Genomic DNA, 144,179 nt, shown 5'->3' on the forward strand with positions numbered 1-144,179 from the left:
CTACAGCAGAACCTCCCTATATGAGGATATTCCAGTACCCTGAAGGTTTTCGTAGCAGTGCATTGATAAGATACTGAGAGGTATATGTACACAACACATATATGGATGAGAATATATATTTATATGTGTAGGTGTTTACATATATGAATATGCATGTGTAATGAATATATCTCCTTCTAATGTATAAAACCTTAAGGACACTGGAGTATGTGATTGTAAAGCATTTGGAAATGGAAATGCTAAAAGCACTTAACAAGCTACTTCCTGAGTGATAAGGCATGACTTAGATGCCAACCAGTGGAGCGAGATGAGGGGACACTTGGGCAAATGAATCATCAGTGGGCACCCAGGGATGTGACTGATGGAACTGGTATTTCCGCTTTTCTGTCAATTCCATCTCTGCTCCTGGGAAACCTTCATCTCCAGTCATCCTCTCTGTCCTTAAATGATGCAGCGTAAATCATACCACTTCCAGGTGTGTCCTGACTGATAGGAGCACAAGGTTCTATTTCCCCTTCTCTGAAACGCTCAACAACGCATAAAGCAGTTCTTCGTGGTTTTGTTGCGAGTGCTATGAAGAGTTACTGAGAAAACGTATGCAAAACCTCCTACCCCAAGTCTAAACCATTGTGCTTACCCAAAAATAAAAACGATTATAGGTATGTTGAAATTAAGATAGACCTGGAAACAAAAGTAAAAATGTAGGTTTTAGGTGGAGAATTTTCATTTTAAAACATAGAGACTTTTTCCTGACATCATCCTCACAGCCAGACATGCTTCTAAATGCTTGATATTACCTTCTCATCTGTGCCCCACCAGTGCCCTATAAGGTGAGCTGTATCTCTGTCCCTGCTTGACAGATGAGGAAACTGAGGCACGGCAAGTTTTTAAAATCTTGCCCGAGTTCACACAGCTAGGAAGAGGAGGGTGTGGAACTTAAACCCAGGTGCTCTGCTGGTACTCAGCACAGCTCCTGGAGGCTCCTGAAGGTTTGCCTTCAGAGTTACACTTTCTTTCGCTGAGGCCCATGGGCCCTGATAGATATTAAGTTCCCAGCGCTGCCTGGTGTGATACACAGTTGAAAACTCTGCCGCGTCTGAAAGCACTGCTCCTCGCAAAGACAGCCAGATGGCTGGGGAAGATTGGACTTAATCAATAGGGTATTTTTTCCTATCTTACATTTATTCATTTTAGCACTTCAAATTAAATTTTTTAAAGTTTATTTCAACTTAAAAAAAATAAAATAACAGGCAAAAGGCAGCTTGGCAAATTATGGAAGCATTACCTTAAAAAAAATCCTGCCCAGGCACATTTATCTGTTTAATTCTAAAAACAAGCTCAACTGTTTTTCTACTGTTCCAAAAGATGAATAAACAAGCACAGATTGGTTAAAAAACATGACCCAGGTGTCCCTGTTAATGAAGAAAATGAAAAAAAAAGTTTGATCATATTCACATCTCATGAAACTAAATTCCATTTTCTTCTTATTTGACCTTTACCATTATATAATACCGTCTTTGCCTTTACTACAAAAAAAATTTACAATATTGCTATAAGTTTCATTAGTTTTCCCATGTATCACTAAATTCTTAGCTCTTTGTAATAGTATTTGTATTATTAACCAAAATCCTCTTCTACCACTGAAATCACTGCTATACAGTCCCTAGATTATCCTCTAGCCGTCTTTCAATTAACACTATCCTCCCTAGACTACCCCTTTCAGTCACGATCACATTTCTAAGTCAGCAGTGTTTGTTACACTCATTATCATGTGTTACCATCAACTCCATCCATACCACATATTTACAATCCACTTTATCAAACATTCAGCATACATTCAGCATTAGCTCCCCATTCTCAACCCACATTCTGTCTCCTACTAACCTAATTAAGTCTTAAAGTCTCCTGCAAGAAGTTTCATTGTTAAATTTGTCTCTTCAAATCTTATGTGAATCCTTTGCTATCTTTTCCTACTCTGGGAAATTAGACTCTAAAGTTTTTCTAAATTTTGAAATAACTTCAAACTTACAGAAAATTTGCAAAATTAATACAAAAACAACTTTAACCTTTAAACTCCAGCCTACCTTCACCCATATACCCAGATTTACCAAGACTTAGCCTTTTGCCATAGTTGCTCTACCATTCTCTATTTTCTAATCTTTGGAGCATAAATCACCTAGGAAATTATATCCTGCTTCAAGATTGCTTCCATTAAAAGAATACAATGGTGTCTGTGTGTGTGCCTGTAAAGAGTAAAATTCTGTTCTTTCCAGGAGCTAAGGGAAGGTTATTAGCAGAACCTGGGACAGACCTGGGCTGATTCCAGGGACCAGGTGTCAGCACCAGCAGTGCCACCTGGTTCAGGGGCAGCCACCCTGAGCTAAAGCTTTTGATCTGAAAGATAAAAATCCACTGACTCCTTGCAGGGCAAGGAGAGGCATGTCGTGTTCTGAGGAGCTGGGAAGCGTTGTGGGCTCAGGCTCATTCCAGCGCACTCCCCAACTCTCCACATTCCCAATATTTACCTGAAACCACCTTTTGGCTCTTTGGCAGGTATTCTTTTTAGGTACTGGCTGAAAAATATGTAAAATCATAGGTTGGTTTTCATTAAAATCCAATATTTGCATATGAAAAAAAAATTTATTAGGAAACAGATTTGCCAAGAACTGGGAGAGTCCCACAGTGGGAATTTCTCCCACCTGCCCTCAGGATTACAAACTGTTGAGCTGCTCAGACCACCGGCTCATCTTGAGAGAATCACAGAAAAATCCTTGTTCGCACAGGGTTTCCTAAAGGACACTGGAGGGGTGAGGGAGCACTGGTGACGTCCTGCTTCTCTGCACCTCACCAGGTGTGGCAGTTTGATATTATTTATGAATTCAAAAAATATATATTGATTATGTTTGTAAACTGGTCTGTTCCGCTGGGCGTGATAAAACCCTTTGAGTGTATTAGATTCAGCTGAGATGTCTGATTAAATTGTGTTACGATTAGGGCTTTGATTCCACCACTTCATTAGAGTACGACTCAGTGTTGAGTCTCCACCCCCTTGGTGGGCCAATAAAACAGACTCTTCACATGGAAGTCAACACACAGAGAAGAACACAGAGGAAGAGAGACAGCTAGTTAGACAGGATCCTGCAGCCCAGGAAGAGAGATGAGCCTGGCGTTTTACAGCTGACCTTGTGAAGAGAACAGAGCAGCTGAGCCTGGAAAGAAACAAGCCCTGGGGAGAGAGACGAGCCTTATGCCAGCCTACAGCTGAGATCAGAAGAAGCTGGGACCATGGAGCCTTAAGAGGTAAGAGGAAGCCTGAACCCTTGCAGACGTCGCCTGCCATCTTGCGTAACATTGACTATGACTTTGAGTGAGAAAGTATCTCTTATGGTACCTTGAGTTGGACTCTTTAGGGCCTTGTGAGTGTAAGCTTCTACCCCAAACAAATATCCTTTGTGAAAGCCGACAGAGTTCTGGTACTTTGCATCAGCACTCCTTTTGCAAACTGAAACACTGGGTAATATCATGATTACAGGGAAGTGTTTTCAACTCCTAGAAAGAAAGTCACTGTGCTACATCACCCTAATGGGATGTAAATTATAATAAAACAAAATATAAAATAGAGGCACAGGGTTGTTTTTCTCTGTCTCTAACTAGCTGGATGGCTTTGAGCAGGTTGTTTCCTCTGAGGAATGCCCAAGCTTGAACTGGATGACCCCCCGCTCTAGGTGCTGTGGTTTAGGGTGTGGACGAAGGCTCCTTGTGTGGGACAGTGTGCTGAGGGGACACCAGTGTTTCCTTCCATTTAACTCTCCTGTAATCAGGATCTTGGCTAGAATGCTATTTACTTCATTTCCAGCAACATCTTCAATGATATAAAGAAAAGATGGTTCTGACGGAAATTTTGACTAAATGGTAGGATTAATATATTCCTCTCTAAATTTGTACTCATTTTAAAGTAAAAGAGCTCAAACTTCTACTTAATCCATTACAAGGCAATGAAAACTACATATGGTGAGCTACTCAACTGGTTTAGGGGAAGAGACTTGCACAGCTCATCCAGTAAACAGTGGGAGGCTAATATAACAAAGAAAAACACTGACAACTTTAGAGAGGTTCCTGAGGTAAAAGAAAAACAATTGAAAATGCTAGAGAAAAAGGAAGTCTATCATATGAATATAAAACAAAGCAATAAATTTAGAATCTCCCCAATTTAAAAAAACACACAAAATTAGTGAACTAGAGTATCAACATAAGGAATTTTCCCAAAATGAAACACAAAAGGACAAAAATGAGAATTTTTCAAAAAGGTTAATTTATATAATGATAAACATAAGCACATATTATGTATAAAGAAAGAAATAGGAGTTTTTAAAAAGGAGAACATAATGAGAAAATAGTCAAAAAGTATTTGAAGAAATATTTCTAGAACTAAAGAATGACACAGTTCTTTAGCTTGAGAGAACCTGCCTAGTGCCCAGTGGAATAAATTTAAAATGTTTAACATGGCTACATAGAATATCTAAAAGTATATATTACATAACTATAACATACTACATAGTTGTATGTTTTTAAATTTTTTACATAAATATATCACCCTGATTATATCCTTTCACAATAGGTCTTTCCATCAAAATAAAATTTTTGAGATTTATCCATATCGATGCACAGGACCATTGGTAAAAATGAATTGGTGTATACTTTCTTACATTTGTAAAAGTAAGAAGGGCACAGGCAATACAAATAAAAAGGTAGGAAAGTGGGGGGAGCGAGGAATCACAAGAAAGTATGAGAAAGCTTAGAAAACATAAAAAATGAGAGCATGAATAAGAACAAAAACACTGTTTATCATCTAACTGTGAATGAATTAAACTCCCCGCAACTGAAATAAAGTGTCAGAATGGCCAATGCGTCAGAAATGGAAAAAGGTAAGTCAGCCCAATATTACCAAAAGGAATAAAGGTTCAGAACTATTATTATCACACAAAAGGGGGTCCAAGACACAAAACCTTCAGTGGGACAAAGGGGATGATTTCCTAACAATAAAAGAAAGCACCATGGAGGTGTGGAGAAGCTGAGATAAAATACACAGCCCAGCAAGGGAACGAAGAGGGAAGCTCAAACCATACGAACACATCACGGGGAATCATGGAACGCTTGAGGTAAACCAACAAAAACCAGGAGATCAAACACTCAGAAACACTGAGGGAAGGTCATTATCTCCTCAGAGGAGTGGGGACATTGCTCACACTCCGTGTCTCCAGGTTTCCTCCTCCCCTTCTCTCGACATCCCAGTCAAGTTTCATTCCCACCACCCCACCACCACGGCTGCGACCAGGACCACCAACGGCTCCAGACTGCTCGCCCCATGGCCATCCCTGCACCCGCCTCTTTGGACCCCTCACCAGCTTCTGCCCACGTGCCCACTCTGGTCCCTGAAGCCCTTTCTTCAGTTGGTTTTCAGGACGCCCCACTCTCCTGGCTTCCCTCGCCCGCTTCAGTGTCTTGGGCTGCTTCTTACCTGGGGCTGTTTCTGAGCCTCTTCTCTCTTCTATTATTTCCCTCGATCAGGGTTCTTAACCTTTTTTGTCCACAGACCCCTTTGCGAGTCAGGTGAAAACCACGGACCCCTTACTAAGTCCACACTATACTGTGCATTATTTAATAAGTATATCACACCCACATGGACACATCCCCACAAGAATAAAGAAAATTCAAGCCCACAGGCCCCTTGGGGGTCTGTGCACCCCTGGACAAGAACCCCTGCCCCAGCTGGCTTGTGGCTGGACTCAGCCAGTGGGGCACGAGCAGGAGGCCGGGAGGTAGGGGCAAGGGGCAAGCAGGGGGTTTCCCCCTCCCCTGCCAGGCATCCTAGGTGCTTGGCTCAGGCAGACCACGTGTCCCTGCAACTTGTTGGCCTAAGGCCAGCAACGGCTTCCTGAGGTCACCTCTCCATCCCTTCATTGCTTTTTGGCTTCTTAGGTCTTCCATTAGCAATTCCAAAATGTGTCTGCTTTCAATACTGCTTTAAAAAATCATCCAGCGTGGATACCCAGAAAGGTCCCTCTCCCCAGGCTTTGTCCAGGTGGCACAGGGGAGCAAAGGGCTCTGCCCAGTGATGCACAATCTGATTCCACAACGTTGAAGAGGAAGCCAGGCCCTGAGCTGCACCAACTTCACAGAGTCCTAAGGACAATGCCTGAGGAGATGAGTCATTTTAAAAATTAAAATACAAAGACCTTGGAAAGGAACCTAAACTGGTTTCATATTTGTGTCCCTGTCAGAAGAGAAGAGGAACAAAGCCTTGACACTGACTTACAAGGTGGGAAAGCAGGTGCTAGACTATCTGGAAGATGATGAGGGAGGGTTTGAAAATTGGCATACATTTGTCTCCATGTTTGGCTCTTTTAAAAACTGAGTAAATCAAAGAATTCCAGCCTTAAAGACAGAACTGTGGGACTTGGCTAGAAATGCAAAATTTCAGGTCACCCCTAGGCCTTATACCAGTTTTAATTTCTAATGCACTAAATATTATAACCCATGTATTCTGAGAATAAGAGCAAAGTAGGGAAACGGACTTTGGCCCAGTGGTTAGGGCGTCCATCTACCATATGGGAGGTCCGCGGTTCAAACCCCGGACCTCCTTGACCCGTGTGGAGCTGGCCATGCGCAGCGCTGATGCGCGCAAGGAGTGCCGTGCCACGCAAGGGTGTCCCCCGCGTGGGGTAGCCCCACGCGCAAGGAGTGCGCCCGTGAGGAGAGCCGCCCAGCGTGAAAAGAAAGAGCAGCCTGCCCAGGAATGGCGCCGCCCACACTTCCCGTGCCGCTGACGACAACAGAAGCGGACAAAGAAACAAGACGCAGCAAATAGACACCAAGAACAGACAACCAGGGGAGGGGGGGAATTAAATAAATAAATAAGTCTTTAAAAAAAAAAAAAAGAGCAAAGTAGCTTAGCCTATTAAATGAACGTATTCATGAATTCAAATAAAGACAATTTTGGCATTTTAAAAAATCACAGGCACTTCCTGAGTGCTTTCTGAAGGTTTTATTTGCAACTGCATGGGAACTGAGATTTCAGAAGAACTGGCAAAGTAAAGGCGGCCGCATTTCTAGAACAAGCAGCAAAGTTAACAGTCAAAGTGTGGATTGTTCTCACTGGTGGAAAAAACGCTGTTTCCTCACATGACCGTTACAACTGCGATGGTCATTAAACCAGAAATAAAGTCTCTTTCCTTCACAGAGTAGAGCCAAGGGAAACAGGCCCTGACTTCATCTACTCTGGGGACTAGTGCTAGGTCTCTCACTAGACTTAATAAGAAATTGGAGCTGATCGATCTAAGGAAATACAAGAGGATTTCTGTTGCTCGTTGTGCAACTTTTCTTGGAATGCAAGGCTTTTCTTGACTGAGTGGCCAGGTCCACCAGAAGGTGGAGCCTAAGACAAGAGGGTGCAAGGAGGAAAGGAGTTTATTGTAGGAAGTGTGCCCAGGAATGAAGAGTGGGGGATTAGAGAGAGTGAAAGAGGAAACACAATGGGCTCCTTTTATTTTTAGGCTGTACTGGGGATTGAACCCGGGGCCTTGGACACGAGAAACAGGTGCTCAACCACTGAGCTGTGTCCACTCAGTTGGTTTTTTAATTTATTTTTAGAAGGTACTGGGGATCTCGGACATGGGAAGCAGGTGCTCAACCACTTGACCTACATCTGCTCCCCCAACGGGATCCTTTTTTAGTAGGAAGAAGAAGCATCTATCCACTGGCTCTCGTCCCCCAAGGGACCAGGGTTGTCCCATCAGGTGCCAGTTCACTGGTATGTCCAGGTTGCACATGGACAAGTACTGGGTCAGTTCCAGCCCCAGCTGGGCTCAGGTGTCAGAAAGCCCCAGAGTCAGAAAACAGGCGAGATAGTTTTGTCAGGTTCCAGCCAAGCAAAACCACTTGTCAGGCAATGGCTAGCATTAATGGTGGGGCCTAAGGAACACCAGGCCAGACCCAAGAGGTGCCCGATGCACACCTGGTGGCTTGCAGGGCTAGGCTCTAAGCAAACCTGACTCCACTGTCTGTTTTGCTTTCTCAGCACACAGGTGGTTTCTGTTTCCCTTGGCTAGCCACTGGCTGATGTGCTGCTTCTAACACTGTCCCTTCTATTCCCAAGGCAGCAGACAGAGCAATCCTGTAAAACACAAGTCAGAGCATGTCTCTCCTCTGCTCAGAGCCCTCCAAAGCCCCTGTGGCATCTTAGAGAGGGCAGAATGCCCAGGGAGACTCACAAGGCCCCAGGGATCTGGGTCCCTGCTTACTCCTCAACTCCCCTCCTCCTCCTCTCCCTCAGGTCCCATTCCTTCCAGACACAATGGGCTCCTCACTTTCCCTTGAACTTGCCACAGGCAATACCCTTTGCCTGCGAAAATCACAGAGGCTGAGAAATTCTTGTAGTATGCAGGTGCAAAAGGACGGAGATCTCCAACAGCTATCGGGGTCACTAGCTCCCTCGTTTCCTTCTGGTCTTTGGAGCCGATACCAGCTTCACAGTAAGCTTCTCCAGTTTTTCTATATAACATTTCAATCCCTCCAATACTTTATATGCCCTTCTCTGATTTATTTTTTTCTCCTTAGCATTTATCACAAGCCAAGATACCTCATATTTTACTTACCTATATTGTTTCTGTTTGGTCCCTTAGTAGAATATAAACAGCAAGGTTTTTGGTCTATTTTGTCCACTTCTTTCTTCCTAGCTTCCTAGGACTTATAGTGAGTACTCAGTAAATATGTCCTGGATGAGTAAATGAAGGAAACATCTAGCCTCATGACTGATGAATCAGCTGTTATGAATAAGAAATTAGAGATTTTAATAAGAAAAATTGGATACTCCAAGTTAAAAAAAAATCACTACATGGTTGGATAACAGAATAGCATTACTAACAAGATACCGTAGTGCTGAAACATCAGTCCTTTCTCATGATGTCAGGTGAAAAAAACAATGAAAACAACTAAGAAGGGAAGTAAGAGGAAAAAGTAAACTTTAAAAAGATGTTTCTGGTGAAAAACCAGAAGCAAGTAAGGAACATGTTACTGGAAACTGGAGGAAAGGCGGTCCTTGTCACATAGCGAGGGAACACTTGGCTGACTTGAGTCCTTGCAGTTGTGTGACAGCAGAATTTGTAAAGGATAAACTTGGAAACTGAGCAGCGGAGACTTCCAAGCAAAGCACTGAGCATGCACCCTGGCGGCTTCTTGCTGCTTACAGGAAAGTGAAAGAGTAAGGAGATGTTTTGAGGAATATCTCAAAATATCCCAATTACCCAGTGCTTACAACACCAGATAATTGGGAGTTTCTTGGTCCAGCCAGATGGCAAAGTATATTAACATCCAGAAATTCACTGCTGGGATGGCATGCTTTAGAGAGAAGGCAGTGGTGTGGCTGGACAAACTTTTGCTGAAGAAATTAAGTATGTGACTCATGGATCCACTCAGTCCTTTCAGCCGAGTCAGGAACAGAGGCAGGGTTATCCAGAGAGGATCTGTGGAGGACCCTCCAGTGTGAGGTCCTAGATCTCCTCGACATGCAAAGGGAAACCACAAGGTTTTGGAGAATGTTGCATCAGCGGGAACTCTGCCAGACTGGATGGAAAGGGACAGAGGGAGAACACAATGAAAGATGGCTGACGGATTTCCAAAATCCTACAGGAAGGAAATAGGCTGACAGAGCTACTCAGCTGTAAACATGTGCTTCCTTTCAAGGAAAAAGGACTCTGAGGGCAGAGCCCTGGGCACAGAGGCAGAGCTGTGGGCCCAGAAGATGGAGCCTCAAACCACAGACGCATCTTCCCAGGCCTTGCTTGAATGAAAATTTGTCCTGCTGGACTTCTAACTTGCTTGGGACACATGATCCCTTTATCCCTTCCATTTTCTCCCTTTTGGAATAAGAATCTCTATCCTATGCCTACCCCACCATTGTACTTTGGAAGCAGAGAGCTCGTTTTTGAGTTTCACAGGTCCATAAAGACAGAGAAATGTTACCCCAGGATGGATCATACCCAGAGTCTCACCCATTCCTGACTTAGATGACCTGGCTAAGATATGGGACTTTTGAACTAATGATATTCAGGTGAGATTTTGGACTTAATACAGAGGCCAAGCAAGAATACAAAAAAAATTGAAACCAAGCCCCACAGGGTACTGTTCCCATTACTACCAAAAAACAATCACAAAACTGGCATGAGGCAATAGCAATCATATATTTTGCTCATGAATTTGGAGGTTGGCTGGGCTTAGACATCTCTCTCTGAGGCTCTGTCAGGCGGTGGCACCCAGATGGTGGCTGGATGGGACTGGGGCCATGCTGAAGGCTTCCCCACTTACATGCTTGGCACCTGGACTCATAAGACACAACCCTCTAGGGGCTGGAACAGCCAGTGCCATTACCCACATCTGTCTCTCTGTGTGTGGTCTTCATGCGCTCTTGCCACAGCATTCCATTTTAGAAGCTGTCCAGAGGAAGACCCAGGCTCAGGAGGAGGCAACAAAGACTCCACCTCTAGAAGGGTGTGTCAAAGAATGTGCAGGTAGTACCATTGGCTCAACCCAGCAGGGGAGATGGTGACTGTTCACTCCTCAGGGTTATCCTGCTTTGGGGGACAAAAGAGGTATAATCTTTACATCCCCAGCAGCTAGCAGTCACAGATTCAGTTAAGAGTTGCTCAAGAGAGAACATAAATTCTCAGAAACTTCCAAGAGGACAGGAAAAAATGGGTTCTGGCAGCCTGGAGGTAGGCTTCTGGAAAATGCAGGAGCAGGCTGTTGGACATGAAAGCACCTGGGGGAGGCAAGGAACACAAGCACAGTAACAGCTGCAATGGAATGTGGGCAGAGTCCAAATGATTCTGCCACACAGTGCCAATTCTATGTGGAAATGTAATACATAGTGCAGGTGCCATTTCAAATTAGTGGGGAGTGCCAGGATTACTCAAAGAAATGGTGCTGGGAAATTTTGTTATTTCTTTAGGGAAAAAAATAATTGAGTTCCCTATCTCTCATGGTACAAAAATATAGTTTCCAGAGCAAAGAGATAAATATAAACAGCAACCCTAAGCAAATATTGGAGGAAAACATAGGTGTGTTTTATAATCCTGCGGCAGAGATGGTTGTTCTAAGCAAGGTACAAACCCTGAGGCAATAAAGGAACAGACTTTTATGTAGAAAGCATGCTACATAAAATTTTAAATGTAGGTGTGACAAAAGACAACATAAATACCTAGTTAGAAACTGGGCAAAAATAATTGTCATATATAAAACAGAAAAATATGAATTTCAGAATATATAAAGAGCTCCAAAAAATCAGTAAGAAAAAAGAAGTGATAGAAAAATGGGTAAAGAATATGAATTGGTGAGTCATATTCATATTGAAGAACTACAGATGATAATAAAGGTAAGAAGTTGCTCAACCTCATGAGCAATCAGAAACATGGAAAATAAAGCTCAGTATTGTGTCATTTCCTCTCCATTAAACTGGTAAAAAAAAAAAGAACGATACTATACATCATTGGCTACAGTGTGAATAAACAAACGTATGTACATTTTATTTTTTTTATTTTTTATTTTTTTAAAAGATTATTTATTTAATCCCCCGCCCCCCATTGTCTGTTCTCTGTGTCTATTTGCTGCGTCTTGTTTCTTTGTCTGCTTCTGTTGTCCTCAGCCGCACCGGAAGTGTGGGTGGCACCATTCCCGGGCAGGATGCACTTTCTTTCGTGCTGGGAGGCTCTCCTTACGGGTGCACTCCTTGCGCGTGGGGCTCCCCTACGCGGGGGACACCCCTGCGTGGCAGGGCACTCCTTGCGCGCATCAGCACTGCGCATGGGCCAGCTCCACATGGGTCAAGGCGGCCTGGGGATTGAACCGTGGACCCCCCATGTGGTAGATGGACGCCTTAACCACTGGGCCAAGTCCGTTTCCCCGTATGTACATTTTAATTGCCTCATTTTGTAGAGCTGTATAACAGTTTTTATAAAAATTCATAATATGCATACTCTAAAATTCCACTTTAAGGAAACCAGCAGGAAATACTCCAAGGCACAAAGAAAGATATTATCGCATCAAGTGTTTTTAGCAGCATTGTTTGTAATACGGGTAAAAGTGGAAATAATTGAAGCGTTCTTCAGAGGGAAATGTTGAAACAAAGTGGAACAAGAATTATGTATAACAATTTATTCCAAGAAGTAGTCTTCAGAGTCATTAAAATTACTTCAAGATTCATACACACAAAAACCTGTAAGATAATAAACGAAAAAAGCAACTTGTAGAACAATGTTGTTTCCATGACCCAAACGTTCCTTAAGAACTCCGATCCAAGCAGTGCGTGCACACAGGCATACTGTTTGCATATACATAGGCAGGCTCTAGAAGGTTCCACATTAAACTGCTAAAGGATTTCATAACTGTAAAAAAGTCTTAGACTACGCTGACAGTGCTATACAAAAGTTGGCTATTTTTGTACACATTTCTTTATTTTTTAAATGACAATGCATTCTTGGCTCACTCATATAAAACAAGACTGGGTTTGCGATGAACAGTCCCAGCATCCACGTAACCGAGTAGGGAAAGGATCATTTACAATTCTCTCTCCATCCCAGAGTCCAACGGGGCCTGGACCCTAATGACCACGTGGTAACTAAAAGTTAACGAAATTCACTCGCTCCTTCCAGCCTCACCCTGACCGCCCTCCCAAGGTTCCCCCACGCTGGGGGTCTACACTAATCCCATAAAGCGTCAGGAGGCTCCCAGCCCAGGGCTCGCCGGCGCTCACTGCGCAAACTTGAAGACCCGTATCCTGCGACGCAGCCCTTTGTATGCACAGAGAGCAAGCGCAAGGAGGCGGGGCCAAGTGCCTGGCCGCCCCGCCCCCGAAGGCGCAGAGACGTCACTGGGCTGCGCCTCGGAGGACTGGACGTATTGCGACCCACCTTCCGGAAGAAAGTCCCCTGTGGTGATATGGCGACCACCACGGAGCGGTAGGTGCTGGTGGAGACGGTGCAGGCGCTCTACGAGGTGAACCGCGCGCCTCGCGGCCCACGACCCCACTGGGTTTTGGGAAGGGTGCGGTGGTTTTGTGGTCTGAGCCCTCCGTAGGGCTGCTCGCTCACGGCCGCACTCGTTGGCAGGGCTCCGGGCGCTCACAGTCCCAGCGGCAGGGTGCTGGGGTAGACGTCCCAAGATGGCGGGTACCCGGACTCAGGGTCTCGATTTGAGTTCTGGCGAGCGTTAGTCCTGCCCGTTCCTGTGGGCGCAAGAGAGGCTGGTGCCCAGTAACCAGAGTTGAGACTGTTGGTCAAATGGTATAGGTCCTTAGAACTGTCGAGTAGCTAATAGAGGAAAGAATTTTAAAAATTGGGATTTGTTTTTGTAGGGGAGGGGAGTTAGAAAAGAAGCAGAATGGTTTAGGGTTTGCGAATACGAGACAGTTTGTTCTTCTTCCATATACTTCCCGTTCCCTATCTTATAAAGACGCAGTTATTTTCGTAGATTTTAAAAGTGGAGTAATTAACAGTTTTTTGAAAGGCTAGCTACTTCAAGTATTTAAGATAATATGAAATCTAAAAGTCAGTCTTAGAGAATGCTCATTCATTTAACAAATATTGACTGAGGTCCTGTTTTGTGCTGGGCTGTGACTACCAGGACTGTCCAAGAGAACTTGCTGTGATAATCCTTTATCTGAGCTATTCATTACCATAGCTATTTAGCACACTGGCCATTAGGCACTTGAAATGTGGCTAGTGGAACTAAGGAACTGAATTTTTTATTTACTTTAAATTTAAATACCCACGTGTGACTAGTGGCTGCGGTATTGAACAGCACGGATGTAGATGTTAAGGATACTGCAGTGAGCAAACTTGCAAAAGTCCCGGTGCTTATAGAGCTTCCATTCATTTAAAATGAATTTCACTTTTCTTTTGATAATTTTTTTTGAAACTTAATATTGCTGTTTACTAGCAGGGTTAATGATGATGTCCTCCATTGCAAGACATAAACAGAAATTATTTAATGAAAAACGGTTGAGAGAGCATATGTGGACCTCCCTTATCCCCATATGTTGTTAAAGTGAAGTCCAATGCTACGTTAATTTTAATGATAAGTGCCCCCAAAAATGAATGATTTTTTGGTAGAAATAGATGGTTTTCCGTTACATGTTTTTGCTCACTTTTTGAAGATTGCATTTGACCATGTAAATTTGGATATGCTGAAATGAATCACATGAGGCCTGGGCAAAGTCTTCCTGAATCTAACATTACCTCTGGAGAAAAAAAGAGGGGCATTTGTGATAGTTACTAACTCACTGGAGAAGTTTCTATAAGCTTTTCTTTGGATTATTTCTTTGTGGAGTGGGAAGTTTAAGTGACTTCATCAGGTCTTTGCCTGCTAGAATCCCGTTGTTGAGGGGGAAAAATACTTATGCCTAAGTAAATTTCAGTTCAAGTGGGAATCAGCCAAACTTTAAAGATCATCTTAAAAAGAGATTTCTGATTTGCTCCAGTTTTTATGTACTTGGATTGTAGAATTTGAGAAGTCTTGAATACACAAAACAATGTACCTGAAAAATTATCAGCAGTGTTTCTTTTGTGTGTGTGTTTATGTATGTGTATGTAATGTATGTACCTATTTTAAAGTTACTTGCGCTTTGACATATAAAAATTTGCGTAGAAATTTGTCAGTAGTTTTTCTAAGACTCCAAACTCCAGATTTTTTTTTAAAAGCTGGTGAATCATCCTAACTTTCTTTTTGTCCAATGTTTGAAAATAATTTGGGTTTAAATTTCTAAATGCTACCTTTTAAGTGATTTTTTCATTGACAACCTATTGTAGAGTACCCCCTACTGCATCTCGTATCTTTCATGTATACTTACTGTGTTTAGTTATAGAAAACATAAAAGTCAGCCTGGCTTTTAAAAATCTTGGAAACTTGTAGTTGGAAAGAAGACTTGAGATAGATAATTTCATTGCGGTTCCTTTATGCCTTTGATGTGGAGAACACTACCTACTTTGGGGGAACTATGGTAGAAAAGAGAACTCCTACTCCTTTAAGCAATTATAAAGTGTTTTTTTTTCCCTCTACCATGATCCAAGAAGAGATAAAGAGGCATATCCGTTATACAGAAAACTCAGTAGTATGCACAGAACTCTTTAAGAATTGGTTTCTGAGACTTCAGGAAGAGAGGCAGGGGCATCACTTCTCTCCCAGAAAAAAATAGCTAGAGGGCAGATGGAGACTGGGAGGGCTGCTCTGAGGCTCAAGAAACCAGGGGAATGAAGGTGTATAGCTTGTAATTTTTTGCTGATGTCTAGGCATCTGATTCTGGTGCCAAGTTCACCCTGATGTTGAGTTTCTCTCTCTTGCCTAGGGATTTACTGTTAAGTATCAGTGTGCTAGCATGTTCTTTGATTCTTGAATCAACTTGTTCTATATATTTAGAATCGCCCTTGAACTGTTCAAAACAGGGCTAAGGATCCAGTAATGGGGTGCAGACCAGTTTCCAAGAACCTTGAAGAGGGTGGCAGTAAAAGCACCTGCTTGCCTCATCCATTTATTATTTTTCCCATTTTGTGTACTTTTCTTATCTGCCAGCAAATGGGGCTCTTTGGCAGATATCTCAGCTAAGGCCCTAGGTGCTAAAGGGAAATGCATTCATAGTAACTCCTCAGGTGAGTGGGCGGAGCAGAAGCAGTGACCCAGTGCCAGCCGAGCCTCACAAACAAACCTTCTCTGAAGCTGTTCTCTTTGGCCATGGGCACCCTCCCGCTCTCTGCTTCCTCAGCAACCAACCCAGGACAGTAGGGAGGGTGTGTGAGAAGATAAATTATCTTTAGCTTCCTGCTGGCTCTCAGTGCAAAGTTGTATCCCCACCCAGACTGGAAGTGTGAGACCCCCCTCCAATGCAGCAGACCAAATTCACTGGCCAAAATGCGAATTTGCTGTAGGCTGTGTCCCTTCCTCTCCTGTTTCTTGGGGCAGAGGACCCCTGCAACCCGCTCAGTCCTCAGCCTGCTGTTTGCTCCGTAGATGGGGGAATAGGTGACCAATGCTTTTGTAGCTCTACTCAAAGGATTTTTCAGGCAGCTGAGACTCCTTCCCTTTGCCCCTCTATCTTCTGGGTAGGTTCAAATGAAAGAAAGAATCAGTGACATAGAGGAAAGAAGAACTAAAACTGAAGAGCGAGAACAGAGTGTGAAAAGAATGGAAAAATTGAGCAGGGGCTCAAGGAGTTGAAGTCCACCAACATACATGTTATGGGAGTTCCAGAAGGAGAAGAGAAGGAGAAAGGGACAGAAAGAATATTTGGAGAAATAATGGCCAAAAATTTCCCAACTCTCATGAAAGATATGAATATATGTGGCCAGGAAGCACACCATACTCCAATTAGAATAAATCCAAATACACATACCCCAAGACACATAATATGCAGAATGCCAAAGATAGAAAATTCTGAAAGCAGCAAGGAAAAGAGCAACATGACATACAACAGATGTCAAAAAAGTGCAGATTTCTCTTCAGAAACCATGGAGTTGAGGAGACGGTGGTATGATATAATTAAGGTACAAAGAGAAAAACTGCCAGCCAAGAATTCTTTATCTGGCAAAACTGTCTCTCAAATAAGACAGTGATCTTAAAATATTCACAGATAAACAGAAACTAAAAGAGTTCATAAATAAGAATCCAACTTTGCAGGAAACACTGAAGGGAGTTCTGCAGCTAGAAAAGAAAAGAGAAGAGAGAGGCTTGGAGGAAAGTGTGGAAGTGAGGAATATCAGAAAGGGTAACCAAAAATTGTAAAAAGATGGTTTAAGCTGAAGAATGAAATGACTGAAGTAATTCCTTTACAGTAATAACATTGAATGTTAATGGATTAAACCCCTCAGTCAAAAGATATATGCTGAAAGAATGAATAAGAAAACACAAGCCATTTGCTGTCTGTAGATTCACCTGAGATGCAAGGATGCAAACAGAATGAAAGTGAATGGTTGGAAAAAGATAACTCCATGCAAATAGTAACCAAAAGGGAGCATGGGTGGCTATACTGGTGTCAGACAAAACAGACTTTAAATGCAAACAAGTGTTAAGAGATGTAGAAGGCCACTATATGTTAATAAAAGAGACAATCTACCAGGAAGGAGAAACAGTCATAAATATCTATGCACCTAACTAGGGTGCTCCAAAATATACGAGGCAAACTCTGGCAAAACTGAAAGGAGAAATAGATGCCTCTACAATAATAAGTGGAGACTTCAACATGCCACTCATTTCAATAGATAGAACTAGACAGAAGATGAACAAGGAAACAGAGAACTTGAACAATATGATCAATGGGCTGAACCGGGCAGACATATACAGACGTATGAACATTTTACCTCAAATGAAAAGGTTATGCATTCTTTTCAAGTGCTCACAGATCTTTCTCCAGGATAGACCACGTGTTAGGTCACAAGGCAGGTCTTAATAAATATAAAAAGGTTGAAATTATACAAAGCATCTTCTCAGATCATAATGGAATGAAACTGGAAGTTAATAACATGGGAAAGGGAGGAATTTGCAAATGTCTAGAGGCCAAATGACACACTCCTAAACAGTGGATCAGAGGAGAAATTGTAGATGAAATTAGTAACTATATTGAGATGAATTAAAATGAGAACGTAACTTATCAAAACTTATGGGATACAGCAAATGCAGTGTTGAGAGGGAACTTTCTAGCCCTAAATGCCTCTATTAAAAAAAAATGAAAGAGCTTAAATCAAAGACCTAACTAAACACCTGAAGGAATTAGAAAAGGAACAGCAAACCAATCCTGATAAAAGCAGAAAGAAAGAAATAATAAAGCTTAGAGCAGAAATAAATGAAATGGAGAACCAAAAAGAGAAAAATCAAGAAAGCTTGTTCTCAGAGAAGATCAATAAAAATGACAAACCCTTGACTAGACTATTAGAAAAAAGAGAAGAGGCAAGTAAATAAAATCAGAAACGAAAAGGGGGAAGTCATGACTGACCCCCAGAAACAAAAAGGATCATAAGAGGATGTTATGAGAAACGGTATGCCAACTAGGCAAACTAGATGAAATGGGTAAATTCCTAGTAATGCCCAAACAGCCTACTTTGACTCTACAAGAAATACAAGAACTTAGCAAACCAGTCTCATTTAAAGAGATTGATTCAGCCATCAAAAATCTCCCGTGAAGGACCAGATAGCTTCACAGGTGAATTCTACCAAGCATTTTGAGAAGAATTAACATCAGTCCTGTTTAAACTCTTCCAAAAATTTGAAGAGGAGGGAGAATTACCCAACACATATTATGAAGTCAGTATCACCCTAATACCAAAGCCAGATAAAGATACTAGAAGGAAATTGTCGACCAGTCTCTCTAATGAACGTGGGTGCAAAAATTCTCAACAGAATACTTGCAAATAGACTCCAACAGCATATCAAAAGAATTATACACCATGACCGAGTGGGATTTATTCTTGCTTTGCATGGATGGAACATAAGAAAATCAATTAATGTAATACACCACATTAACAAATTGAAGGGGAAAAAAATATGTGATCATCTCGATTGAGGCAGAAAAGGCATTCCACAAAATCCAGCATCCTTTCTTGGTAAAAACACTTCGAAAGATAGGGATACAAGGAAAACTCCCCTATGAAAAACTCACAGCAAACATTGTACTCAGTGGGGAAAGGTTGAAAGCTTTCTCTCTAAGATTGGGAATATGGCAAGTATGCCCACTGTCACCACTATTATTCAATATTGTGCTAGAAGTTCTAACTAGAGCAATTAGACATGAAAAAAAGAAGACCTAAACAAATGGAAAGACATTCTGTGTTCATGGATTGGAAGACTAAATGTAAGGATGTCAAATCTACCCAAGCTGATTTATAGATTCAGTGCCATACTGATCAAAATTCCAACAATTGGCTTTACAGAAATAGAAAAAGAAATTACCAAATTTATTTGGAAGGGAAAGTGTACCAAAAAAGCCAAAAGCATTCTAAAAAAGAAGACCAAAGTGGGGGAACTTTGACTGCCTGACTTTGAAACATTACAGAGCTATGGTGGTCGAAACATAATTGAATTGGCATAAAGATTGACACATTGGTAAGTGGAGTAGAAGTGAGAGTCTAGAAATAAATCCTTGCCTCTGTGACCTGCTGGTTTTTGACAGAGCTGTCAAGTCATTGTGTATTAGTCAGCCAAAGGGATGCTGATGGAAAATACCAGAAATCTGTTGGCTTTTATAAGGGGTATTTATTTGGGGTAGGAGCTTACAGTTAACAGGCCATAAAGCCTAAATTATTCCGTCACCAAAGTCTATTTCCACATGTTGGGACAAGATGACTGCCAATGGCTGCCAAGAGTTCAGGCTTCCTGACTTCCTCTCTTCCCAGGGCTCTTGTTTCTCTCTGGGCTTGGCTGCTGTGCTTTCTCCACAAGGCCAGCTGTAGACTGTACAGCGAATGGCTCTGTCTCTCTCACCAGGGCTTCTGCCATGTCCAAGGAGCTGTCTCTATTCCCCTGTGTTCTTCTGTGTATTCATTTCCCAGGCTCCAGCTCAAAACTCTTAACTCTTGTCTTTTGCCATGTCTTTTCCCCCCACCCCACAAATGGGTAGGGACTCAACACCTTACTAACATGGCCCAATCAAAGTCCTAATCATAATTTAATCAATTAAAAGTGATACCTCTGACAGACAAGTTGACAAACATTCCATAACTCTTTTTGGAATTCTTAAACAATGCCAAGCTGCTATACCATGTTAATGGGACAAAACTGCCTTTTCAACAAATGGTGCTGTGAAAACTGGATATACATAGCCAAAACAAAGAAGGAGGACCCTATCTCACTCACTATACAAGAATCAACTCAAAATGGATCATATTCCTAAACATAAAAGCCAGTACCATAAAACTCTAGAAGATAATATAGGGAAGCATCTACAAGACCTTGTAGTGGATAGGGGTCTCTTAAACCTTATAGCCAAAGCACGGGCAGCAGAAGAAAAATAAATGGGACCTCCTCAAAGTGAAACACTTGTTCATCTCAAAGGACTTTGTGAAAAAGATGGAAAGGAGCTTACTCATGGGAGAAAATAATTGGAATTCACACACCTGACAGAGGTTTAATATTCATGATATATAAAGAGATCCTACACCACTCAAATAAAAAGAAGATGACCTGATTTTAAAAATGGGCATTTTCTAAAGAAGAATACCAATGATGAAAAACACATGAAAAAATGTTCAACATCACTGTCTGTTAGAGAAATGCAAAATCAAAGCAGCAATGAGATATTTCACACGTACTAGAATGACCACTATTAAAAAAACAGAAAATGACATGCTTATTTGCTGTTGGTGGGAATGTAGAATGGTACAGCCACTGTGGAAGTCTGTTAGTTCCTAAGGAAGTTAGATATTGATCTATCACGTGACCCAGCAATACCGCTACTAGTTATATACCCAGAAGAAAGGAAAGCAGTGACACAAATAGACATCTGCACACCGATATTCATAGCAACATTATTCACAATTGCCGAAGGATGGAAACATCCCAGGCATCCATCAACTGACAGATTAACTGTGGTATAGACACATGATGGATTATTCAGCTGTGAGAAGAAATGAAGTCGTGAAGCATATGACAACATGGATGAACCTGGAGGATGTTATGTTATGGGAAGCAAGCCAGGCACAAAAGGACACACATTGTATGACTTTGTGGAGGTATTTGCTAAAAAGTAAGTTACCAGAGAAAAGAGTGTCATTAGAGAATGGAAAGCTGAGGGTTAATCTGCAGAGTTGGTAAAAAGTTGTTTGTAAATGTCCTGAAATGAATAGAAATGGTGAAAGTACACCATAGGATTTATAATTAGTAGCGCCAACATATGGATATGATAGTGGGGTTGCTTTTTGTTTTTTCTTTTTTTTGAATAATGAAAATGCTCTAATATTGATTGAAGTGATATGAATGCATAACTCAGTGATTATACCTAATGCCATTGATTTTTATGCTTTAGATAAGTTATGTGGTTTATGAATAATGAAAAAAATAATGTAGGTTGGGGAAAAATGCATCAAATGTAGGAGATGTACTATAATTAGAGGTAATAGTTTGACAATGCTCTTTCATAATTTGTTACCCGGTTACACGACAATGCAAGGTATGTGTCATTGGGTGAGGTATGGGAGCCCTGTATGATGTTAATTCTTGTTTGTTTTGTAAGTTCACAACTTTTACTCTGTACTTATTGTTTATGTATATTCATATATGAATTATATACTTCAGTAAATTTAAATTTTTTAAATTGTCTCCAAAATAGCTCATCCATGGGTAGATGAGGATGGTAGAAGACTTGTTAAGCTGTGAAATGTTTTTCCAGTCATCTTACACTAGTATGATGGCATGAAATTTTTTTCCAGTCACCTTATACCAGTATGATGTGAAATTTTTTTTATTCCCAAAGAGGTTTTGAAACTGCATTATTTGAGGTTTTTCATGTGTAGGAGAAATTTTACCTACTGTTGGAAGTGGGAAAAGAATTACATATAATAAAAAGAAAGGAGTAATGAAAATAAACTCAGAATTAATAGGTAGAAGATAGTGGGAAGCAGTCTATGAAGTCGCCCTGAGGTTTATCTTCTGGTTTTGAAAGGGTTGAACTTATTACTTATCTTTTGATTTTGATTTGTTGTATTGTTTTTATTTTGTTTTTGACTCTCAGGCTCCTGCTTACCATCTTATTTTGGAAGGAATTCTAATACTCTGGATAATCAGACTTCTTTTCTCTAAAACTTACAAATTACAAGAACGATCTGATCTTACACTCAAGGTAAGAAATTAAGTCTCTATTTTATTTGGTATATGGCTGTAGTTGTTATGTGTTTCCAATTTGTTGTTGCTCAGCGGGTTAAAATGTTGTATGTAGAGTGAGGAAATTGAGGGGAATGAAATATCAGGGTAGGCAAAGTACAGTAAATCCACAGAGAAATACCATGGTATGGGGTAGACAGCAACCTTATGATTAATGGTGGCTGGAAGGTGGAGTAACTATTAAATGTGCAATGTCAATATGCAAGAAAGAGTACATGAAGTACTCAGGAAAAGCACAGCTTTTAAGGGAACATTTTCCCTGTGGTGTTAATAAAGGAGATATGGGGTTGGAAAGAATTCTTCTCCAGTGCCACACCAAATCAAGTTTTGATTTGTTCTCTATAGTCGGGCCCAGTTTGAACCCAAGCTGGACTGATTGCTGGAGGCTCTGTGGACTGTCTGCTTGGAGTCCATTAGGATGGCAAAGAAGGCTATCCTCACTCAGATCAGGAACGTTTAGTCCTGTGCAGGAACTGCCCCAGGCATCATGGGGAAAGAGGACTTTTGACCTCCGCGCAGTGTCTGTCGCTCAGATTGTTTACCTGTTCTGTTCCTGTAGCCTTGTGCCAGAATCCTTAGGGAGAGAGGGACTGCACGAGATATTTTCCCACAAAAATCTCTCAAACTTTGGAACACAAGGCAGCACTGAGCATGGGACAAAGATGGAATACTGGGGCTTTCTTCACTTTCTGGAGCTTTCATAAGTGGCAGGGAATTATCACATCAATGTGTTCATTGCTTTCATGCTTTCATTGACCATAGCCATTGATTTACATTAAGCTTTACTCCCTTGGGAACTGTTAATAGTAATTATGCAGCAAAATGGCTCTTAGGGCAAGTAAACTTTGGAAACCTGAGTAAAACAAAGTTCAATGGCTGTTTTATTGCAAGATTCTTTATAAAGTTTAATATGCCAGTGGACATTTGGATCTCTGAGCACAGTTTGGAGGGATGCTTATTAAACTTGATCACAGATTTTTGGGGCAGTTTTTTTTTGGGGGGGAGGGGTTTGGGGTGTTTTTTTTTTTCCACAAATACCGTTTGTGTTCCACCGCCGTGGAACACTCTCTTGATCACATTGTAGTCATATTTGACCATAGGCTAGAAACCCTGTCTATACTTTTTTCCCTTCACTATTTTTTACAAATTCATTGTGAATGGTTTTTTGGCCATAAAACAGATCCCTAGCCCAACTTCTTAAGTGATCAGTCATTCCTAATACTCTTAAACATATCAGTCTTTACATATGTACCTTTTAAAGGAATGATACCTAAACATAGTTTTAGGATAATATTTTGAGAGTGAAATCTAGCTAGAGCAAGATTCAGTAATCACGGGCATCTTACCCTAAAAACTATGGAAGGAAAAACTGCCTGTGTTTTTAAAGCTTAACTTTTCAGTGGCTTAGAAGAAGAAATGCTGTCTTAGTTTTCTATCTTCAGAGTTTCTGGAATACCAACAGATCTTGAGTTGATTTTACCATCTCTCTTGATGGTTGCTAGTAAAGAGTATATATTATTTATATGCCTGGCTTGTTTCAACTGCTGGGTTTCTTCCATGGAGTTATGGTAGAAAAAGATGAGGATTTTATTGGTTGATTTATTCAGCAAACATTTTTGAGTACGTGAGCATCAGGTGAATATGTTTTTGGTCCTGCCCCAGAAGAGTCTATCAGGAGAAAAATTCACATAAGCATTTAAGAAAAGAATTAAATAAAAAAGAACTATAAGGAGTGGTCATGTCTGGAAGGCAAAAATTGCTGCAGCTCTCATGTTAATTTAGGTGCTTCATCTTGTGCTATGCATAAAGACTACATTAACTTTTTTCTGATTTATTTAAGAAAGGTTAAGAAACTCAAGGTAGTCAAGATGCTGGTAATGCATGAAGAGGTAAAGCAACTGTTTTTTCATGAGAAATTTCAAAGCAACTGAATCTCATTACAGTAATTGTTCTAAAAGAGCCTTTTTCTATATTTCAGCTACTTCTGGACTGTATAACCTGATGGCTTAAACAGATACTTCTTTGTGATCTAGTTTATCTTTTCACATAAAAGTCACTTCCCTAAGAACCGAGGGGGTGGTATACTTGTACTTTCTAAGATTAGAGGCGGAGCTTACTGACCTGAAGCCACGCTTCTCACCTGCAGTGTTTTAGATTTTCTTTTTGTTTTATTATCAGTAGCAGTTATACTTCTTCCCACATTAAAACGTCCTGCAATAGATAAATTTTCTTAAATTTTCAAGTCATCCACCAATCTGTGTGTGGAAAAACCGTCTTTAGCTTGTTATAAAGAAAGAGGCTAGGCTGTTAAGTGCACACAACTCAATATTGCTTTTCATTACTAGACACAATGGCTAGACATAGTATTTCCAGTAGTGTATTGCTTATGGCAGTTCCATCACAGCAAACAGTTTAGATGTGTGCTGGAGCTGATAGAAAGCGCCTAGTGCTATGCTTTATTTTTACTCCTTTTCTCCAGTAGGAAAAAGAAGAATTGATTGAAGAATGGCAACCAGAGCCTCTTGTTGCTCCTGTCTCAAAAGACTACCCTGCTCTCAACTACAACATCATTTCAGGGTAAATCAGTTTTGCTACTCAGGGGGCTTGTATTTGGTTTCCTGTGGGTATATTCACCAAAGTATATGGTGATTTATATGTAATTTTCCTTTTTAACTGAAATAAAACATTTAGAAATTTCTGGAAGTTGGAAACTGCTTTAGTTCACAATGTACACATTTCTTTTAGAGATAGGATGGGCATTTTTTTTTGTCTTCTATTTGCATTAAAGTTTGCCTTTTTTTAAAAAAGCTTTTTTCCAAAGTAATACAAGTAAAATAGTGTGCTTAAAATAAAGTGCAACAGACTCCTTTTTCCCGCTGGATTAGTTTCTGATTTTAGATCACTCAGAGGTTACTCTCCTAACTCCAGATATTAATAGCATGCTGAAACTGCTGTTTCTTGATTGAGCACCTGTTCCTACAGTATGAGTTTCGAAACTTTGACTCACTTATGCTGTCTCCCTCCTGGCTCTCAGTATCTGATATATTTTGATTTTTAGTTCTTTTCTTGATTATTTGCTTTATTGTATGTGCTTATTTTTAAATTAAGAAATATTTTAAGTATATATAAAATATCAGACAGCTGTGTACCTGCCACCAAGAATTAACATGCATTAGCAGTTTGCTATCTTAACTTTAAATTTGTTTTTTAAAGAAAGAGAACATTACAAAGGTAGCTTAAAGAGCCCCCTTCCCCTCTGTCCCTTCCTCTTATCTCCCACCCAAGGTAGCCACTATCTTCAAGTTGACACTGTGTCTTTCCTTTGCATATATTTAAGTTTTTAACATGTATGGCTATAGCCATGAAAATACTTATTGTTTTGTTTAAAAATGGGATGCAGGATATTCTCCTGTGTATCCTTCTGCTGCTTCTGATATGATCTAAGAGAAGCTTGTATTCTTCACTTCCACAGATATCTTTAGTCTTTCAGCAGTTTTACGTGTTCCTGAAACAAGCCAGTCTTTTATTTTGTGGTTTAGGCTTTTGAAGTCTTAAGAGCTCCTTCCCTGCCCCAGAGGCCTGGATTGACCTATTTTCCACAGGATGGCGGTTTGACTGGGCATTGTTGGTGGAATAGTCCATTCTTTACCTATAGATTGGAAGTTTCTTTTCTTTTTTAAATGATGTTCCTTTATAAAAGGTCTGTTTTTGGCTTTTCTGTGTGTTCTATTGGTACATTTGTCTCTCCCTGTGTCAGGACTTCAATCGTGTAAATATTGCAGCTTTATAATAAGCCTTGACTAGAGTAAGTCCTCCACCTTGTTCTTCAAAATTGGGGTGACTCTTCTTAACTCTGTTCTTCACTCAGAGTTTAGCTGATCAGATTTGACCAAAAATGGGCTTGGATTTTTTCATTAGAAATGCATTCAATTTGTGGATTGATTTGGAGAGAATTGTTACCTTGCTGTCACAGAGTGTAACCACCCAGGTACACATATATTACTTGTATACTTAGGTCTTTTAGGTCCTAGAGTAAACTTTTATGCATTTCTTAATAAGACTGTCTTTTCTTGCTCTGTGTTTTTATTTTGAAGGAATCGTAGGCTCACCTGGCAATTATAAGAATCCGTATCCCCTTCACGCAGTTTTGCCCAGTAGTGACATCTTGTAGAACCACAGTACAGTATCACAACCAGAAGTTGACGCTGATTGTGTATCTTTTCTTAAATGCATCTCTAGCTCCCTTACAGTATTTACTGTCAGTCATGAGGAGTGTCTTTAGTTTGCTGGGGCTGCTATGGCAGATACCGCGGGCTGGTTGGCTTAAACAATGGGCATTTATTGTCTCTGTTTTTGAGACTAGAAGCTCAACGTCCAGGCATCGGCAGGCTGTGTTTTCTCCAAAGCGCGTAGCCTTCTGGTGGTGGCACAGTCTCCACCTCCCTCCCATGGCCATCATCTCCTTCAACCCCTCTTCTCGCCTCTCACTTCTGCTTGTCCATCTCCTTATGAGGACTCCAGACAACAATGGCGTGAGGCCTGCCCTCGTTTGTTGTGGCCTCAGCTCAACCAGGATCATCTTCAGAGGTCCAGCGTGCTGACACCCACAGCCCTGGGGCATAGGACTTGGATATGTCTTGTGGGGACATGATTCAGTCCCTAAAAGAAGCCCCTTTTTATTCCCTTTGCTCAGCTTCTTGACTTGTCTAGAGTACTGCACAGACAGTGTCGAATAAGTCAATGGCCTCCTGTCCTCTACCTCATCCTTAGTAAGATATAACATTTATGGAACTGTGGGAGTTTGGCCTTTCTCTTCCAAGTTTCCTAAGGAGATTTTGATTTTGTTTTTTTTAAAATCAGAGTATTGAATTATATCAGATATTTTTCCTGTATCCCTTGAGATGATCTTATGACTTTTTTCCTCATCTCAGTTACTCTGTTAGATTATACACATAGGTTCTTTTAAGCAGTGATGCATATGCATACTTAAAAATTGTATGATAAAAAACTGCAGTCTGCCATCACACTTCGCCTCATCCCAGATTCCCACTCTCTAGATAATTGCTATTTCCTTAGCTTTCTTCTGTTTACCCCTACTTTTCTAAGGAGGTTATTTCAGCTGTTATTTCTTGATTTTTTGTTTTTAATTTCCCAGTTAGTTATTACCCATAATTGTGGGCTCCAAGCCCGCACACCCGCACTTGTTCTCCCAGCACATTGGTTCTGGCCCTGCAGTGGCCCGTGGGCATTAGGAGAAGGCACTCCTCTGGCAGGCAGAGCCTGTGTGGCCTCAGGCTGGGTTAGGGCCCTGCGGGTCTGGCCCCCCGGCAGAACACCAGGCTGTGCGGCGGCCGTGCTCTTTCCCTCTCTCCACCAGAGTTCATTTGTAACATGAGGTCCTTAGACTGTTCAGTGTTGACATTTTTATGCTGTTAGGTTCATTTTGGTTTTCTTCTCAGAGATATCTTTCCTGGAACCCCTATCATCCTGTGCTAGTCTTAACTGGTTGCTCTAAACACCTGTTTGCACAGGTCGGCCCTGGATGCTTCCCAGACCCAATAGCTTGGGAATTCCCTTTGTTTCCCTCATTGGTTGGTTGCGTCATATTTCTTGGTTTACTCCATTATGTTAGTTGAGTATAGCTAGACTCCTGAGAAAGGGCTGTGGAAGGCAGATATTTTGAAACCTAAACACCTTCAAATTGGTTTTGATATTACCATTTACAGTAGAATGTTTTATCTGTTTTTATTGATCTTTTAAATGCTTTCCCAATATCTGGTGATCCTTAGCATCCATTCATTTTTTTTTTTTCAATATGCAGAATATATATACACAAACACATATATTTACTTTATTTCAACTAAAAAAAAAAACAGAGAAAAGCAAAATTCAGCTTAGCAAATTAGGGAAGTATTACTTTAAAAAGTCCTTTCCAGGGGAGCAGATGTAGCTTGGTGGATGAACACCCACTTCCCATGTACAAGTCCTGGGCTCAATCCCTGGTATCTTCTTAAAAAAAAGAAGTCCAGGCACACTTACCTTATTTAATCCTAAACACAAACTCACTTGTTTCTCCTCTGTTCTGAAAGATGAATAAATGAGCAGAGATTGGTTAAATGATATGATCAAGGTATCCTTATTAATGAAGAAAATGGAGAACAAAAAATGCGTGATCATATTCACATCTCATAAAACTAAATTCCATATATATGTTTTCACCTTTAGCATTAATAAAGCATCATAGTCTTTGGTACAAAAATATTACAATGTTACTGTTAACTATAGTCTATAAGTTACCTTAGTTGTATTTTTCCATGTATCCCCATATTCTTAACACCTTGTAATAGAGAAACATTCTTTTATTTGTATAACTAACCACAGTCTTCATTTGCCACCCAAATCATTATGCTATACAGTCCCTAGATTACCCTCTAGCTTTCTCTCAATTAATTTTAACCTCCCTAGACTACCTCTTTCGGCCACAGTCACATTTGTAAATCAGCAGTGTTAGTTATACTGATGATGTGTTACCATCAACTCGGTCCATTTCCATATATGCAGAATATTTTAATTGTTCTCAACAGTATTATGTAAATTGTCTGAAAAACTACAAGAAAAAATTGAACACTGTTTTTGTGATATTGATAAACAGAGTTTTCAGTTTATGGAATGTTCCTTCAATGTTAAAAATATTCAGTTGTCACAAAAGTTAATGAATTTACTTAAAAAGCATTTTTTAAAAATAACAGCTTTATTGAGAGAGAACTCACATACCCCTTTTTTTAAAAAAATAAAAAATAAAAAACTGTATTGTGCTACCAAATATACACACAAAATTTCCCATTTTAACTACTTCCATGTGTACAATTTAGTGGTATTTATAGTCATAATATTGCGTTACCATCATCATGATCCATTACTAAAACTTTCTCATCACCCCAAACAGAAAATGTGGTCATTAAACACTTAACTCCACATTCTGTTGTCACCCTGCTCCAGCCCCTGGTAGCCTGCAATTTACTTTCCGTTTCTATAAATGCGCTTAATTATTCTGTTAGTTATGCGTGTTACCATACAATATTTGTCCTTTGGTGTCTGGTTTATTTCACTCAACATGTCTTCAGGGTCCATTATGTTGCAGCATGCATCAGGACTTCATTCCTTTTTTTGGCTAAATAAATTTCTATTTTATGGATTCCATGAATTTTATTTATTCATTCCTCTGTTGATGGACACTTCAGTTATGTCTACCATTTGGTTATTATGAATAATGTTACTATGGATATTGATGTACAAATATCTGTTTGTGCCCCACTTTTCAATTCTTTTGTAAAATTTCAATCTTTTAAAATATAAGCAAGTGGTTTTAGTGTGTTCACAGAGTTGTGAAACATCCTCTAGGTGAATCCTCTAGTGTGCTGCTTGGAGGGGATAAACCTGATGTCCCACTCTCTGGGAGCTGAGTTGGAGGAAGGGGGCTCAAAGTCTCATACTTCATTGTGTAGCCCTCCTTAGGACTTTGAATATATATAGGCCTTATCCAGAGAGTCCATCTTCCATCTTTCTGTAGGATAGGGTAGGGTTATGAGGGAGTAATTGCCTTTTATGAAGGCTCCAGGCAGTCTCTCCCCACCTGCTATCCTACCTTCAAAGGAAACTGATGTCTTCAACTCAAAAGCATTTCTGGACTTGCTTTTGGACCATTCTTGGCTTGGCTTTCTCTCTGATCTCTTTGACCTATCAAATACCGCTTGTCCATTTGCTTTCCTGTCCTTCAGCATTTTGTTACTCTCATCTCTCTGCCTATGGCGTGGTAAGTCTGAACCCTTAAACTGCATAGGGAATTTTGTGTGCTTTCTGAAGAAACCAGAGTTTGTGGTTGGTTGGTTGATTGGTTGGTTGTGTTGTGTGTTTTTTTCATTGTCTTGTTTAACCAGAAGCCACTGGTAGGTTTTTCTATTATTAAATCACCTTTACATTTCTAGAATAAATCCTATTTAATCATTACTTTGGGGTTGGTTTTTATAGATTGGTGGATTTTTGGTTTGCTAAATATTTGGGATTTTTAACAACTATCATCATTTTCTCTTGAAAAAAAATGAGGTTAGTTTGTTACTCATGAGCTGGTCCAGTTTTGGTATCAAAAGTATATTAGTCTTAAATTTTCTTTGGAACAGTGTACTTATGGTATTTTTGTTGTTTTGTTGAGTATAGATTTTCATTGTGAATTTAATGCTGTCAGTGAGTTTTTAAAACTATTCAGGTTTTCTTTATGAGTTACTTTTGATTAAATTGTCCATCTCTTCTTACATTTTGAAAACGATTGGTGTGAAGTGGCTTGTAATATTTCCTGGACTTTTTTTTTAAACAACATCTCTGACGTTTTTTCCCCATTCTTGACGTTGTTTATTTGTGATGTTTCCTTCTTTCTGAGTCAGATTTGCTAAAGGTTTGTCTTCAGGTTTAGTTGAGTCTCTTTTGGATCTTTCTTGGAGGCATTGGAGTTAATCATACCCCTCCTTATCAGGCTTTTATCAGCAGTCTACATAAGCCACCTCTTTTGTGGGGTTTTAGTCCCTTTTCCTCAGTCCTAATGTCTACATCCATTCTCCTTCCCACTAAGGTACTCGCTGTACTACTTAGGGACATACAGTGATGTAGCACTATAATACATTTCTAATGTTTTTACTACTGCATATTATAGAATATATTCCTAGTCTTTCTTTTTTTTTTTCTTTTTTTAAATGATTGTTCATATTGTTGTTTTTTTTTTAAGATTTATTTATTTATTTATTTCTCTCCCTTCCCCCCCACTCCGGTTGTCTATTCTCTGTGTCTATTTGCTGCATCTTCTTTGTACACTTCTGTTGTTGTCAGCGGCATGGGAATCTGTGTTTCTTTTTGTTGTGTCATCTTGTTGCGTCAGCTCTCTGTGTGTGCGGTGCCATTCCTGGGCAGGCTGCACTTTCTTTAGTGCTGGGCGGCTCTCCTTACAGGGCACACTCCTTGTACATGGGGCTCCCCTATGCGGGGGACACCCCTGTGTGGCAGGGCACTCCTTGCGCACGTCAGCACTGCTCATGGGCCAGCTCCACAAGGGACAAGGAGGCCTGGGGTTTGAACTGCAGACCTCTCATGTGGTAGACAGATGCCCTAACCACTGGGCCAAGTCTGCCGCCCTAGTCTGTCTTTTGATTTGCAAGAGTTTCATATACAACGCTTATTTTAATCCTTAGTCAGACTTTGATGTAATACTCTCTTATATTGCTTCTAAGATATACATTTTTCCCCCATCTTAAAATCTCTAAAATGGGGATGTATCTTATAGTAGCTAGAGTCATTGATGAGTTGTCGCCAGCCAGGAGGCAGTTGTGTTGGTCTTGTCATTGCCGTGTGCTGTGAGCTTGGTCACGGGTGTGCTTGTTATGAACACGTCAGCTGGGTTGTGTGCACTGCTAGTGAGTAAGGCAGTAGATGGCAGGAGAAACTGAGCAGATGAAGATTTTCATAACTGAAGCTGCTGTAAGCAACTCACATGTCAGCCATGACTGTGACTCCAGCTCTGTCATACTTGCTGCTGCCTTTCAATAGTGCCAGTTTATTTTCTAGAAATGTGATTCAATTAGGGTAGAAGTAAAACTGTGAGTTTGGTCCAGTATCAAAACTTACAGAATGGTTGACATGAGGTCTGGGGTAGCATCCTACATTAATATTTCCCTTCAGTCAGAAAATAAAGGCAACAGATAGTTTCACAACAGTTTAGGAGAGGTTTTGCTACCAAATGAATTTGCTGCAAACTTAAAATTTGTGGCTAAGGGATATGAACTTTTATATCTACATTTAAGACTAAATTCTAAGTACTGACCCATTTATAGCCTATACTTTCAATATGTTCATTGAATCTAAGTATTTTCTAATTTTCATTGACTTTTTCCTTTGAACAAAGCATAATATTTTCCTTGAGCTTTATTCTTTTAAATTATTTATAATTTATCGCCATGTGGTCAGAAAACATGCTTTGAATGACATCTTTCTGAATGGCGCTAGTGCTCTTATTAAGACCTATTTTATGTCCTTTTTTGTTGAAATTTGTTGCAGATGTTCCATGGGTTTGTCATAAACATTTATATTTGTTTTATTTTGAGATAACTTGCATCCTTTCCAGTTTGTTTTAATTGCTGTTCAAATAGTTGACATCTTTACTCATATTTTCCTGCCAAATAAATGAGTGAGTTAAAATGAGAGAAGAGAGAGTTTAGTATTTTCCACTATGATGATGATTTTCTCTCTGCTTTCCTTTCTAAATTATTTAATTTGAGGTTCTTGTTAGGTGGTTTCAGCATTGTTACATCTTTCCCGTAGATTATTCTTTTTTCATTCTATAATAATCTCTTTTCCTCTAATAATACTTTTTAACTTAGTCTATTTGTCTGATAGCAGTATAGATACACTAGATTTCTTTTAGCTAGAATGTGATTAATATGACCTTTTCTCCTCTATGTTCACTCATGCAGTCACCCCTCGGGCTGAAGTGTGGTTTGCTGGCCTGGCGAGGGGAGCGGCCGCGGTAGGCCTAATTCCGCTGCCCCCATAATAGGGTGGTTGGTCGGGCCCACCGCCACCCCTCAAGGAAGCTCGGCATGGGCGCAGAGTGCCCTCGGGTCTCCCCTTCTTGGCAGCCATGCTTCCGCGGCCGCCCCTCCTCCCAGATGGCGCCACCCGATGCCTTGTGGGGCGGCACCCTTCTTCTTCCTTCTCCCTGCGCAGGCGCAGGGCAGAAAATTCCAGTCTGCCCTTTTCCCCTCCCCCGACAGCAGCAACAGCCAGGCGTGGGCGGAGAAATCCAGTCTGCCCTTTTCCCCTCCCCCGACAGCAGCAAAAGCCAGGTGTGGGCGGAAAAATCCAGTCTGCCCTTTTCCCTTCCCCCGACAGCAGCAACAGCCAGGCGTGGGCGGGAAACTCCAGTCTGCCCTCCACCCCAGCAACAGCAGCCACCAATCCCTAAACCCTGCCCCTTCCTCCAGCAACAGCAACAGCCAATCCCTAATCACCACCCCTCCCCCATCCAGTACCGCCCACTGACCTTTCACCGGCAACCAATCAGAACAGGGCGTGGCTTCGACCAATCAGCCTCCCCAGCCCCTATAAAACTGTTGCCTATCCCTCAGTAAAGTGGACTTGCGTGTTTACCTTGTCTCCGCGGTAGTTCTTCTGCCATGCGCCCTCCAGTCCTGAGAGCCCCCGACAAGGGCCTGGCCTCCCTTGTCCCCAGTTCATCACCTGCTTCTCTGGGCGACCCCTTCATTGCCTGCTTCTCCGGGCAACCCCTTCATCGCTGGCTTCGCCGGGCGACCCTGTCAGCCGAACCGCGCAACCCCTTGTGAGACCGATCCCTCGTCTGCTGCCGGACCGACCCCTCATCCCAAGTGGGACCGACCCCTCGTCCCGAGCGCGACCGACCCCTCGTCTGCAGCCAGACCCCACCTCTACCGACCGAGCAAGCCGCCGCAGCTGGCACCCAACGTGGGGCAAAGCAACCCCACCACAGCCCAACGTGGGGCAAGGCAACTCCACCAAAGCCTCACTCCATAACCTGGCGGCCCCCCCCTCCTCTCTTCTCACCGTGGGGCTTCTCTCATGCATCATTGCTGCTACCTGAGCCTTGGCTACCTCATATGATCCACGGCGGTCTGGGAGAATCGCTGGATGGCTTTCTCCTTCCATGTCGGGGGCTTATACCGACCCGCTATGATTAAGAGGAGCCTTGAATTTCTCGGGAGCGCGCGCTTGCACGTATGAAGTAATCCTACCACAGCCCTACGCCCTCCTCTCTTCTCACCTTGGGACTCCTCTTGTGCAACATTGCTGCTACCTGAGCCTTGGCTACCTCATACGATCCACGGCGGTCTGGGAGAATCGCTGGATGGCTTTCTCCTTCCATGTCAGGGGCTTATACCGACCCGCTATGATTAAGAGGAGCCTTGGATTTCTCGGGAGCACGCGCTTGCACGTCTGAAGTAACCCTACCATAGCCCTACGCTCTCCTCTCTTCTCACCCCTATCTTTTCGCTCTGCATTGATGCTCCTGAACCTTGGTGACCTCATATGATCCACGGCGGTCTGGGAGAATCGCTGGATGGCTTTCTCCTTCCATGTCGGGGGCTTATACCGACCCGCTATGATTAAGAGGCACCAATAAAACTCTCAGGAGCGTGTGCCTGAGCACCTCCACCCCTGCCTTCACCTCTGCCTCCTCCCCTCTGCGCTTGCTCCCCTTTGCCTTGCTTCACTGCTCGTCGTTCCGCCCTCCCCTCATCAGGGCCTTCTCTTGGCCCGCGACCACCGTCGGAGCCCCACCGGCTCCGACCCCTCGTCTCACTGCGCACCTCAGCTCCCATCGCCGCGCTCTCAAGGATGCCGCTCAGCCAATCTGGGTCCCCGGGAGATACGTCAAACCCGCCACCTCAGCAGCGGATGTCCCGCATGGCATGGCGCCAGATGCGAGTGATCCAGCACCAACTGAGCCAGCTCACCCTCCACCCCGAGAGACAACCATCCAACCCTGAAGTCCGCTCACTGCTCACACTCTACCGTCAGTGCAGATGCCGCAACCCTCACCATGCTGCCGAGCCAATTAACATAGTCTCTCTCCTCCTTATGCTCTCCCTCGCCACCTCTGGCCAAGCTAACCCCTCTCACCAGCCCTGCTAAACGGCCCGCAACCCGCTTTCCCCGGCCCGCGGCCTGCTTTCTAGCATCCAATAACGTTTCTACTCTTGCCTCCCCATACTTCTGCGGAGCTTCCTCCTGTCTCGACTTCACTCCTCTTCTCAGCCATCCAAAGCGTCCTTTCTCATCCCCCACCCCCTCCCTTTTTGCTTGAACCCCCATTGCATTGCAGATTGGGCCGCCCCATGTCGGCCCGCCCCATTAACATCGGCCTCTCTTGCGCCCATGGAGACTTTGGCCTTCTTATTGACCTCGCCTACGTCTCCACCACTCCCAACGCTGCCGCCACCACCGTCGCTGGTGCCCTGACGCGACTTGTCCTCACAGCTGCAATCCTCCAGACCATCACACAGTCTGCCTCTGCCGCTCTTCACCACCAAGAAGAGATCAACTACCTGTAACGCGCTGTCACCCTGGACTTTTAACAACAGATGGATCTTATAGCCGCCGAGATCAACAAGAATTGGACATTGGCCACCCTTGCTTGCAACGGCAAGATACCACCCCCTAAATTGTACATTTATATCCCCGTCATACTCACCTCCCTCTTCAGCCCCGCTTCCCTCATTGCTTACTGCCTCTTGGGCCTCAGCTACTTGTTGCTGCTGCCATCCTGGTCCTTATTTGAAAAGAAGGGGGAAATGCGGTCACCCCTCTGGCTGAAGTGTGGTTTGCTGGCCTGGCGAGGGGAGCGGCCACGGTAGGCCTAATTCCGCTGCCCCCATAATAGGGTGGTTGGTCGGGCCCACCGCCACCCCTGAAGGAAGCTCGGCATGGGCGCAGAGTGCCCTCGGGTCTCCCCTTCCCGGCAGCCATGCTTCCGCGGCCACCCCTCCTCCCAGATGGCGCCACCTGATGCCTTGTGGGGTGGCACCCTTCTTCTTCCTTCTCCCTGTGCAGGCGCAGGGCAGAAAATTCCAGTCTGCCCTTTTCCCTTCCCCCGACAGCAGCAACAGCCAGGCGTGGGTGGAGAAATCCAGTCTGCCCTTTTCCCCTCCCCCGACAGCAGCAACAGCCAGGCGTGGGCGGAAAAATCCAGTCTGCCCTTTTCCCTTCCCCCGACAGCAGCAACAGCCAGGCATGGGCGGGAAACTCCAGTCTGCCCTCCACCCCAGCAACAGCAGCCACCAATCCCTAAACCCTGCCCCTTCCCCCAGCAACAGCAACAGCCAATCCCTAATCACCACCCCTCCCCCATCCAGTACCGCCCACTGACCTTTCACCAGCAACCAATCAGAACAGGGCGTGGCTTCGACCAATCAGCCTTCCCCAGCCCCTATAAAACTGTTGCCTCTCCCTCAGTAAAGTGGACTTGCGTGTTTACCTTGTCTCCGCGGTAGTTCTTCTGCCATGCGCCCTCCAGTCCTGAGAGCCCCCGACAAGGGCCTGGCCTCCCTTGTCCCCAGTTTGTCACCTGCTTCTCTGGGCGACCCCTTCGTTGCCTGCTTCTCCGGGCGACCCCTTCGTCGCGGGCTTCGCCGGGCGACCCCGTCAGCCGAACCGCGCAACCCCTTGTGAGACCGATCCCTCATCTGCTGCCGGACCGACCCCTCGTCCCAAGTGGGACCGACCCCTCGTCCCGAGCGGGACCGACCCCTCGTCCAGAGCTGGACCAACCCCTCGTCCGCAGCCAGACCCCACCTCTACCGACCGAGCAAGCCGCCGCAACTCATACTGTGCCATTATGTTTCGTTGTTTCTCTTGCACATAATTGGATTTTAAAAAATCAGATTGTCGTGTCTTCATCTTTTAACTGAGAAATTTATTCTACGTACCTTTATTGTGACTACTAAGCTGTTTTTACACACTAATATCTGCTGAAATATGAGGTGTTTCGCAATTTTTCCAATAAAATTGAACATCTCTTTAATAGGCCAGTTTAATATGTAAACTTAAAGGGATGCATAAGAAGTAGGCCAAAATCCTCTCATTTGGTTTATTTTGTTTGCACCTATATTTTAAAGTGCAGTGTGCAAATAATATATTCTAGAAGTACTGCTTTTTCTCTTACTTTCCATGCAGTAATTTTATTCAGATTCTTCACGGGAGTCTTGGATACCATATTCATCATACAATCACTTTTTGAACAATTTACCAAGTTTTCAATGCCTGTAATTTTTCTCTTGAGTGACTTAAGGTCCACAGTTTTTTAATCTGCATATGTACCTACTTTTTGTTATGGTCTTTAAAAGGTTTATTTACTGGTTGTATAGCACTTGCATTGTGAGATCCCCTTCCCAGGAATGTGAACTATATCTGTATCAAATTATTTTACAATTTTTTAAAAACCTGATTTCTTCAAAACCTAAAAGTAGCATTGATTGAGATCATTTCTGGCTGAAGTTGTAATTATTTAGGATTGGATTCAGTTGCATATAATAGAGAACCCAGACTAGCAGTGGCTTAAGCAGGATAGTCTATTTCCACTCTCCTAGATGTGTGAAGAGAGGCATTTCAGGGCTGGGAAGGCAGTTCTATAAATCACAAGTTACCATCTTGCTGCTCTACCAAGAAGCATATGACTGCCATTCAGAGGTCACTGTGGAGGTTTGACGTTGTATATATTCCAGAAGAAGCATGTTCTTAAATTTAATCCATTCCTGTGGGTGTGAATCCATTGTAAGTAGGCCCTTATGATAAGGTTACTTTATTTAAGGTATGGCCCACCTCAGTCAGGATGGGCCTTAATCCTATGACTGTAGTCCTTTACAAGTAGATTGAAATTCAGACAGAGAGAGAGAGAAAGCCACAAGGGGAGCAGCCCAAAGCCGAAACCAGTGGAACCGGAAGAGAATGGGGAGGCCAGGAGAGGTTGCCATATGCCTTGCCATACGACAAGCCTAAGGGCCAAAGATTGCCAGCAGCCAGCCCCAGAACGCCACTCTTCCAGAAGAAAGCATCGCCCTGATGATGCCTTGATTTGGACTTTTTCCCAGCCTCAGACATGAGCGAATAAATTCCCATTATGTAACCTGGCGCATTGCATGATATTTCCTTGAGCAGCCTAGGAAGCCAAAACTTAAGTCAGGATGGCCAAGTTGCAGGCCAGGGAAGGGGAGAGAAAAGGAGCCTCTTCTAGCCTTGTCCACTGGGTTAAAGCAGCCTTGGCCACACTAGTTCAATAGCAGCTGGAGAATGTGGTCTTTTGTTCTGAATAGGAACAGGACAGGGCATGCTGAGAGAGAGGAGTATTCCTGACTCACTCTGCTTGGCGTTCATTGTCCTCTTCCAGCTGTGGATTTGTGTCTTGTCGGAATTCTGGGAACTTTTCAGCTATCATTCCTTTGAACATTGTCTGGCTCTTTCATTCTTTCCTCCTGTTTGATGAATTTTGACCTTTGTATCTGGCATGTCTAGTGATCTCTCCTTCATACTTTTGCATCTCTTTTTAACCCTTTCATTGCTGAGCACTACTTATTTCTGTGTGTCTGTCTGGGGCACAGGTGCAAGGCTGCCACTTGCCAGCGTTCTTTCCCTTCCTTACCCCGAGAGCCAGACAGAGACAGGATCTTTCCATCAAGTCGTGCTGCCTCTTGACAGGGCTCAGCACTGATAGGCAGGGCTGTGGGTGAATCTTTTCTGTGTGCTACAGTTTTCTAGCATGACCTCAACTTTTATAGCAGGACCAATAGTTTAGGCTTATCTACCTACTTGTTTTGTTTTTTAATCTTTTTGTGAGTGCTAACAGCAGGGATAACCGGAAAACATAAAGAGGTCTTGAGAGGTAGGAAATGATATAACATGATAGACTGAGAATCACAGTGGTTGAAGAGGTGTGAGGTCGGATTTTAAAAAGTTCAAGAAGCCCTTGATGCTGTAGGAAAGGAAGAAGATTATGAGGATGCTTCCTTTGTGCCAGGGACTTTGACAGTGACTGTTCTTCTGTGGGGTAGGTGATGACCCAGCTTTATAGATGAAGAAACTGAGAGGTACAGAGATCTGTGCTGTACCCAAACTAGGAAGTGGAGCCGTGGTGGTGGAGCCGTGATGAAGATCTGTTCTTTTTGACTCTACACCCATGTTTTTTTCACGCGCTCTTCTTGCCTTCTATTTACTTACTCTGCTTTTGTGAATGAACTTAACGTTGTCATTCTTCTCCTTCTTGGTTTCCCAGCATCTTGTGTAATTTTTCCCATAGAAAACTCATTTTATTAAAACATTGATGAGAGCAGTGTTCCTCAATCTTTTCTGCCTGCAGTACATTTTATGTGGCAACCCAGTACATAGATCAGTGCATATATGTAATTGAAACAAAAGTTTCACAAAACAGGCCTTTTTTTCTTCCCCTGAGCAATGTATGCTGATATTTTCTTTTTCGTTATATTCTGTATTATTATTTCCTTTAGTTAAAATGGTCTGGTTGTGACAAACTTAAGTTGATTTCACAGTACTCCAGTGGTTCCTGACCTGTAGTTTTGCCCCACATTTTTTAAGCATGGCTTATAGCTAGTGTGTGTTTCAGCAAAGAATGTAATAGGTTGTCTCCGCATGAGCCCATTCTCCTGTCCCAGCTGAGCTTCGAGCTGTGATCCTTTGTATCTGGCCACCTAAATTCCTTTTCTGAGGGAAAGGATCACTTTTAAATAGCATTCTAACATCATCTTTAGAAATTAGGAAGATATCCCTTTTTTTTTTTAAGTGATTTCCTATAGATAATTTTTATTTTTAAACCATTTAAATCTGAAGATTTTAACTCGCTCTTTCTAGTCTTATATTTGATATTGATCTTTTTATATTTCCTCCCTCTTTGTCTTACTCAGGTTTTTTTCTTAGGTCCTTTATTTAGCTTCTTTGTTCTTAAATGAGTTGTGAAACCAAAGTGAAGATTTGGTGTTGATCTTGCAATTCTAGCTCATTTTTCTTTTTTATTTAAATAGTATAAAGTAACCTTTGAAGAATAGAATTCATGTGCCCCGTAGATGGTTTTTAATATACACTTTCCTAATTTTACTGTTTAGAAAAATGAAATAAAAAGGGCTAGTATGCAGATGAGGCACAATGGCCACACTCCCGTGTCCTGTCTGTAGCCAGGGTGATGTACAGTTTGCATCCTGCAGTGTGAACATGTGCTAACACACACCGCTCTCTTTTTTCCCCTAGCCCTGCAAGCCACAACATTGTGGTGAATGGAAAAGAATGTATAAACTTTGCCTCGTTTAATTTTCTTGGATTGTTGGATAACCCCAGGGTTAAGGTGAGTAGTGCATAATGCTGGGGACAGAGCCCATCACTGACTTAGGAAGTGGGACCTCAAAGAGACAGATGCAGGAGGTCAGGAAATGCCCCTGGGTGTGCGCTGTTACTCGGGTGGAGTGGGTAACAGGAGGCCTGTGGCCAGAGCTGCCTGGTGTTTGCTGGAAGCCAGGGGCTGTGTAATCAGAAACATCTGGGGAGTTGCTCCACGTCCTACTGGGATTGTGGGCCAGCAAACATTTTTTGAGGGAAGACTCATTTATAAAGCCCACAAATGCAGGAAAGCATAACAAGCATCACTGAGCTAGCTGGGTTTTGTGAATCAAGCTAATGTAACTTTCCCAAATGTTCCATCTTATACCCAAACTTTGCATTTGTCTTTCCTTTAGCATTATCATAATAGTAAGAACAAAGTTATTTGTGTTAAAGGATAGGAAATGTCAGTTTTGTAATCTTAAATATTTTTTTAAAATACACTTTTTCTTAATTTAATAAAGGCGGCAGCTTTAGCATCTCTAAAAAAGTATGGCGTGGGGACTTGCGGACCTAGAGGATTTTATGGTACTTTTGGTAAGTTTTTGTTGTATTCTTTTCCAGGCTATATCAAGAGTTAAGATTCAGTTTGGGGGAGCAGATGTAGCTCAGTGGTTGAGTACCAGCTTTGCATGTACAGAGTCTCAGGTTCAATCCCTAGTATTTCCTTGGGAAAAAATAAAAGATTCAGTTTTATTTTAAAACACCTCGGGGAAAGAGATCCTTAATTAGTTGTGGTGTTAACTGGTGTGTGCTGGTTCTTGCATAACTTCCTAGACTATGGTGTGGCTGCAAACCATTGCGCGGGACATTTCCTGGGCTGCACTTGAACGTACCTTGCAGAGAACAGAGCTGTATCTGTAGGGTAAAGATGCAGCTGCTTTTGCAGATGCCACATGATGAGACCCTGGTTAAGAAGGCCCAGTTTGCTTCTGTGGTAACACCAGTTCTGAGGTGGAGGGTCCAGTTTTGGGGTCATGCGGGTGCCCCCATCTCACTGCCCTTGTATCCCAGAGCCCCATCCTTGTCTGCACAGCTGAAGGCAGCTGGTGAGCATGGGGGGGCAGCAGTGCGGGGCAGGTGAGCTGTAGTGCCGCAGAGGCACAGTTTGATTCTGTCACCATTCAGGGGTAGGCTAATTTAATATTTTGATAAGTGGGTGAACTCAAATACTATGAACTCTTGATTTATCAAAGAAGACCCTGCGTTTTATGGTTGTAATTATTAAGTGTATAATATTAATATTCTTTGCTCCCCAAAGTTCTGAAAATTTCAGTAAATAATTGTTCAAGTGAATATATTATTGAAAATAATATGTAATAATAAATATATTCTGGCCTACAAAATGTAGGACTGTGGGGAAAGTAGAGAAAGGGAAGTATCTTGTATCATAATTCTGTCTTCATTTCCATTTCTGGGTGTTTTTTTTTTATCTTTAACAGTTCAGATGCTTATTATATATGGGGAGTGGATGGAGCTCAGTGGTCGAGCACCTCCTTCCCATGCTTGAGGTTCTGGATTCAATCCCCAGTACTTGTAAAAAATAGAAGTAAAAAGGTGCTTTTATTTAAGGGAACTCCTTTCTTTATTCCTGAGTTAGTTTAATGGTTAAATTATTTGTATTGGAAATAGATGAGGAGCGTTAGTGTCCAAGACTCCTACAGCTGGAAGGGATCTTAAGGGTCTTACACACCAGCATCCAGCTGTTCAGAAGGGGAAGCAGGAAAGCCCAGAGAGGCGAAGTGACTTCCTCACAGTCACGCTGTTCGTTAACTACAAGCCTGGAACTAGAAAGTAAGTCTTCTAGTCTTGTGGCAAGATCACAGAATTGAAGAGCTCAGCTCAGATTCTCTTTCCTTGGTCTAGTGCAAACACAGGTGGTTTGCTTGGTTTTTTAAGAGGGAAGTATTTCCTTAACAAATACTAGAAAAGTAAGTAGAAAGGGCATTTTTTTATGGGGTTGTTTGTTATAATCTATCTGATCGACAAGACTTGCTTTTTGTGACCTACTTGCTGGGGTCAATAAATTGTTTTCTTATAAAAGCCTCTCTTTCTAGTGAATTTTATACACATTTGTAGGCTTGACCCCTGCTTGGTAGTGAATCTGGGAAGGTAGATGAGAGATTTATTGCTATATCAAATCATAGGGGAGAAAAGTTTCAGATCTTTAAGACCAGTTTTCCCAAAGCTGTGGAAACGTTGTTAAAATAGCCTCATCATTTTGCCATTTGATTGAATCACCTGAAATTTATGCATGATAGGGTGCTACTTGTTTTCAAACATGGAGTCTTTAGGTTAATGTTTATTTCTTTTAATTACTTTTTTTTGACTAGATAATTCAGTCCATGATCTAAACTTCAAAATGGATACAGAAGTAGACGGTGAAAAAGTTTTCCTTCTTACCTCTGGCCCTATCCCCTGCCCCCTCCTCCCCCCCAATTCCCACCCACCCCTCCAAAGGACAACTTCTGTGGTTAGTTTCTTGTTAATTCTTCCAAGGACTTCTTTTCAGTGTATGTAAACTACTTCCATATATATTTATTTCCCCCCATTTTTTAAAAAACCTGGTAGCATGTCATACACATTGTTCTGTACTTTGAAGTTCAAGTGGATGTTTTAACATTTAAATTGGGTTTGATACTCAGGTGTCTAAATGAGCCATCAGAGTCAGTATAATGAGCTCACAATTATGGATCAAATCCTCTGTGAACTACTTTATTGGTCACTGAGTCATCTTTATCCTAAAACCACAGTTGAAATTTAAAATAGACTGTTGTGCGTGGACAAAAGTTGCTGAGTTAATTAACAGTATGGCAGAACACCAAACCTAAAACTTGAAGTGTGGTTTAATGTTTTTAAAATACATTGTCCTTCAAATAAACTTTTCATTCCTTTTGAACAGTTGGCCAGGTTTACTTGTCCTCATTTTTCCTTTCCTTATATGTATATTGACCATATTTATGCTTTCTGGTTTTCCAGCATGATTTTTTCCCTATGTTTTTCCTGTTTCTGGAAGTAATCGCTTGAGTAATCATAATTGTGTTAAATTACCTTGAAATTTTGGTGTTAGGTAATAGAAGAGCTACTTGAGGTCCCCTATGGCAGCTTTCAGGTCTCTCACATGCCCTCTAGAATTAAATTATTCTAAATATTTAGATTACTTTACGCCTTTGCAGTGAGCAAGAGGCAGTCCTAAGAATCCCTTTTCTCTTATGTATATTTGATGGTGCATTCTTGCAGAATTTTGTTCAAGGTTTAGGATCTCTTCCCCTAGGCCCCCAAAAGTTACTTTTAATTTTGTTTCCACCTCCCCATCCCCTACTGCCTTCCATAAGTATCATTTTCAAGCAGTTGTTTTCTCAACATGTTAGATAATTAATGTAAATCACTTACAATAAAAATAATTTCTTTATTAAAACATCTATTTTTTTAAACAAATCAATTTTATTGATCAATTAATAAAGCATACAACTCATGAAAAGTATACAATCAATGGTATTGTTATAACCTATTATTCCACGGGTAAAATATATGTTAGATCTAACATAGAAAAAGAAGATGGAGCAACAGTTCAGTTAAAATTCATCTAGTTTCTTAGGTAAAATAGTACCTGCTAAAGCCTGGCTAATAGAGCTGAAGTTCTTATAATAATCATTTAAGGATTATGCAATCGGGGAAGCAGATGCGGATCAAATGATGGGTTCCTGCCTGCCAGATGGGTGGCCCAGCATTCGATTCCCAGGGCCTCTTGGTGAAGGTAAGCTGGCCCACACCACGGAGAGCTGGCGCAGCAAGATGATGTAACAAAGGGAGACACGGAGGAGAGACGGTGAGTGATGCAGCAGACCAGGGAGCTGAGGTGGCTGACGTGATTAAGTGGCTCTCTCCCAGGATGGAGGTCCCAAGATTGGTTCCCAGTCCCTCCTAAAGAGAAGACAAGAGAAGACAAGCAGACACAGAAGAACACACAGCAAATAGACACAGAGCAGGCAGGGAGCACAGGCAGTGGAAAAGGGAGGAGGATAAAACAAAAAAGGATTATGCAATCAGAACTTTTTTCTTTCATTGTATTGTAGATTTGATGTGGGCTATGGGTGGAAGGCTCTTTGTCTCTTCAGAGATAACCTAAGGTGTTTGACTTGTGGGTGTGGAATGGTAAGAGGCTGCAGTCCTGCCCTTAGGGACAATGGCAATGGCTCCAGCCCCAGGAAACTGTTTAACAATGCAAGGGCTATAAACTTTAAGTATTTAGGGGAAATGCAAAAACCAAATATGCTAAAAGCTTATCTAGAGTATCTGGAGTCCATGCTACAAGCTTACCTAAGATGTGGAAGACATATATGCTAATTAAAGCCTATTGAGAACTGAAACAAAGGGACCATTTGGCCTTTCCTCTCTGTATAAAAGACGTTTGAAAATCTTGCTCAGGGCTCAGGATTCAAAGAGAAATCTCCCAAGTCCGGCCGGCCGTCAATAAACCATTTTTCCTTCTCAAAATCATTCCTGAGTCCTGGCCTCTCTATACTCAAATAATTAAACTTCTCTCAAATTCTACAACATTTTTGGCGACTCCGCTGGGACAACAAACGAAGGCCAGAGATGGTAGCATTTTGCTGCCCCTTCCAAATCCCTGAGGAAGCCGGGAGGACTCGGATGAACCCCAAATCTGGGCCCCCCTGGATTAAATTTAATCCAGAAAAGATGTGGGCTCCACCAGAATCTTCCCGACAAAAATCGAGGGCAATGGAAGGTCTGAAGCGAAAGATTCTGGGAATGAAAAAGAACTCCGAACATGGAAGAAGGTAAGACTCCCTGGGTGAGCACAGTCTGGAAGGCCCTAGCTTAATTGCTAGGAAGGGGAGGCTGATCACCTCCCGAGAGAACCCTAGTAGCCCCAGAAAATTGGGGGGAAGCCGTTCTCTCTAGGCTTGGGAAGAGGAGAAAAACTGGGGAAAAGCCCTGGTGTTTTGGGTTTGTCTAACTGCATGTTAGAATCTGGTACTAGTCTTATATCCACTAAAGGAGTGGAGTCTTGATTTTAGTAAAAAGGGCCATTTATAGGTTCAAGTCCTAATGTCCTGGAAATTGGTCTGGATTAAAAAAACAAAAACAAAAACTTGGTTACAGGAAAATGGATCGGCTTTTCTAGTGGAGCTTGGTCTGGGTGTAAAGTTTAAACAGTGGAAAAAGTCTAGTTGAAATCTTTTGTTATGGTGCTAAATTGTGAATGAATTCACTTTATACCAAATTTTAAGTGTTCTGAGGTTTGTGATGGCTGTGGAGGCAGCCATGGTGAAAATATATATAAACTTATGGGTCAGATTAGTGACCTTTGTGCTTCTGTCTGTGTCAGCTCAATGCTAGTGTTGGAGTTGTGTCCTTATGTAAAGTAGAATTACAGCTGAGCTGGAGCCCTCCCTTGCCATTGGCAAGGGGGTGAAATGATTATGGGGCAAAACTGAGGAGTCTGGATGTTTGCGGAGTCTAGATGTTTGTGCATGCTCTGCTGTCTTGTCTCTGGTCTGCCCCTTTTCCGGGGCTTGGAGGCCATCTGTGTCCACGCCAAGCACCCAAGTTTGTTGGGAATGTCCCAGTCAGGGTGGCTGGGTCCCTGGGAGAGTTGCCAAATTTGAGTAAGTTCTGTCTGCCCATTTTGGCTGAAAGCTGGAAAGGGAGGAGCGACTTGCCACTTTCCAGTGAGTCCACACCTTCTATTCATAAGCTGCATTCCTGTTTGATTGTTGTGCACCCGACTGCCTGGAAGGGGGGGATGTGAAGGGGGTGAAAAGCAGAATCAGAATAAATGCAGTAAATTTCCCTCCATAGGGTGTCAAAGCCAAAATACCTTTGCACTCTGCCCAGGTTCTTAGAAGGTATTGTAGTAACTTTAAGTAAGAGAATGTGTTCTGTGAAGGTAAAATTTGTCTTAAGGGTATAAACAATTATAAAAGTTTTACAAAGCATTGTTTAAATTAAGGTATTTAAATGGCTAATTGCAGAAGGTCATTATTTAACAAAAACTGAATTGATTAATAATAACAATAAAAGGCAATTTTATAACAAACTTATTCGGCAGCCAATCTCCCCTGCCAACTTGCTTCCAAAAAACTTTCTGGTATTACATGCTACTAAGTATTTAAAGTGAAGAAAAGTTCATTATTTTAACAAGCTTTTTAGTATTAATGGCAATTGTATGTTGTAAGAAGTTTGCCTGGTAACTTAGTATGTGGGATATATGGAATGTGTTTTTATTGTTAAGGAAACAAAAAATGATTTTGCCCTAAGATAAAATAATTAATTATTGGAAAGAGTAGAGTGTGGGACGAAAACCTAAATGAATACTAAAAGTGTAGAAGGTTTGTGGAAGGAAAATTTTATGATTAAAATTGAGTAAGATCAGTATACAAAGAAAATCAGTTTTATCAAAATAGCTTCTGCCCCTATAGGCCAGAGAAGGGCTGGGAAATCACTGTCTCCTGTCCTGGTATATTAGTAACCCTTTCTCTCATGAATTCAAGTGTAAACTAAATAAATTGCTGCCTGATAGAATAAGGTTAACAACCACTGGAGTTTTATCTCCAAAATCAAAAAGGGGAGTGGAGGGGGAAAAGTCTCCTGCCTTAATGGTCAGTGTTCCAAAGAGTGGCAATTCATGAGAGAAACCAGTCTGTCTTCCTTAGGCTTCAAATAGCCTCAGTAAATATATATAAGATTAATGTTGTTGTTTATCAAAAATTCTGCTAATGTCAAAGTAAAATATAAAGTTCTAAAACAAAATGGTGCTAAAGCATTGAGAACATTTTGGTTATTACAATCCATTAAGTAAGAAGGAAAATTCTTGTGTAGAAACTGCATGGTTATAGTGTAAAACTGCACAGTCATAGTGCAAATTAAGGAAAGTTTCAGGAGTCTTTGAAATGTTTGCAGTCACACTTGTTTTGTAAGGATTAGAAGTTTAAAGTAATTAAAGTTATGTTTTTGTCTCAAACTATTTATATCTGCCTATTTGCTCAAATTGTTGAGGTTAAATATGCAGTTATATAAGTAATATGTATTTCTGGACCCCTAATTAATTAAGCTAAACAGTATATAAAATAATGCAAATTATAAGTAATATCAATGAGTTGTGTTTGTGTCTAACTCTTTGTGTCTGCCCATTTAAAAAAAATTGCTCAGTGTATGTCTTCATACATCAGGATAATATCAAATTAACAAATGAAAATTCTTAAAAAACCTCTATTCAAATTGTTAAAAATTAAATATGCAGTTATATTTGTAAATATTCTTAAAGCCCAAATTAAACTAAGCAGGATAAAAAGTCATAGAAATCTGATTATAGAAATAATTCGGAAAGGGCCTCCTCTTTGCAAGAGCTTTAAAGGCAAGACAAGGTGTGGCAGATTAAACCTATCTACTAGGCTAGGGAATTAAGAATCAGTTTGCCCTGTAATTTCCCAGTTTAAACCTTTTGTCAGCCATAAAATTGAAAAAAAAAAAACAAAGATTAGGTTAATTTTCACATAAGAAAAATGTTGATGTAACCTGGCAGCCTGCTGCCTCAGTCTCCCACTCCTGGGTTGGACAGCAGTGGAGGAGACCAGTTTAGGCCAGTCCTATGGGCAGTGGAAGGATGCCCAAGAAGGAGCTAAGTCGATGCCATTTCAGCACTAAATTCTATTCCTTATTTGACAAAGGGGAGCAGGTAAAAACTAAAATGGTTGGAATGTAATAGAGGAAGCAGTTAAATCACAAACTTTTGCATGGGAAGGTTAGATCTCAGATAAGCTGTAACTTCTGAAGTATCCAATCTATAGAAAAACAGAGGAAGAGCTTGCATGCTAGGCTTAGGGGTATATAAATTGTGTCATTTTTCTTTGTTTGGGGCACCAGCCATATCTGGCTCTGCGCACCTTCTTGCAAGATTGAGAATAAATTCTTTTCTTCTCCACAATCTGGTGAGCCTTATTTTCTTTCAAAAGATTTCTTTCCAACAAAATAAAGGTAATTAGTGGCTCTATTAACAAATTTCAGTAAGTAAAGGAGAGTCCATAAAAACTATGGAGAGATCTTTCCTGGGTTATGATTAAACAAATTAAGTAATTGTGTGATGTGTTTTAAACCCTGGTAGTCAGTATGCTTTTAAATTGTTCATTTTCATAACTTAAACAAAGAAAATTTCTTAACTTCCTGTAAGGAATAAAGAGAACATTCCTTGCATAAACTATAATGGTTTCAAATTTATTTAACTTGAGTGTAATCTCCCATAGTTAACTTATAAACTAAATTAACATTATATATACAAAATCTTTAGAGTAATGAAAATAATAAGTTCACATTGGTGAAATTAGGCTAAAGGAAAAAGATTGTAGATATGCTCTCTTAAATAAATAGAGTAAATTTCTTTGGTAATTGTAATTTAATAAGTTTATTTAAACATGAGGTGTCTAGTAAATGTGGTTATAGTCAATTATAAGGAGGTTGTAAAACATCTGCCAAACTGAAAATGTTTAAATAGTTCTAGTTCTAGAAGTCATTGTTAACTAAAACTTAGATTGGTATTGGTAGCAGAAATAACTTAATGATAATAAAACCTGTCTGAAGGCCACCGCAAAGTACATATATAAGTAAACGGTAATAAAAAGTTATCTTGATTCTATTGGAAATCTTCTGTTTTCATTTTAACAATGAAAAATAATATTTTTCTTCTATTACTAAAGCACCTACTGTTATCTTCATAGTAAAATTGTGTAAGTGAACAGTCATTTGATATATGTGTTGCATTAAGTTGTTTAAAATATATATGAAAACAAGGAATAACCTTTAACGTTGTCAAACTCTTGTGCATTCAAACCAGGCCTTGAATACATTACAGGTGGCCTCTCCATGTGAGTTATTGGCTAGGCTGGTCACTGACCCCTCAATTAAAAATATTTGCTATCAGCCTCTGGTTCTGCTCCTGAAGTCAATGGAAACTACGTTGCAGTTTCAAGCTCCTGCAGCAGCCAATAATGACTCGGTACAGCCAAGTGTGCAATGGATATCGCCTCCAGACTGGCACTGTTCCATGGTGCCAGAGAGCACTATGCACCAGGCTAGTAGAATACTGGAAAATCTCTCTTAAAATCAGCGATGCTGCAACTTGCTCACTGCGTTGAAGAACATGCTAAGTGGAGCCATGATACCAGGATACTGTAAGTGATACTTAAACACAATTGGCATTATGGCCTGCTCTCATGGAGAGATAACATGTAAAGTATTACAAACCTGAAACTCAAAACTAATAATTGCAACTCTGAATCCTTATGCATTAAGTAATACATTAGTTAGTATTAAGTGCTGTACTTTTATCCTTTACTAAATATATGCCTAATAAATTGTAATGTTATCTTTTCTATTTTGGATCAAGTGCAGAAGTATATTAGACATGTTAAATTCCTAGTAAAATCATTTTCTAAACAGTTAATAAAATGTCTATAGAATAAGGTGGCAGTCTCAGCCAGGCTCAGTCAACTTCTATATTCTACTGTACTCTGCTGTGTAGCAAAGGTGAGGCTTGCTTACTGATGTTGAGTCACCTATTGAACAAGTCAAAATTGCTAGAAATTGTACAATTAAAACCAAGGTGTAAGAAAACCTTTATTCTGTAGTTCTAATCACTCCACAGGTGAAAACTAAGAGAATTTCCAATTTAGTGTTCTAATCCTGAGTGAAGCCAGTTGCCCAAGGAGTGCCAGTTGACCAGGAGCATCTGACAGAGCGAATGAGTGCCAATCATTGAACAGCTTGGAAAGTATCTTCAGACAAAGCTAAGTGTCTGTTGCAATTTTTCTCTAAAAATAAATAACTTAAAAAAAAAAAGAATATATATGCTGTTCCCACCAGCTTTTAAGGAGTGCCATCTTTATAGGCACCTAACCTTGTCTACCTCTGTAATCCAATGTCCTCTTTTAAAAATGGGTATTCCAAATTTTTGATTTAGTTTCTTTCAGAGTGAACATCTTATTAACCATATGAAAACTTCATCCAACTTCGTACAGAATGCCAGATCCATCTTCCTCCAGTTAAAATAAATTAGTAAGAGTTTTACACCTTATTAGACAATGACTACAGCCCATGGCCAGCAGGAAGCAGTTACAGAAAAGAGATCCTCTCCCTTCAGCACCCCTTTTAAGTTAAAGGTGTAAACTCTTTAAGAGTAAAATAAAAGTAATAGATGGATCTGGAACCTGACTGGAAATCCACGTGAGTGTCAGTGGCAGCAGAATAACTGCAGGAGGCCCCTGCCCAAGATTCTGCTGTCCAGAATGAAAAGTTCTAAACTTCTAAAACAGTCCTGGATGCTGTACTAAAGACTGATAAATAATCAATCAAAACAACAAACAGCCATCCACCTCATAGCTCCAACAATAATTATGCCAAAGCTTAGCAAGTTAAACTTTGGCAAAAGGGGGGAATGATGTGGGCTATGGGTGGAAGGCTCTTTGTCTCTTCAGAGATAACCTAAGGTGTTTGACTTGTGGGTGTGGAATGGTAAGAGGCTGCAGTCCTGCCCTTAGGGACAATGGCAATGGCTCCAGCCCCAGGAAACTGTTTAACAATGCAAGGGCTATAAACTTTAAGTATTTAGGGGAAATGCAAAAACAAAATATGCTAAAAGCTTATCTAGAATATCTGGAGTCCATGCTAAAAGCTTACCTAAGATGTGGAAGATATATATGCTAATTAAAGCCTATTGAGAACTGAAACAAAGGGACCATTTGGCCTTTCCTCTCTGTATAAAAGACGTTTGAAAATCTTGTTCAGGGCTCAGGATTCAAACAGAAAGCTCCCAAGTCCGGCTGGCCATCAGTAAACCATTTTTCCTTCTCAAAATCATTCCTGAGTCCTGGCCTCTCTATACTCAAATAATTAAACATCTCTCAAATTCTACAACAGATTGAGGAGGCTTCTTTTCCTTTTTATAATAGTGAGATCCCATACACACTGGTAATGGTTAATGTTGAACTTCTTTGTTTATTTGCTTTGTTTTTAATACATTCTGATCTCATTTACTTGTGGTTGGTCCCTGGTGCTCTGCAATCTGCATTGCATTATGTCCTGCCTGATTGGCACTTTTGTCTTGAATTCAGACAAGATCAAACTCAGGCACTCTTCCCTGGTGAAAGTGATGGGCATTTAGCTATGCTCAGAGGCCAGTGGTATTTTAAAAATATTTTCTTTCTTTGTTTAGAGCAGTCATTGAACCATAACTGGGTGCCTTAGTAGGAAGAGCATTTAGCATTTGGTTGTAAAATTTCTAGATCTGCCATTTCTTCCAACCAGTCATGGGAGGTAACCTGATCCTCAATTTTCTCAGGTGTGTAGGATGAGAGCAGTCATTTTGGTAAGAATCAACTACAACCTTGCATGTGAAAACATTTTGAAAAGTGTTCAGCACTACATTTATGTTCTAATGAGTTCATAAATGATAATACTTACACTCTCAAGAAAAACTGCCCAATCTTAAGAGATTTTATAAAAATGATACATACACAAAAATATGGAGGTCTTAAGAGAAAATTTAGCTAGCTCGTTGTTTCTAAACTGTTCTGAAGTTGAAGATTTTATAGCCTTTCCTTGGAAACAGTCAAGAAGATCATAATATCTCCTTTTATATTGCTCCTTGTAAATGGGAAGCTGAACAAATGATTTTTAAATATAGATAATCTTTAAATATTCTGGATTCAGATACCTTAATTAGAAGATAACTGGAAAATGTTGTCGTTTTTTTCTCTTTTTCGAAAGAAAAACTTTTATTCTGTACACACTGACTGACTTGAACGGGCACTTGAGAATTGCTTCTGCATGCCAGGCACTGTTCCAAGTGTTTCATGAGTGCTGACTCAGTTCTCTGTGTCGGGTTCCACCTTCGCCCCTGGTTTCGCAGAAGAAAGTCCGAGAGGCTGAGAGCACTTCTGAGTTGCCCAGGGTCGTCACCTGGGAGTGGGCAGCCAGGGTCGGCCCTCTAAGTCGCTCACGATCGTCACCTGGGAGTGGGCAGCCAGCGTTGGCCCTCTAAGTCGCTCAGGGTCCTCACCTGGGAGTGGGCAGCCAGGGTTGGTCCTCTGGGGCCTGGCTGCTGCACCTGCGCTCCACGATCGCCGGTGCCTGCGGGCACCCAGCCCTGTGCCGGGAGCCGGGCTTCGTGTGGTGGGTGCGGGGTCACCCCTGCCTCCTGTCACTTCTGTTCCAGTGAGGGGTCAGACCGGCGTGTGAGGAAGCACAGCGTGTGCTGCGCAGAGGCTTCCCGGGTCTCCTCCGCAGGCCTGCCCTGCACCACTCGCTCCTAGCAGTGAGTTGGGGAGTGTAGCGTTTCAGCTGGATTTCATGCAAATCTGGCGCCGTCCAGCAGAATGGATCGTGCTGACGGAAGGCGTGAGCGTCAGAAGTAGCCCAGGAATGCCCTGGTTGTGTTCCTGTTTGCTGCCTGCCACGTTCAGGGGTTGGGAGTTCCTCATTGCAAAGTAGCTGTCACCACAGGTGTTACCATACATCAAGAGGAAGAAGCTATGAGGGGGGGTGGGGGGGTGGGGTTGAATGGGACCTCACATATATATTTTTAATGTAATATTATTACAAAGTCAATAAAAAATAAAAAAATTAATAAAAAAAAAAAAAAAAAAAAGAGGAAGAAGCTATGCAATTAACCGTATTTACCCATCACAGAGAAATGATCCTGCTGTGCAAGGTTGACATCAGCTAAAAAAACATTTTCTTTAGATAGTAGAGGAGGAAAAGGCCAGTAGTTAGTCGTTTTCAAATCTCTGGGACTTGGCAGGAACCAATAAGTCATTGATTTGTCCCTTCTCACCACTTCACCACGGTTATATAAATGGTTGTGAGTACATATATTCAGGAGAATATTCATAATAAATTGACTTGCCTCTGCTGGTCACCAACTCTAAAGCCCTAAATAAACCCAAGTTCAGTTTCACAGTCTCAGCACCCATGAATGGAAAGAGTCTACAGAATGATTTAAACTCTCTTCTCATTAACAGAAGTAGTTCATGTCCATTGCCTTTTTGAAATGGAGCCATTGTGTGACAGCAGTCCACTTATGCTTGGGTTTTCATCTGTTAGCTGAATTGTGAAGGTTGTAACCGAAAATCCCAGTTTGGAGGCGGCACTTTCCTTGAAGGAGACCTTCCACCCAGGACATGTGTCCCACTCCTGTGGGCGCCAAGTGCAGAGTGAGGGTGATGGGAGCATGTCAGAGCCGCTCGTCAGGATGGACGGCAGGCGCTGGTGGTCTAAGTCCTCCGCTGCTTTTCCTCTTTCCTGCCAGATGTAGAGGGAAGCCGTCCACTGACGGCACCTCTGCTGAAAGGCACGCGGTTACGTGCAGCTGGGGGGTCGCTTCCCAGACCCGATTCCTGACGAGCTGAATGCCCTTTGGGGACCATTTTGACCACCTGGCCTACATTCTTCTAGCTTTTGTGTTACTGTAAAATCCTCTGTTTATTTAATATCGTTACAATGGAAGTGTCAGTTCTATAAAATGACCAAAACTGATTAGTAATGAGAATCAAATAATATAGTTTTTTGTACAATAGTAGACTATGTTGTATACATTTTAATTTATGAAGGGGAGAAACATGCTTAATTTTTTATCCTTTCTTGGTTGGGATATATTGTTCATTTTAACAGTGGTAGAGCATCTTTTAAGAAGTCTGTAAATAAATTGGATCTCAATTTATTTTTTTGTGTTGATGCTAAGCTTTCCAAGTCCTCACTGCATCTATTTTGTCATCAAATTGGTGTTTCTTTGAAGCATCTGTGTCCTCCCATCTCCTGCTCAGTAGCTGGTATCACCCCTAGCTGTGGGCTCACAGTTGGGTGTTTTATGTTTACACAGAAAGCACCTTGGATGCATTGTGGTTTTGAGTGTAGACGTGACCCAAGTGCTTTAGGCCACTTAGATGGAAGGCACAGCTTAGCTTTCCTGGTTCCCTCTGGGCTGTGAGTTCTCAGGTGCTCCTTGTCTGTGGGAAGAGAGTAATTCTAGCTCTCCAGTGCCACTATTTTATCTGTGTCACTTCATCAAGTAGCAGAATCCTTATCTTTCTCCCTGATTAAGTGCTTATCAAAGTATCTGGTCTGTGTTTGGTATTCAGTAAATTTAATTAGCAAATTAACTGAGAAAATGAGATCCCACCCCCAGTCTAGTTACTTTTAAAAATATATCATTGTGAGGTTAAAACTTTTCTAATTCTTAATTTTACCTTTAACTAGTTAAATGCATCACAATAACTTTAGCCTGCCTCTGATAAATCAGTGGGTTTAAAGATTTTACACACTTTATGCAGATGTGCTGAGAAATTGTTTCTTCATTCTCTGTAACTGGATCTTCTGTGTCCCTTACCAGCCGGTGGTAAGACACGTATTCCTTACAACTGACAGTAACTCTACCTGTCCGTGACAGAGTAAATGTTTAGTCTCCTCCAAGTCCAGTTTGGTGGCAAAGCAGGTTTACATCATCGCTTGTGCATCTCAGGTCATCAGGCCTCATCCCCGGCCACTTCTCCCCAAGGTGACCTCTGGGCACAAAGGGCCTAGCCCTGTGTTCTCCCTGATCTCCGTGCGGTGCTGCCTCCAGCGGTGGTGCCAGGTGTGAGTGCAGGGGGGCAATGTCCCCACCCACGGGACCTCCGTGTCTGGACCCCAGCGCTCTGCCACTTCATCGGCCCTCCCTGCCTCCCTCCTCTCTGGGGAATGTCTGGATCCCCTGCGCTCAGATTTCCCCTCAGTGAAACAGCTCCCGCTTCCATGGCGTCAAAATCTGCCTCAACTGCCTCTGATTTCCCTTCTTTCTCCCACAGTTCACAAGGCTGGCAGGGCTGGCTTCCCGCTGCCTCCTGTGTTAGCCTCAGAGCTCTTGCAGTTCTGAAAGATTGCTGGAGGCCTAGCTGCTGACATTTAAAGTAACTCTCACTGTCTTGATGCAGAATATGTGGGCTTTCTTTTCCAAGCTAACTACTTTTCCCCCTTCTAAAACCTGGTTAACAGTTTCCTCAGTGCCTACCTTGGCATCTTCTGCTAAAACGTAGAAAGAAATTAATAACATACATTGGTAAAGGCTCACTGTTTTAGGTTATGGAAAGTGAAAGCAGGAAAAGTCAGTGGGTCTTAAATTCTTTATCCCAGCCTGAATAATCCATGAATTAATAAAGTTTAGGAACAATTATTATAGGGAAGTTGAGAAATAGAATGGTGAATTATGATAGAGTAGTATGACAAAGCCCAGAGTTGAAGCTACCCCCAATAATCTACAAACAAATGAGTAGCTAGTATCAGTTCGTGTATTTTAGAAGTTGTTTTGACCTAAAATTATTTCAAATATAATTTATAATTGAAAAACAATTACCTTTTGGCCATAAGGTGAGAGTATCAACAACCTACTTATGTTCTTTTTTTTTTTTTAAGATTTATTTATTTATTTCTCTCCCCCCGTTCCCCCCCCCCACCCCGGTTGTCTGTTCTCTGTCTATTTGCTGCATCTTCTTTGTCGGCTTCTGCTATTGTCAGCAGCTCGGGAATCCGTGTCTCTTTTTGTTGTGACATCTTGTTGTGTCAGCTCTCCGTGTGTGCAGCGCCATTCCTGGGCAGGCTACACTTTTCTTCCGCGCTGGGCGGCTCTCCTTACGGGGTGTGCTCCTTTCGCATGGGGCTCCCCTGTGTGGGGGACACCCCTGCATGGCAATGCACTCCTTGCGTGCATCAGCACTGCGCATGGACCAGTTCCACATGGGTCAAGGAGGCCCGGGGTTTGAACCCTGGACCTCCCATGTGGTAGACGGACGCCCTAACCACTGGGCCAAGTCCACTTCCCTGTTGTTGTTTTTCTGGTCGGGGACCAGGGATTGAACCTGGGACCTCATATGTGGAAAGCCGGCACTTACTGAGCCACATCAGCTTCCCTGAGTTGGTGTTTTGTTGTTTTGTTTTGTTTTCATTTGTTTTGCTTGTTTTGGTTTTTGTTTTTTCAGGAGGGATCAGGAACTGAACCCAGGGCCTCCCATGTTGGAGGTGGAAGTTCAACTGCTTGAGCCACGTCAGGTCCCCTAGTTGATGATTTTATATCAGTGTGATTATTTGCCCATTTCCTGCTGAAAGCATGTTGCCTAGGGTAGCATTTACCATCTAGTTGTGCTTGATAACTACTGGTTCAGTGAGTGAGTGGAAGCTGGAGCTCCGAAGAGGTGGCCTGACCAGACTGACCAGAGGGCCCTGCTCCCCTCACACCAGCACCCTCCTTCTCTCCTCCCCACCCCACTGCTGCTGGTGCAGCTGCAGAGCCTCCCATCACCCAGACCGAGAGCTGGCTCAAGCCTGGGCTTTCAGGGCACAGGTAGCCTGTTCTTCACTGTAGCCCCAGAGTAACCGTGGGTGATAGCCAGCAGATGGCCTGGGTGTTGTTTCCTGTTGTGACCATAAGATGAATACTTCCATTAATTTTTTGCATATAGTTTTTTTAAATGTTAGGAAACTCGAACCACTGATATAAACAGTGTTTCTAAGTTTTTAGTAAAAACGGGTGTAAGTTTTTAGGTAGATGTTCTTTAGTAAGTTGAGATGTTCCCTTTATTCCTATTTCTTGAGAGTTTTTTAAATCATGAATGATGGTTGAGCTTTGGTAAATGCTTTTTCTGTGTCAATTAGACATGATGATGTGATGTTTTCTTTTATCTGTAAATATGGTGCACTACATTGATTGATTTTTCAGATATAAAATGAACCCTGCATCCCTGGAGTAAATCACTCTTGGCCATTGTGTATCATTCTATTTATATATTGCTGAATTCTATTTGCTAATGTTTTGTAATGGATTTTTATGCCTGCATTCATGAGAGAGATTGATCTGTAGTTTTCTTTTTTAGATTGTCTTTTTCTGGCTTTAGTGTCAAGGTAATAGGAGCTCTAAAAACTGAATTGAAAAGTCTTCCCTCATCTTCCTTTTTCTGGAGGGGTGCATTTGCATTGTTGCGAATTCTTTAGTAAATGTTTGGTAGAAATCTTCATTAAACCATCTGGACCAGGAACCTTCTTTTGTGGAAGTGTTTTAATTATGAAGTCAATTTCCTTAATAGTTAAAGAACTATTAAAATTATCCGTTTCTTATTGCATGAGTTGAGGTATTTGTTTTCTTTGAGGAATGGGTTCATTTCTCGCAAGTTGTCGAATTTATGTGTTTAGTGTGGTTCATCGTATTCCCTTATCTTCCTTCTAATGCCTCGTTGGTCTCTAATGCTATCCACTTTGTTTCATGATATGGTAATTTATGTCTTGTCTCCTTTTTCTTTGACAGCCTTACTAGAAATTTGTCCATTTCATTAATCTTTTCAAAGAATCAGTTCTTTGTTTCACGATTTTCTCTATTCCGTTTCTGTTTTCAGTTTCATTGATTTGGGCTAATTATTTCCTGCCTTCTTTGAACTTTCAGTTTATTTTGCTCTTCTTTTTGTAGGTTCTTGAGATGGGAGCTTAAATTATTGAACTGAGACTTTTCCTCTTTTCTGATATATGTGTTTAGTGCTATGAATTTCCCCCTCAGCTGTGCTTTTGTTGTGTCCCACAAATTTTGATATGTTGTATGTTCATTTCCATTCAGTTCATTTTAATTTTTGACTTTCCTTTAGATTTTCTCTCATTTTTTTTGAGAAGTTGTGTGTTCACATGACAATCCTGCATATCATACAGAATTCTCATATATCACTCCATCACCACCACCTTACATTGTTGTGACACATTTGTTCAGTTGATGAAAGAATATTCTAACTATATTACTGTTATCTATAACCCGTAGTTGATATTTGGTGTATTATTCCCACAAACCATCCTTTTGTTAACACTATGCATTAGTATTGTATATTTACCATAGTTTATGAGAGAACATTGTTATTTTTATACTATTAACCTCAGTCCATCATTCACCACAGGGTTCACTGTGCTATACAGTCAGTCCCCAGGCTTGTACAGCCCATCCAAAGTGTACCCTCTGGCTCTCAGTTTCATCACAGAGATGTGCTGTTATCAGCTCAGTCGATTTCAGAACGCCCTCATTACTCTAAAATATCCCTTTTCAACCACATTCACCTATCTAGTTACATTTGCAATGTTATGCCACCATCACCACCATCCATACCAAACTTTACAGTCTACCCTATAGAAATTCTGTACAGTTTAAACATTAACTCCCCATTCTCAGTCTCCCACCTCGGGCCTTGGTAACCAATATTCTTGTTTCTGACTCTGCCTTTGCTTATTCTAATTATTTCGTGTCAGTGAGATCATACAATATTTGTCCTTTTGTGTCTAGCTTATTTCATTCAACATGTCTTCAAGGTTCATCCATATTGTCACATGAATCAGAATTTCATTCCCTCTTATGGCTGAATAATATTCCATTGTATGTATACCACATTTTGTTTATCCATTTTTCAGTTGGTGGACACTTGGGTTGCCTCCATCTTTTGGCAGTCGTGAATAATGCCCCTATGAGCATTGGTGTGCAAATATCTGTTCGAGTCCCTGCTTTCAATTCTTTTGAATATACATCTAGTTACGGGATTACCAGGTCATATGGTAATTCTCTACTGCAAAGTGGGTTGGGAATTTTGATTGGGATTGCATTGAATCTGTAAGTTATTTTTGTGTAGAATTACCGTCTTGACAATACTTAATCTTCCAATCTATGAGCATGAAATGTCCTTCCATTTATTTAGATCTTTGATTTCTTTTAGCACAGTTACATAGTTTATATCCTTTATATCCATGGTTAAATTTTCTTCTAAGATATTTGATTCTTATCAGTTGCTGTTGTAAATGGAAGTTTTTTCTTGATTTCCTCCTCAGACTGCTCATTACTAGAGTGTAAAACACCACTGATTTTTGAGTGTTGATCTTATCCCCTGCTACTTCGCTGAACTCATTTATTAGCTCTAGTAGCTTTGTTGTACTTTTTTTGGGGGGGTGGATGAGGGGAGGTGGGGCTTTCTATGTTTAGGATACTGTCATCTGCAAATAGTGAAAGTTTTACTTCTTCTTTTCCAATTTGGATGCTTTTCATTTCTTTTTCTTGCCTACTTGCTCAGGCTAGAACTACAGTGCTGAAAACATGGTGACAGTGGGCATCAGTGTTGTATTCCTGATCTTAGAGGGAAAGTGTTCAGTTTCCATCATTCAGTAAAGTGATAGCAGTGGGATTTTTGTATGTATATGTTGTATAAAGATCATGTTAGGGGAGTTTCCTATTTTTTTATTCCTTTTTTTTTTATTCCTATTTTTTTTAATCAAGTATTTTAATCAAGAAACAATGCTGGATTTTATGAGATGTCTTCTGTATCAATTGAGATGATCATGTGGCTTTTTCCCTTTGTTTTATAAATGCAGTGTATTAAATTAATTGATTTTTATCATGTTGATCCACCTTTGCGTACCTGGGATAAATCCCATGTGATTGAAGTGTATAATTCTTTTAATGTCCTATTGGATTCAATTTGTTAGTATTTTGTTGAAGATTTTTACACCTATATTCTAAGTGAAATTGGTCTATAATTTTCTTTTCTTGTATCTTTATTTGGTTTTGGTATTAGGGGGATGTTGGGCTGAGTTTTTTTGGAAAAGTTTGAGCAGAATTAGAATTAATTTTTCTTGGGCTTTTGGTAGAATTCACTCCTGTGAAGCCATCTGATCCTGGACTTTGTCAGGAGATTTTTTTAGTGACTAATTCAGTCTCTTGTAATTGATCAGTTGAGACCTTCTGTTTCTGTTTGGGTTTTGTTTTTTTTTTTAAGATTTATTTATTTAGTTATTTCTCTCCCATTCCCCAACCCCTCCCCAGTTGTCTGTTCTGTGTGTCCATTTGCTGCGTGTTCTTTTTGTCCGCTTCTGTTTTTGCCAGCGGCACGGGAATCCGTGTTTCTTTTTTGTTGTTGTTGCATCATCTTGCTGCATCAGCTCTCCGTGTGTGTGGTGCCATTCCTGGGCAGGCTGCACTTTCTTTCATGCTGGGCGGCTCTCCATACAGAGCGCACTCCTTGCGTGTGGGGCTCCCCTATGCAGGAACACCCCTGCATGTCAGGGCACTCCTTGTGCACATCAGCACTGCGCATGGGCCAGCTCCACACAGGTCAAGGAGGCCAGGGTTTGAACCGCTGACCTCCCATGTGGAAGGCGGACGCCCAAACCACTGGGCCAAGTCCGCTTCCCCTTCTGTTTCTGTTGAGACCTTCTGTTTCTTCTAGAGTCAGAGTACATTGTTTGTGTATTTCTAGGAATTTGTTTATTTCATCTAGGTTGTCTAATTTGTTGGCATACAGTTGTTTATAGTATCCTTTTCTGATCCTTTTTATTTCTTTGGGTCGACAGTAATACCCTCTTCAATTTCTGATTTTATTTATTGATCTTTTCAAAGAACCAACTCTTGGTTTTGTTAATTCTCTTTATTGCTTTTTTCATTCTCAATTTCATTTATTCCTGCTCTAATCTTTATTTCTTTCCTCTGCCTGCTTTGGAATTAGTCAAGGTGTGCGGTTAGGTCTTTGATTTTGGCTTTTTTTTTTTAAATGTAGCTGTTTAGGGCTATAAATTTTCTTTTCTGCACTGCCTTTGCTGTGTCCCATAAGATGTGCTGTGTTCTTGTTTTTGTTGTTGTTGTGACTTTGTTTTCTTTTGTCTCAAGATATTTATTTATCTTCCTTAAAATTTCTTCTTTAACCCATCAGTTAAGTGTATTATTTAACTGACATGTATGCATGAGTTTTCTAGTTCTCTACCTGTTATTAATTTCCAGCTTCATTCCACGGTGGTCAGAGAAGATGCTTTGTATAATTTCAGTCTTTTACAGTTTATTGAGACTTGTTTTGTTACATGCATGTTGTCAATCCTGAAAATGATCCATGTGCACTTGAAAAGAACATGTATCCTGTTTTGGGGCACAGTGTTTCATATATGCCTCTTAGGTCTAGTTAATTTATCATATTATTCAAGTTTTTTGTTTCCTTATTGATCTTCTGTCTAGATGTTCTGTCCATTGATGAAAGTGATGTTTTGAAGTCTCCAACTATTATTGTAGAGGTATCTGTTTCTCCCTTTAGTTTTGCCAGTTTTTGCCTTATATATTTTTGGAGTACTGTGGTTAGGTGCATAAATATTTGTGATTGTTATTTTTTCTTGGTGGATTGACCTTTTTATTAATATATAATGTCCTTTTTAAGTCAGAAGCTCTTAAAAGAGACTGTCTGTTTTGACCATTATTGATATAGCTACCCCAGCTCTTTGTTGGTTGCTATTTGCATGGGTTATTTTTTTCCATCCTTTCACTTTCAGCCTATCTGTGTATTTGGGTCTGAGAGGAGTCTTTTGTACACAACATAGTTGAGTAATGCTTTTTAGTCCATTCTGCTAACATGTGTCTTTTGATTAGGGAGTTTAATCCACTAACATTCATTGTTATTACTGTAAAAACAGTACTGCCTACAGCCATTTTGTCCTTTGGTTTTTCTTAGTCATATGTTTTTTAGTCTCCTTTCTTTTTGCCTCCTTTTTCATATAGGTAATTTTGTGAGATGCATCGGTCTTGTTCCTTTTTCACTCCAGTGTTTGTTGCTGGCTAGCAGAGATAAAGTCCCTGCTCCTTGTTTGGCCTTCTCTGAATTCACCCTGCTGGAGGGCTTGGGTGCCTCCTGGTGGCTTGTGAGTGCTGGAGGCCATCCTCCCCTCAGCCTCTGCAGGCCTGGGCTGGACCACAGTTTTTCCTGTGATGTTTGGCTATAGGAAAGTAGTCATCATCTAAAACTTCTTTGTCTGGCCAGGATGCCCCTTACCTAGTCCTTTTTCTTGGAGCTTCTTTGTGCCCACTGGCATTTTCCCTTTGTCAGCCTTTTAGCTCCAAGTCTGGGGTATCTGAGGCAGAATTGACAATCCAGGGAACGCACTGCCTGCTGTTCCTCAGTCCCCAGTCCCTAGCCAGTCTGCCTTCTTGTCCCCACCTTCCAGAGTCTTTACCTTCAGGGCTCTGAGTTGACTTCATGGAAAGAATAGTAAGAAAGATGTCTCTCCATGTTCCCAGAATCAGAAGTCCTCTGTTACGTCCTTTTAAATGGTACAGTTTAATTGGTTAAAAGACCCCCTCCCCGCCACTAGCCCAATTTAGAAGATCCTATTGGAAGTTCTCTCCAAGACCCCGAGTTCTCCTCAGGACTGCGGGAGGGCAGGGTGGCATGTCAGTCCAGGCAGAGGTGCACCAGTACTTCATGATTCCCAGAAAGAGGAAAGCACTCTTGAGTTAGGACCAGCACGCCCTCCATGGTGAGATGAGGCTGATTTCAGAGAAGCTACAATAGGGCAAAAATAGGCTTCTCAGAATAGGCTAAGGATGCTAGTTATGTGAAAAGGTTTTGCAAAGTGAAGTATAAACAGTGTTGTATAAATGCTCAAAATATGTTTTATTTTTATACTGTGTTCAAGTTAACTAAATTGGAGATTGGTCAGTATAAAAGAAAAAGCAAACATTCTGTTTCTGAGAACTTTTATGAGACCATTTTAACCTCAGTTTGGTGGTTCTGTCCTTGCAGAGATAGAGCTGCCTGTTTTGCTATTCAGAAAGGATTGCAGGCATCGCGGAGTAACATTAAGTTATTTAAGCATAATGATATGGCTGACCTGGAGCGACTGCTAAACGAGCAGGAGATCGAAGATCAAAAGGTTTGATTCTTTTGAAGAATATTGTACGGTTCTTTTGTACTTCTAATCAGCTGAATTATATGTGAAATGGTAATTTGTCATGAAAACTTGCCTGCGGATCACATTTGGGTATTAAGTAAGGGCGTTTCTGCTTTTTAAATGTACTGAGTGTTGGAGAACCAAGTCTGATTGTAATTGCCTTGTCATTGCCATAATTACACATGGCAAATTGGGGAGGAGGTAATCCGGCAGCTTTTTTGTTTAACTAGAGAAATTGCAGATATACAGAACAAGCATGCAGAAAGTATAGAGTTCCCACATCCTCTCACCCCCACCCATTATTAAAATACACTTTGCATTAGCATGGCACCTTTGTTACAAGTGGTGAAACGATATTATTATAATAACGCTACTAACTATAGTCCATAATTTACTTTAGAATTTACTGTGTTATACTTTTATGGTTTTTAACATTTTTATTCTGGTAATATGTATACATCCTAAGATTTTTAAAAGAGAAGAAAATAGCACGCACTTGCTGGGCAGGGGTCTTGTATACTCTCACCTTACAGTAATGACACCAAAACTCATTAGGGCTTTGAGGAGATGGACCTAGTGAATTCAAAATAGGCTTGCTCATCTCAGTATAAACTATGTATTACCTAACTAGAGGGAGGGATGAATTTATGAGCAGAGTGCTAGTCTTCTCCCCAACCCCCTCTGTCCCAGAGCTGTGAGCTGACACTCATAGTTTTCCTTCTGGAGATGCAGCATAGCCCCTGCTGGTGCTGGTTTGGGCTAGCTCCGGATGCTCTGATTAGAGAGTGTAACAAAGGAAATGTGCTAACTATCATGTTAGAATTATTTATTTTCTCCCGACAAAATGCCTATGGCCTCTGGTTCTGCAGCAGGGAACCATGGCGTGTGACTGTGCTGGGAACTGGTCACCCACATCCTGCCTCACACTCCACTTTCCAGTGGGCTTTTCCAGTGCTGCTCATGCAGAGCTAGAATAACCGATAAAAGTGTTTATCATTTCCTTAATTTTGTGTTAATTTCCATTTTCCTAAATACTGCATTATTCCTTTAGAACACTGTCACCTTTATTTAGGTGTCAACTAAACACATTCTCATCATGAATATTCACAAACTCTCACCATTTTATACTGGGCAATGTTTTCATATTTAAACAATTTGGAAAATCTGTAGGGAAAAAATCTTTAAACTGAGACCATTCCACTGATTATTTTCTGCTAATTTTAAAAAGATATCTCTTGTTCTTATTAATAGGATGCTAACTAAAAGATTGAAAATCACTTCCTTGGAAAGTGTAACCAATGAACAAGTCTGCTTTAAAGTTTATTTTGCCAAGTTAGTCTTGTACACATTTGGAAAACATTCAAATTTGGGGTTTGTTCTTTTTTTTTTTTTTTTTGGTTAAAGCTTTCTAATTCATGGAATTTGTTTATGCATGACAACAAGACACAAAATTAAATCTCTTGAGATTTATTTCTACTTTATAGTTTTTACTTCTTTACTAATTAGTTTATACCACATTTTCCTGACAAGAATAGGCTTTCTAGATAAACTTATATTTTGATTTTTAGAAATAGCTTTTTCAGTTCCATTTACACATAAATAATAAATCTGCTACTTTTTAAATATTTTCTACCTAAACGCTTACCTTAGCTTTGAACATGAATTAAAATACTAGGTTTTAATCCAGGTTTGGGTATAATTTCCTTTGCTAGTTATTGTGAGCCATAGATTGTGGGAAACAAAGGCATGTTGTTTCCATGGAAGCAAGTTACTTTCTGACCACTGGGTCATGCTGTCCCTAGAGATATACGTGCAGGTGGCTAATCTCTCTGGGAAACATGACATTCCAGCAGAACCCAGACTTGATATTTCAAGTAACCTGGGCAACAAGATTAATGAGTATATTTGTTTCAATGATATAACAGAACATTATGAGCTTTGGTAACTATCTTATCCACTGTGCACTGTGTTATTTAGAATGAGGTAATGGGAATAGTTAAGCTAGAATAGTTGCTGGTTCTCACAATTGCTTGGGGTATATAAAGAAGCCCCTGAGATTAATTAACTTGTCTGATGAGCTTGAGGCTTTAATGCTCGCAGATCCCCTGAACCCGATCTTTCTTTGTCTTTCATTCCTGATACCCTCGGGTCCATCGACTCCCACAATAGATATTTTTTCATCCTTTCTGACAGGGATCTCTTGTCCCATATTACTTGTTCTGAAAGGAAGAGAAGGGATATATGCAATACTTGCTATTCTTAATATATGAAGAAAGTATTCAAACTTGTGAGAAAACTAAAATCCCTGTGGAAAAGAAATGGGTAGTAAAGACCAACAGTAGTTCATATAAGAAACAAATATCTGTGGACAAATGAAAAATAGCCTGACCTCACTATGACAGAAATTAGGTTGGAGTTTTTACCTGTCCAATTAGGTGACATTTTAAATAATCAGTGCCAACATAAGTATGGTAAGACCGAGAATAGTCCTCAAACTGCTGGGTAGCTTAAATTGGCACAGCCTTTCTAGAGGACACATGGGAAAGTGTATTTCAGGATCCTTAAATATTCATGCTCTGGAATCTGTGTCATCTATCCTTAGAAAATATTCAGCAATGATGTCTGAGATTGAAGGACATTCAGGTGTGAAACAAAAGGAAGAAACAAAAGGAAGGTGACAGCTAAATCCAGAATTAGGGGAATAGTTAGATAAGTTATGATTTATCCACAAGGAACTTATTAGAGCTCCATTAAAATCATGTTTTGAATAATATTAAAAGAGGTAGAAATAAATGCTCACAAAACAATATTTTTAAAAATCTGGTTCTAAAACTATTTAAATCCTTTTTTGTACTTTACAATTTTCATGTGTTCATACTTTGAATATTTTTAAATCATAAGAAACATACTTCACTGGTTTTTTTGTTTGTTTTCAAAAAAGGCAGGGAGAGGCAGGATGCTGTCCTGTTGGAAAGGAAGGTGCTGATCAGTGCCTTCTGAGGGATTTGTGTCACCAGCTCGCCAGCATTACTTCTAAGTTAATGACAGAGTGAAAATAATTGCACAGCCTCAATAATGTCTACTTTTGCAAGCCTCAGCAATCACTTTTTGTTGTTGTTGTTACAAATGTGGGTTTTAAAATACCCCAGAAAACATTGCTTAGCGACCTTTGAGTAGAAAGATAGCAAACTCTTACTATAGCTGCAGTTCTCTGTGTTGTCAGCCCAGTGCATCTGAGGCATCTGATAAGTTTGTAAGGGCGAGTGGTGTATTAGTCACTTAACATCCATGGGCTGGGGAAGGTGCGCTCCGCCTCACCACCTCTGAACATCACTGGACAAGGTTATAGCTGAGGTTTACTTCACACAAATTAAAAGAGACCCCGTGATAAATTAAGGGAAGTAAGAAAGGAAAAGGATTTCATTTGTTTTTTCATAGGTGAATAAGAGCAAGGTTTAACCTTTTTTTTTTTCTTTAATGAAAAACTCCCAACATATACAAAGGAAATATGTTTAATGAAGCCCCTTGCCCTTCTCCCAGTTTCAGGAGTTATCAACATTTGGCCGTTCTTAGCCTCTGTGTACGCCTCACCCACCATCCCTCTTGCGGTGATGAGATTATCATTGCAGTCCTCAGTATTTCAAGAGGGATTTATATAACTCTTAGCTATATGATTTCAGCCAGTGGTTCTACTTGTTTACCCAAGTATCATGACACTATCATGATATAAAACATTCCCCTCAGCTCCCTCAGGCGCCTTCCCAGTCATCCTGGAGTTGGAGAGTTTTGTTTATGTTTTAATATCCTAAAAGTGCTTAAAGAGTTTTTCTTTGTGTGAGGTCACAGAAGTGATTTTGTGGACTGAAGAACATGTCTGAGAAAAGAAGCACTGTCAGGACCTCCACCCCTGAGTTTTAAATTCAGGCAGATGATTTATCTTTTGATCAATCTCATAAGGTGGAAATGCTAGGGAGCATCCAGCAGATTTGTGTTTGGAGTTAGTAACATGTAAGATGTTTTTTTTTTTCTTGTAAAGAATCCTCGCAAGGCTCGTGTAACGCGGCAGTTTATATTAGTGGAAGGATTGTATATGAATACTGGAAATATTTGTCCTCTTCCAGAATTGGTAAGCAACCTTCTTTACTCGTTAGTATTTGAACTGTTTGGCAGGTATGCCTTCTGTGTAGGACCACTTAGTATTTACATTGCTTTGCATAATAATAAGTAGCATAAGCATATTCTGATCATATTAGGGAAGTAGTTTGACTTATTAAATGCCAGTGTCAGCCTTTAGAGTAATAAGACTGCTTTTTAAGTCAACTTTACTGAAATATAATAGGCGTATTGTAAAGTACACCTATTTTTCAGTGCACAGTTTGGTAAGTTTTGATAGACAAACATACTGTTGTCATTAGCACCGCCTAGCATTTCTCCGGAAAGTTCCCTCATGCCTCTTTGTAGTCAATCCCTCCATCCCTGTCCACAGGCAAACTTTGATCTGCTTTCTGTTATCATGGATTCGTTTTGCTTTTTGTAGAAATTCATGTAAATGAAATCATGCAATATGTATTTTGTAAGACTCAGCATTTTATTGTAATAGTAAAAGCAGTATGCTGTTGTTAGATGCCATGATCATTGAGATTTGTTATTGAGGTGAAATTCATATTACATGTAATTAACCAATTAAAAGTGTACAATTCACTAGCATTCCATACATTCGCAGTGCTGTGTGACCACCACCTCTGTCTAGTTCCAGGACACTTTCACCACCTCCTAAGGGGGTCCGGATCCACTGAGCGGTCACCCCCATCTCCCCTGCTTTCCAGACCCACTGAGCGATCACCCCCATCTCCCCTGCTTTCTGGACCCACTGAGTGGTCACCCTCATGTCCCCTGCTTTCCAGACCCACTGAGCGGTCACCCCCATCTCCCCTGCTTTCCAGACCCACTGAGTAGTCACTCCCTCTCCCCTCCTTGCCCACTCCTGGCAGTCCCTAGTCTGCAGGCTGTCTCTGTGAAGTCTCCTGTTCGGGGTTTTCCATATAAATGGAATCATACAATATATGACTTTTTTTTTTTTAAAAGATTTATTTTATTTATTCAATTGCCCCCCTCCCCCAGTTATGTGTTCTATTTGCTGCGTCTTGTTTTTTTGTCTGCTTCTGTTGTCAGTGGCACGGGAAGTGTGGGCGGCGCCATTCCTGGGCAGACTGCACTTTACTTCGCGCTGGGCGGCTCTCCTTATGGGTGCACTCCTTGCACATGGGGCTCCCCTATGCGGGGGACACCCCTGCGTGGTGCGGCATCAGCACTGTGCATCAGCACTGCACATGGGCCAGCTCCACACGGGTCAAGGAGGCCCGTGGTTTGAACCGTGGACCTCCCATGTGGTAGACAGATGCCCTAACCACTGGGCCAAGTCCGTTTCCCTTTTTTTTTTAATAGAGTTATTTTTTAATTTATTTCTCTCCCCTTCCCCTCCCACAGTTGTCTGCTCCCTGTGGCCATTTGCTGTGTGTTCTGTGTCCGCTTCTGTTGTTGTCAGCTGCATGGGAATCGGTGTCTCTCTTTGTTGCTTCATCTTGCTGTGTCAGCTCTCCGTGTGTGTGGCACTATTCCTGGGAAGGCTACACTTTCTTTTGCGCTGGGCAGCTCTCCTTACAGGGTGCACTCCTTGCTCGTGGGGCTCCCCTATGTGGGGGACACCCCTGCGAGGCACGGCACTCCCCGCGCACATCCGCAGTGCACATGGGCCAGCTCCACACAGATCAAGGAGACCTCCCATGTGGTAGACGGATGCCCTGTTGAGCCAAGTTTGCTTCCCAACCTTTTGCATCTAGCTTCTTTCAATCAGCATAATGTTTTCAAGGGCCAGTCACGTTTTAGCTTGTATTCTTTTTTATGGCTGAATAATATTCCATCATATATATATATATATGTATATACCACATTTTGCTTATCCGTTTATCTGCTGATGGACATTTGAACTGTTTCCACCTTTTGGCTGTTGTGCTTAGTGTATTCACATACAAATATTTGAGAACCTGCTTTCCATTCTTTTGAGAATATATGTAGGAGTGGAATTGCTGGGTCAAATGCTAATTCTTATTTAACTTGTTGAGGAACTGCCAAACTGTTTCCTACATCACCTCTACCAGTTACATTCCCACAAGCAATGTATGATAGTTTGTTTTCCCACATTCTTTCCAGCACTTGTTATTTTGTTTTATTGTAATTATTATTATTATAGCTTTCTTAGTGTGAAGTAGTATCTTATTGTGGTTTCAATTTGAATTTTCCCAGTGACTAATGATGTTGAATATCTTTTCATGTGCTTATTGGCCATTTGTGTATCTTCTTTGGAAAAATGACTATTCAAGTCCTTTGCCCATTTTTAAATTGGGTTGTTTATCTTTTTGTTGTTGAGTTCTTTATATTCTGCATATTAGACCTTTATCTGATTTTAAAAATGCAGATATTTTCTCCCATTCTGCTCATTTATTTATCTTTCTGAATACTGGAGAAGCAATTTAGTTTGATTTTAGGATTAAATAAGATAAATGTTCCTGGACAGAATTTCTTGGAGAAATGATTCCATGATTTGTTGAGTTGCCCTTTGTCTGTTATTTTATTTTTTTGAAGTTGAAACAAAGTTTACTAATTTAAGAAAAAAGAATTATAAGGAAAAAGAATGACTCTTGATCATGTGAGCTAGACCCTGATAAATTCTGTCTCAGAATATATTGTTTGTATTGCTAGGAAGATACATTTAAGATGCAATTTACTTCTTCAGCTCAAAATAATCATGAGCCATTCAGTCCATCAGCTCAATATATTTAATATTAAGATTTACAATAAGGCGTGTATTTAGGGAAACATGTAAATCATGCAAATTGTCATTTTTAAAACAATTATAAAGCTATGCTTCTGGTAATTAATCTTAGGCTTAATTGCTTTTTAATAACTACTTAAAGAGTCAGTGATCTGTCAATGGGAGCATGAAAATGTTATTTTATTTTTAAAATATATGAAATATGTCCTGAGGAATCCTAATGGCTATTTTCAAATATAGACCTTCTCGTTATTATATAGTTTTCAGCTATTCTTTTAAAAACTGTGTTTCTGTAGGAATATCAGTTCCTTCACTAAGCCTCTTCAGAAGGGTCACTTCAATTCGTTGAAGTTCCATCAGAATATCAGCAAATATCAGTATCTATATAGGCAAAGACTTAGCTATCTACACCACAAGCCATTGCCTTCACTAATCAGTACTGGTTCTCACAGACACATGTTCGATTATGCTGACTGATAATAATGACAAGGATGAGGTCATTCGTGGATGGCCCTGTTACCTCCGATGACAGCAGAGTCACTTCCATCTGCATTAACTAAAGGCTCTCCCTCATCTGTTGGTCCAGAACAACCTACAGTAGAGAAAGGAAGAATGACAGGCAAGTAGGAAAAAGGACTTCTAAGAAATTCATAAAACATATGAAAGAACAGTAGACAACCACAATCATAGAAATGAACATGGAACTAAGAATACGGGGAAAAAAAGTTTGGGAGACAAAGAAACAGAGGGAGACAGACAAAAAAGTTGAACAACAAAACCCAGAAGACTCGGACGGTCTCGAGCAGAGCCGCGAGGGGCACGCACCTGAGCCGCCTGCGAGACGCCAGGTCAGCTCTGGGGTGGGCGAGCTGGGCCCTGCACCTGCCGCGCAGCAGGCGGCGGAGGCCACATGGCTGCAGACAGTGACCCCGGCAGGGTGGCCGCGCAGCAGCGCCGTCTTCAGGGGCGCGGCCCCGCCGAAGCGAAAGGCCAAGAGGCAGCCGGTGAAGCCACGCGCCGAGTGTCTGAGTCGGCGCCAGGCAGATCTGCGGGCAGAGGAAGTGGGCACGGTGGGTGTGGGTCAGAAGCACGCACCTGCCCACGACGGCAAAATGCCCGCAAAGCCCCTGGGACCTCATCCTTAGAAAGAGCAGACGAAGCCCTGCCCAGCTGGCCTGGAGAGGGACAGGCGGCGTGTGGTTGAGCCACCCCACAGGCAGATGTAACTGCAATGAGCCACTGAAGCTCTCTAGAGGGCCCATCCGGTATGGGTGAACGAAATCCTCTGCCACTTCACTGCTTTCAAAGGATCAGTGGACTTCCTTGTTTGAAGGGATTGGGTCAATACCCAGAGAGAGAAAAGCAGCAGACTGTCTCCTGGATATGAGGACAACAGATGATCTGCGAGTCCTTCTGCCATTATCCCCTGTTTCCACTGGTCTTGCTCAGAGGCTGGGGTCACCACACCCTCACAGCAGGGGAAGCGGTGAGAGCTTCCTACCAGACTTCCTCTCCTCCCCTTCCCTGGTGGTTTCTCTGCCTGCTTTCCATTAACGGTGTCCTCCCTCTGCCAGCCGCCCTCCCACGCTCAGCACAAGCTCACCAAATTTATTAAAACAATTGTTGGAGAGCACAGGCTGACTTAGAGTACAGAACCCAACCTATTAATTTCTGTGATGATGATATCCTGCCCTGCACTTGCTTCCAAGGCATGCATTCTGAACAAGGGACTTAGTGTAGACTTCGAATGTTCACATATGTCAGGCAAAGAAGCCTCCATCTACCCACCGAGGAAACCATGTCGATATGAGGACAGGAGTTTCATCTGCTGCCAGTTCCCTCCACAGTCCTCAAGGGCATGTGGACTCTCCTTTAGTTAAGTACCATCCCACAGCTTCCAAGAATTTACCAAACTGCTTCCATCTGTGACTTTCAAAAGTTATTACTTAATCCTCACAGCAGATTTATGAATGTTCTATCTATTTTATAACTAGAAGCCTAAAGTTCTGAAGTTAGTAACCTAGGACTTCAGTAAACTAATGCCATTCAATTGGCAAGTGGATATTTAATCACTTTTTTTGCACGGGATATTCTTTTTTTGTTGTTGATATCTTTTGTACATGTCCATAATTGCTCATATTGGCTGATAAATGGGGATCATTCTTCTAGTCTTTCTACTTTAATGATTGCACGCACATTTCCATAGTGTATTTGATGTATTATGGAACTGTTTTTTCATTGACTGTGCATTCAACTCAGACCCTTAACTATGGATTCAATCTTTATGTTGTAGCTAAACAGAGGGCAGCCTTTATTTCCTTTGAGTTCAAGTTTTTGAGAGGCACTTCTCTTTTGTCTCTATTTCCTGACAGCATATTATAAATGACAAGAAATAATTTTGATTAAATATGTTTTGTGGTAGACCCCATGGAAAAAGGGCTATTGGCATAAATATAAAGGTGAGGATTTAGAGCAGCTCAGAGACTTGCCTGTTGCTGAAAAGCTAAGAGCCAATGCATTTGAACTCTGGAGCCAGTGCCCGTCACCACACTGCCTTCCAGCCCCATCCCCACATCAGTTACAGAACGCCACGCTCCCTGGATTATCCATCTGGCATAATGGATGGAAAGTCCCTAGTGGTCAGTCTTCTATTCCTGCCTCCCCACAACCCTCAGTCTAATGTCTCTTACATAGGTTGCACACAATATATATTATTATTAAAGAATAAATGTATCCCAATCACCATACAACTCACCTTCTGTGAATAGAATTTTGCCATAAAAACTATTTTTATAATCTGGCACTCCCAAGAAGTGGTTTGACAAGGGTAAAGGACCCTCCTTGTCATGAAAGTTTATTTGCATTGGCTCAAGCTAAAAATACACTTCCATATTTGACTGCCATCTTATGCTACTGTCAATGAGTTGCAAAGTAACCAAAGACTTCCTGCTTCTCACTATACTTAAGCAATTTACCTACTTATGAGGCAGTATTCTTATCTAATTCTTACCTAATCTAATCTAATTCTTATCTAACCTAAATCTTATCTAATTCTTATCTGATTACCTTTATTCTTATTAATCTTCATCTCACTATTTTAGCCTATCATTCATGAAAACCAAATATCTGCATCATTATTCCTTCTGGCTTAGAAAAGAGCTGTACCTTTTGAGAAAATAGTGATTTTCCATACTTTCTGCAAATGCATGGTAAGCTTCATTGGCTTACAAAACTCTGTTCAGTGATTTGAAGTTGCAGAAGTAAATGTTTGCTAGGTCAAAGACCTCTAAAAACAATTAAAATAAAGGGCACGATGTGTATGTTATAATTGTAACAAACATTTTTTGAAATTTATACATATCTTGTCCATATTGACTGTAAGAGACATCAAAAACATCAAAACTCAGATGCATGATAAGTTTCTGATAGATTCATGGTTCCATAAGTATTGAAGTCAAATGAGCCTGAGACAATTTAACTAAAAGATTATTTTAAATTAAGAGGTTTTTTAAAAAGATAATTCCTTATTATTTTGGAGCCAGTCAATACAAATTTTTAAAAGGAACGTATCCTTGTTTGAGTAGCCTTTCTTAAATATGCTTGAGAGAATATAAAAAATAGAATGGGAAAATGCTAAAATAGCAATAGAGAAAGAACATTTTTCCAAGACTAAAATACTGAAAAAAATTACAGGTCACATAAAACCTTAGCTGTTGAGCCAGAAAGAGCAATTAGACAAGACTTGCTTTACTGGTTAAAGTCAGACATGAGCTCTCCCAGACTAGGGTAATACAATGCATCAGTGACAGAATTTATCTTAATAGATTAATTTTGAAGAATTAACTTTCTCATCTATTTTTTATAAGAGAAGTTGTGCATTTACAGAAAAATGCAGAAAATACATATACTCTCCCTAATGTCAACACCTTGCATTAGTGTGGTAACTTTGTTACAACTGATGAAAAAATGGACGATTATTATAATTGTACTATGAACTATATAGCCCATAGTTTGCATTAGGGTTCACCATTTGTCTAGTACAGTCTAATGCTTTTTTTTTTTTTTAGGTTTAGTAACATATATACACACTAAAATTTTCTCTTTTAACCATATTCAAAAATACAAGTCAGTTGTGTCAATTACATTTACAATATTGTGCTTACAAACACCACCATCCATTGGCAAAACTTTTCCATCACCCCAAACAGAAATTCTGCACCAAATTAAGAATTAAATCCTCATTCCCTTCCCCAACTCTTGCTCCTGGTAACCTGTACACTAGTTTCTGATTTTATGAATTTGTTATTCCAATTATTTCACAACACTGAGAGCATTCGATACTTGTTCTTTTGTTTGTGGCTTAGATCACTCAACATGATGTCTTCAAGGTTCCTCCATGTTATCACATATATCAAAACTCCACAGGTATCAAAACTCCATTCCTTTTTATAGACAAATAAGGCATTCAATTTTTCTGTTGATGGACACTTGGGTTGCTTCCATCTCTTGGCAATTGTGAGTAATGCCACCACGAATATCTGTTCAATTTCCTACTTTCAATTCTTTTAAGTATATACTAGAAGTGGGATTGCTAGGTCATTTGGTAATTCTATACTTACTTTCTAAGGAACTGCCAAAATGTTTTCCACAGCAGCTGTACTATTTTGCACTACTACCAACAATGAATGAGTAGGGTTCCTATTTTCTACATCCTCTCTCACAACTGTTATTTTCCAATTTTTTAAACAGTAGCCATTCTAGTGGGTATAAAACAGCATTTCATTGTGGTTTTGATTTGCATTTCCTTAATGATGAATAATGTTCGCACATTTTCATACATTTTTTTGGCCATGTAGATGTCTTTGGAGAAATGTCTATCCAAGTCTTTGCCAATTTTTGTTTATCTTTTGTTATTGAGTTGTTAGAATTTACTTACATTTTCTGGATATTAAACATTCATTGGATATGTAGTTTCCACATATTTTCTTCAGTCATGTCAATTTTTTTAACTGCATATAATTGTTTTATGTAAAATAAGTTGTTTTTTTAAAAGATTTATTTCTTTATTCCCTCCCTCCCTCCGTTGTCTGCTCTCTCTGTCCTTTGCTGTGCATTCTTCCGTGTCTGCTTGTCTTCTCTTTAGGCAGCACCAGGAACCAACCTGGTAACTTCTGGAATGGGAGAGAGGTGCTCAATCTCTTGTGCTGCCTCAACTCCCGAATCTGCTGTGTCTCTTATAGTCTCTCCTCTGTCTCTGTCTTTTTTTTAATGTACTGAAGTATATTATTCATACATAAACATACATAGACAATAAGTGTATAGTAATAGTTGTGAACTTACAAAACAAACATATATGACATCATACAGGACCCTCATGCCCCACCCTACCACCAATGCCTTGCATTGTTGTTAAATATTTTTAACTAATGATTAAAGAGCATTGTCAAAATACTACCACTAACCAAAGTATTTTCCCTCAACCCACCCTATTATATTTATATCATTTATATATGAACATATATAAAGAATAAGTGTATACTGAAAGTTGTGAACTTACAAAGCAAACATACATAACATCACACAGGTCCCATACATCAACCTCCATCAACACATTACATTGTCCTGAGAATTTTGCTACAAATTATGAATGAATGTTATCAAAAACTTACCACTAATTATAGTCCTTATCTTATATTTGGTGTATTTTTCCCCAACCCACCCTGTTATATATATATTTTTTATGACAGAAGTTGTAAACTTATAAAACAAAATGCACATGTGCAGAATTCCCAAACAACACCCCTCTATCAACACACTACACTGTGGTGGAACATTTGTTACAAATAATACATCATCATCTGATTGTTACCACATCCATACTGTACATTTGGCACACATTTTCCATACTGTCCCATTATCAACACAGTACATCTTTGGAATAGATGCAACAATATTATATTATTACTGCTAACACAATCCATAGGTCACTCCAGTTGGATCTTTCCCATGCTTTTCCACATTCCCACCACCCTACAATAATGTTGTAAATCTGCTCTAGCTAACAAAGGATGTTCTTGCATCTGTGCCATCAACCACAATTTTCATCCACCTCGTGGTTTACTATGCTATTCAGTTTCTAGATTATTCTCTAGCACTCTGTCAATTGGCACTTACATCCCTTGACTACCATTTTGACCCAATTTCCCATTTATAAACTAGGGTGTTACTAGCTGTTACCATCCACTCTACACACTTCCACACTTTTACACTAAAGCTAATTAAAACTTCTACGTACATTTAACGTCAGTAGTCGACTCAGTCCTTCTCTTATCTCCTTTAAGAATCCACCACCAACCACCAGGTCTTGAAGATATTTTCCAATAATTTCTTCTAGAAGTTTTATGGTTCTTGCTTTTATTTTTAATTTTTTGATCTGTTTTGAGTTAGTTTTTGGATAAGGTGTGAAATAGGGGTCCTCTTTCCTTTCAGCTATGCATGTCCAATTCTCTCAGCACCATTTGTTGAATGGAGTGTTCGGCCTGGGTTGTGTGAGCTTGACAGGCTAGTCAAAAATCACTCACCATACCTGTGAGGGTCTGTTTCTGAGCCATAAATTTGGTTCCATTGGTCTATTGTGTCTGTCTTAGGCCAGTACCATGTTGTTTTTACCACTCTTGGTAGGTATTATGATTTAAAGTCTGAAGATGAGGATTCACTTTCCTTTTTATGATGTTTCTGGCTGTTCAGGATTTCTTACCCTTCCAAATACATTTAATGATCATGTTTTCAATTTTTTCTTTAATGGTGGTGGAAGTTTGATTGGGATTGCATTAAATCTTTGTATCAATTTGAGTAGAATTGACATCTTAATGATATTTAGTCTTCCAATCCATGAGCATGGAAATATTCTTCGCATTATTTAGGACTTTTTAAATTTGTTTTAACATCGAGTTGCAGTTTTCTGAATACAAGTGCTTTCCATCATTGGTTAAGTTTATTCCTGACTGTTTGAGTTTTATCTGTCATATTCTATTTTCACCACTCTTCTGATACTTTCAGTTACTTTTCTTGATATAATCTTCACTTCTGTACTCTCCTCCAGGTCTCTCTCTCCTGTCTTTTCTTTTCAGGCTCTAAGCACACCCTTCAGTATTTCCTGAAAATCTGGCCTCTTGCTTTAGAAATTCTCTCAGTTTCTGTTTATCTGTGAATATTCTAACTTCACCCTTATTTCTGAAAGACTCTCTTGCTGGATATCAGATTTTTGGCTGGAAATTTTTCTCTTATAGTATCTTAAATATATCAGACCACTGTCTTCTTGCCTCCATGGTTTCTGGTGAGAAATGAAGACTTAATCTTATTGGATATCCCTTATATGTTATGCATTGCTTTTCTCTTGCTGTTCTCAGGATTCTCTCTTTTTCTTTGGCCTTTGACATTCTGAAGAGTACGTGTCTTAGAGTTGGTCTATTTGGATTTTTTCAGATAGGAGTATGTTGTGCTTCTTGGACAGGGATATCTATATCCTTCAATAGGGATGGGAAATTTTTTTACCATCATTTCTTTAAATATTCCTTCTGTACCTGTTCTCTTCTCCTTCTGGGACACCCATGAAATGTATGTTAGCATGCATTTCGCTGTCATTTAGTTCCCTGAGACCTTGTTCAATTTTTTCTGTTCTTTTCTTCATCCATTCTTTTGTATGTTCACTTTCAAAGGCCATTTCTTCAAGCTCACCAATCCTTTCTTCTACCTCCTCAAATCTATTATAATAGTCAAATTTTTTAAAATTTCATTGATTATGCCTTTCAGTCCCATAAGATCTGATACGTTCCTATGTATGCTTTTAAATTCTTCTTTGTGCTTTTCCAATGTCTTCTTAATATCCTTAATCTTTTTAGCCATCTCATTGAATTTGTTAAGGAGATTTGTTTGAACATCTATAATTAGTTGTCTCAACTCCTTTATGTCATCCGGAGGCTTATCTTCTTCCTTTAACTGGGCCATAGCTTCCTGTTTCTTGGTGTGGATTGTAATTTTTGGTTGGTGTCTTCACATCTGGCTTACTGGAATATTTTTTTCTGGGTGCAGTTTTCCTCTCTCGTTTTGGGTTTCCCATCATTTCTCCCTTGCTGGTTGTGCAGTAGGAGCCAAGCATGTAGTTGGTGCTGTAAGCTGTGGAGACTCAAGCTGCCCTCATTTCATCAGGGACCAATGAAGCTTCTTCCAACTTTCTCCTTTGCCAGGGTAGGGGCAGAGTCACAGCTGTGTGGAATAATCCACATGCAAGCCTAAACTGTAGTTGCCCAGAGAGATTGATGGAGCTTCACATCCCTTTCTCCCCCATCTGGGGCAGGAATGGAGCTGCAGGTGTGGGCATCAATCTATGCAGTGTGGGTCCTAAGATGACCACAGTTGCCCTGGTAGACATCTGATTTTCAGTGTATGCCAGCGAAAGTTCCCTGCAGTTACCTGTATAGGCTGGTGCATGGCTCCTCAGCCTGTCCTTTCCAGAGGCGGGGCTGAAGGCTAGGTGGGCTGCAGGCTGATCTGCATGAAAAAAACTGTTTCCAGCCAACACTGAGAGTTTCAGACATCCCAGCTTCCCCTCAGGCTGGCCGCAGAGTCAGAATGGCAGTCACAGGCCTCTTTCTGATGGGCTGGTTCTCACCCCAGCTGTTCCCAGGGTTGTCTCTTAGCCAGCCAAGTCTACCAATCAGTAGCTGGAATCGGCAGCCAGCCATTTCCTCCTCTCATTTCTGGGAAATTGAGCTTCCAATCCCTGTCACAGAGCAGCTCCTGGGGCAGGGCGTGCTGCCCGAGTAGGATGATCACCAGCCTCAGTGACTTGGCTGGTAATTTACTGGAGAGGCTGACGCAGGCCCTTGAAGGTTCCTCCCTGCTGGAGGTGGCACTGGGGCCTAGGCTAGACCTGCAATCTGACCTGGATCGAAAGAAGCCAGTCCCCACCAGCATTGGGATCCTAAGTCTGCCCCGCTTCCCCTTGTGCCAGGCGCGGAGTTAAGCTGGCAGCTCCCAGCCTGTTTCTGACCTGGACAGGCTCAAACCTTAGCTGTTCTCAGGAACATACTGTAGCCGCTGAATTTCCTCATCAGTAGCTGAAATTGGTGCCCAACCGTCTCTTCCTCCCCCGTTTTGGGGAAGTGGAGCTTTCAATTCCAGCTGCAGAACAGCTCCCGAGTGACTTTTGCCTCCAGTGGAGGATTGGCACTGGCCTCCGAGACGTGGAGCCTCTACTTACGAGTCTTCTTGCAGACAGGGATCTCCCCCTTCCACTCCCCTAAGGACGTTGCAGGATGCTGTTCTGGCCTCCTGGAGCCCCCAAACAGGTGCTTCAGCAGCTCCAAAGAGCTCTGGGTGTTTGCTAACTGCCCTGCAGCAGGAGCTGACTCTAGGAGCTCCTTACTCTATCGCCATCTTGCTGGGTTTTTTATTTTTTAGAAAGACATTCACAAACATCATTGTCTTAATTGAGAAAAACATTTCTAGAGTAGATATTTAGAAATGCAATTGTTGAGGACTAAGATATGCATGTTTTTAGTTTAAAGGTATTGTTCAATTGATTCCAAAGGGACAGTGTGTGAGGGTTGCTTTTTTTACAATCTAGAGCCAAACTTTGATATTATCAGACTTTAAAAAGTATGCCCATATTTTAGCCTATCTGCTCTGTTGTTTCCTTCACACCAAAGTAAGACTGAGACTGTAACTCTGGAAACGTCATTATATAGTTTCTTGCTTAAAATTTTTCATTATGTCCCATCACCTAACAGGATAAAGTCCTTGCTATGGGTGATCTTCTCCTGGTCTAGCTACTAACACCTCTCTAGCTTCATGTTAGTGGCTGGTAAGGCTAATACTCATTGACCTTCACCATACGACAGGCAAAATGCTTTATAGTCATGCGATCCCTTAATGTTTACTCTCGCTTGAGGTTGATAGGGTAACAACATACCCACACTACAGACGAGGGAGGCAAAGCTTACAGAAACTGAGAATCTCACAGAAAGTGACTGAAAACGTGCCCATTTTCTAAAAGAAAAAAATTGTATCACATGGTTTTACTTTGATATGTCTGATTATTATTAAGAGTAAACATATTCATCCCATATTAATGGGCAATTTTTATTTTTGCCATTTATTTCTCTCTCTAAGATTTGCAGTTTTATATATATTTTGGATATCATCACCAATTTAATAGATAAAGAAAATAAAACTGAAAGTAGCTTCTCCCAAAGTCATTCAACTAATAACTTGCTAAGCATGGTTTCCAACCAAATGTTTCCACACACACAGGCATTCTAAAACAAGTCATCTCATTGCACAGCTCTTTTTAAAACAATTTCAGTGTCATTCATTTCATACTCTATGCATATGATTGCATTATAATATGATGAGCTTATCTCAATGTACCGTTTTCCCTCCTCTGCTGTACTTTTTCATGATGACCTTGCATTTTTGCTATATTAATGCCAAAAAAATCGTGTGTTATCTGATTGCATGGATTCCCAGTATCAAAACACTTTATATAAATTCTGCCCAGCAACTGTGAGGTACAACCACTTTTAGTCTATTTCCTTCTATTCACTGAGGACTATATTTTCCCACATAAGGAAAAGATTCTGGCCCAAAAAAATTAAAAGAATTCTTCGAACAGGATTGAAGAAATAACAAAATCCTTACGTCATTGGCCAAATGTAGATTTGATGTTGGAGCCAAGAGGGATTAAGTTTATTCATTGCAGGGCTACAAATGGAATCCTCACCTTGGTCTCAATAAGAGAATAATCCAAAGTTCTCTTTTATTTATAAAATAGTTCCATACCACACTATATCTTATCAGTCGTTGTGGTACGTTTGGTAAACTAATGATAGGTAGGTTATTGTAGGAAATAGAAATTTCACCATTTGAAGCAATATCTGCTAGAATTTGTAGTAACTGATTATACCAGTAATCTCTGCACTGTATGTTAATATAGCAGTACTCTTAAAAAATTGTAGTAAAGGTCTAAACTCACCCAGATGTCATGTTTATGAGAAATTCAAGTACACGTACCTTTGACCTACCACTGTGATCTGGACCAGGAAAGCAAAAATATGTGCTGGCCTAAATTCTCCAATGGTTCTAGGGAAGACACTGTCACCTCCTCTTGTTTTTGTTGGACAATGTAGTTCATGGGTGAAATTCCTAACAGTTATTTAGTCTGCTTGTTTGGATGTATGCTTTTCTTGCTTATTTTGCTGACATTTAATTTTCATAAGTTCATTTTTTGAAGGCTCTATTTTCTCTTTATTTATTTTTAATGTTACATCAAAAAAGATATGAGGTTTCCATATACCACTACACCCCTGCCCCACCACTCCACTCCTCCCACATCAGCAACCTCTTTCATCACTGTGTTTGGTGAATACATTTTGGAGCACTGCTGCACTACGTGGATAATAGTTTGTGCTGTACTTTACACTCTCTCCCAGTCCATTCAGTGGGTTATGGCAGGATATATAATGTTCAGCATTTTTCCCTGCAATATCACTTAGGACAGCTCCAAGTCCTGAAAATGCCCCGACATCACATCTCTTCTTCCCTCACCCTGCCCTCAGCAACTGCTGTGGCCACTTTCTCTGCATCATTGCTACAATTTCTTCTATTATTAGTCACAATAGTTCCATAGTAGAATATCACTAAGTCCACTCCAATCTACATTTTATTCCTCCATCCTGTAGACCTTGGGATGGTGATGTCCACTCCAACTCTTTATCAAGAGGAGTCTTAGATTGCACATGGATGGTGGATGCATTCTCCTACTTGCAGTTGTAGGTACTCTTGATTCCCTGGTGTGGTGGTTGACCATCTTCACATCCCTGTTAGCTGGCCTGGGTAAGTCCAATGAAGCAGAGGGTAGGAGATGCAACTCTGCTGAGGCTCAGGGCCCAGGTGGCACATGGATAGTCCAGAGATTCAAGTCTCCTGAGTATACACCAACCCTAGTGCCAACCACAGGTTCAGTAAAAGTGACAGAAGAGGCATGTGTAGAAAGGTCACATTTGAGTCCAACTCCATCACACTCAGGGACATAAATTCCAAAGTAGAGCCAACTGACATGGCACTGAATTCCAGAGCCATTTGCCATGACTGCCAAACCTGTGGGTCTCCGTAGCCCTCAGGAGAACCAGTACCTGGGGTTGTATCTACTTTGGCTGTCTTTGTGGTCCTGCTGAGGCGTGCGTAAGCGTGACCCCTCTGATGACCTCTCGACTCTTTTTTGAAGACTCTTAGCCATATAAACTCATTTGTCTTTGCCATAAGTTCTTTTGATAGCTTCACATTAAATTCTGCCTGTTGGTCCTTGGTGTTTTTGGACGTCTGCAATGAGTTGTTTGAGCTTGATAATGCTCCACACACAGAAATGCACATTAAAAAGAGGAAAACTGGCCAGGCTTTGTATCGGAGAGCAAAGCCCATCAGTGTTGTCATTCATAGGCACTGAAGTGTTGTTAGTTCATGGCCAGCATTTTGAAAAATCGTCAGAAATCAATGTACCAATACAGATGGCATTCAGAACTCTTGTGCTATTTCCCCAGGAAGTAATTGGTTCTTCCCTGCCTCTTCCACCCGCAGCCATGCCATGTCCATCCCACTCTCAGGAGGCTGGTCTCTGTGGACTACATCACCTAGGACCCCTTGCCCTATGGCCACCATTTGGCTTTAACCAACGGGAGGCTCTACTGTTCATAGGATGGCAGAGCAGAGGGAAGCAAGGGTATTTATTCTGGTACTCTATTATGTTGCTTGGATGCTTCTCTGGCAGAGGCAGTGTATTCTGGTTTGCTAGGCTGCTGACAGCAATATACCAGAAATGGCTTTTACAATGGGGATTTATCAGCTTACAAGCTTACAGTTCTGGGGCCATGAAAATGTTCAAATCAAGGCATCTTTAAGACACTCCCTTCTTCCTAGAGTTCGGTTGCTGGTGATCCTGGAATGTTCTGTCTCATGACAAGGTACAAGGCAGCATCTGCTGTTCTCTTCCTTCTCTTCTCAGTTTCCTTGATTTCGGCTTCTGGCTTCCATGACTTTCTCTCTCATCTGAATTTCATTCTCTTATAAAGGACTCCTGTAAGAGGGTTAGGACCCAACCTCAATTAGGTGGATAACACCTTGCTTAAGATCCTACTCACCCAAAGATCCTACTTACAATGGGTCCACATCCACAGGAATGGATTAACTTTAAGAACATACTTTTCTGGTGTCCATCCAGCTTCAAACCACCACACAAGTGTCTTCCACAGTTAGGCTCTGCTCCAGTAATGCACCCCCACCCTGCCATTTCAGACCTGGAGGAGCAACCTCATGTTCCTCATGATGCCCTTCCCTTTTCCACATCTGTAGGCAGTCCTTCCATTAAAGGTTCTCAGGAATCCACTGTGCGTGTGCCACCTGTTTCCAGACTGATGCAACACTGTTCCAAGATTTGAATACAGGGTCTGAGAAAACACTCGTCTTTCATCAGACATGGGCCATTTTATTCTTTTTTAGATCTTTCAAGTTTAGTCATAACCTTTTAAAGACAAACAAATGAAGGTATTTTCTTTACAGGTGCACAAGGATTGACTGGGCACCTATAATGATAAGGTACTAAGGTCTACTGGGAAGACATATTATATAGACCTTAATGGCAAACTGGAAACTCTGCACCCATTGAGCAGTAACACCCATCCCCCCTCCCCTCAGTCCCTGGTAACTGCTAGTCTACTTTCTATCTCTACGAATTTGCTTATTCTAGATATTTCATATGAGTGGAACCATAAATTGTCCTTTTGCATCCAGCTGTAATCAACCCTTTTAAAAGTTGACCAGGTCTGGGGACATAGTTAAATATTTAGACAGACATCCACTGTCTCTTTCTCTCAATTATACCAGTACCCTCTTCCCCTTCCCAACAGCAGTCATCTCACAAAGGTTTGATGCTTCAGCTAATTTTGCTGACTTGGTGGATTCAAATGGAAGTTATTTTTCATTTTCTTACCATTTGGCCAAGATGAAATGCAGGAATAATGTCTGTTGAAGAACGAGGTTGCTAACTGTGAAGAATGAAAAAAAAATTGTAACCATCTCATGCTGATGATTTTTGACTACAAGTTTATTGCAAAATAATGGAAGATAAAAAAGGAAAACACAAATATTTTCATTTTGAAAAGATAATAAAGAGGATTTGAAAGCAAGAATTGCTTTGGGACCTTGTGCATCTTCAGGCTTGAGAATAGCCTCTGGACCAATCCCTGCCTTCTGAGGGGAGTAGGTACAAGTACGAGGGAGGAATTCCTTTGTCATTCTACCAGGGAATTGTCCGAGGCTGCAGAAGGATGGTAAATGCTTCCCTTTGACTAGAGAAGTGTGTAAACTTTCTTTCCCAGGTGGTTTATTCTACCACTCTCTGAAGACAGAAGTTTTGTTATATTCCCCAATTCAATTATATTTATGATCATATTTTTCCATTTCAGACCAATTTTATTTTTATCAATTAATAAAAAATGCCTGAAGGATCGACTTTGAAATATTGATGCAATTTTGCCCTGATTTTATGAGAAAATAGAATCAATATACTTTGAAACACTATCCAGTACCAGCATTAATTAAGTGCCTGGGGATCTTTCTTGGAGACAAGACATGAAGCAAAGTTAATATCCATGTTGCAGAATTCTATGATATGTATAAGCGTACAGAGCAAATTAGACCGTTGAGTATGTCATGAGTTCATTATCAATGCATTCGGAAGATACTGGGCAATTCATTTCTCTATCATATCCAGTTCAAAAGAAATCTCAAGAAAGTCCAATTTTACTCTAATTCTTTAAAGGAGTTTTCAAATAGTGTGGGTATCAGGTGGCAGTGAAAGCAACATTTATCACTTTGATGACTTTCATTGTTATTACCAGTTCATGGTGTATTTGGGATCTGGTTCACTTTGGGAAAAGGAAAAGAGATTATATTTGGGTATTTGGAGGAATATACTGTACTCTGAGATAAAGGGAGCAGTGCTGAATTGATGGCAAAGCACAGACGGAAGGTGAGGAGTCCCACCCTGCCAGCCCCTGGGCCTTCCAGCCTGGTACACAATGCTCAGAGTAATTCCAGACATTCCTCTCTGCACCTGCCTCACTTCTCAAGCCTGCAGGTTTCAGAGAAGGCTGTTGTTTGTCCTCCCAGGGGCCTCTTTCCTCAAGCAGCTGTCAAATACCTCTGGGGACTCCAAAGACTCATTAGGGAAGAGAGAGTGAGTAACATGGCATGGGACCGCTACCAGCCGGCAGCTCTTGGCCAGGTTTGCTGCTGTCTGGATATTCACATAGAGGTTCCCATATGTCAGTCCAAGGATCAGAACAGGTCCAGATCCACAGGGAAATGGGAGAAAGGATGCACGGATAGTTTTCTCTTAAAACTAAATCTGCTCAATTGCAAAGATGGGAGTTAGTCTGGAGATTATGCTTTTCTTAAATATTGGATTAACATTCCTTTTCTTTTTTTTTTTTTTGAAGATTTATTTATTTATTTATATCTCTCCCCTTCCCGCCCCCCCACCCTGGTTGTCTGTACTCTGTGTCTATTTGCTGCATCTTCTTTGTCCGCTTCTGTTGTTGTCAACGACACAGGAATCTGTGTTTTAGTTGCGTCATCTTGTTGTGGCAGCTCTCCCTGGGCAGGCTGCTCTTTCTTTCATGCTGGGTGGTTCTCCTTACGGGGCACACTCCTTGGGCATGCGGCTCCCCTATGGGGGGGACACCCCTGAGTGGTGCAGCACTTCTTGCATGCATCAGCATTGCATGTGGGCCAGCTCCACCCACGTCAAGGAGGCCCGGGGTTTGAACCGCGGATGTCCCTTGTGGTAGACGGACACCCTATCCATTGGGCCAAGTCTGCTTCCCTCATTGTGTTTTAGATGTCTAACTGAGATGCTCTGTCTTTAGAGGAGACTCTTTTGTATGATTTCTGTCCCTTGGTATTTGTTGGGACTTATTTTATTTATTGAAAATATTTGAGTTCATTTGAAATGAATATGTATAAGTCATTGGATAGTCCATATGAGTCAATTAGATCAGGTTATTGAATATGTTATTCGGATCTCCCATGCTTACTGCCATTTTTCCTGCACGTTCTATCACATTCTGAGAGACATTATAAAATTTGTCCTTGTGTTATAGCTATGTCTACATTTCCTCTATGTCTCTCAATTCTTACTTTACTTATTGTGAGATTATGCCATTAGATGCATGCAAATTTAGAATGCTTATTTCTCTCTGGTGAATTGATATAATTTTCTTTAGAAAACATCCTGCTTTTTCAGAAATAAAATACTTGTCAGGAAGTGGGTGTCAGTGGTTGAGCACCTGCCTCCCATGTATGAAGTCCCAAGTTCATTCCCTGGTACCTACAAAAGACGAAAAGGAAAAAAAAAAGTTTTCATTTTGAAAATCTATTCTGTCTTATATCAGTAAAGTTATATCAGCTTGATTTGGAGTCATATTTCATTGTTTATCATTTTCATTTTTTGCTTTCAGTCTTTCTGTAACCTTAGATGTGACTTGGAAATACCATGTTGCTAGATTTTTTATATTCTTTGTGATGGTTTTTCCCTTTCAATGTTTAGTACCTTTACAGTCAAGGTAATTTTTTATGTGTTTAGGTTGAAATCTAACATATATCAGGAAACTTGATTTTATTTATTTATATGTTTATTTATTTATTTATATATTCTTTTCCCCCCTTTCCTGCCTTCCTTTGAATTAACTTCATTTTATTAATTTCTATTTACATTCCTCTTGACTTACTCTCTTTTTGTATATAAACTAATTTGATATTTAGTTTAGATTCCATAGGCATCACTTTTTTTAGGAAAATATTTATTGAGGTTACACTTTTCATTACTCTTCATTCCCTGTGTATCTCTGAGTTTCCATCTGGAATTTTTTTTCCTTCTGCCTGAAGAACTCCCTTTAGTATTTCTTTTGATGCAAGCCTCCTAGTGACAGAGTCTCCTAATTTTTGTTTGTCTGAAAATGCCTTTGCTCCTCTTCAGTTTTTAAGATGGTTCTCTGGGTTTAAAAGTTTGGGTTGGTGGTTATTTACTTTGTCGGTTTCCCTTCCCTAGCCCCTGCTACTTTCAATTTTTTTGTTCTCTCATTTTCAGAATTGTATTATATCATTTCGAGGTGAGGTCTTCTTTTGGTTAATCTAGTTAGCATTTGTAAGGTTTCCTGACTCTGCCACTTGATGTCTATTGTCTATGTTCAAAAATTCTCAACTATTAATATGTCATGCACTTTCTCTCAACTCCTTTTGATGCCCCATTTACATGTATGTTCCCCCTTTCTTTATTCCTCTTGGTAGTCACTGATATTTTGGTTGGCATATTTTCTTCTAATATGTTTCCCGATTCACCAGTTCTCTTTAGGTGTGACTACTTTGCTGCTAAATGTATCTTCTGAGTTCCTAGGATGATTTTTTTCACATCCTGCTATGATATAGTTTTAGCTCAAAAGAAAATATTGTGTATTAATTTGATAACGTTTAAATAGATTTACATTAGTGAATATTTTTCCTGAATTATCTCCCAATGAAATTTTAGCTCCTTGTAAAAATAGAAATAGATATTTTTCTTTGACCTTCCTTTTTGCCAGCCCCCTTTTAAATGTTTTTTTTTTTTCCCTTCCCCTATCAAGCACTAGTAGTCTATAGGACAAATAGAATTTCACAAAGAGAAAGGAAAAACAAACATGTTTGAAGTGGAGCCTTCAGAAACTGTTGAAAGGGCATCAGTTCCCAGTGTCACAAATAATGTCAACATAACAGTTTTACTGTAAGGATCACAGTTCACTATAGAAATATCAGCCTTAGTCCCCACATCCCTGAAACCTTTCAAGGGAGACCATCCACATGAAGGCATGAAAAAGGATGTGACATGTATGTAGTATTCATATAATTAGACAGTCTGCCTGTTTTATTTAATTGCCTCTCACTCTTTCACAAATGCCCCTTTACCTGCAGAAAATTTATCTTTGTAGTAGGGCAAAAAGTTGTCTAATCTGACCAAGTCTGTAAAAGAATTTCAGGAATTGGTGGCTTATTATGAGTGTGCTCAGAGTTTAGCTAAAGTATTCATGAAATATTATGCACACCCAGTGCATGATAAGGAAGAGGATACATGTAATGTCAAAAACAACACATGCTTTTATTCATACCCATTGACAACTTTCAACATACATGTCACATAGCATCTGATGCCTATAAAGGCAGCAAGGTGGTAGGACAGTTTCATGAAAATAAGATAGACTTTATTAAAAGGATAATTGCTCAGTGAACTGGCTCAGCAGTAGATTGTGTCATAGATAACCCATGGTCTTCTCTCATAACCATCCTCTGACCCTAAGATTACAGATTGCTTAAAGATGAATAACATGTTACTAAGTCAGGCTGAGCACATTTTAGACTCCCAATACCAATTTCGTGTTAAATAAAAGGCCCTATTTGAGATCATGAAGATAATCAGGTATGTGTAAGGCAAAGAGCATGGGACTAAGTGTTAAGGGTGGGATATCAGGCTTTCCCATGCCCCTCACTGGTCATGTGACCTGGGGTAGGTTTCCTAACACCAAGTCACACCTGTCTCTCACCTGAGAAGGTGTGCCTTAGCCTACAGGCTCTCAGAATTCCTTCATGGGATACTATTGCTTTCAACGGTACCAATGGATGCCATCCTCCATCACTCTATTCCTTCCATCTGGCTCATGCTGCTACTTAGAGCTCTTCTTCCTCACTGCAGAACACCCCAGACAAATGAACAGCTGGGTCATGCTTTGGCCTGTTGGGTGCTGCTGATTTGCAGACCTTGGTGTCTATGTCTTGCTGAAAGAAATTCCACTTCAACATGGACCAAAGACATTTGTTCGCACCCACAGTGTGTTCATCATGCTTCAGCAAAGCAGAACTTGTTTCTCAAGCACTGGCCTGTTTTGGTTTGCTACCCACTCCAGCTGAATGAGTTGCAGCAGACTTACCCTTTCCTCTTGTGTTCTCTCAGCAAGCACTCACTGGGCAGCTACTACATGTAAGGAAGTCCTGTAGGGTAGACAGAGGTGAATTCACTTTTTAAAATAAATGTACAGAAATGTTGCCTGTCTCCCAGAACTCACCATCTAGAAGAAAAAAGTCAGGCATATACCAACAGGAGGCAAATCCTTCAGCAGAAATTGTAGGAAGGCATAGAAGAATGACTGAGGAGAGATGAGCTTTTCAGGGCTCTCAGAGCTCTCAGAAGAGCTACTATTTCCCCTGGACCTCACATCGTGATTGAGACAAAACAGAGCTGGCAAGAAGGGGGGGAATGAGGAAGTACAACCTGGGCCAAGTGGGGTGAAAAATGAGTCACACTTTCACAAATTGGGGCGACAGACATTGACAGAGAATTAACAAGCATCCCCCAAAGCACCCAGAGTACAGTTCTCTACAAGCCATCAACTCAGGAGAGCCAGGATATTGATGAGTTGCAAAAAAGTGAGATTTAGGTGGACACTGGTATCTGAGGTCAAAGAGTGTATGGGTAGTGGAGAAGAATCTGGTTCAACTTCCTTAAGTGTGGATATCTCTAAAATCCTTTAACAAACACTAAAATAATATATATAGACTTATATCCTATACCTATAGCAAACAACCGCATAGCACATACTATGTGAGGTTTTTTTATCATTACCATCAAGATAGCAGTTTTAGTTCCTTGGCTGCTAAAACCAATACCGTACAATGGGTTGGCTTACCAACAGGAATTTACTGGCTCGCACTTTCAGAGGCTGGAAGGCTGCCTTCCTCCTGGGGCTGGTGTCTTCTGGCTGAAGCGCAGTCTTTGCAGCTCCTTGGCTTTCCCTTCCCATGGCAATGCACATAGCGGCCTCTTCTCCTTCCTCTTCTAGTTTCGTTGACTTCCAGCTTCTGACTACTCCCCTGGAGTCTCTCTGGCCTTCTCTATAAAGCCACCACCAACAGGTTTAAGACCCATCTTGACTCCTTTGAGCCACACCTTACCTGAAGGAGCCTCATAAAATGGTCCTATTTACAATAGGCTCACACCACCAGGAATGGGTTAAGAAATGTTTAATTCATAGATTTGAAAATACTGAATTGTCTTGTCAGAGGGTATGTGTTTGTGTGTGTTCATACAGAATATTTCAAAAGCTTTTGAGTTTAACTTTTGTTAATTTCAGAATCAAAAGTGCTAGAAACTTTTAAAAATATCCTCTGGGGGTTGAATTTTTCAATTTGTTTTATACTTATTTAGCTTTGTAATCTTTTAATAATAAATTATCAATTTAATTTTTGTACAAGTCCCCCTGCTTGAAGATGGCAAAGGTTGATTGAAACAAAAAATTTTTAATTATCAAAGGTTATGAAATTCGTGGCACTCAAGCCAACGGATAAAGGACACCAGGCAGCAATGGGGTTTCTCTGGGTTTCAGGTGGAATCACCTGAAAATTGAACTAAGGTTCATCAATGACTAGAGGGTGTGGTTGGAAGCCTCAGAGGAGGGCAGAGGGATACAGAATGTGGGAGTAAAGGGGGTGGGGGGAGGGGCTGTCAGCCCTGCTCTTCCCTTCCCCCACCCTCAGGAGCCCATTGTGATGAAGTCACAGCTTTGTGATGTGGGCCTGCAACTTTAGTCCAGAGCTCATTCTTGCTGCTCAGTTGCCTACTGGCAGCAGTGCTATTCAGATGATGGAGAATTATCTCTTATCTTTGGAAAACTATAATGCTATTTGGCTGAGCTCCAGTTCCAATTCTTGGCTCATTGATATCGTCCTCGCCCTCCTGTGTGGCGTGGGGCTCTTCTTCCTGCTACTCTCCTGTCTCCCGAGTAACCCATCTTCATCACCCCTTAAGGAAAGAAGACCCCTTAAAAAGGTAAGGAATCCTAAGCCCGAACACAACAGAGAAGGAGTCTACTTCTCTCCTCCTATTTCCACTTTCCTAAATCAACCAGAGAGACTTGTAAGATGGGAAATCTCTGGAAAGGCTAGAGCATCTCCTTTCTAGGGACGGGCCAGGCCAGGAGTTGGAGTGGGCATGAGGAATTTATGTGAAGGTCTCAGGCCATCTCTCTGGGTGTGGTAGTGATCTCCAGGACAACATCTGGAATGCAATGGCTCAGATGACGATGGGACTCCTAAGAGGGTCCTGGATCGCTGCAGGATCAGAGTCCTCAGCCCCGGGTCACTCATCACCTTCCCCTGACAGGTGTCTCCTCTGCACGGGGACTGATGGATAGAGCACTGCAGAAAGCTTATGATCTGATGCTGCTTGGAAAGCAGAATCCCACATGATAGAGGCCAGATGTGCCTGTAGGTCTGGGGTGTGTCCCCTTCTTAAAATCCATTGTGGCTCTCACAAAATTCTCTGCCTCATTCAAAGATGGAAAACAAGTATTTTGAACCACTGTAGAAATGAATAAGCACACAAACCAGACCTCCTTTAGTTAAAGGCAGCCGCACATGTCACTCGTGGGTCTTGAGAGGGGAGAACTGGCCCACAGTGGGTCTTGAGAGGGGAGAACTTGCCCAGCCCCTTTCCCTTCTTGTCTCTCAGCCTCATGTGGAGACATGGGGGAGGAGCAGGAGGCGGAGGAGAAGTGGAGCTCTGAAAGGTAAGCTTCTGCCCACTCAGCCTCAAGTCCCCATGCCTCAGCCTCCTTCTGTTCCCGAGGCCCGGGTCAGACGTGGAGGACGTCAGGGGCTACAGCCCACCACTCTGAGGAAGGAGCTCTCTAGGAGACTCCTGGGAGGAACCCCAAGACCTTGTCAGATCCCTGCTGGGCACTCGGGTGGGAAGAAGCAGTGACGGGCCTGGGCCATGGGTTCTGCCTGGAGGGGCGGGGGGTGCAGTGATGGAAAACTGGCTGGGCTGGAGGTGGAGCACCCAGGTGCAGCTGAGGATGAGTTTTTGAGTTTCCCTAAGGCTCAGATTCCTCCTTGAGATGTCGCAGGGGATAACGGCTGTGGGATCACTTTGTAAATGAAGATCGTCTCCCATACCTGAGCCCTGCCATGGCCATCACGGATGGAGTGACCTTGTCACAGATGCCTGGGCTCCAGAGTCTAACGCCCGATGGCCTCCCCTGAAGGGACATTCCCTTCATCCTCCTGTAAGGCCCTTAGGCCCCTCCCTTCATGGCCTGTAACCCAGAGCCCTGATTTCCAGCCTGCAGAGAAAGCCTGCAAGCATTAAAGGAGACTCGGGACCTGGTCCTGCTTCTGAAAACGTGAGTAACCTTTCCTTCTCTCCTGCGTTGCTCTTCTTATCAGCCCCAATGCAACCCAAGGGCAATAGGGTGGGCTGGGGCTGATAAAGGAGGGAAGCCCATGGGGACAGAGCAAGGCAGAAGGCCCCTGGGTGTGGGATGGCAGGACATGGTGAGCTGGGTGTGGGGAGCAGAGGGCCCTGTGCCTCGGGGGCTCCCCCTCTACCTGGCTGTCCTGGCCCTTCTGCTCCTGGCTGCAGCTGGTGCTTTCCTGTCCCTGCAGCCACCTGGAACAGGTCTCTGACCACGGCGACTTTCATAAGCTCTCACGTCAAGATCCCTCTGGTGAGGTGCCTGAAAGGGAGCCTGCTGAAGCCCCTCTCCCACCAGAGGAGCTTGTGGACAACGCTGCTCTCACCATGCCCCCTTTGGCTTCCACAGCTCCCCTGACCAAGCCCCCTCTGCCTCTAGCCACCACCCTGTCACCGCACCCAACAACCCCCTCAGTGCCTCTTTCACACTCATCCCCGTGTGGTGAGAACAGCCACCACTGGTTCTAGACCATCACACACCAGCCGGTTGCACCTTCCCTTCCCATAACACATGCCTCTGCTTCATTAGCCTGCCCTCTGCCTCCAACCTCCTTCTCTGCTCCACCACTGCTGGACTCCAGCTTGCCTTTTTCTCTGTGTGACTCCATTTCATCCCCACTGGGCAGGTCCCTTGATAACAACTCCTGGCTGTCTGCTTCTATGCCAGCAATCCCGGGCCTTGCTCACTCAAGCTGCCCCAGCCCAGCCTTGCCCTGGTGGTGGGCAGCTGCCAGGGTCCTGTTATCCCCCACCTCAGCACACTCCACATTCCAGCACGAGCAGCTTTCCCACCACTCACGAAGGGCCTCTTTCTGGGGAGGCCCCATTAACAGGCAGGTAGAAGTTGGTGGCCCCTCTTTCATCAACCCTGATATCCAAAAGCTCCTGGAACTACAAACTGCAAAGAGAGTGGAATTGAGGATGTGGAAGAAAAACGAAAAGAAGGGACCAGACTACCATCTGAATTCTTTAGGGAATGTGTTAAAGTCACTTGGTGCTGAGCAGGACAACACAGTTGCCCAACCTCTCTGGAGCAGCAAAGGCAAACCAGAGCAGCTACCCAGTCCTGAGATGCCCCCACATCCTGAGACGCTGAGGGCCAATTTAGAGCAGAAATATAGCCAGTTCTTCTGGGGCCTCCCCTTTCTGCACAGCGAGTCTCTGGTGTTCCTGGTTCTGTTTTATTCAATGGAATCTCTAGGGTCTTACCAATTCAAATGCAGGCTGAGGAAGTCATACTTCATTCACAACCCCAGCCCTTGCCAAATTACATTGTTCAACCCCCACTCTTGATTCCAACCGTGCCCTGATCCCCGGTCCCACTTAGGTCTCAAGTCCATTTACAGCCACAACCTCTGGTCCATCTCCAATCCCCTTTCCCAGTCCTACTGTGGTCCACACCCCAGATTGTTTCCTGTGGAGAATTACGGCCAACCTCCTGGAACGTGCCACAATCTCTCAGCCCAAGTGCTATTCAAAACCTGGAATATCACCTTGTGAAGAAGCAACTGGAAAGGTGGAGGGCTTTACCCCTTGTGGTCAAGAGATCTCAGAAAGCCTTTAGTTCTCTCACTTCCAGCTTTCCCCAGGGGACCCAGGCCTCCCAGGCCTCCCAGACCATCCTCATCCTTCCTGGGGATTTTCCTCTCAATCCTGATATTCAAAAGCGACTGGAGCAACACCTTCAGAAAAGGCTCATTCAACAGCAGAGTGGCCTGCCCCGTAGGATCCACCATGTGACTCTGGGACAGATGCAGCCTCAGAAAATCACCAGGGATCTGTCCTGAACCATCTCAGCCCTCTGTATGTGAACAGCAAAGTAGCAAGAACATAAAGAAGGTGAGATCCAGCAACTTAGGAAACTTCCGATTGTTCGGCTCAGCAAACTTCCAGCTAGGGAAGGGCCCAAAGGCAGATCTGGGGCAGAGTCTGGGGAGGGTCTCAGAATATAATGCATATCAGCAACCAGAGAGCTTTGAGAGGGACTCTGCCCAAAGGTCAAAACTTGAGCTGAAGAAACACTCAGAGAGTGATTCAGGAAATGATTCTGCAAAGGACCCAGATGAGAAACAAATAAAAAATTACCTCAAAGCCCATGTGGACAGGAAGTTGGGGCAGATCAATGAGGGAAGAATCCCCATGCAAGTGCGTTGTTCCTGGTTGTCTACCAGCCATGCCTTGCTCAAGTCTGACACCCTGGTGGAAACTAGTAATCTGGAATCCTGGAAGGGTCAGAAATATTGTATTAACACCTCCCAGGAGGTTTCCTTCCTCAGTATAAATACACGAAAGGTGCTGGAAGCACATATTAGAAAGTTTTGGGTGCAGCACAGGTGGGGCCTACTTCTCAAAGTATTTGAGGCCATAAAACTCTTTAAGTTGAAGAAGGCCCAGGCCCGGCGCCTTCAGCAGTCACCCTTTCCCACCTCACCCGTCCATAAATCTGGTGTCAGGATAGCCGAGGTTGGCAAGCTCCCAGGGAGAAAACCCCAGATGTATCAGCAAGAGAAGGTTATAACAACCAAGTCAGAACCCGCCCTGGATAGTCCTCTCCCTGCCCCATCGACTCCATGTGAGGAAATCCAGGAAATTCTGGCACTGGTCCTTCCTGATGAGGCTCTCAGAAGCCCCTCTGACTGGACAGGAGGTCAGGGAGCCTCCTCAGTCACTCATCCCCAACACCATGGGTAGTACAGAGCAGAGTGGGACTCTCCTGGGTTCCTGGAATCGCAGCCTGGAGTCAATTTCACATCAAGCCATGGGGGACAGTGTGTCCTATAAGGAGAGTAAAAGTCCTATCCCAGGAGCCTCCAGCCCTGGTGGATCAATATTGGAGATGAAGGTAGAATCACGTTCAAGTTCTGAAGAGAGGAGGGAGGCCATCAAGGCTGACCAGTACCCTGCTCATCAGCCAAAATGCATAGACATCCTGAGAACCAGTCAGCCGGCAAGCTGCCACATTCTAAGTGAGGATCTGAGAGGCTTAGGGACTCCTAGGACCAGTCAATGCTCTACACGCTGTGGAACATCTGACACCCAAGTTCCAGGACAACCATACCCTATAGCAGAGGTTGTTAGTGAACTTGAGACCGAAGTGAAGGTCAAGCCAGAGAATGAACCTCAAGAGGGCCTCACTGATGTACTCCATGCCTTAGACAGCCCGGCTTCTCGGGTGCACACATGCTGTCCCGGGGGCACCACCAGTAGGAAAAAGCCATCTTTTCATGTGGTAAATGGCAGCCTGGCAGCTAGAGAGAGAAGCCTGGGGCAGCAGGAGTCTAAAATCTTAACGTTTCAGGCTCCATTGAAAAGCCAGAACAAGATTTTTGCTCCTTCTACCAGAATAGAAGACGGTAGGAGGCCCAGACCAGAAGAGCTTGAAGAAAGGTGTGTAGCATTGGGGAACCTCCCCACCAGAAGAATGAGCCAACTTGGCCAGGCAAGGGGACTAGGCAACATCCCAGGCAAGACCCTCCACTCCCCACCAAAGAAGGAAGAGTCTGGGGCCGACATTCCCTTCAAGAAAAAGATGAGTGACTTTCTTCAGTGGGTTTTCTCCTATAAAAGCAAAGGGCAGGAAGGTCCTCTGCCCAAACGCAAGCCTATGCCAGCCTCTGCCCAGGGCCATGGACCAGTCAAAACCACATCAGTCTGCATGGCCAAAGAGGCTGCCAAAGTTCAGGCACTGGTGACGGCTGTTGGCCACATGCTAGAGGAGAAAATAACCCTTCAAACCCCAGAGAGAGGTCAGCAGAATCGAAAAGCCCCGGTCCCTGTGCAACGGGGGGGTTCCTTCTGCCACAAGGCCCCCCCCTCCACTGAGCAGAGGAGAGTGGTGAGCAATACAGTCTGCAATCGCTAGGACACCCAAGAGAGGTGCTCTGCCAGAGAAAAGTGGGTCAGAGACAAGGATGGAAACATCTGGAAATTTGTGGGAATCAAGATAAGCAATTACGCATTGCCCCCTGCCGTGGCCGTGTTCCCAGTCGGTTCCCACAGGAATGGTCATGGATGCTGGGCGAGTCGGCCCGCCCTCCCCACTGCCCACAGCACTGTTTTTTTAGAGATAATTCATCTAATCAACTACAAAACGTTTCTCCACCCCTTCCCAGTAGAAAATGTTTTGTCCAAGGGAAAATCCCCTACATGCAGAGAAAAGCCTTACCCTCATACTAGCATATCCTCTGTTGATCCAAGATATTTAGTATTCCCCAATATATATGTTTTTTTCTCCTAAAAAAAGTCGTGGCCTCCATTTGTCATGCTGGGACTCAGGGTCACTGTCGTGGGAGATCGCCTTGGTTTCTAGAAGGGAAGGCAGCATGGGGAGAGACTGACAGTGGCATTGCATGCCCACCCTCTCTCCAGGTTCCTCTGTTTCATCATTACAAAAACAAAGGCATCCAGGGCTTTTCAATTTGAAAACTGGCTCAAGCTGCTTCTCCCCTGCTTTCTCTCTGCATTGAACTTGATGCAGCAGTAGAGAGGATGGCTTACAGAGGCATCATGGACAGGGCCAGACGGTCGCCACTCAGGCTCCAGGACGTGTTGGGGACAAGCAGCTTCACAAAGGAGGCAGGGGACTTTGAGGAGGGGGGAAGACGGGGAGGGCAGTTGTGCTAGGACCTAAATTCAGAGGAGAGGGAAATCTTGTCCCTGAAAGGACACAGATGTCACCCGCCCCGGGAGCCCTTCTCCTGATGAGGGCTGGGGAAACGGGCCTGTGCGCCCTCCGTTCCTGGGCAGCCTCGCCCTCCCCTGCCTCTCTCAGCCTAGAGCAGCAGCGAGGACAGGCACCCAGCTCTGTGCGTGTGTAAATGGGAGGGTCGGGGGCCTGCTGAGGATCACGTCGCCCCACACCCTGGAAGGAGAGGACATCCGTCCAGTGGCCCTTGCTCATGGCGACCTTTACCTCAACCAGAGGGGGAACCAGCAGCCTGGGGTGCACGGCTGGGACGTGAATGAATGTGTGTGCTGGCCATGAGGTGGAGGACAGGAGATCCTGGGCTGTGGAATTCAGAGGATGCAGCCACTGGAGGAGGCAACAGGTGAGGGCTGCCCAGAGATCGACAGCTGGAGGGCAACAGGGTGGAGGGGCCCCAGCGCAGCCCCTCCCCCTGCCCAGCTCCCACCCAGCCACCTTCACCTGGACAGAGTCGGGGAGGGGGGTGAAGCCCTCAGGTAGGAAGGGGGATTTCCTAACATGACTAAGATCGCTCGTCATTGATCTGGTTTTCACCCCTGAACTCCAGAAAGGAGAAGTCAACTAACAGGAACCAGGGGAGGGAAACCAGGGCTCGTGGCCCCAGCCTGGCCATCTTTATAAATGCACATTCCCAGGGAGAGGTGGGCTCAGAAGGGCAGAAGGGCTGGCTGGGGTCACACCTGCAGGCAGAGCACACACACCAAGCCAGTCCCCCTAAGCACAGTCCTTGCTCCAGTGGACGAGGCAGGCAGACAGGTGTGCACAAGTGCAGAGAGGAGGCCTGCCCTTATGAGAGTACAGTCCAGCAGTGGCCCCCATTCTCACTCAGCTTCCAGCACAGATTTCCTCCTGCCCAGGGCCCTGCCCATACGGGGAAGCATGGGGGCCCCCAAAAGCAGGGAGCTGAGTGATCGCTCAAAGTTACCCCATGCTCTGTGCACACCCAGGGCCCTTGGTGAGAAACAACCCCAGGGGGCATCCTTCCCATGGTGGAGATTCCTGCTCCAGGAGCTGCTGCAGATCTGTATGATAAGGACCGGCCCCTGCAGGTGGACAGCACCAAGCGCTACCCCCCCACACCCACATCAGGGCACCAAATGTGGGGCTGTGCCTGGCTGCTGCTGGGTCTTCTCAGGGGCACCAGGGGGCCAGTCCTTGGAGGTGGGGGGAGCTGAACTCAGAACCAACTGCCATTGAACCCATTGCTCCTACCTGGAGACTTCATTCTGATGGGCAATGTTGACTGAACAACAAGAAAACAAAGGAACACATCCCGTCACATTCTCCTACCACTGCGCTTTCCATGAGATGAAGTTGGCTAGCCTCACAAGGACCTCACAGAGATCTCCCAGGGACACCTCAGGGACCTCACAGAAACCACACAGGGACCTCCCAGGGATTTCCAAGAGACTTCCCAGGGATCTCCCAGAGATCTCACAGGAACCTCCCAGAAACCACACAGGGACATCCCAGAAATCTCCCAGGGACCTTCCAGAAATCTCCCAGAAACCACACAGCGACCTCCCAGGTACCTCCCAGGGACCTTCCAGAGACCTCCCAGGAACCTCACAGGGACTTCGTATAGACCTCATGAAAACCTCACAGGAATCTCACAGTTATCCCATGGACACCTCCCACAGAGAACTCCTACTGAGACCTACATAGGAAGACCTCAAACAGAGACCTCTGTAAGATGACCTCACACAGACCTCACACTGCCCCCACAGAGACATCCACAGAGTTCTCCCACTGATAACTACTGCAGAGTCCCACAGAAATCTCACACAGAGACCTCTGTACAAAACCCTCCCAGGGGGACCTCCCACACAGAAACTTCACACAAGGCCAACACACAAAGACCTCACACTGCCCGCACGGGGGCATTACATAGAGTCTTCCAAAAGAGACACAAAGACACCCCTGCACAGAGAACTCTCACACAAAATAACTCACATAGCACTAACACAGACCTCCAACAGAGGCCTTCCACAGACCTCCACAGGCCTCCCACAGAGAACCTGCCCAGACCTCCCCAGAGAACCTCCACAGACCTCCCCAGAGGACCTCCACAGACATCCCATAGAGAACCTGCACAGACCTCCCCAGAGAACCTCCACAGACCTCTCCAGAGGACCTCCTCAGACCTCCCACAGAGAATCTCCACAGACCTCCCCAGAGAACCTCCAAAGACCTCCCACAGAGAACCTCCACAGACCTCCCACAGAGAACCTCCACAGACCTCCCACAGAGAACCTGCACAGACCTCCACAGAGGACCTCTACAGACCTCCACAGAAAACCTCCACAGACCTCCACAGAGAACTTCTACAGACCTCCACAGAAAACCTCCATGGACCTCCCAAAGAGAACCTCCACAGATGACCTCCACAGACAACCTTCACATACTTGTACAGAAAACCTCCACAGACCTCCACAGAGTATCTCCACAGGCCTTGACAGGGGACATCCACAGACCTGGCAAGGACAGTACCTCCAGAGAGACACCACATAGAGACTTCACCCAAAGACCTTGCACAGAGACCCTGCACAGAGCCTTCACACTCAGAGACCCCTCTCAGATATCATCCATGGAGACCTCCCAGAGACACCCTACATCAATTCTTTAGAAACCTGAGCAGCCACCCATGGACAAGCCCTTCAGGGTGAATGTGAAACCTCTTAACAAACAGAGCAACAGAGGAATATCTGCAGCCATGGGTTCCACAGAATGTGCTTGTGTATTTTTGTGTTTTTATGTCATTACTTCTTAAAAAAAACAAAAGTTATTACAGATCCCATATATAAACCAGCAGAATCCTTTCTGCCAGGGTTTTCATTAGCTAGAGCTCTGACTTACCAATTATAAAATCACAAATTTTAAATTTGAGTAAAACAATGCCAATATCTAATGGGGGGGAAAGCCATATTTGTCAAATTTTAGTTATTGTCCAGTCAAATGGCATCAATGCCATATTTTTTAAAAATTTCATTGGAGACAACTTCCTGAACTTAAGTTACTGACTTCTTTATTTGGAAGCATGACAAAGAAAGTCCTATTTCAAATGGGCTCCAGGAAAGAAAGAAACCAGCAAAAAATGCCTCTGGCTCACACTTGCTCCAAAGAGCTGTGCCACAACCACATGATTTTGCACATAAGTTGTGTCAGGTTTGTGGATTTATTTTTAAATGAATCAAACTATATTATCAAATATGAAGTTTTTTTTTAATGGGGTGGCTTTCTACCCATATCCCATTATATGTTATGGCAGAATTATAATTATTTCTTAATAATTCTATCTTGTTACTTAAAATGTGTCAATGCCACATGTTTCCAGGATATGACAAAGCCCTAATAGTCATCTAACATAGCAAACTGATGAACTGTTGAGAAGGATTTCATTTCTTAAACTATTCTAAGAGATGCTCATTTTCTAAGACTTCAGCACTTGAGTTCCATTTTGTATTCATAAGAGAGGTAAAAAAAACAAAGGACACATTGCTTAAAATAATGTTGAAATCTTATCAAATAAGTCATTTCATCAATGCTTGAGTTATACAAAGGACCTAGTAAAATTACTGGGGAAGGGATATCTTAGTGTTTGAGTTGAGGAAAGTGTATAATTAATCAAAATTTGTTTTCTAATAACTAATGAATGTCTCACTGTACATCCAGCACTTTGCAAAGGGTGGGTGTTCTAGTTTGCTAGGCCGCAGAAAGCAGCTACCATTCAATTTGGTGGTGTTTAACAGTGGGAATTTATTCGCTTACAGGCTTACAGTTTTGAGACTGAGAAAAATGTCCAGATCAAGGCACTATCAGGCAATGCTTTTTCCCCAGTGACCAGCTGCCAGTGATCCCGGGCTCCTCTGCCACATGACAAGGCATTTGATGGTGTGTGCTGCACTCTCCCTTCTTTTCCAGTTTTGCTGCTTTCAGCACCTGGCTTCCATGGCTTTCTCTCCTTCTGTCTGAGCATGATTCTCTTATAAAGGACTCCAGTCAGAGGATTAAGACCCTGAATGAGGCGGGTCACATCTTAAGACCCCACTCACCAAAAGACCCTATTTGCCATGAGTCCATACCCACAGGAATGGGGTAACTATAAGAACATACATTTCTGGGATGCATCCAGCTTCCAGTCACCACAGTGCATTTTGGTGAGGCTCACTGCTTTTAAGTAGCCTGCTGTCTTTGCCTTGGAAAGCCCAAGTTTAATGGCAGCTGTTAAGTGTGTGTCACTGGATAATGCTCTCAGACTACCCATCAGGGTGACAGCATTACAGTAGCTTCTTCTATGAGGAGATAAGCAGACATGAGGACTCTTCCGACCTATTTATTTCAACAAGAAATTCCCTTTATCTACTCTCCATAATTTACAAAGTTATCACTATTCATTTTTCTACTTTGCTCCATTATGATGCCATTGAATTTTAGAGTAAAAGAACATGGTCATGGCTGCCTCTTAATAGCCTACTGAATTGTATGTTTTTTACAGTATAGCTTATGCAGGTAAGTTTAATGCTCAGAGCACAATGGGAACAATAAGGAATTTTTTCATACAGCAAATGCTTTAGAAAGCATAGTATATCCTTTTCAAGTTACTTTAACAGGCTTAAAATCTTCAGTCTTCTGAATTCAAGTTGTTCCGAGTGGACAAATAGTCTGGAAACACAGGCAGCCATAATGAATGGTTTATTGCTCTGACATGTTGAGTGTGTCATCCCTGACCGGCAAGTCATAGTTCAATAAACACCCAATTGCAATGAACAACGTGTGTTACAGCAACATTTCCATCAATCCCTGCACATGCACCCGTCACAGGTGCCCCAGATGATTTGTGTGTGTAATTTTCACTGAATAAACTTGCACCTTTACCCCAGAAGAAATAATCAAGAGCGTTCAAGCTCTAAGAAAAAATATTGTCAATATTTCAAGGCTTTATGACCACCTGGTATTTTATTTATGGCCACCTGTAAGCGCTGCCTCCTGCAAATATTAGAAATATTTTCACCATTTAAATATAGTAAAAAAAAAAATGGATATCAAAAATGAGATAATGAAGAAAACAAGAGAAACCGGTGCCTTTGTTTTCAAAAAGTTCACATCAAGACATTTTGCTGAAAATGAAGTGATTCTTAAGGTCCAACTAAAAGGCCCTCCGAATGATAAAGGATATATTACAAATTTGGTTTTTAAATAAATTCATATTCAAAATAGTTCTCACAATGATTTCAATAAATCATGCATTCCAGAACACAATGTGAAAGACTGGCAATTATGTGATAATTTCTTAATATGCTACATGATAAAGATCTTTAACAAATAAACAAAAGAAATTAATATTGTAGTCTATAAAGGGGAATATCTCTTAGGGACTAACATTATAGAAAGGCATTTACTTTTATTTATAAAGAACTCCTACAGGAAGAAATGTCTCAAGGCTGTGGTGCTCACACAACTGGCCAACACAGCACCTCCATATCTAGGCGAGCCGGGGGCTTCATAATGGCTTCCTCTGTAGACTCTTGGAGGTCAGGCACATTCATAAGCATTCTTGTAACAGGGCCAGTCTTCACCATTGTGCCCATGGCCATTTGGAGGGTGGCATCTCCCAAACAGGACCTCACTTTCCTGTTTACTCAGAAATTTGCTATGGCGCCCCTCCCTTGGCATCCATCAGGTCATAATAACCGGAATGGCCCAATCACCCATGGACACATATCCCATGTTGTCCACACCGATGACCTAACTTCCAGAAAGCTATAAAATGATGCTGAGACAGGCACAGTAGATGAGGATTTAGAAGACGCTAGCATCTTTCAAAGGAAAACACGATTGCTTCATCTTATCCTGTTAGGAAACACGGTGGCATGGCTACTCGATTCTAAGCATTCTTGTACTCTAGCTGATTTTAGCCTGTTTCGCCCTCATTCACACTAATGGGAGCAGTAGCAATTCCTTACTCCTCTCACTCCAGAAGCTTGACTCTCCGCCATCTGTTCCTTTTGGTTGTCACAAGTTTCTACAGTTTGTTTCCAAAGATCACTGCCACTTAAACAGCCATCTCTCAGCCCAAGAATCGCCCTCAAACCTCAGTAGCAGCACCACCCCCTTTCTTCCTATGTATCCCATAATTTTATGCCAATAACACTTTACACACCTATTTCCAACATCAGGCTTTATTTCATAGAGTGTGGTCCCTGATGTGAGATAAACCTTCCACCTACCAAGTCTGTGACTTGGGAAAACTACTCAATGTCTCAAAACTTCATTTCCTCAAGATGTAAAATGGCAATAAAGTTAAATATAAGTATGGCAGACAGGGCCAAATGACTTAAAAGTTTAAAACACTTTGCCTGGTTAGTATTGAATGATTTTATCCTTGCTTGTTTTAGCATGTTAAAAGCTTCTGGGAGCAAGATACCAGAAATGGGTTGGCTTTTATACTGGGAATTTATTAGGTTAAAAGCGTACAGTTCTGAGGCTGTGAAAATGTCCAGCTCAAGGCAGCATCAGAGAAGCTGTCTCACTGAAGGCTGGCTGCTGGCGAGCCTGGCCTCTGTCCACGTGGCAGGGCGCTGCTTCTCTCCCAAGTCTCCCTGCTTCAGCATTGGGCTGCTCCATCTGGAGCTTGCTCTCTCCTGGGTTCCTCCCCAAGCTCCTGGGCTCCTTCTCCCTGTCTCTGTGGCTTTTTCTCTCTGTCAGCTCCTTTCAGTCCTCTGTTTGTAAAGGACTCCAGCAAGAGGACCACGCCCTAGCCTGGTCACGCCTCACTGAAGCCATCCAATCAAAGGCCCCCAACTGACTCCTGTCCAATCAAAGGGTGCCACCCCCACGGGAATTGATTATCTCCAACAACATCATCTTTTCTGGGATGCACAGAAAGCTTCAAGCTCACTTTTTTTCATTTTTTCATCACAATACTACTGCCTTATTTTTAGAATTATTTTTAATGGTAAAATAAAGATAACAAAAATCATTTTAATCATTTGAAGTGGACAATTCTTTGACATTAAGTACATTGGCAATACTGTCTAATAACTTTACCACCTTAATTTTCACCAGTTCAATGAAGTACATACAATTCGTTATTTTTTACAGGATGTATGCAATACAACATTATAGCACAAATAGTATATTTATTAAAGATTAAGAGTCATCTCTGGGAAAACAGACTGACTATGTTCTCCAGTACTTTTCAATTCATTTTCATCACATGGTATTTAGTGGGTTCCTACTGATTTACTTTGATTTCAAAGGGCTCTTTTTTCCCAGTCCAACATCAATTGCTGCTTTAAGTTTGAACAAGCTAGACTCAAGGGGTACATCAAAGCCAGCTCTGTTCTATCCCTGCTGCCTGCTCACATTTGCTCCTTGGTGCTGGTTTTCTCCAGCCATCTGGGGAGCCCCACGGCTTACCTGCTTATATTGAGATAAAGAAAAACTTCCTCTGGCAGTTACCAGTACTAAAAACAAGTCTGCTTTCAGTAATTAAACTGCTGAATGCATCTGAATAGTCAGAGTTCCACATTTTATTTAAACCAACATCTCACTCCTCCCCCAAAGCAGCTCTGCTCAGTGTGAAGTGGTCGAGGAGCTCAAGGATTTTTCCATTTGGTGCTTCTACCTTTTCTCACCAGCTCTGCCCACTAACCTTACTACTCACCTAACTTACTGTTGTTGTTTCCTTGGCTGCTCAAGCAAGTACCACAAATGGATCCACTTACATAATGGGGATTTATTAGCTCACGGTTTTCAGCCTAAGAAGTCCAAGTCCAGGCACCATCAAGGCAGTTTTCTTCCCAAAGACTGGGGCGTTCTGGCTGGCTGCTGGTGGCCCTTGGTCCTTGGCTCATCACATGGCAAGGCACATGGTGGCACCTCCTGGTCTCTCCTTCTTTTCTGGGTTCTGTTGTCGCTCAGCTTCTGGCTGCTCCCTCTGTGGCTTTTGCTGACTCTGCATGGCATTCCTCTTCTAAAGGACTCCCCCAATAGGATTAAGACCCCTCCTGGCTGAGGTGAGCCCACCTTCACTGAGGCAGCCCCATCAAAAGGTCCTGCTTGCAATGGATTCGCCCCCACAGGAAGGGATCGCGGTTAAGAGCATGTTTTTCTGGCATACAGCAGCTTCAAAGCACCCACTGACCTTGGATTCTAACCCTTTCAGGTCAGTGTGGGGGAGGAGAGAGGAGGCGCCCAAGGAGCAGGAAAGGCTCGGGTGCTGAGCGCTGCCTCCAGCCCACCTCGGTGCATCTGGGCCCGGCAGCGGCATTTCCTGCCGTTTCCAGCAGCTCCCTGTGGGGAGGCATCTCTTCCTCCCAGTCGGTCCCCACAATGGCTCCCTCAGGCCCCGTCCTGCTACTTCTGCTCTCCCTCTGAGCCCCCGTTTGGTCAGCCTGGAGCACCTCCACCCTATGGGAAGGAGCAGTTGCTCTCAAGTGCATCCTTTCTAGGCAGCCAGGGCTCCTTCAGCCACCTTGCACCCCCAGAAGTCTCAAGGAGGGGTCATCCTAAAGTGCCCTGAGTTCCCCGAAGGCCAGAGGACGCACAGGCGGGTTCTTAAAGCTGGTGTCTGGACTCCCCTGCTATATATAGGGTGTCCTCACAGAACCCTGCACACTCTTACACAAACCCCACCCAAGGCCTGCCCCTCCTGCCCCCCTCAATTCCCTGTACCTGCCGCAGGTGGGTGGTTACCTGAGAATGGCACCATCTACTGGCCCGTCCTCTCCAGGCCCTGCTTGGGGGGGCTAGCACCTCAGTTTCCAATAAAGGAGCAGGTGCCTCCTATTGTTTGTGTCAGGCCTTTTAACTACCGTGAAGTGATCTGAATTTATAAACTTTTTCTTTACATTGTCAATTAACTTTGTTAACCCACTTACACTGGATCATTTTTTTAAAAAGCATTTATCTTACCTGGGAGAAACAATTACTGTACAAGCTGATAAACATTTAATAAAATTTGAAGACTTAGGCTGGCTATAGTTATTATTTAGTTTATTTAGTATTAACACTTACCTATATTGAAATTTGTCCATTTTTCTCCCTTTCTTCATAAAAATCAGAAAATATATTAAGAATTAACCTTGAAACTTTCAATATTTGGTTTTTTTCCCCCCTTGTGTAATTATTTCTATGCTAAAATCTTTATTTTCACATAGCAAAGAAGAAAGCTGGTTCCTTGCTGGGAAAACAGTCTTAAAGACTTATTTTGTGGCTCGGGGAAAAAAAAAACTAAAACTAAAACTTAGGAATGGGAGTGAGTTGAGAATCAAAAGTCTTATCACGGAAGTGAAGAGCATCCAGAGGAAGACGTGTTTCTGCGACCAGAATAAGCGGGAACAGTTTCTGGGCAGAGAGGACGCTTCTAGTGCTTCTGCTCCAGCAGGAGGAAAAAGCACGCCCTGAATTGAGAATGGCCAATGCGCTGCAGAGAAATCATGGCAAAGGGCAAGACCACCGCGGCGGTGCAGAGGGACGAGCCCTGGCGGTTTCCCTCTGGAGGATTCACGTCGTTAATTTTATTCTGCAGGTAGTAAGGTCACGGTCAGCTCCCATTTACCAGGGTCAGGAGTCATCTCATGGGGGAACCTGACACAGGGGAAATGTTGGGATGATGAACTGTTTTCTGGATGATTGTGCAGTTCATCCCACAGAGATGCTAGAAAAATGAATCTTCTGCTAATCTTATCGTAGGGAAAGCAGCCAACACAACATTTATTGGGGCACAGAAATCAGTATCTGTTGAGACGAGAGAGCATGTGGCAGGGAAGCATGCCCTGGGCCTGGCCGGCGTGGCTTCCCTTCCCTCTTCCCCTGTGGTCCCAGGCCCGTGTTGCTGCGGTCCTGGCCCACAGGTCGGGGGCCTGTGTCAGGCTCGGGGCTCCCGAGGGAGCGGCTTGTCTGACCCCTGCCCTCCGTGTGGACACGTGGTGCCATCCACAGCGGAGCGGGGTCTATTTAATTAACCAGCTCAGCTCCTTGGGGCTCTAGTGAGGCTTACACTGCCTTCCTCTACAGTCTCAAATTACAAGTGGATAACCAGCTTTAGAATCATCCTACTTGAGTAACAAAGCCCTCAGCCTTCTTTCTTCCCCAAACTGGTTTTGTAGTGAGCTGCTCCTGTCAAAGTGGCTTGGACCAGAGGACACAGGGACCTAAAGACAGAGCTAATATTTCACAGCCAGGGGCAGAACCCTGCAGGCTCGGCAAGGCAGGAGCCTTCCCAGCATCAGGGAATGTAAGACCCCCTTTTCCTGAGGGGAAGGGAGCCCTGAAAGGAAAGAAACTGCTCAGAGGCCAGCACCTAAGAGGGGAGGGTGGACGACACAGCGCGAGCAATGGAGAGTGCCAGTGTCCTCTCGGGGGACAGAAGCCTCGCCTGAAAACGACAAAAAAGGAGAAACAGTTTATGAAAGCAGAAAGACGACTGAAAATGCCTGTGCGAACCTCACGTAATTTGAAAACTCTAATTCCCTTCATACACACCCCTTTCGCTCGCTTTGCTCCGCCTTGGAGCTTCCCTCTCAGGGCCCCTGCTCATCGCCAGGCTGCGCTGGTTCAGCGCCACTGCACCCTGCTTTAGTGGCGAGAGCTCTCTCAACATGCCTGATAGACTGTTTCAGAAAAAGACTGTGAGCAAAGAAGGTGGAAGTTTGCGTTTCTTTCCTCCACTGAGTGTGGGTGTAAACAGATATTCTCAAATTTTTTACTATGCCATAAAAAGGATATATAAGTCCTAGTATTTCTGTAGTGCTAGAAAAACCCAGCATAGCTTGAACATTAAGACATTGTACTGTACTTTACAATATTAGAAAAATTCAGTGTAACTCTCATTCACGTCAGGAAGGCACAGAGCTTCAGATTGTACATTGACCAGATTTAGCTCCACCAAAAAATGCATATGCCCTCCCTCTCTCGTTATCTGTGCTCATTATCTACAGCCTCACATCCGATGTTACCTGTACCCTCACATCCATACCACCCCCCCCATCTTTCTCACCCCAAGACTGCCCAGCCCCAGGTACCATGCATGTTTTAAGATTAACTGGGGACGTAAAAAGCTAATGAAATTTTCTGGACCCTTCTTAGAAATGTCATCATAGTGATTAACTTTCTTTCTTTGTTTCAACCTGTATAAGAACTGTGAGAAATCCCTTAAGGGGGAGGTTGGTTTGAGATCGAGGAAATCTCCAGCCTCCTGCTGGTGAATAAATCCACCTTTCCTTTCTGGCCTAGTTCGTTTGTGTCTGTTCTTTCTGCCGTGCAGAACAAATGCACAGCTGAGGACGGCTCCGAGCCCCTTAATTTCCCAAACCTACCTGATGGTCAACATTGTTATTGTGTGTGTGTGTGTGTGTGTTAAAGTTCCAGGAAATTTGGGGCTACTTTTTAAGAAATATTTGGAATTTCTAAGGAAGACAACAACCAATATTAACTATGTACACTACACTGAATTAGGTTTTAGTCAAAATTAAATTGAAGGAGACTCCAATGTTTTTTGGTGACATTAGTTACATTTTAGTTCACATTGTAATTAGCATTACATGGTTTTTCTTCAGCAAGAAGATGTAAATGGTCTCTGGAGAAACTCAGGAAACGAATTCATCCCCACACTCAAGTGTCAGCTTCAGGTTTTTGGTGAAAAAGGAAACATCTAGGATCTTCTCAGGAAGAAATTATAATTTTCAAAGAAGAGGGATTTCTTTAGAGAAATTCTCAGTTCTTGCAAGGCAAGTCAAACAGCTGGAAGGGAAGCTGAGTTCCCTGTGTTTGCCGTGACTTGTCCCCATGGCTGTAGCTATTCCACCACCACAGCCACTGGGCTGGATGCTCGAGGACAGAGCCATGGAAACGTGGCTTCTGTCCCTGTAAGTGACTGTCCCAAATCTCCAAAGAGGTACTTTTCATTTGGTGTTGACTTTGCGTAAGTAATTAGTGCCAGAACATTCTCAAAATGTAGAAAAAATAGAAAAGAAACATTCACTAATATAGCACTAGAACTGATGTTCAGACATTTAATGTTTTTCCAGAAAATAATTCTTGTTCTTTATGGTTATAAAGAAAAGGCATGTCAGTCACTATGGAGAAGATAAAGCAGAGTTTAAGGGTTCCAAGTCTAAATTGAGAAAGTGGGGAAGAGCACAGAAGAAAGGTTTCCTTCCACCAACAGGAGAAGTGCCCAGCCCCTTTCCATCGTCACCATGCTCCTCGTGTTCCCGCCCTCCCTCCTCTGTCCCCCTCCCTCTTCCGCTTTCCTCTCAAGGATACACGCACGCGCACGTGAACACACCACAATCTGAGCAGCTGCTGCACGCCAAGCACTGCGCTGACTCTAGGGGTACAGTGGTGACTTAAAAGAGAAACCGTTTTCCTACTTCATAAAGCATATAGTCCAGGGTAGAAAGCAGACACAAAACAAAGTTTAAAAGAGAGAGAGAGACCCTGTCCTGGCCTCCTGGACCGCAGTCCGTGTTGTCTCGCCTGGTGTTCTGAGTTGTGAGCGCCGGGCAGGAGGGCTCTGGGAGCCCAGCATCCCCGCCGTGCTGAGAGGGACCTGGGAGGGTGGAGGCAATGCCTGGGCTCCCGGAGCAGAAGCCTCTGACCGGAGCTTGCGCTGTTTCTATCAGTGGCCTCAAATGGATCAGCCAACAGACCAAATTCAAACGAATACCATCAGTAACTTGCACTCCATGAAACATGTATTTCCTGTTCTCTTCCACATTTAAAGAAGCCTTCTCTGAGGAAAGAATCTGAGCCATAATTCAACATACACTGACCTTCAAAAGGAGGTAACAGGGAGTGTGCTTTGCACCAAGTGTCTGGGTAGATACTGAAAACATCAGACAAAGCCTGGTATCGAGTGTACTTGTCATGTGACTAGAATTTTACTTTGCCGGCGATTCTTTTTAAAAAAGTTTTAGCAACCAGGACTATATGTCCAGTTTATTTAACATCTGCAACTCATAGCTGTAAACATCTAAGAGCACACACAGAATCTTTAGATTTAATATCAGAACTCTACACAGTGTTAGCCCAGTATCTTATTTCCTCCTCTTTGTCATTCCTACTATAGTAAAACCAATCTCCATGGAATTAGTAACAACTTTATAATATACGCCACGTATACTTTTATTAGCAATTATAATGAGGTTTAAGCAATCAGTCAGAAACTGACTTGAAGGGAAATAATAAAACAAAACCAGCTGAAGACATCTTTAATAACTTTAAAACATATTCTATGAAACAGCCTTCTGTCTGGTAGCTGTTATATTTCTTTAATTTACTAAGCTATGACATGATGAATATGAGCAAGCATAAATTCTAGTGTCTTTCACTTGTCAACCTTTCAAAAAACCTGTGAATAAAATGAAAATATGAAAAATTACAATAGCCTACATATATTTTGATTTCCCACTTTAATATCTACCTGTCAATGTCAACTCTTGGCTTTTAGTTACTATTTGATTTTAAAAAACATTCCTTTAAATATTAACAATAATTCATTACTAACTTTATTCATGTAATGGAAAAGGTATTCTTCGTATTTTCTACAAATTTGGATGTAAAGATCCATCGAATGCTCAGGTTCCCTATATCAACATGAGCTCTCATATTCAGATTGATTAATAAAAATAAGTCATATTTGTTCATAAGAAAGATCATTTAAATAATTTAAAAAAACATTTTAGTTTGCCAAATATCAAACCAATCTACTATCTTTAAATGTTAAAGTTCATTTTACAGCCCATTAATGGCTGTTTATGAGCCTTATGTCTCACAATAACTGCAGAATCTAATCTTTGTATTACACAATCTTTTTCTACTTCTCTGTTAAATGCTTAGTATTCTAAATGACACTAAAATGAGACTCTTGTTCATTTCATTTTTTCAATTTTTCTCTGTTGACAAAAATTGGCCTTTAGCTCTTAATTCATTAAAATAATAAAACAATTAGCACAGACCTATATGTATGAAAAATGACAGCTCTTTTCGCTTAGATGTATATAAATATTTCTGATAAATGAACACATGATACATTTTGCCATAATTCTTCATTTTGCATAAATAGTTTCCAAAGACCTCCTTACCCTGTCTGCCTCTCAAGTTTGTCCAAAGGATGTACCAAGAGGCATTGAAAGAGCACAACACTGTTGTTATTCTTAGCAAAAATATTCTTTCTGACATGGATCCTAGAAATGATATGCAGATGTAAATTAGAAAAAGCAGGAGAGGGAAATGTCATTGAACTGAAGTCTGACATTACCATCTTCAAATAGTTGTAGAAGTCAAGGAAAGTAAACCAGAGGAGGGGGACGACATCAGCCCAAATCGACGACACTGTAAGGTCAGTACAATAGTTGGAGTGCCTTCACAGAAATTTGTCTTGACACGTTACAGTTTTTAGAAAACACGTTTGAAAAAAATTTGCTCTGGGTAACTCCACCCCCACCCCCCCACCCCTTCCCCTCCACCACCACCCCCCGCCCCCTCCCCTCCACACACACACACCTTTTTTTAAATTGAACCACAGATTTCAGATATAAAGCGATGTGCTTATTTTTCTTTTCAAAGAGGAGACATTTCCACATCCCCCACCGATAAAACAGCAGTACCTCCTTCTGTGCTTTGGGCACACTTCAGAACAATTACCTGACAGTGGCGTCTCTGCGATCAACGTACTCACGGTTCTCCACTCTGCCCATGTCACTGCACAGTTTTCATTTGCTCAGAGGACCTAGTTTTTTAAAGATATTAACAGCTGGTTGATGAAAGAGCATCCTTGTCATCTTTGAATATGTTCATCAGTCTCTCGACTCTCAAAATGTAATCTCCCATTTCTCTATTTTAACTAATATATTTGACAGATTTCTTGCATCTTTTTTAGTGGGAAATTGAGCATCTTTCAGATTTGAGTTTTGGAGCCTAAATTCTCCCCACAAAAACGAGAGGTGGGGCCTTCCCAGAGAACTCTGGATTATCTGGGCATGATGGGGCACCCTGATGCAGATGGTGCAGAAAGGTTGACAATGATCTTCCCACCCAAGCTAACTCCTGGGCAGCTGCTGCAGGAGCCACAGCTCAGCTGGGAGGTAGGGGGTCTGGCAAGGCTCCTCAGATGCCCCTCAAGATACATTGTCATTCTTGCATCCAAACCAAACAAGCTGGCTTGTGCCCTCCATGTGGAAAGGCTGCTGGGGACATGCCGTCCTCCCTGAGGGCTGCTGGTGGACGTTTTTGCACCCTCAGCCAGGCCTTTCGCACTCTGCATGCATCCACAGAGCAGAGCAGGTCTGCACAGCTGCAAGGCCAGCCCACCAGGCTGGCACCCTGCCACTCCCCAGCTGTTACCAGGACCCATCCTTGGCCATCTCTGACTCCATTTGGCATGTGTATCCTGGTGCTGTGGTAAATCACTTAATTGGTGTGAAATGCTGAGGACGGGGTCTGGCTAGTTAATGAAAGTAACTGAGAATTATCATCTCACCCCCTGGCTCACTATAACTGTGAATGATTGTTTCTGGTGGTGTGAGTCAGGCTCTCTTGGCACGATAGGGTGAAAACAGGGGTGAGCTCCAAGGAAACAGCACATTCAGAGATTTCAAATTTTAGCATTTGTAGCTGCCTTGGGCAAGTTTGGTGGACTCAGGACTCGTCCCCAGCCTTGATGTGCAGAGAAGTTTTTATGCCCACTGAATTATTCAGCCAAAGGGGCGCTGATGCAGAATACCAGAACTCTGTTGGCTTTTATAAAGGGTATTTATTTGGGGTAGAAGCCATAAAGTGTAAGTTACTTCCCTCACCAAAGTCTGTTGGCACGTGTTGGAGCAAGATGGCAGCGGGTCTTGTGAAGGTCCAGCCTTCCTCTTCCTTCAAAGGCTCCATGGTCCCACCTCCTTCCGAACTCAGCTGTAGGTTAGCATAAGACTCTTCTCTCTCCCTGGAGCTTATTTCTTTCTCAGCTTTCTCAGCTGTTCAGGGCTCTGGTGAATGGCTCGGCTCTATCCCCAGGGCTCCAGCATCCAAAACTAATTCTCTGTGTTCTCCTTCTCTGTGTATTTACTTCCGTGTATCCCTGATTGACTGTCCATTATATAGCTTACCAAAGTGGGTAGGGACTCAACACTGCATGCCCTAATCTTAACATAATTTAATCAAAGTCATCTCAGTTGAATCTAATGCAATCAAAGGGTATCATTCCCAAAGGGACAGACTAATTTGCAAACATAATCTATATCTCCTTTTTGGAATTCATCAATAACATCAAACTGTCACACCCACAGTAAAGGCACAGGCAAAGAGGGGTTTTCCCAACATTGCACAGCACACTCCTGTGCCACTTGGAAGGTGGTACCTGCCAGGTAATAGGGTCCCCCATCACCACATGCATGGGCTGGGGTAGGACTGCTTTTAGGGATGGTAGGGACTATTCTAGAAACAAATGTGTCCTTACTTCAGTTTTGACCAAAAAAAAGACAAAAATTATTAAAACTAAAAAAAAAAATTTAAACCTGTAATGACTTTTGAGTTATTAAAAGAAAAGGAGGGTGGTGGACTTGGCCCAGTGGCATCCGTCTACCACATGGGAGGTCCGCAGTTCAAAGCCCGGGCCTCCTTGACCCTGCTGCAGCTGGCCCATGCGCAGTGCTGATGCATGCAAGGAGTGCCCTGCCACGTGGGGGATGAGGAGCCCCATGCGCAAGGAGTGTGCCCCGTAAGGAGAGCTGCCCAGTGTGCAGAAAGTGCAACCTGCCCAGGAATGGCGCCGCACACACAGAGAGCTGAAACAACAAGATGATGCAACAAAAAGAAACACAGATTCCTGTGCCGGTGACAACCAGAGGCGGACAAAGAAGACGCAGCATATAGACACAGAGAACAGACAACAGGGGTGGGGGTGGGGGGAGAGAAGAGACTAAATAAATGAATAAATACTTAAAAAAAAGAAAGAAAAGGAAGGTTAATGCAATATTTAAGAAAGGCATAATCTCCAGATTAACTCCCATCTTTGTGATTGAGCAGATTTAGTTTTAAGAGAAACCTATCCGTGCATCCTTTCTCCCATTTCCCTGTGGATCTGGACCTGTTCGATCCTTGGACTGACATCTGGGAACCTTGATGTGAATATCCAGACAGCAGCAAACCTGGCCAAGAGCTGCCAGCTGGTAGCGGTCCCTTGCCATGTTACTCACTCTCTCTTCCCTAATGAGTCTTTGGAGTCCCCAGAGGTATTTGACAGGTGCTTGAGGAAGGAGGCCCCTGGGAGGACAAACAACAGCCTTCTCTGAAACCTGCAGGCTTGAAAGGGAGGCAGAGTTGCTGCCTTTGGCAGGTGCAGAGAGGAATGTCTGGAGTTACTCTGAGCATTGTGTACCAGGCTGGAAGGCCCAGGGGCTGGCAGGGTGGGACTCCTCACCATTCATGCTTTGCCATCAATTCAGCACTGCTCCCTTGATCTCAGAGTACAGTATATTCCTCCAAATACCCAAATATAATCTCTTTTCCTTTTCCTAAAGTGAACCAGATCCCAAATAGACCATGAACTGGTAACAACAATGAAAGTCATCAAAGTGATAAATGCTGCTTTCACTGCCACCTGATACCCACAGTATTCGAAAACTCCTTTAAGGAATTAGAGTAAAATTGGACTTTCTTGAGATTTCTTTTGAACTGGATATAATAGAGAATTGAGTTGTCCAGTATCTTCCGAATGCATTGATAGTAAATGAACTCATGACATATTCAACAGTCTAATTTGCTCTGTACGCTTATACCTATCATACAATTCTGCAACATGGATATTAACTTTGCTTCATGTCTTGTCTCCAAGAAAGATCCCCAGGCACTTAGTTAATGCTGGTGCTGGATAGTGTTTCAAAGTATATTGATTCTATTTTCTCATAAAATCAGGGCAAAATTGCATCGATACTTCAAAGTCAATCCTTCAGGCATTTTTTATTAATTGATAAAGATAAAATTGGTCTGAAATGGAAAAATATGATCATAAATATAATTGAATTGGGGAATATAATAAAACGTCTGTCTTTACAAAGTGGTAGAATAAACCACCTGGGAAAGAAAGTTTACACACTTCTCTAGTCAAAGGGAAGCATTTACCATCCTTCTACAGCCTTGGACAATTCCCTGGTAGAATGACAAAGGAATTCCTGTCTCATACTTGTTGTACCTACTCACCTCAGTCCAGAGGCTATTCTCAAGCCTGAAGATACACAAGGTCCCAAAGCAATTCTTGCTTTCAAATCCTCTTTATTATCTTTTCAAAATGAAAGTATTTGTGTTTTCCTTTTTTATCTTCCATTATTTTGCAATAAACTTGTAGTCAAAAATCATCACCATGAGATGGTTAAAATTATTTTTCATACCTCACAGTTAGCAACTTCTTTATTCAGTGGACATTTATTCCTGCTTTTCATCTTGGCCAAATGGTAAGAAAATGAAAAATAACTTCCATTTGAATCCACCAAGTCAGCAAAATTAGCTGAAGCATCAAGCCTTTGTCAGATGATTGTTGTTGGGAAGGGGGAGAGGGTACTGGTATAATTGAGAGAAAGAGACAGTGGATGTCTGTCTAAATATTTAACCATGTCCCCAGACCTGGTCAACTTTTAAAAGGGTTGATTACAGCTGGATGCAAAAGGACAAACAATTTATGATTCCACTCATATGAAATGTCTAGAATAAGCAAATTCGTAGAGATAGAAAGTAGACTAGCAGTTACCAGGGACTGAGGGGAGGGGGGATGGGTGTTACTGCTCAATGGGTGCAGAGTTTCCACTTTGCCATTAAGGTCTATGTAATATATATGTATCTTTATGTCTTCCCAGTAGGCCTTAGTGCCTAATCATTATAGATGCCCAGTCAATCCTTGTGCACCTGTAAAGAAAATACCTTCATTTGTTTGTCTTTAAAAGGTCATGACTAAACTTGAAAGATCTAGAAAAGAATAAAATGGCCCATGTCTGATGAAAGACGAGTGTTTTCTCAACCCCTGTATTCAAATCTTGGAACAGTGTTGCATGAGTCTGGAAACAGGTGGCACACGCACAGTGGATTCCTGAGAACCTGTAATGGAAGGACTGCCTGCAGGTGTGGAAAAGGGAAGGGCATCGTGAGGAACACAAGATTGCACCTCCAGGTCTGAAGTGGCAGGTCAGGGGTGCATTACTGGAGCAGAGCCTAACTGTGGAAGACACTTGTGTGGTGGTTTGAAGCTGGATGGACACCAGAAAAGTATGTTCTTAAAGTTAATCCATTCCTGTGGGTGTGGACCCATTGTAAGTAGGATCTTTGGGTGAGTAGGATCTTAAGCAAGGTGTTATCCACCTAATTGAGGTTGGGTCCTAACCCTCTTACAGGAGTCCTTTATAAGAGAATGAAATTCAGATGAGAGAGAAAGTCATAGAAGCCAGAAGCTGAAAGCAAGAAAACTGAGAAGAGAAGGGAGAGAACAGCAGATGCTGCCTTGTGCCTTGTCATGAGACAGAACAGTCCAGGATCACCAGCAACCGAACTCTAGGAAGAAGGGAGTGTCTTGAAGATGCCTTGATTTGAACATTTTCATGGCCCCAGAACTGTAAGCTTGTAAGCTGATAAATTCCCATTGTAAAAGCCATTTCTGGTATATTGCTGTCAGCAGTCTAGCAAACCAGAACACCCTGCCTCTGCCAGAGAAGCATCCAAGCAACATAATAGAGTACTAGGATAAATACCCTTGCTTCCCTGTGCTCTACCCTCTTATGTCCAGTAGAGCCTCCCGTTGGCTAAGCCAAATGGTGGCCAGAGGGCAAGGGGGCCTGGGTGATGTAGTCCACAGAGACCAGCCTCCTGAGAGTGGGATGGACATGGCATGGCTGAGGGAGGAACAGGCAGGGAAGAACCAATTACTTCCTGGGGAAATAGTACAGAGTTCTGAATGCCATCTGTATTGGTACACTGATTTCTGATGATTTTTGAAAATGCTGCCTATGAACCAACAACACTTCAGTGCCTATGAATGACAACTCTGATGGGCTTTGCTCTCCCTGATACAAAGCCTGGCCGGTTTTCCTCTTTTTAAAGTGCATTTCTGTTTGTAGAGCATTATCAAGCTCAAACAAGTCATTACAGACATCCAAAAACACCAAGGACCAAGAGGCAACATTTAATGTGAAGCTATCAAAAGAACTTAAGGCAAAGACAAATGAGTTTATATGGCTAAGAGTCTTCAAAAAAGAGTCGGGAGGTCATCAGAGGGGTCATGCTTACGCACGCCTCAGCAGGACCACAAAGATAGCTGAAGTAGATACAACCCCAGGTACTGGTTCTCCTGAGGGCTACGGAGACACACAAGTTCTACAGTCATGGCAAATGGCTCTGGAATTCAGTGCCATGTCAGTTGGCCCTACTTTGGAATGTATGTGCTTGAGTGTGATGGAGTTGGACTCAGATGTGACCTTTCTACATATGCCTCTTCTATCACTTTTACTGAACCTGTGGTTGGCACTAGGGTTGGTGTCTCTGGACTATCCATGTGCCAACTGGGCCCTGAGCCTCAGCAGAGTTGCATCTCCTACCCTCTGCCTCAGTGGACTTACCCAGGCCAGCTAACAGGGTTGTGAAGATGGTCAACCACCACACCAGGGAACCAAGAGTGCCTACAACTGCAAGTAGGAGAATGCATCCACCACCCATGTGCAATCTAAGCCCCCTCTTGATATAGAGGTGGAGTGGACATCACCATCCCAGGGTCTACAGGATGGATGAATAAAATATAGATTAGAGCGGACTTACTGATATTCTACTATGGAACTATTGTGACTAATAATAGAAAAAATTGTAGCAATGATGCAGAGAAAGTGGTCACAGCAGTTGCTGAGGGCAGGGTGAGGGAAGAAGAGATGTGATGTGAGGCCATTGTCAGGACTTGGAGCTGTCCTAAGTGACATTGCAGGGACAGATGCTGAACATTATACATCCTGCCATAACCCACTGAATGGACTGGGGGAGATTGTAAAGTACAATGCAAACTATTATCCACGTAGTGCAGCAGTGCTCCAAAATGTATTCACCAAATGCAGTGAATGTGCCACAATGATGAAAGAGGTTGTTGATGTGGGGAGAGTGGAGTGGTGGGAGGGGGGGTGGTATACGGGAACCTCTTATATTTTTTGATGTAACATTAAAAATAAATAAATAAAGAGAAAATAGAGCCTTCAAAAAAAGAACTTAGAAAATTAAATGTCAGCAAAATAAGCAAAAAAAGTATACATCCAAACAAGCAGACTAAATAACTGTTAGGAATGTCACCCATGAACTAGATTGTCCAACAAAGACAAGAGGAGGTGACACTGTTCTCTCCAGAACCCTTGGAGAATTTAGGCCAGCACATCTGTTCTTTCTTTCCTTTTCCAGAACACAGTGGTAGGTCAAAGGTATGATGTGCACTTGAATTTCTCATAAACATGCATCTGCGTGAGTTTAGACCTTTACTACAATTTTTTAAAGAGTATTGATATATTAACATACAGTGCAGAGATTACTGGTATAATCAGTTACTACAAATTCTAGCAGATATTGCTTCAAATGGTGAAATTTCTGTTTCCTACAATAACCTACCTATCTTTAGTTTGCCAAACTTACACAACGACTGATAAGATACAGTGTGGTATGGAACTATGTTATAAATAAAAGAGAATTTTGGATGATTCTCATATTGAGACCAAGGTGAGGATTCCATTTGTAGCCCTGCAATAAATGAATAAACTTAATCCCTCTTGGCTCCAACATCAAATCTACATCTGGCCAATGACCTAAGGATTTTGTTATTTCTTCAGTCCTGTTTGAAGAATTCTTTTAATTTTTGTGGGCCAGAATCTTTTCCTTATGTGGGAAAATATAGTCCTCAGTGAATAGAAGGAAATAGACTAAAAGTGGCTGCACCTCACAGTTGCTGGGCAGACTTTATATAAAGTGTTTGATACTGGGAATCCATGCAATCAGATAACACAAGATTTTTTGGCATTAATATAGCAAAAATGCAAGGTCATCACGAAAAAGTACAGTAGAGGAGAGAAAACAGTACATTGACATAAGCTCATCATATTATAATGTGATCATATGCAAAGAGTGTGAAATGAATGACACTGAAATTGTTTTAAAAAGAGCTGTGCAATGAGATGACTTGTTTTAGAATGCCTGTGTGTGTGGAAACATTTGGATGGAAACCATGCTTAGCAAATTATTAGTCGAATGGGTTTGGGAGAAGCTACATTCAGTTTTATTTTCTTTATCTATTAAATTGGTGATGATATCCAAAATATTTATAAAACTGCAAATCTTAAGTAGAGAGAAAAGCAAATAGCAAAAATATAAATGGCCCATTTATATGGGATGAATATGCTTACTCTTAATAATAACCAGACATATCAATGTAAAACCATGTGATGCAATTTTTTTTTTTAGAAAATGGGCACGTTTTCAGTCACTTTCTGTGAGATTCTCAGTTTCTCTAAGCTTTGCCTTCCTCGTCTGTAATGTGGGTATGTGTGACCCTGTCGACCTCAAGCGAGAGTAAACATTAAGGGATCGCATGACTATAAAGCATTTTGCCTGTTGCATGGTGAAGGTCAATGAGTATTAGCTTTACCAGCCACTAACATGAAGCTAGAGAGGTGTTAGAAGCTAGACCAGGAGAAGATCACCCATAGCAAGGACTTTATCCTGTAGGTGATAGGACATCATGAAAAATTTTAAGCAAGAAACTATATAATGAGGTTTTCAGTTTTACAGTCTCAGTCTTACTTTGGTGTGGAGGAAACAAGAGAGCAGTTAGGCTAAAATATGAGCATAATTTTTAAAGTCTGATAATATCAAAGTTTAGCTCTAGATTGTAAAAAAAGCAACCCTCACATACTGTCCCTTTGGAATCAATTTAAACAATTCCTTTAAACTAAAAACATGTGTATCTTAGTCCTCAATAATTGCATTTCTAAATATCTACTCTAGAAAAGAACAGTTTTTCTCAATTAAGACATAACGATGTTTGTGTATGCCTTCCTCAAAAAAATAAATTAAAAAAAACCAGCAAGATAGCGGTGGAGTAAGGCACTCCTAGAGTCAGCTCCTGCTGCAGGGCAGTTAGCAAACACCCAGAGCTCTCAGGAGCTGCTGAAGCACCTGACTGGGGGCTCCAGGAGGCCAGAAGAGCATCCTGCAATATCCTTGGGGGAGTGGAAGGAGGAGATGCCTGTCTGCAGAGAAGACTCGTAAGTAGAGGCTCCACACCCCTGAGACCAGTGCCAATCCTCCACTGGAGGCAGAAGTCACCTTGGGAGCTGTTCTGCAGCTGGAATTGAAAGCTCCACTTCCCCAAAACGGGTGAGGAAGAGACGGTTGGGCACCAATTTCAGCTACTGATGAGGAAATTCAGCGGCTACAGTATGATCCTGAGAACAGCTAAGGTTTGAGCCTGTCCAGGTCAGAAAGAGGCCGGGAGCTGCCGGCTTAACTCCGCGCCTGGCATGAGGGGAAGCGGGGCGGACTGAGGATCCCAGTGCTGGTGGGGCCTGGCTTCTTTCGGTCCAGGTCAGATTGCAGGTCTAACCTAGGCCCCAGTGCCACCTCCAGCAGGGAAGAAGCTTCGAGGACCTGCGTCAGCCTCTCCAGGAAATTACCAGCCAAGCCGCGGAGGCTGGTGATCATCCTACTCTGGCAGCACAGGCTGCCCCAGGAGCTGCTCTGTGACAGGGATTGAAAGCTCCATTTCCCAGAAACAGGAGGAGGAGATGGTTGGCTGCCAATTGCAGCTACTGATTAGTAGACTTGGCTGGCTAAGAGACAACCCTGGGAACAGCTGGGGTGAGAACCAGCCAAAGTCAGAAAGAGGCCAGTAGCTGCCATTCTGATTCCACCCCCAGCCTGAGGGGAGGCCGGGCTGACTGAAGCTCTCAGTGTTGGCAGGAACCAGTTTCTTTCACGCAGATCAGCCTGCAGCCCACCTAGCCTTCAGCCCCGCCTCTGGCAGAGAGAGGATGAGGAGCGCTGCACCAGCTTATACAAGTAACTGCAGGGAACTTCAGCTGGCATAGACTGAAAATCAGAAGTCTACCAGGGCAACTGCGGTCATCTTAGGACCTACACTGCATAGATTGTTACCCACACCTGCAGCTCCATTCCTGCCCCAGATGGGGGAGAAAGGGATGTGAAGCTCCATCAGTCTCTCCGGGCAACTACAGTTTAGGCTTGCATGTAGATTATTCCATACAGCTGTGACTCTTTCCCTACCCCTGCCAAAGGAGAAAGTTGGAAGAAGCTTCATTGGTCCCTGGTGCAATGAGGGCAGCTTGAGCCTCCATAGCTTACTGCACCAACTACATTCGTGGCTCCTACTGCAAAACCAGCAAGGGATAAATGGTAGAAAACCCTAAACTAGAGAGAAAAATTGCACCCAGAAAAAATATTCCAGTAAGCCAGATGTGAAGACACCAACCAAAAATTACTATCCACACCAAGAAACAGGAAGCTATGGCCCAGTTAAAGGAAGAAGGTAAGCCTCCAGATGACATAAAGGAGTTGAGACAACTAATTATAGATGTTCAAACAAATCTCCTTAACAAATTCAATGAGATGGCTAAAAAGATTAAGGATATTAAGAAGACATTGGAAAAGCACAAAGAATTTAAAAGCATACATAGGAAAATATCAGATCTTATGGGAATGAAAGGTATAATCAATGAAATTAAAAAAACATTGGACTATTATAATAGCAGATTTGAGAAGGTAGAAGAAGGATTGGTGAGCTTGAAGAAATGGCCTCTGAAAGTGAACATACAAAAGGACAGATGAAGAAAAGAATGGAAAAAATTCAACAAGGTCTCAGGGAACTAAATGACAGCGAAATGCATGCTAACATACGTTTCATGGGTGTCCCAGAAGGAGAAGAGAAGGGAAAAGGTACAGAAGGAATACTTAAAGAAATGATGGTAAAAAAAATTTCCCATCCCTATTGAAGGATACAGATATCCCTGTCCAAGAAGCACAACATACTCCCATCCGAAAAAATCCAAATAGAGCAACTCCAAGACATGTACTCATCAGAATGTCAAAGGCCAAAGACAAAGAGAGAATCCTGAGAGCAGCAAGAGAAAAGCAATGCATAACATATAAGGGATATCCAATAAGATTAAGTGTTGATTTCTCACCAGAAACCATGGAGGCAAGAAGACAGTGGTCTGATATATTTAAGATACTATAAAAGAAAAATTTCCAGCCAAGAATCTGATATCCAACAAGACAGTCTTTCAAAAATAAGGGTGAAATTAGAATATTCACAGATAAACAGAAACTGAGAGAATTTCTAAGCAAGAGACCAGATTTTCAGAAAATACTGAAGGGTGTGCTAGAGCCTGAAAAGAAAAGACAGGAGAGCGAGTCCTGGAGGAGAGTCTAGAAGTGAAGATTATATCAAGAAAAGTAACTGAAAGTATCAAAAGAGTGGTGAAAATACAATATGACAGATAAAACTCAAATAGTCAGGAATAAACTTAACCAATGATGGAAAGCACTTGCATTCAGAAAACTGCAACTCAATGTTAAAACAAATTTAAAAAGTCCTAAATAACTGGAAGAACATTTCCATGTTCATGGATTGGAAGACTAAATATCATTAAGAATCAATTCTACTCAAATTGATACACAGATTTAATGCAATCCCGATCAAACTTCCACCAGCATTAAAGAAAAAATTGAAAACATGATCATTAAATGTATTGGGAAGGGTAAGAAATCCTGAACAGCCAAAAACATCATAAAAAGGAAAGTGAATCCTCATCTTCAGACTTTAAATCATAATACCTACCAAGAGTGGTAAAAACAACATGGTACTGGCCTAAGACAGGCACAATAGACCAATGGAACCAAATTTATGGTTCAGAAACAGACCCTCACAGGTATGGTGAGTGATTTTTGACTAGCCTGTCAAGCTCACAGAACCCGGGCCGAACAATCCATTCAACAAATGGTGCTGAGAGAATTGGACATGCATAGCTGAAAGAAGGAAAGAGGACCCCTATTTCACACCTTATCCAAAAACTAACTCAAAAACAGATAAAAAAATTAAAAATAAAAGCAAGAACCATAAAACTTCTAGAAGAAATTGTTGGAAAATATCTTCAATATTTGGATGGATATTCAATATTTGGTGGATTCTTAAAGGAGATAAGAGAAGGACTGAGTCGACTACTGATGTTTAATGTATGTAGGAGTTTTAATTAGCTTTACTGTAAAATTGTGGAAATGTATAGGGTAGTTGGTAACACACAGTAATAGCTAGTTTATAAATGGGGATGTGACTGAAAATGGTAGTCTAGTTATGTAAATGCCAATTGACAGAGTGCTTGAGAATAATCGAGGAACTAGATAGCACAGTAATCCAAGAGGTGGTTGAGAATTGCGGTTGATGGTACAGATGCAAGAGTGTCCTTTGTTAGCTAGAACCAATGTATATCACTCCTCCAGGGTGTTGGGAATGTGGAGAAGCATGGGAAAAATACAGCTGGAGTGACCTATGGACTGTGATTAGTAGTAATAATATAATATTCTTGCATCTATGCAAAAGATGTACTGTATTGATACTGAGGCAGTATGAAAAATGTGAGCCAAATGTACACTATGAACGTGGCAATAATCAGACAATATTATTCTATCTGTGGCAAATGACAGGTGTGTTGATGGATGGGGTGTTGTTTGGGAATTCTACACATGTGCATGATTGTTTTATAAGTTTACAACTTCTGTCATAAAAAATATTTTTTTAAAAATAATAATAGGGTGGGTTGGGGGAAAACACACCAAATGTAAGAAAAGAACTGTGATCAGTAGTAAGATTTTGACAGAGTTCTTTCATATTTTGTAACAAATGTCTCATGACAATGCAAGGTGTTGGTGGAGAGTTGATGTATGGGACCCCTATATGATGTTATGCATATTTGCTTTGTAAGTTCACAACTTTTACAATACCCTTAATTGTTAATGTGCGTTCATATATAAATGATATAAAGATAATAATAATCAGATTGGTTAGGGGAAAAATACTTTGTTTAGTAGTAATATTTTGACAATGCTCTTTAATCATTAGTTAAAAAGGTTTAAAAACAATGCAAGTTATTGGTGGTAGGGTGAGATGTTACCTATGTTTGTTTGATGTTATATATGTTTGCTTTGTAAGTTCCCAACTATTATACATTTATTGTTTATCTATGATACATTTCAATAAATTTTAAATTATTGCCACAAATGGAGTATTTAAATCCTCTAAAGACTTTAGGTAATGTCCATCCAAAGAATCATGCTGATTCCCAAGAATTCAACCTAATAGCAAAGGTAGAAAGCAAAGAATGTAACAAGGAAATGCGACAGTTTGCTCGGTCGGTAGAGGTGGGGTCTGGCTGCGGACGAGGGGTCGGTCCAGCTCTGGACGAGGGGTCGGTCCTGCTTGGGACGAGGGGTCGGTCCTGCTTGGGACGAGGGGTTGGTCCCACTTGGGATGAGGGGTCGGTTTGGCAGCAGATGAGGGATCGGTCTCACAAGGGGTTGCGCGGTTCGGCTGACGGGGTCGCCCGGCGAAGCCGGCGATGAAGGGGTCGCCCGGAGAAGCAGGCGACGAACTAGGGACAAGGGAGGCCAGGCCCTTGTCGGGGGCTCTCAGGACTGGAGGGCGCACGGCAGAAGAACTACCGCGGAGACAAGGTAAACACACAAGTCCACTTTATTGAGGGAGAGGCAACAGTTTTATAGGGGCTGGGGAAGGCTGATTGGTTGAAGCCATGCCCTGTTCTGATTGGTTGCCAGTGAAAGGTCAGTGGGCGGTACTGGACGGGGGAGGGGTGGTGGTTAGGGATTGACTGTCGCTGTTGCTGGGGGAAGGGGCAGGGTTTAGGGATTGGTGGCTGCTGTTGCTGGGGTGGAGGGCAGACTTGAGTTTCCCACCCACACCTGGCTGTTGCTGTTGTCGGGGGAGGGGAAAAGGGCAGACTGGATTTCTCCGCCCAGGCCTGGCTGTTGCTGCTGTCAGGGGAGGGGAAAAGGGCAGACTGGAATTTTCCGCCCTGCGCCTGCGCAGGGAGAAAGAAGAAGAAGGGTGCCGCCCCACAAGGCATCGTGTGGCGCCATCCGGGAGGAGGGGCAGCCGCGGAAGCATGGCTGCCGAGAAGGGGAGACCCGAGGGCACTCTGCGCCCATGCCGAGCTCCCTTCAGGGGTGGCAGTGAGTCCGACCAGCCACCCTATTATGGGGGCAGCGGCTTGGCCTGCCGTGGCTGCTCCCCCGCCAGGCCAGCAAAGCACACTTCAGCCCGAGGGGTGACCGCATTTCCCCCATCTCTGGCTGCCAACTGAGCTTTCTGGCTGGAGGGAAGGTGGCTGTGAGCTCGCTACACGGCTACACGGCAGTGGTGGCTTCAGGTTCTTGTGTTTCTTCCTGCATGAGTGGTTGGTACTGACGAAGCTGAAGTGAATAAACGGTGAAGGCTGAAATGTTTTCTCTTTTTTGTAGCCGCTTAATGAGACAAGGAGCTACAGACACAACACAGATGATTAGCATTAAAGGACTAATAAGTGGTGTAAGCCACTGTACGAGGGGGGAGGAGAGCCAATTCATGAATGGGGGAATGAATGATTGAGTTTTAGTTAAATTTTTAGGCAGGTCTTTTAATATTTGGATATTTTGTTCTACTATACTGGAGCTATTAATGTAGAAACAGCATTCTTCTTGGAGGAATAAGCACATTCCTCCTTTTTCAGCTGTAAGCAAGTCTAGGGCCCTGCGGTTTTGGAGGGTTATGCTGGCTAGGGAGATGAGTTGCTCTTGAAGAGCTTGAAGGGAGGCAGTTGTGGAATCAAAGGCTATTTGTACTGATTCTTTAAAATTACCGGTGACGATAACAGTGTGTGCTAAGGCGCTAAGAAAGGAAGGCGCCTCGCTTGCTACGGAAAGAGAGCAGCTGGGAAGCTTCGGACTCTGTATATAGTATAAACTGCGGGACAATGACTACAGGAATACAGGGACCGGGAGTGGTGGAATTAATCAAGGGTGTGATTGTTTGATTGCACCAAAAAAAAGAGGCCTCTTGGGAGCTGGATGGTACCTGTAAAGGAAACGTTTGTTGTGCAGGTGGGAGAGGAGGTATGGCTGGTTTGGAAGCAGGTGATATTTTCAGGGCTGCTCCAAAGGGGGATATGTGTAAGGGGGGAAGAGAGGTTGCCGGGTGTTGCTGAGGAATAGTCAGAATAGTTGGAGATAGAAACAGGGATAGCCGCTCGTAGGGGATGCTGGAGGGAGGCGCACAGAAAGCAATGAGAAATATTAGCAATTCCAGATTGATTAAGGAGAGAGATGGTATTATTGAGAACTGTGAGCCAAGAAGGGGGATTATATACTAGCAGTTGCTTGTTTAATTGCTTTTTGGCTGTTTTTATATTTACGAGCACATTGGATATACTGATTGGAGATGAGGACTGGTTGTAGAGACTATAGCAGTGGGAAACCATTATGGATCTGGTGGGCCAAGTGTCACCCCCATGAGCATATAGCTTGCCGGTGATTCCAGTAGCCCATCTGTCATTCCAGGGGTCTTTTATATGGAGGTAATAACCAGATTTATTGGCAAACAAGAAGCTTGGGAAGGACGACTGCCATGGCCAGTTAATGACACAGCTCCAGCAGGGGCAGCCTCCATAATAAGGGCCTTGGTAATAGGTGTTGGTACAGTATGCTTTGGTTTGGGTGTGAGGGAAGCAGGCATAAGGTTTATGGCTACTTTGTTGGTACGATTTATGTGTTTCGGTGAGTTTGATCGTAAGAGGTGTTTGACATCCCTGAGGTGAACAGTGGCCTGTGCCAAGGGGGTGCGATGTGGTGCTTGAGCAAGAGGTTATAGTTTCTTTTACTGTGAACATCCAGAGATAAAGGGCTTGTCCATTGGCTGAGATAATGAGTTAATTAGAGAAAGAGTATGTATAAGAGGCGGCACATGGTGGGTGGGTTATACACAGCAGGCGATAGCGAGAAGAAGGCAAATATGCGTTATGACGAAAGTGAGGGGGAAGGATTTGTGCAGCATTGTCCAGTCACTTGGAGAGCCAGCGAATAACAGGAGGGCTCCAACGAGGGTGACGAAGCTACATAGAAGGATTCCAGGGAGGCTACACAGCTGCATTAGTTTCGGTGGCAGGTTTTATGAGACGGCTTGGGATCCACAAAGGATGGTCGGTGCTTTCTGGAAAGATACAAGCAAATCCTCATCCTTGTGTTAGTAGAGGGTGGGGGCCTTTCCATATATTAGTGAGGGGGTCTTTCCACATAACAAGGGGGACCGGTGTGGGGGCTAGTCTTAGGCCTCTCCAATGCTGGATTGCTGGAGTAGTATGATTTTTGTCAAAGGTAAGGAAGTTGATAGTGACTAGGGCTCTGTTGAGCAAATCCTGGGGGGTTGCTGTAGGGAACTCCCCTGAAAGTTTCTTGATTGTATTTTGAGGAGTGCATTAGATCGCTCAACTAGGGCCTGTCCTTGTGGGTTATAAGGGATTCCTGTTTTGTTTTGAATGTTCCAGTCATGGCAAAATTGTTTAAAAGTTTTGGACTGAAAGCAGGGTCCATTATCTGCTTTTATAGTCCAAGGGATACCCATTTGATTAAAGGCTTGAAGGCAGGCTGTTATAACATTTTTTGCTTTTTCTCCAGATAAAGCAGTGGTGAGGAGAAATTTGGAGAATGTGTCTACTATCACGTGGACAAATTTATAGCGGCCAAACGAGGGGACATGTGTGATGTCCATTTGCCACAGTGCATTTGGACGGAGGTCCTGTGGATTAACTCCTTGGGGCTGTAAGGGGCCTATAGGAAGGAAAGGTGCGCAGTGTTTGCACTCACATGTGAGGTGCTTACACTGGGCTTGAGTGATGCTGGGAAAAAGGTGATGGAGGGAGTTAGCTGACATGTGGAATTTTGCACGTAGGAGCCTGGCTTGATCTAAGGAGGTAGAGAATATGGAAACAGTGAGAGAGGAGTCAGCAAGGTTGTTTCCTTCTACTAGTGCTCCAGGTAATCCAGTGTGTGAACGGATATGCTGGATATACCAAGGAACTGTACAATTTTCGAGGAGGAGTTGTAGCGCTAAAAGGGTGCTATCAATTAACAAACTGGGCTTAACCTTTAGGGTTGCATACGGCAGTATTCAAACGGCATTGGCGGCATAGGCGCTGTCAGTGAACCTGTGAGGCTAATTTTTTACCAATATAGGGAGAGAGGCGGCTCTCTTTGACACAGATGGGGATAGTAAAATTTTTAGTTTGCCTTCTCCATAGTATGTTAGTTGTGGGGTAATGGCTACTAGGATGCAAGGCCTCATTTTTATAGAATAGAACATTTTTGGGTTATAGTTAATTTTCTGACAATCATAAGTAAGATTCTTGGCTATGATTAAATTGTAAGAGGGAAACAAAGTCACAATAAACTGAGTATTACTATTTTTGAAGATAATTATGGCCTGATTTTTAACCTACATACAGGAAGGATGGTTACTAATGCATAAGGGTTGATAAATGGTAATATGAGATTATCGATTCTTTTTCTTTATAGGGTTTAATTGGCAATCGATTATCAATTTGTTTAGGGAATATATGGGTTTTATTCAAATATATATGAAAGAATGGATTTTTCCAGGTTAGCACTCTAAGTAATGGGGGGTTAGGTATATAGGCCTAATAAGTGTAATTACTGGCAGCTTCCTTATTACTTACGATCACCATCATCAGAAGTTGTAGAAGACTCCATCTCTTCATTCTGGGGTTTAATCCTTTTTGCAGATAACTAAATTTGTTCTACATTTTCTGAAATGATAAGAGCATAGCCACACCCCCTTACTTTAATCCTGCCTTTTCCCCCCATTCATTGCTTAAAATATCTTTCTAGAATATTGGTTGATCTTCATTTCCTGTGTCTACTGTAGATGCTTGACATTTTCCAGAGTGACATTCCATAGGTGTTAATGAATTATAAACATTAAGAAAATGTAAAGTAAATAAAGCTTTTGCTAATTAATCTTTTGGTGTCATAATACCATTTTCTCCCCCTTTTTTATTTAAAAGCATAATTTTTAGGGTATGATGGCTGCATTCAACTATGGCTTGACCTGTAGGATTATAAGGAATATTAGCAACATGTTGAATACCATATTTTAAAAGGAAAGATTCAAAGGATTTACTAATGTAAGAAGGTGTATTATTAATTTTTAGAGGCATCCCATTACAGCAAAAGCAGACTATAGATGTGAATGAACATGATGCAACTGTTCCTTACTTTGAGCAGTAGTCTACATAAAATGAGAATAAGTGTCAATATAAACATGAACATATTATAGTTTACTAAGAGATGGTATGTGAGTAACATCCATCTGTTATAATTGATTAGGACTTAGGCCTCTGGGATTAGTTTCAGCCTGAAAAGGCACCACTGTTAGTGGTTCATGAGTAGGACAAGCGTGAATAATTTTTGTGCCTGTAGTTTTATTAACTTTTGATATTTGTTTCGCAGGCCTTTAGCATTAATGTGAGTTAGAGCCTGGTAATCACGAGCACCTTGTAAACACCCTACTAATAAATCAGCTTGAGCATTATTTGCTGTCATAGGACTAGGCAAAGAGGTATGAGAGCGTATATGAGTAATGTAAATAGGATGCTGTCTTAACTTAATGAGATGTTGCAAGTCAGCAAAAAGTTGAGATAACTCATCAGTAGCAAAGATATGAGCTGTCTCAATATGCTTGACAGTAAGACATACATATTCAGAGTCAGAGACCATGTTCAAAGGTTCCTTAAATATTGTTAACACCTTAATAATGGCAGCAAGTTCAGTACGCTGAGCAGACATGAATGGAGTCTGCCAAGCCTGTTCTTTTCCAGAAGTAATGTATGCTGCTTTTCCATTACTATTACTATCAGTAAATACTGTACAGGATGGTTGGGCTATGCACATAGCCATGAAAAGCACTGCAAAAGTTTATTGTTGGGTTTTTTACATATAGAGGAATGCAGCTGGCTTGATTTGCCTAAGAAGACACTAAAGAAAGTCTTAGCAAGTTTTAAAACAAAGTGATAGCAATACAGCTGGACTTTAACTTTTTGCAACAAACTAGCAGTGTTTGGGATTGCTGCATACTACAGTGTTGTTACTTTAATCTATGATAAGAGGTTGTTTCTGTGACACATACTCTTTTATTATAATTAAAACCATAAATAACCACATTGTACTTTTCTTTAATATTATGCTGAAATATTGGTAACTTTATACACTTTTAAGCATTTATAGAAACCTTTTACTCATACAACTTCAATTAACAGAGGGTTTAAGGAAAGAAAAAACTTAATTTCATAACACTTTAAAACACCTTTTATTTAACTTATAACATATTAAATGAACTCAATTATTACTTTAATTTTTCTTTCAAGGTAAGAGAACAAATCTCTTATAATTAGTTTGGAATAAAAGGCTACTGTTCAGGATTAAGTTTTGAGAAAGCAGTTTTGAACATTATGTTCCTTTAAAAGAGATAGCGCAAGAAGCACAAGAAGCTATTTTGATAAAGCAGACTCTCTCTGTATACTAATTATTGAGGATAAAAACTTGTACTAAAACAGACTGATATGAGAGGCCTTGAGAAAGAACAAAATTTTTAACTTTGCATTAGCATAGTACTTGATACTAAAGCATTTAAAATTTTATAGATAGACCCATTAAATTTTATTTAACTTTAACTATAAAAATTCCTTTTCCACCAACCTTCTGCACTTTCAGTATTCACTCATGTTTTGTTCCACACTCTACTCTTTCCAATAATCAATCATTTTATCTTAAGGACAAAATTATCTTCTGTTTCCTTAACAATAAAAACACATTCCATATAGCCTACATACAAAGTTATCAAGCAAATTTCTTATAATACCATGAACACTAAACAAGCTTGTTAAAATAATGAACTTTTCTTTAAATACTTAATACCTAGTAGCATGCAATATCAGAAACAGTTTCCTAAAAGCAAGTTGTCAAGGGGGGCTGGCTGCAGCCAAGCTTCCCTGTTATAAAGTTACCTTTTATTATTATTATTATTAATTCAGGTTTGTTTAATAATGACCTTTTGGAAATAGCCACTTAAACACATTAATGTAAACAATGCTTCATAAGACCTTTTATAATTATTTATAACCATATAGACTATAATTATATTATTTTAAGACAAATTTTACCTTTACAGAACACATTTCTTTAAAGTTACCACAATACTTTCTATAACTTGCCACATGCATTTAAGTTCCAAGAGTTTATGAAAATTAGCCATCCTACTTTAGAACAAAACACACCTTTTTGCAAAAACTTATTAAATTTCAGTGAGCATTTTCACAAACATTTAACCAAATATTCATTTAAGTTTTACATCCTTTATATTATCCTGTGAAGAAAAATAAGTTATTTATTTCAATCTAGGCAAGAACAACTTTTTATAAAAAGGCTTATAGTCATTTTGCTAATCAAGACTTAGGATTTTTATCATTGTAGAGATTTTATTAACATTTAAACTTAAGTATTAATATAAGCGCTTATTTAATTTTTGGCAATTTGAATAGAGCTCTTTTATAAATTTTTATCAATTTATATTACCATCCAGAGGTATCAAACTATACACTGACATTGAATGAACAGACAAACACAGAACAATCACAACACAGTAACAGAAACATACAGTTTACAATTAACTCATAATTCTTACTTTCTTGGTATAGCTGCTTTTAAGCTGTCCATTATACCACATTTTAAATATAACTTCTTAAGATTTCTTCTGGAATCCATGTTGCCTGTAAGATGCAAGCTTGTGCTTGGAAACATTGTTATTAGTTTAGTTATGGTTAAACATTGTTCAAAGTAGGGGGGGGACAGCTAGCCTGAAGTTTTGGAAGGGTTTATTGCTCCTGACCTTTTAAAGCACTTGGGGGAATGACTATTATTCCGTGAGTAATGTTGTGGGTACCTACACTTTCGGCTTCATTATAATAGAAAGCTTTTTAGGTAATGTAATTTCTGGGGGTTAAAATAGCAAGGACTAGGCTTTTCCAATCAGTAGGTGTATTGTGAGCATGAGAAATGCTCTTTAATAACATCTGAGCACAGGAGCTATTAAGACTATATTCTTGAACAGATTTACGAAGGTGAATTATGGTTTTATGATGCTAAGGAGCCTAAAAGGGAGGAGAATCTCATTGTGGTAATTTACTGGAAAGAAGTGAGGAGGAGTGAATGGGTGGTGATTAAGGACAATTGCAATAAGTGGAGCTGAAAGAGGAGGTGTAGAAGGCGCGGCAGTGAAAGAGTTAATAAGCGGAACTGAAAAGGGAGGTGTGGTAGGCGTGGCAGTGAGAGAGTTAGGCTCCGGCAGTTTTAGCCAGTGTCTAGCGGGGCACCTGTAAGGCAGCCGTGAATAGCTAAAAGAGTGCGTATGAGACTAAGAGGGAAGGTTTCGCCTTCATGGGGCTTAGTGGATTTGACTTGCCTTAGCAATTTAGCCCAAGTGGCAGGATTCCATATTGCAGCAGTGGAAAGCCATGGGTTAAAATGGACAAGAAGGTTGGAATACTGATAGAGGTATTTTTCAGTGATTTTAAGGTGGCGGCTAGCTAATAGGGCATATAACGCCCGTGCTTCTAGTGCGTTCTCAGAAGAGGCTAAGTTTCCCATTCTGAGCTTCACGCACCGATACGAAGAGGATCGCTAAGGATCCCACTGGTTGCTGTCTGGATGAGGAGGGGGGTCCCTGTTCAGGGCGCCAGTTGTGGGCGTGCCCCTGGGGTCGTTAGCTATACGGCTGGCCGGGCCATTAGCTAGACAGCTTTCGCCTCAGTGAGGCGAACTTCTCGAATGGGTTGTGAGTGATGACGGGGCCCCAGTATCACACAGCCAGGTTAAACACACAGTAACCACCCCGGAGACGCAGGCTCGTGGTGCAGGTCTGGTTTATTGGGGAAGTGGTACAGCTTATGTAGGCAGGGGTGGGGGCTTGAGGTGACGTGTCAATTACAGATGGGCTAAGGGGATTGGGATAATATGAAGCAGCTACTTGATGGGATGAGGTAGTTTTGAAGTTGGCGTGTGCGGGCTTCTCTGGTGGGAAGCTGGCTAGGAAGAAGGGAGGTGATTTTTGTGATAGCCATTGTGTATGCTTAGCAGCCATTCTGGCTACATGTTGTTTACCAGCAAGCTCACCAACAGATATGTCTAAAATCCTTTAACAAACACTAAAATAAAATATATAGACTTACATCCTATACCTATAGCAAACAACCGCATAGCACATACTATGTGAGGTTTTTTATCATTACCATGAAGATAGCTAGTTTAGTTCCTTGGCTGCTAAAACAAATACCGTACAATGGGTTGGCTTACCAACAGGAATTTACTGGCTCACACTTTCAGAGGCTGGAAGGCTGCCTTCCTCCTGGGACTGGTGTCTTCTGGCTGAAGGGCAGTCTTTGGAGCTCCTTGGCTTTCCCTTCACATGGCAATGCACATAGCGGCCTCTTCTCCTTCCTCTTCTAGTTTCGTTGACTTCCAGCTTCTGACTACTCCCCTGGTGTTTCTCTGGCCTTCTCTATAAAGCCACCACCAACAGGTTTAAGACCCATCTTGACTCCTTTGAGCCACACCTTACCTGAAGGAGCCTCATAAAATGCTCCTATTTACAACAGGCTCACACCACCAGGAATGGGTTAAGAAATGTTTGACTCATAGATTTGAAAATACTGAATTGTTTTGTCAGAGGGTATGTGTGTGTGTGTTCATACAGAATATTTCAAAAGCTTTTGAGTTTAACTTTTGTTAATTTCAGAATCAAAAGTGCTAGAAACTTTTTTTTTTAATATCCTCTGGCAGTTGAATTTTTCAATGTTTTATACTGATTTCACTTTGTAATCGTTTAATAATAAATTATCAATTTAATTTTTGTACAAGTTCCCCTGCCTGAAGATAGCAAAGGTTGATTGAAACAAAAAATTTTTAATTTTCAAAGGTTATGAAGTTGGTGGCACTCAAGCCAAGGGATAAAGGACACCAGGCAGCAATGGGGTTTATCTGGGTTTCAAGTGGAATCACATGAAAATTGCACTAAGGGTCATCAATGACTAGAGGGTATGGTTGGAAGCCCCAGAGGAGGGCAGAGGGATACAGAATGTGGGAGTAGAGGGGGTGGGGGGAGGGGCTGTCAGCCCTGCTCTTCCCTTCCCCCACCCTCAGGAGCCCATTGTGATGAAGTCACAGCTTTGTGATGTGGGCCTGCAACTTTAGTCCAGAGCTCATTCTTGCTGCTCACTTACCAGCAGTGCTTTCAGATCATGAAGAATTATCTCCTACCTTTAGAAAAACTTAATGCTACTTGGCTGAGCTCCAGTGCCAATCCCTGGCTCACTGATATCCTCGCCCTCCTGTGTGGCTTGGGGCTATTCTTCCTGCTACTCCCCTGTCTCCCGAGTAACTGGTCTTCATCACTCCACTCAAAAAGGTAAGGAATCCTCAGCCCGAACACAACAGAGGAGTCTACTTCTCTCCTCCTATTTCCACTTTCCTAAATCCACCAGAGAGACTTGTAAGATGGGAAATCTCAGGAAAGACTAGAGCATCTCCTTTCTAGGGACATGCCAGGCCAGGAGTTAGAGTGGGCATGAGGATTTTATGTGAAGGTCTCAGGCCATCTCTCTGGGTGTGGTAGTGATCTCCAGGACATCTGAAATGCAATGGCTCAGATGACGATGGGACTCCTAAGAGGGTCCTGGATTGCTGCAGGATCAGAGTCCTCAGCCCCAGGTCATTCATCACCTTCCCTGACAGGTGTCTCTTCTGCACGGGGACTGATGGATAGAGCACTGCAGAAAGCTTATGATCTGATGCTGCTTGGAAAGCAGAATCCCACATGATAGAGGCCAGATGTGCCTGTAGGTCTGGGGTGTGTCCCCTTCTTAAAATCCATTGTGGCTCTCACAAAATTCTCTGCCTCATTCAAAGATGGAAAACAAGTATTTTGAACCACTGTAGAAATGAATAAGCACACAAACCAGACCTCCTTTAGTTAAAGGCAGCCACGCATGTCACTCGTGGGTCTTGAGAGGGGAGAACTAGCCCGGCCCCTCACTCCCTTCTTGTCTCTCAGCCTCATGTGGAGACACGGAGGAGGAGCAGGGGGCAGAGGAGAAGTGGCGCTCTGAGAGGTAAACTCTGCCCGCTCAGCCCCGAGCCCCCCTCAGCCTCCATCGGTTCCGTCTCCAAGGCCGGCTCTGGTGTGGAGGACATCAGGGGCTACAGCCTGCCCCTCTGAGGAAGGAGCTCTTAGGAAGTATCCTAGGAGGAACCCCAAGACCAGGGTCCTTGTCACATCCCTGCTGGGCACACGGGTGGGAAGAAGCAGTGATGGGCCTGGGCCATGGGTGCTGCCCGGGGTGGGGTGGGGTGGGGGATGGCGGATGCAGTGATGGAAAACCGGCTGGGCTGGAGGTGGAGCACCCAGGTCCAGCTGAGGATGAGTTGTTGAACTTCCGTAAGGCTCAGATTCCTCCTTGAGATGTCACAGGAGATAATGGCTGTGGGATCACTTTGTAAATGAAGAGCATCTCCCATACCTGAGGCCTGCCATGGCCATCACGGATGGAGTGACCTTGTCACAGATGCCTGGGTGACAGAGTCTAACGCTGGATGGCCTCCCCTAAAGGGATATTCCCTTCAGCCTCCTGTAAGGTCCTTAGGCCCCTCCCTTCACGGCCTGTAACCCAGAGCCCTGATTTCCAGCCTGCAGAGAAAGCCTGCAAGCATTAAAGGAGACTCGGGACCTGGTCCTGCTTCTGAAAACGTAACCTTTCCTTCTCTCCTGCCTTGCTCTTCTTATCAGCCCCAGTGCAATCCAAGGGCAATAGGGTGGGCTGGGGCTGATAAAGGAGGGGGAGCCCATGGGGACAGAGCGAGGCAGAAGGTCCCTGGGCGTGGGATGGAAGGACGTGGTGAGCCGGGTGTGGGGAGCAGAGGGCCCCATGCCTCGGGGGCTCCCCCTCTGCCCAGCTTCCCTGGCCCTTCTGCTCCTGGCTACATCTGGTGCTTCCTACCCTGCAGCCACCTGGAGCAGGTCGCCAACCAGGGAGACTTTCATCAGCTCTCACATCAAGACCCCTCTGGTGAGGTGCATGAAACGGAGCCTGCTGAAGCCCCTCTGCCACCAGAGGAGCTCGTGGACAACTCTGCTCTCACCATGCCCCCTTTGGCTTCCACAGCTCCCCTGACCGAGCCCCCTCTGCCTCTAGCCACCACCCTGGCTCCGCACCCAACAACCCCCTCAGTGCCTCTTTCACACTCATCGCCGAGGGCTTCTCAGCCACCACTGGTTCTAGACCATCACTCACACCAGCCGGTTGCACCTTCCCTTCCCATGACACAGGCCTCTGCTTCATTAGCCTGCCCTCAGCCTCCAACCTCCTCCTCTGCTCCACCTCTGTTGAACTCCATCTTACCTCTTTCTCCATGTAATTCCATTTCATCCCCACTGGGCAGGTCCCCTGATAAGAACTCCTGGTTGTCTGCTTCTATGCCAGCAATCTCAGGCCTTGCTCACTCAAGCTGCCCCACCCCAGCCTTGCCCTGGTGGTGGGCAGCTGCCAGGGCTCTGTTATCCCCCACCTCAGCACACTCCACATTCCAGCAGGAGCAGCTTTCCCACCACTCATGAAGGGCCTCTTTCTGGGGAGGCCCCATTAACAGGCAGGTAGAAGTTGGTGGCCCCTCTTTCCTCAACCCTGAAAGCCAAAAGCTCCTGGAACTACAAACCGCAAAGAGAGTGGAATTGAGGGTGTGGAAGGAAAACAAAAAGGGGCCAGACTACCATCTGAATTCTTTAGGGAATGTGTTAAAATCAATTGGTGCAGAGCAGGACAACACAGTTGCCCAACCTCTCTGGAGCAGCAAAGACAAACCAGAGCAGCTACCCAGTCCTGAGATGCCCCCACATCCTGAGACCCTGAGGGCCAATTTAGAGCAGAAATTTAGCCAGTTCTTCCGGGGCCTCCCATTCCTGCCCAGCGAGTCTCTGGTGGCTAGTGTCTGGGTTCCTGGTTCTGTTTTGTTTTGTTTTTTTATTTTTTTTATTTTTTAAAATATTACATTCAAAAAATATGAGGTCCCATTCAACCCCACCACCCCCACCCCCCACTCCCCCCACAGCAACACTCTCCCATCATCATGACACATCCATTGCACCTGGTAAGTACATCTCTGGGCATCGCTGCACCCCATAGTCAATGGTCCACATCATAGCCCACACTCTCCCACGTTCCATCCAGTGGGCCCTGGGGGGATCTACAATGTCCTGTAGTTGTCTGTGAAGCACCACCCAGGACAACTCCACGTCCGGAAAACGCCTCCCCATCTCATCTCTTCCTCCCATTCCCCGCACCCAGCAGCCACCATGGCCACCCTTCCCACACCCATGCCACATTTTCTCTGTGGACATTGGATTGGTTGTGTCCATTGCACATCTATGTCAAGTGGGGGCTTAGATTCCACATGGATACTGGATGCAATCCTCCTGCTTTCAGTTGTAGACACTCTAGGCTCTATGGTGTGGTGGTTGACCTTCTTCAACTCCATGTTAGCTGAGTGGGGTAAGTCCAATAAATCAGAGTGTAGGAGCTGAAGTCTCTTGAGGCTCTGGGCCTGAGTATCGTATTGTCAGTCCAGAGATCAAATCCCCTAAATATATCTTAAACCCCAGCACCAACTACAATTCCAGTAAAGTAAAATGCAAGTCTTGTGAAAAGAGATCCCCTCTGAGTGCAGTTCGATCACACAGAAACACCAGCTCCAAAGAAGGGCCATCTGCCATGGCAGTGAACCCCATCTGCCATGACCATAGAACCCGTGGGTCTCTTTATCCCTCAAAAGAACCAATACCTGGGGTTGTATCTACTTTATCTGTCTCTGAGGCTCTGCTCAGTTGTGCATAAGGGCATTCCTTCTGACAACCACCAGACTCTTTTTTAGAGACTCGTAGCCTTATAAACTCATTTCTCCTTTCCATTTCCCCCTTACATTAGGTCAAGCAGCATTTTGAAGTCATGTTATTATATGTAGACAGGGATATTCTGATGATCCACATTGAACCTTTAATTCAAGGTCATTTTCTAATTGCATCTTCAGCTGGTATGTGGTAGTGATCCCTCGGTGCCAGGGAGGCTCATCCCCGGGTGTCATGTCCCACGCTGGGGGGAATGCACTGCATCTACATGCTGAGTTTGGCTTCGAGAGTGGCCACATTTGAGTAACATGAAGGCTGTCAGGAGGAAACTCCCAGGCACAATGCTACTCTAGGCCTTGTTCTTATTGCAGGTGTATAGGCTCACAAGCATAGCCATTAGTATCAGGAGCCCACTGTTGGGCCCTCATTCCTTCCTGGTTCATACCGTTGCACCTGGGGGACTGCTGCTGCTCCCCCAGGGACCACGGCAGAGACCCCCCCGGCCAGTAACCCAGTAACCCCCCAGCTGTTGTTTATAATTGTTTCCTCTATTATTATATCTAAAAATTACCATGTACCCTGGACATATGCCCTGTATAACTCCCTGTCAACCATATAAAGCCTGTCAATAACATCCCATATCAGTATTCCTCCACCGCCATTGTTGAACCACTCTGTGATCCAAAACTTCCTGTAAAGTGAATCCCAACATAATGCCAGTTTCCCTTACTAGTAAAATGGAATATAGCGATGAGTTTAAAGGTTAGATCTAGAGTACATATTGATTTGGAAAAATTTCTACATCCTATCATTTTTTTTTCTAATTATTGAGCTTCTCTTCACAAGAGTCTTAGATCACAGTAATTCATATATACAAGATACAGTACTCCCACAGATCCACCATAAAACATTTCCATTGAACAGCGATAATCTTTTAACTTATTCATATCATATTTCCTGAAACTGATGTACAGATTCTGAAACAATAGCTTTCAAACAAAGTGACATCTGTGTTTACAATGTGGTCCATACTTTAGGATGTACAGTTTTCTAAATTTTTTAGTTATCCTATGTTTTGCATTATGGTTTACATTATTAGTCTGTCGTCCCCTATATGTTTCTGGTGTAATATTACATGTTTTATATTCATCCTCGTGTACTCTCACAAAACTCCTCTCTTGCCCCCCGTTTACCTTGGTTCCATCCATTCCACATCCATTTTCCCCTCCCCTTGGGGCCCACAGTGCCAGCCAATCTCCATTTCCCGAAGAAGCCACGTCCAGAGATACTTGCAGCAGTGTTCAGGGCCTGACTTTCTCAACTGCCCTAATGCCCTGGGAGCCACCCTTTCTCACGAGAGATATACTTCTCTCTATTTGATGGCATTAGTCCTCCCCAGGATGTGGGTCCACCCCAACTCTCACTTCTTGGGTCTCTACCCAATGGTAAAACCCACCCTGGCAAAATGAGCCTTCAGCTATTCCCCCAGAGTCCGTCCCGCATCAGACCATCCCCCCTGAGCATCCTAAACAGGTAACCCTCCTAATTATATTTTGATATGATTTTCTCAACATTTTACTCTCAACCAACAACAGACACTCTCCTATGCTCATATGTTGCCCCTCCCTCCCCCCAATCTTTGGACAATATTACCCCTCCGCCCATCCCCAGCCCCCCTCAAACCCACAAAGCCCCACCCGAAGGCAACCCCTTGCCCCCATTTTGTCCCTTCTTTGTGCTCATACTTACTGCCAGCTCATCATAGATTCCACCCCTGCAGACGTTGGCTCACATCCTTCCTCCACCCCCCGATTTCCTGTAAGCCTCTTTTCCAGTCTCTAGCTCTCTGAGGCAGGTTGCTTATTTCATATCATTGAGGTCATGTAGTATTTGTCCTTCAATGCTTGGGTTGCTTCACTCAACATAAGGTTCTCAAGATTCATCCATTTTATCACGTGTGTTTGTAGTGTATTTGTTCTTACAGCCGAGTAGTATTCCATTGTGTGTATATACTACATTTTATTGATCCACTCATCTGTTGATGGGCATTTGGATTGATTCCAACTTTTGGCAATAGTGAACAATGCTGCTATGAACATTGGTGTACAAATATCGGTTTGTGACCTTGTTTTCAGTTCTGATGGGTATATACCCAGCAGTGGTATTGCTGGGTCATATGGCAAATCTATGGTTAGTTTTTTGAGAAACCGCCAAACTATCCTCCAGAATGGTTGGATCCTTCTGCATTCCCACCAGCAATGGATGAGTGTTCCCCTTTCTTCACATCCTCTCCAGCATTTGTATTCTTGTTTTATTCATAGCTGCCAATCTTATGGGAGTAAGATGGTATCTCATTGTAGTTTTGATTTGCATTTCCCTGATAGCTAGAGATTTGGAGCATTTTTTCATGTGCATTTTAGCCATTTGTATTTCTTCTTTGGAGAAGTGTCTGTTTAAATCTTTTTCCCATTTTTTAAATGGGTTGTTTATCTTTTTATTTTCAAGATATAGGAGTTCTTTATATATGCAAGTTATAAGTCTCTTATCAGATATATGGTTGCCAAATATTTTCTCCCATTGTGTGGGTTCCCTTTTTACTTCTTGACAAACTCCTTTGACATGCAGAAGGCTTTAATTTTGAGGAAGTCCCATTTATCTATTTGTTCTTTTGCTGCTCGTGCTTTTGGTGTGATATTCATGAAGCCATTTCCTATTACAAGGTCCTGTAGATGTTTCCTTACACTGCTTTCCAAGATCTTTATGGTCTTGGCTCTTATATTTAGGTCTTTGATCCATCTTGAGTTGATCTTTGTATAAGGTGTGAGATGGTAATCCTCTTTCATTCTTCTACATATGGCTATCCAGTTCTCCAGGCACCATTTGTTGAATAGGCCATTCTCTCCCAGTTGAGAGGGTTTGGTGGCTTTATTGAATATTATATGGCTATATATATGAGGTTCTATATCAGAACTTTCAATTCGATTCCATTGGTCTGTGTGTCTCTCCTTATGCCAATACCATGCTGTTTTCACTACTGTAGCTTTGTAGTATGTTTTGAAGTCAGGAAGTGTGATTCCTCCAATTTTGTTTTTCTTTTTCAATATGTCTTTGGCTATTCGGGGCCTCTTTCCTTTCCAAATAAATTTCATAGTTTTTCTAGTTCCTTAAAGAAGGCTGTGTTGATTTTTATTGGGATTGCATTGAATGTGTAGATCAGTTTTGGTAGGATAGACATCTTAATAATATTCAGTCTTCCTATCCATGAACAAGGAACATTCTTCCATTTATTTAGGTCTTCTTTGATTTCCTTGAACAGTCTTGTAAAGTTCTCGGTGTATAAGTTTTTTACCTCTTTAGTTAAATTTATTCCTAAGTATTTGTTTTTTTTATTTACTATTGTGAATGGTATTTGTTTCTTGATTTCCTCCTGATCTTGCTCATTATTGGTGTACAGAAATGGTACTGATTTTTGCGCATTGATCTTAAAACCTGCGAATTTACTGAACTCATTTATGAGTTCTAGAAGCTTTTTTGTAGATCTCTCAGGGTTTTCTATGTATAGGATCATGTCATCTGCAAATAATGAAATTTTGACTTCTTCCTTTCCAATTTGAATGCCTTTTATATCTGGTTCTTGCCTCAGTGCTCGAGCAAGTACTTCTAAGACAATGTTAAACAGGAGGGGAGACAATGGGAATCCTAGTCTTGTTCCTGAGTTTAGAGGGAAGGATTTCAGGATTTTTCAATTCTAAACAATGTTGACTGTAGGTTTTTCATATATACTCTTTATTATATTCAAAAAGTTTCATTGTATTTTGATCTTTTGGAGTGTTTTTATCAAGAACGGGTGCTGTATTTTGTCAAATGCTTTTTCTGCATCTATAGATATAATCGTGATTTTTTTTCCTTCAATCTGTTTATATGGTGTATTACGTTGATTGATTTTCTTATGTTGAACCATCCTTGCATACCTGGAATAAATCCCACTTGGTTGTGGTGTATAATTCATTTAATGTGTTGTTGGATACGATTAGCAAGTATTTTGTTAAGTAATTTTACGACTAGGCTCATTAGAGAAATTGGTCTGTAATTTTCCTTTCTTGTGGTATCTTTGTTTGGCTTTGGTACTAGGGTAATGTTGGCATCATAGAAGGAGTTGGGTAATGTTCCTTCTGTTTCGATTTTTTGGAATAGTTTCAGCAGGATTGGTGTTAATTCTTTCTGGAATGTGTTGTAGAATTCACCTGTGAAGCTGTCTGGCCCTGGGCACTTCTTAGTTGGGAGATTTTTAATGACTGATTCTATCTCTTTGCTTGTGACTGGTTTTGTTAAGACCATCAATTTCTTCTTTTGTCAATATGGGCTGCTTATGTGTTTCTAGGAATTTGTCCATTTCCTCTAAATAGTCATTTTTGTTGGAATATAGTTTTTCAAAGTATCCTCTTATGATCGTCTTTATTTCTCTGGGGTCAGTGGTGATATCGTCTTTCTCATTTCTTATTTTGTGTATTTGAATCTTCTCTCATTTTTTCTTTGTTAGTCTCGCTAAAGGTTTGTCAATTTTGTTGAGCTTCTCAAAAAACCAGCTCTTGGTCTTGTTTATCTTTTCAAGTGCTTTCTTATTTTCTATTTCATTTAGTTCTGCTCTTATCTTTGTTATTTCCTTCCTTCTTCTTCCTGTTGGGTCACTTTGCTGTTGTTTTTCTAATTCCTTCAAAAGTGCAGTTAGTTCTTCAATTTTTGCTCTTTCTTCTTTTTTGATATATGACTTTATGGCTATAAATTTCCCTCTCAGTACTGCTTTTGCTGCATCCCATAAATTTTGGTATGTTGTGTTATCATTATCATTTGTTTCAAGATAGTCATTGATTTCTTTTGAGATTTCCTCTTTGACCCACTGTTTTTCTAAGAGTGTGCTGTTTAATTTCTAAATCGTGTTGTGAAGTCTGGGCCTCCGTCCCTTGCAAATTTCCAGCTTGACTCCACTGCGGTCAGAAATATTGTTTTGTATGATTTCAATCTTTCTGAATTCATTAAGCCTTTCTTTGTGGCCTAGCATATGGCCTATCTTGGAGAATGTTCCATGTTCGCTTGAGAAAAATGTATATCCTGCTGTGTTTGGGTGTAATGATCTATATATGTCTATTAGATACAGCTCCTCTAATATACTGTTCAAATGTTTTGTTTCTTTAGTGATTCTCTTTTGAGATGTTCTGTCCAGAGTTGATAGTGGTGTATTAAAATCCCCCACTATAATTGTAGACACATTTATTTTTTCACTTAGTTTTTCCAGCATTTGCCTCACGTATTTAGAGGCACCCGTGTTAGGAGCATAAATATTTATGATCGTTCGATCTTCTTGACAGATTGTCCCTTTCACTAAAATGTAGTATCCTTCTTTGTCTCTCACAATTGTTTCGCATTTAAAGTCTATTTTGTCTGATATTAATATAGCTACTCCTGCCTTTTTTTGGTTATTGTTTGCTTGTACGATTGTTTTCCAGCCATTCACTTTCAACCTCCATGAGTCTCTGGGTCTAAGATGTGTCTCTTGTAGACAGCATATAGATGGGTCATATTTCCTTATCCAGTGTCCCAGTCTGAATCTTTTGATAGGTGAGTTTAATCCGTTGACATTCAGTGTTATTACTTTAAGGGAATTATTTGTGTTAGCTATATTTTCATTGGATTTGTGTTTGTCATATTTTGTTTGTATTTTTTTCCCTTCTATTTTTGTCTTTTTTGTTGCTCTTACACTCTCCTCCAACTCTGCCTGTCCTGTTTTTTTCTTTCTTCCTGCAGAACTCCCTTTAGAATTTCTTGAAGGGGAGGTTTCTTGTTGGTATACTCTTTCAGTTTCTGTTTATCTGTGAATATTTTGAACTCTCCATCATTTTTGAATGCTAGTTTAGCTGGATAGAGTATTCTTGGTTGGAAATTTTTTTCCTTTAGTACCTTGACTATATCATACCACTTCCTTCTTGCCTCCATGGTTTCAGATGAGAAATCAGCACTTAATCTTATGGAGATTCCCTTGTATGTGATAGCTTTCTTTTCTCTTACTGCTTTTAGAATTTTCTCTTTGTCTTGAGCATTGGATAATTTGACAAGTATATGTCTTGGGGTGGGCCTGTTGGGGTTTATGACCAGTGGAGTGTGCTGTGCTTCTTGGATATGTACATCTGTCTCTTTGAGTAGATTTGGGAAGTTTTCAGCCATTATTTCCTGCAACACTCCTTCTGACCCCTTTCCCTTCTCTTCTCCTTCTGGAATGCCTATAATACATATGTTTGAGCGTTTTGCATTATCATTCAGGTCCCTAAGTCCAATCTGAATTTTTTCTATCTTTTTATTGACCATTTCTACTATTTGTTTGATTTCCAATGCACTGTCTTCCACATCACTAATTCTCTGCTCTGCCTCTTCTAGTCTGCTGATATTTGCTGCAAGTGTATTTTTGATTTCTTGAATTGTGTTGTTCATTTCCATCATATCTGTTATTTTTTTGCGTATATCTGCAATTTCCCCTCCAAGTGTTGTCTTC

At 42.2% G+C, this 144,179-nt stretch overlaps 2 pseudogenes; both read left to right on the top strand.

Annotated features, from left to right (window-relative positions):
• The first annotated feature begins 6,036 nt into the window (after positions 1-6,036).
• LOC111766734 (small nucleolar RNA SNORA73 family) lies at positions 6,037-6,222 on the top strand (annotated as a pseudogene).
• Positions 6,223-12,990: 6,768 nt separating this feature from the next.
• LOC101435142 (serine palmitoyltransferase 1-like) lies at positions 12,991-92,120 on the top strand (annotated as a pseudogene).
• The last annotated feature ends 52,059 nt before the right edge of the window (positions 92,121-144,179 follow it).

The sequence above is a fragment of the Dasypus novemcinctus genome, chromosome 8 (assembly GCF_030445035.2).
Source record: "Dasypus novemcinctus isolate mDasNov1 chromosome 8, mDasNov1.1.hap2, whole genome shotgun sequence".
Taxonomy (NCBI): Eukaryota; Metazoa; Chordata; class Mammalia; order Cingulata; family Dasypodidae; genus Dasypus; species Dasypus novemcinctus.